Source organism: Buteo buteo, chromosome Z, assembly GCF_964188355.1.
Source record: "Buteo buteo chromosome Z, bButBut1.hap1.1, whole genome shotgun sequence".
In the NCBI taxonomy this organism is placed as follows: Eukaryota; Metazoa; Chordata; class Aves; order Accipitriformes; family Accipitridae; genus Buteo; species Buteo buteo.
Genome location: NC_134204.1, coordinates 75,763,674 through 75,907,852, shown reverse-complemented (window position 1 = coordinate 75,907,852; position 144,179 = coordinate 75,763,674). Strand labels below are relative to the sequence as shown.

Genomic DNA, 144,179 nt, shown 5'->3' with positions numbered 1-144,179 from the left:
GATGCAACAGTACTAAAAATTGAAGGGAACTAACTGGGAGATACAATGAAAAATAGACTAGAGAATACAGAGCAAGGAGCCAAGATCATCTGCAGAGGCAACTGCTAGTGGCACGAGCTGAAGCCCTACAGCTGCCCATGCAGTACCTGCACTGCAACGGAGGACTCCAACTTTGTGATCCCACTGTGCTGGCTGGGATTGCACACAGCCATTTTCCAAATTAAAATCAAGAAAACATGCATTTCGAGTCCTTGCCTTTGAGGCAGCCGTAGGGAAACATGTGCTGAAAGCTGAATGCACACCCCACCGGTTTCTGGAGTCTGGTCGTGTCCCTAAGGCTACCCCTGTGCTGAACTGATTTGGTGTGTCAACATTTCAGGATCGAGTAATTTTCTTCCTGCAGATTTGGTAATGCCGTTACTTGTAAAACACTAACACAGTGTCAGCAGCGGCATTTCTTCACAAGTGCCCTTTCCATTCAGTTCCTACCAGCTATCAGTCTCCTGGCTTCAAATGATTGTGGCCAAACATTATTCTTTCAGTTCCAAACCCTGAAACTGTCAACCTAAGCAGCTGGCTGCCTTGTCTCCCCTGAGCAGGCCTTTTTCCAAGGAAATCCGTGATTCATCTGCAGATGGGTCCCTGGATCAGCAGGCAGCTCCACCCACAGCCAAGAAAGCCGGCAACCCCAGTGCTCGCGGCCCCAGCAAGGATGTGAACCCCACCGCTGACATGGATGTCCCTGCATTTCCAGAAGCTTCTTCCCATTTGTTTTCGGCTCAATGCTTGGCTGAGAGATAGGAAGGAGAATGGCTTGCAGGCACATCATTTTCGTGGTGAAAGCATTCTGCTGCAAATCTGCTTTGCAGAGACACTACGATACTGCAGGGCAATAGCCATGAGGGACCCCAGGATGGGTGTCACTACTTTTGGGGTGGCTTTTCTCTCGTCTTGAGGAACGCAATTTGTCCTGGCTGAGCAGCAGCAAAGGTGTTGATGCTGTTACTAAGTAACAGGCACAGTGGGATACAGGAGGGATCATTTCCTGATCTGCTCCATTTCCTGGGGAAGGAAAAGTGGGGCAGAAGTATAATACTCATCCTTCACCCTTCCCCTGCATAGTCAGTGCTGCTTGCTAGCCCTTGAAGTCAAACTTCCCTTGATTTTGGCGCCAGCAGGAGAATTTGGCTTGCTCAGAGCATGCTTGAAAATGCCACCCTCACTGTTGATTGACAGTGACGTTTTCGTAACGTCAGTGGTTATGCAAGGCAAAGATTTCTAACATCTGTGCTGATGTGAATCCGCACAGTTTTGATCATGTAACGTAGCTTTTTGAGTTGCTGCATATTCACGCTGGATTTATATGAGTGAACTGTACCTGACCTCCTCTGGCAGCTTCCTGCGTGTAATTAGAGATCTCCTGGTGACAAATTTATGCTCGGATCCAAACAGTTTGGCAAATTCCAGATATAGTAATTTCTGGCAAACTGGGAATCCAAATAGCCTGATGCTACCCCTGAGACGTCTTCCTGGGGGACGCACGCTTTTGGTGGTAGAAGTACAAGGAAAATTTCCTCTCCCTCTTTCTCCTTTCCCCTTGCCTCGCTTTTGGAAGGAATAGAGTCCTGGCATCCGCTGCCTGCCTGAATTAATAGGTTACAGCAACCTCTGGGGAAGTGCCCTTCCTATGAGGTTTGCCTTCTTTAACATCAAACATATGTTTTGATATGGTCAAAATGCTGCTGTCTGCCACCTACACCAGAGCAAGTTTACACTGTGAGGCTCCCAAGTCAAAATGACAGGAGGGCATTGGATGTCCCCTGCCTCCCTAACACTTGTGACATAGCGTTTATCACTGCAGCGGAAGGAGAGCAAGTGGGAAAAACAAGGAGACATGAAGCACCTTGCTAGATCAGGTAGTTATCACCTAAACCTTCAGTGGTGGGAAAGGGAAGCTGCAACCCATGGCAATCAGGCAAACTATCAGCCCTAGGACTTAATTGAAGGCCAGTCCTAGGACAACTAGAGGTATAGTGCCAGCCCCATGGGAGGTCTGGCAGACAAAGGGTGCTGGGGCCATTGAGATACTTTACCCTTAGTTTTACCTAGCAGAATTCTAGCCTGAACAGGCAAATGGGTGGCCTTAGGGCCATGGTGAGTTGCCCAGCAATGTTCAGTGAAGCATGGATTTGTCTAAACCCCATTTTCCTTATTCTGTCCAAACAGAGGCATCAAACATACACCCACAGTAGCATAATGGAAATTTTGAGAGACCTACCACAGCCAACTCTTTATCTGAGGCTCATACAAAATGGGATAGTCTGTCTGCTGGTGAGCAAAGAGAAACTCTCTACTGCTATTGTGAATGTGTCAGGATCAAGCTAGTAATTAATCCCTGTTGTGTATTTTGTATGAGTTGCTGAGAGCTACTCCTGTGGAGCCAATAGGTGAGAATACTTAACAAAGCTTGCCATAGGGGTGTGTGCAGTTTATCCCTTTCTGAGTACAAAAGTTCAGTGTTTGACACAGAGACTTGCCCATGAACATCTGACTAGGAACCAAAAACCTATTACCAAACAAACAGGAGAGATCTCTGAAACATGCCTGGCCATGTTCTTCACCCTGCTCCTGCTTTTTTTTTTTTCTTCCCACAATCTTGGGTAAAATACAAACAAAAATAGGGTATATGTCATTAAAACTATCTATTATATGTAGCATAATGGAGTCTGAGCTAGCTTTCATTCAAGTCAGTTGAACAATTTCCATTGACCTCACTTGGGAGATGGCTGCAATCCACAGCAAACTGTCGTTAAGTTAGACACAAACCCAATCATTCAGAAAGCAATGAGGAGTGCCACGATGGCTGTTTTTCCCTCGTGTTGGCGTCCTTGAGGATGCAAGACAATAAATGTGCCTGAACCTGAACTTCTGGGAGAAGTTATTTCACAAAGAAACAGGCCCTTTTACAGGCTCCTTCTTCCAGGAATGAACCAACTTCTTCCACAGAGGTTCTATACTAAATCAGTTAGATTGAACGTGTACTAGAACAGTATTTGGGAAACTGTCTTGGAGGCAGAGGGTGAGAATTTCTGTTGCTTTCTTTCATTCCTATGTATACCACTTTTCTGGCTGTTGGAGCTGGCTGTCTGCTGGCTTTCTCTGACAAGGCAGTGACAAATTTCTGCAGGAGTCCTGGGGCACAAAGAATTGCTGTTTGATGAATAGTGGACAAAATTAATACTGCTTCAGACTTGGAAGCGGCTGGGACCACACAAGTTGCATCATCACTAACAGACAGCGCTCCTGGCTGGGCACCTTGGTGTTATCTCTGATTGAGTGTTATTTGTTTGAAGGAAAGAGAAGAGGGGTGGAGGGAATCAACTCATCAGCTCTCACACTGATTGCCCCAAATTTTCACAGTCCTGACTAACGGTGACCTTCTTCCCTCTCCTCCCTTCAGATCCCAAGAAAACAAGGCAGTAACTCGCATGACTGAATGCCTCTTCGAGTCAGGCTGCTTCGCTCTCCTCCCTCCTCTCATTGCAACAGCAAATTGAGGACAAGATAAGGCTAAGCATTGCGCTCAGTAGCATTGAGGTTTGTGGAGGCTGAGACATGACTAGTCACTAGCTCTTGGCTGCATATAAAGCTACACGTTGTATCTTTTATCAGCTGGAAGCACAGCAAGCTAGACCCTCCCAGAGGGAAAAAAAAAATCCAAACAGAAATCACCTGTGGCCCTGCATGTGGGATTAAGAAATGTCAGGAAGAAATAAGTTTCTCCCTACAAAAGATAAAGAAAAAAATCCAAACAAGACAAGCTATAACTGCTGAGCTCCAAGGCTTGTGCAGCTGAGTGAGCAGGGGGTCACACAAGAGAGAGCTATGCAGGTGTAAAGAGTAAAGGGCTGTGAAAGTGACAACAGGTTTGTGGAGGTCGGATGTCTTGGCAGGGGCGTGTGTCTATTCTTTAGGGGATGCTGGTCTGCCAAAATGTGATGCACAGTCAAATTGCAGCCACAGACTATGCTGTCACAAGGGAAAAGATAACATAGCATATTTTTCTGGGAGAAGAATGAAATCAGAAGAGCCAGAAAATAAAAAGTCATGAGGCAGGAGCTGACTGGAGGTCATTTACCAGTTCCTTCAGTTCAGTTCTCCTTGCACACCCTGCGAGGGAGACAAAACTGACTTTCGGCTAGCCGATACCACTTCCAGGAGGGAAACTGTAAAGGTTTACAGCTTTCATTTCATGCTTTGTTTCTGGACCACAGTTTTCTTTGCCAGCACATTTTGTGTGTCTGTGTGTGTGCTTGCAAGCTTGAAGCAATGTCTGCCAACTTGAGCAGGCTCAGGCCACATGCAGCATCTGTCGGCTCTTAGAAATAACAGCCGTTGCTTTTTGGGGTGGGGAATTAGCTCATAAATATTTACAAGAGTGTCAGTTACTGAGACGCAGAGCTGTTAGCAAGACAGTTCTGATCAAAATATGGGAGACGGGGCATCAACATGCCTGTCTACTCTAGTCTGGTAATTGCCCAGAAAAATCATTTATGAGCACAAGGAGAGCAGTTTCCCTTCCTCTGCTTCACAAATAAAGCAACAGCGTACGTTGGAGAACGGCTGCAAAATCCAGCACTGCTCAAAATGTGACCCTTGAGACTGCATTTTTCTATCCATATTTAAGCACGCCTCTTTCTTAGGGGGGGTAAATAACTTCTCCCCACACCCTCTTGTGTTGTAGGAAATCAAGCCTGAATACATCAGCGTAATCATCATCCAGAGTCCCAGGTCACACAGCCCCGGCCCCACTCAGGCAAGTGCCAATGGGAGAGACCCAAAGGTCACCCCGGTGTGTTGACTCACTGCACGGCTTCCTGATGAGAGGACGTGGCCATGCCGAGCATCTCCTGCAGGGACAAATCCTGCTCTGACTCTCCTCTCGGTAGGGCGGTCCACGGACTTAACAGCTAGGCACTTATGTCTCTGGGCGAGGGCTTGCTCCTAATCTCCCTTGGAACTCTCTGTGGCTGGGTCACATCTGCAGGCACTAAATCAAGCCTCTGAAGGCTACTCTGGCCTTCGCGGAACCAGAAATTCGCTGCTGCAAGCTGGATGCCGTCCTTGTCTGAAGGAGCCAACTTGTGAACTTGGAGGACAGGTCCTTGGAAAAAGTAATGCCTGCCTCAAAATTTAAATGGATTTTTTTTTTTAAGAGGTCATGGATTTTTTAGTAGAAGTTTAGTGTTAAAAATTAGGAAGGTTTTTTGTTTTTTTTTTTTTTTTAAATGACCACGTGGTAAAAGATCTCAAGGTTTGGCAGAGTGTTCTGAACAAGACTACTCCATATCAGTAATCCAAGGGTTAGAAAAGAAAATAAAAGATGAGCCACAGTGGTAAGGTGTCAGACTCCAGCATGTGAGGGAATGAGAGGGTTGATACGGATCACCTCATTTTCCATGGTCCAATCCACATGAGACACCAGCAGAACCCAAAGGTCCGGGAGTATGGGCCAGACTGGTCTGCAGGAAGCTCAAGGACGGGGATTGAGAGGGAGTTGGAGATCCTGGTTTGGTCAGAAATCCACAGCTTTGTCAAACGTGGAAAAGCCTGAGGCCTGTGAATAATGCATGGAGCTATGGTCCATTGCTCCATTTCCAGTTATTTCTCTTCCACTGCTTCTTCCTGAATGTGCCTTTTGGCCCAGCATGTGGCACTGGCTTAGGCCTTGTCCTGACTAACTTATTTTCGGGCACCTGCCCTTATGCAATGCTCCAGGTGTAACCCTGGAGCACACAAGGCTTTATCCACATGAATTTAATTGTGGGATCAGGTCTTGAAGGCAAGATTTCTTGGAGAGAGGCTGCCCCTTACTCTGTGTTTTTCCAGCACTCAGCTTAATGGAGCTGTGATCCCAGTCAAGTCTGGGCATGGGAGTCATGGAACAACGGCACGCGAGCAGCAGCCTCTTGTGTATGTTATCCACTAGGTACTCCCTTTGTAGAGCAACTACGTGTCTTAAGCCATGGCTCATCTTCAAGAAGTGACTTCTTCTGCACAGTTTTGAGATCATGTAGGAAGACTCTCAAGTCCTGCTCTTTTTGCTGGTTGTTTTGTCTCTCAGCTGTCAGCTACATTAAGTGGGAATAGAAGCAGCTTTGTTAGGTATCCTTGTGGCTCTTGCAAGGCACAGAAACTCAGGGTGTTGGAGACCTTTTAAGGTGTGCTGGGAACAAAGGGACTCTGCCAGCAGACACTGAAAACCCTGAGTCCTGCTTAATTTTTACTGCCACATCCTCCCTGGGGAATTTGTGAAGCTTCACCACACTTCCTCCCCCCAGCTGCACCAGTGACCACATGAGACACTCTGACGTCCAGCAAGACAAGATGAGAGAGATGCCCAGCATCTGTAGGGTGTCCGATGCAACAAGAACAGAGGCAGCCGGTACATGAGATTTTTGCCAAAGATGCCAATAATGTACCTGATCCTGCCCATGCCGTCTACCCCTGATGCAACTCACAAAAAACCTGGCACTGGCAGCTCTGCTGTCCTACCAGATGTTGCAGAGGTGAGCATCTGCAGGGCCAAGTCCTAACAGCTGGAGTGACAGCATGCAGTTCCCTATCTCTCATGGCATCATTCCCTCCAGACTGGACGTGAGTCCTGAGGCCATGTCAGCCCCTTGCTTCTCCACTGAAATCTTCCTTTCAAAAGCTCTGTGCACATTCTGCTTGCTCTGATCTGGTCGTAAATTATAGAGACTGCTAATGACTGTTCTGTGGGAGGTCAGGAGTCTCTAGGAGGGAAATAGAGGATGCAGAATGATGAGACAGACTCCAGCATGTTCTTTTCACAGCTCTTGATTTGCCTCATACTATAAAATATGAATGGTGGGGGAGTAATGAACTACAAATTTGATAACTGATTTTGGAGATAAATTTAAAAGTGGAAAAAATAATGGAAAATATTTAAGTTATGATAAAAATCTGAAAATGTTTTAAAAAAATCAATGCTATAGTATGCAAGGCTCACTAGAGTGTTACTTTTTCTTTGTTGAGGGACAGAGAAAAAAATACCATCATTTTTGGTGGCGACTCAGTCTTTTGCAGTGTAGAACAACAGGTCTCTTCCAGTGTCTTCTGCATTTGCAGTGCTCTTGCAGAGGCAGAGAAAGGCAAAACTACATGTATCAAGGAGAAAACTAGATGTATGATGGATAAACCCAAATGTCTGAAAAAGTTCTGAAGAACCATGGTGAACACAACAGATGCTTTGCAAAAATAAGAAGTCTCTGTCAGCAAGATAGGCACTTCCTTGAACAGATGCAGTCTAATTTCACTATTGTGTCAGGACCTACAAAATAAGCAGGGCAAAACTGGACTCTAGTCTCTGGGACTAGAGGCTTTTCAAATGTATGTTCATGTTTGTCTCAATCACATGTAAATAAAAGTGCTTTTCTGAAAGTAAGAAAAAGCTGTATAACTCAGTGACTTAACCTGGCCTTTATATTATACTTCAAAATATCACCTTTTCCTTATCATTGGCCTTAATTCTACTGCCCTTCTCTGGGCAGCCACACAGAAATGCATGTTTAATTTCAACCACGTGCTCAGATGCTTTGCTGGATCAGTACAGAGCCTTATGTCCCTGGTTAAAGCTGACCTTCACAGGGACTGCTGTGACACTCCAGCACTGACAAAGCCAGCAGAGCTGGGAATTTGCTCCAGCGCCCCATGGGAATCGCTCAGCGTGTGAGGGATCAAGCTCTTCCCTTTAATAGAAAACGGGACCTGAAATGTGGTGCTCTGCCCATTTGGTTCCTGAGCACTCCCAGGAAGCTTTTGTGCAGCCTTCGGCCAGATCTCCTTTGCCTTCCCCACAGTGAAGCAGTAGGACCGTTTGGCAATACCTATGTCCCTGAACTTTGCAAATGCTTCCCTGCCCACTCTCTGGAGGAGGAATGTCTGCTGTAGGGTGAACTTAAAATTTTCACATGACACAGCAATTGTCAGGAACTGCAATATATATTCTATTTAAGGCTGTATTTGTACCAGGTTATTTTTATTAAAGGACTTAAGAAAGACAGGGTAGAGGTAAGAGTCCTTAGAGGATGACCTAGTGTCACTCAAGCCTTACTCCTTCTTTCTGCATCAGTAACTTGCACTGACTTCCCAAAACACAATAAAAACCAGAAAATAACTGGTCTTCAGCCAGTGCTTTTCCCCTAATCAAATCATATCTACAGAGCATAGAGGCACTGTAGTACTTGTTTAAGAAATATGATCTCTTAAGGTCTGTCCTGTGTTTCTGAAACACATTTCCATTACAGCTCATCATCTGTGTATCTGTAACTTATAGTGTCCCACTTTGTCAACAGGCAAAAATTCAAAGATATATGCCCCCAGCCTACCCTTTCATTCACACATACTTGGTCAAGTTCTTCCCAACTCCTTTTTTTCATTGAAGATGCCGTAGAAATTTTCAGCTCAGCTCCTACTACAGATGGGAGAAACTCTCACCTACAACCAAGGACAAGATCTTCCTGCATTATTCAGTGCAAAAAAGAAGTGCATCTCCCTGCCCAATGCATAACTCTCCTGCAGGCAGCAGCCTGAGAAGCACAAGGCCTTCCAATCCTTGCTCGACAGGTCCCACATGTGGCCAAGTGGTGGTGGTGATGTAAGATGAAGGTCACAGCCTTTGAGACATGACATGTCTCAAACAATGGGGACAATGTCTTTTGTGCAGAGGAAGTACATCTCCCAGAGGGGAACATGTATTGTGTTTCACGCCACAGAAGATGGAAGATGTTACAAAGCTTTGGCTGCCAAGTTGCTCGTGTTTGCAGCCCTGGATGCCCTCTGTTTCTCAGCTCCCTAGCTGCTGGCTAAGGGAGGCTTGCGAATAAACAATTAAACGATATTGTCGGGGGGAAATTTTCCAGGAGTTCTGTAAAACATTGTGGTCAGCTGAAAACAAAACAAGGCCCGATCCCTGGCAGGAGGTGTTCAGGACATTGGAGGATTGAGCCTGCACTGAGCCAAAATAAATCCCAAGAAGCAACAAAAAGTCAGCAACCTCCATGCTAAACAAGAGTTTCCTTCAGTTTATCTACTTATGTAGTGTTACTGCTTTGGTGTCCAGGTCCTGAAGAAAACGTTTTCTCAGAGACCAGAGGTCAAAAAAGACTCTTCAAAAGTAGTAGACACCTCTTCACCTCTCATAGTGTTCAGGACCACACACTACTGCAAGCTATGGACATGTCTCCAGAGGAGAGGAAAGCTTCAGTGATGCTGTTAACTGCAATTTTAAAAGGTTTGCTGCTATTACCTTAAGAAAATAGTAATAAATACCCCATCTGCAAGCTGCAGAGTGAGGTTGCTCCAAGCCAGCACTTTAGGAGAACCCTCTTTGCTGCTCCGTAACAGAACCAAGCAATGCAAGGGCAAAGTTAGTCTGTCCATAAACAAGTAAGTAAGTCTGTGAAGGTATGAGTTGGGTCAGGGACATTCTTCTATCTGACTCTGCAGACTATCACAGAGATGCCATTGGACACAAGATAGTGTAATGAACTCAGTTTAAAAGCACAGATTGGAGTTTTCAAGGCAGCTTGCAAAACCTGACCACCTAGCTCTCTGCAGACTACAGGGGATCTGACTGAGCAGGGGTTACTTGGGGTAGAGCACAGAGCAGGTGAAAAAGTAACCCAAAGTAACTTCTCCATCTGATTTCAAACACAAGGCTACCAGTCCATTTGATTTCAGATTAAAATTTCAGTAAATGCTGGTGTTTAAGTCTTGAAGTCTGCATCCCAGATATCCCTGGGATAGATCCCAACATTTGTCCAAGTCCAGACACAAGCTCTGAACCTTCCTGTAGCTGATAGGAAAATGCTGGAAAAATACTAGAATACCTGGAGGAGGGACAACTAGCAGGCAAAAGTGCTATGAAGGTATTGTTTTTAACTATTAATGGCTTTTAATGCAATGTCATGACTTGTAGATGTTTGAGTCCAGAATTACTGCTAAGCTTTGATACCAAAGCAACGCATTCAGTCCTGAGTCTTCCAAAAATACTGTGTGTAACAAGCATGGTCTTTTTTGCTCAGAGGCTGTGTTCCCACATCAAACGTCCAACATTTAACCACAGATGCAGTGGCACACTGCAGGGTTGTAACTCTGAGTTTCACACCACAGATTTTTAATGTCTCCATGTATTCCCTCACTCAGTTCCTGTGCATCTCATGGTGTGCATACACTGTTACACAATGATTCATTACACACAAAGAGTGATGTCAGAGCAGCCATCAATACGAAATCACAAAATGCTGGAGAAAGAGGTTGCCAAAGATCCCCCCAAAAGTTGACATAACTACTTTAGGACAGAACAGGAAAAGCACAGGAGTGCACATTTATTTTCTTGTCAGAGGATTAAGTGAATCAGAAATAATATTAAGTTCATGTCAAACTTGAATATGCTAAATGATTTTAAAAGGTGTAATGAGGTCATATGCTCAAAGGCAACTTAAATTTCTGGGTTTATATTGAACAATTTTGTTAAAATGAAACAAAATGTAAAAAGCAGCAGATATGAAAGAAATTGTTAGTGCTACTGCAGAAAACCTTGAGGAGTTGAAAATGTGTTCTTTCCAGAAATGACTGTGCTTGATCCCTGGTGTGTGTGGGATTTCTGGCTTCATGCAAGCTAGGAATATCACAGGAAGCTATCTTTCAGACTATTTCATTCCATCAAGTTCTAGTCTTATCCATATGCAGGCCTAGAAAATTAAAGAAAAAAAAAAAGAAGAAACTGACTATTTTTGATCCTGAATGTAGTACAGATCTGGAGAAGCTGAAAATATTGGTGCAGTGCCAGAAGGGTCCTTATTTCAGCAAAAGGGACTGGTCCAGACCTGACTTTAAGGGCATTGGTCCCAATCCTGTTGCCATTTAAAAAGAAAGTGTCTCATCTTTGCCAAGTGCAAACAGGCCAATCCATGGCAGAGGCACAGAGAAGGGTGAAAAATAGCAGGATATGTTCCTGGTGAAAATGGAAAATGGTTGAAAGTCTGTGCACATATACAAACGAATATCTTCCTTTTTCCCTTCTCCATCTCTTGCCTAAGGCCAAAATAATGCAATGGTCCAACTAACAAATGGATCCCGGCTCTGTCTTTCAGTGGCAAAAGCACAGACATCCATTGTCCAGAAGGTCTGACTTAAAGGATAGGGGAGTCAGCAAAGCCAGCCAGGGACAGTTTTTGAAGACTGTGTTACAAAATAATAACATGAATGTATTAAGCAGCTTGGGAAACTTCACAATTGGCAAACTCTACACAGGAACTTACCACATGTTTTCCAAGAAAAAAAAAATAAAAATACACATAACTCCCCCCATGAAAGCCAGCAGCTTTATTGCTGCCTGGCTGCATTGCACCAAGCCTGCGTGGGAATGAGCCACAGCCATCGTTCTGCTCGCTTCACTTTGCACCATGCTTTCTCATGCGCAATGCAAAAATGAAACAAGAGAGGGAAAGCAAAATCCAGAGATAAAAGCAAGGAGAGGCAAGATATGGAAAATTAATGGAGCAGAAAGATGCTGAAAGGCCAAATGGCAGAGCTGTGCTGTTCCATCAGGCTCTGTAACATGGCAAATGGCTCAGGATCTCTACTATTTTATTACAAGCAGATCACATGCAAGGGCTGGATCATCTGTCCTGGGCAGCCTGGTGCTTCATACTCCTTGGCCTTGTCTATACAAAGCTTTTTTTTCTCCTCTTCAGGTTTCTTCCTGTTACTTTTGCTGGTGTAGTTCAATTTCTGACAGCAAGAGAAAACATGTTAGCGCATGGCGTTTAACCATGGTGCCAGCTAGATCTCCACCCAAAAGATTTATAAAGTGGTTCATTGGCCAAATCCCAGCTTTCACAAGACATAGGTCACATCAGGCTGCATCGTTTGCCTGCTGATTTGGATGCATTTGGGTGGAGTGGTGTATATGGGGAAGAGTTGAGAGGAGAGAAGGCACTACCATTTCTAAGTTCTCCAAGATCTGAAAAGATTTACTGAGAAAAATCCAACTAGGAACAAAAAAGGCCATCAAAACCCAACATGGAAGCTAATGGTCTCATGTATCCCCAAGATTTCCAGGTGCTGGTGCATTTGAAACCCATGAAGACTGAAGGGTGACGTGTACCCACTTTGGGCTGGGGGAAGTGGGCAGAGACAGTGTGAAGCCAGCATGCCAGAGACTCATTTTTCAAGGTCCGGATGCACAGACTGCTCAGCTGTGGATCACGAGTGACACACAGTGGAGGGGTCTGTGACCAGAGAGGGGATGAAAGGCAGGGTGCAGCTAGAAAAAAATGCACCATGCCTCATGCTGAACTTGAGAAAAACCACACTGTGCAGCTGCGGGACCACTCCTCAGCAATGCCCCCGGCCAGTGCTCCTGGGCTTTCAGGCAAGCGACTGTAAACAAACAAAGGAGTAGGAAACAGAAGTGGAAAAAACCCCAATGCCTTTCTCAAGAGGAATTTTGGCTGAGAAAAAGTAACATAATGAAACAGGAGCTCCTCTCTTCAGCCTACAGTTAACACAAGACGAGTCAGAGGAAAAAAACTTCCCTTTCATGCTCCCTAAAGAGCCCCAAGCACAGCTCCCAAACTGCAGCCCCCATGCCAGCCTTTGCTATTAACTCCTTTGTCACCACAGTGGGTCCCTGAAGGTCCTCTCTGGCCAGCTGCATCTTTGGTGCTCTGCTGTTCTAATTCAAGACGGTTAGTGCTTAAAAAGTTGTAGTGCATCCAGCTGTGGGTAGAAAAATATGGAAACTAGTTTACCCCTAAACACCTCCTCATGAGCTTTCCATGGAGTGTTTTCTAATAATCTGAACTGATGTGCAGAAAATCTGATTTCCTAATTGTGTGCTGGGGTTTTTCCTAGCTTTGTGAGCCAAGCTATTAAAACTACCTTGTTGCCTTCTTTTATGCTCTTTCCTTCTGTGAAGATGAACAGACTGCCTTTACGTTACTGCAGAGGACAAGGCAGGGTGGGTTTAATGAGTTAGTCAGAGTGCAGATGCATTTTCCAGGGGCAGGGAAGGTGGTTTTGTCATCTGGAGGAGCATGTATCTGCTCCTGCCTCAGTGCCTGGCAGGCACAGTGCCTCACCCATTCTGGCTCTGTCTTCTGCATTGCAACTGGCTGAAAACATCTCCTACTCGCTATCTCCCCATGAATGTGCAGCCAATTTTCTCCTTCTTTTGGAAAAAAACCCCCTCTTTTAGAATAACAGTGATTGTGAGATAGATTTTGCCTTTCTTGATCAGTGTAAGTTGTACTGTCCTTGGAGAACAGCTCCTTTGAAATTGGTGAATTGTGCCATGAGCTCCAAGTAAGTAGAGACAGCAATTACTTGCTGCAAAACAGGGAGTTTTGAAGATGAAGACAGTTTAGAAATTAAATGTAGGTCATAGTTTTCATTGAGGTTTATATACAAATAACTTGCAAAATGTTATTAATAGTGCTCAATAGATTGCCTTAGTGACTGGCAATCAACTTTTAAGGTGTCCAAAGGGCAATGAGTTGCCTCTAGTCATCCATTATTTCAGTTACTTGAAATCCAGCATGACATACTTTAGGCATGAAGTATTTAAAATCTTGTATTAACCTATAATAAACCTTTTCCAGCAGAACTTTAATGCAAGTTATGACTGAAGCTGTTCTGCAGTGCATGGTGCCCTTTCTCTCTGGATAGATACTTAAAGTGTCCTGCAGAATGCACCTATGCCACTAGGATGACATATGATAACCTGCCCTTCCTGTAATCTTCTCCAGGATAGTACCTCAGGTCTGGGAAAGTGAAAAGTGACTTTGATGGGGCTGTACTGATTTATAGGAATTGTGGTTGTAGCCCTGCAGCAGTTTTTCATTAAAAGTAATGGGGGTTATTACTAAACCTGCTAATGATTTCCTAAAGTTTTAATTTCAAGGCATATGGCTGTAAGGAGTGACTTGGTATGGGGTCATTCTGGTTTTTTTCCCTTCTTTAGAGTCACTTTGGGAACAATTTTTCATCTTTGCATATGGTTGTACCACTGCAATGTGATAAAATTCCCATACCAGTTCTTCACTCAGAAAATTTATTTCTGAATAAAGGGCCTCTGTGACTAGCCAAAAATTCCTCCCAGAACAGTTTTGTGGAAAACAGTTGCCAGCTCAGAGAGTTTTGATTCATTAACCAGACTGCTGATAGGAAGTGGGCTGGGAATAGTCTTGAATGAATTGTACGAAGTAACCCCCAAATTTCCATATTATTTGAACAGTCCCTGTGTGCACACAGCCACCCTTCTTCTGCCTGGGACTGCAGGAGTGACGCCATACCTGCAACAGGGACAAACTGGGACTCCTTGCCCAGGTCACACTTACCTGCTCATTCAGTCCCACTAAAACCAGTACAACAGGCTGCCGCAGATGACCAGGTCTAATCAGTCTGATAAATGGGGAGATATTCATATTACCATTTAAACAGCTATTTTTTCTGCTGCTGCTGCTTCTTTGTTGTTGGCATACAGCTACAGAAGAGGAAAGTTTATGAAATAGAAAAGGGAGAAATTCTGATGTGCATGAACAAAATGAACACAGCACTGTGAAAAAAAGGGGGAAAAAATGGCCAGGAAATAGACATCTATCATGTATCTTCTCAAACTCATGTTAACTGCTCCCCACAGTCCTGACTTTGTTTTTTCCAGCAAGATTATTTCAAGTTGTGGAATCCAAAGAACATCAGAAAACGTCTTGCCTGATTCATATATTCACTGATCCAATAGACAGTTTTATAATTGAATCAGTGTCCTTGGAGAACTAACTGTATATTTGTCCAAAAGCATTTTAAAGGGCTTAGCAACAGATTGAGACAGAACTTCATAGGCGACGCTCCACACCACCAAGTATGCAGCTCATAAGTTTAGCATGCCATTTCTCTGACAGCAGACTTCTTCCCTCAGTTTAACACGCAAGGATAGGCAGACCAGAGACTCCCAGATATTTCTTTCTATAGGGTGGACTCATTTAGAAAAAAAAGTAGTATAATTTTGATATGATCATTACACATGTGCCAATCTCCAAACTTTTATTTATTCCTGCTGGAGCAAATCCTCAAAACATATCCCTTGATCCTAACCCAACAGGTTTAAATTTGCTGAGAAATTCTTGGTGGTGCCTGGAGGCTCTCTGTAAAGTTAGGACTTCATGGTGCTAGGTGCTGCAGAAGCATGCAGGAAAGAGGATGTTTTTGCCCCACATCTATGACAACATGCAACATGTGGGGGAAAAAAGAGGGCAGGGAGAGAGAGGAGAGAGCAAGATAGCAATATAAACATGTTTTCATGTAGACAAGCGCAGCTAACTTGTTGAGAGCTGCCATCAGAAGTCAACCTTCTGCAGATGTGTTTCTTCCTAGATCATAGAAACTGCTTCTGCTCTTTTCCTGGCACTTGGACACAAAGAGATGCTGTGACTGGATGTTCCTGAGGAATTATGCTTGGGACATCCGGGGCTAAAGCTGAGAGCTTCTTTCACAAGACTGAGAGGTGAGCTCAAAATGGAGATAGGGGTGCCTTAAGTGGAAGTTCTGAAAGATAGGAATATTGGGTATTGTTAAATCTTCAGGTCCTGCTTTTACAGATGGTGTGACCCAGAAATGGAAGAAATTTGCTAACGGAAAGAAACCTGGTGGAGCATTGGTCAAAGCAGGTAATGCAACAGGGAGCAGAATGGACTGGCAGACCATCACTGAGTCAGGAAGCGCTTGGGAGATAAGGAGCATGGTCAAAGAGAAATGAGAAGAAGGTGAGATGGAGAGGGGAGGGAAGGCCCTGTTTTGTGGCAACAGAGCTGAAACAATCAGCATCTCCAGCTGGTAGAAAATGAGGAATTCTCCTCTGTTTTTAAGGAGGACACTTTGCAACTGCAATGTTCAAGCTACCTTTTAACTGCCTTGAGTTTCTTCCAGGCAGTTAGATTTTTCCAGATCACCTCTAGACTTTTATGGCAGAAAAGGTCACTTAATGACACCCCTTTTTGCAAGAATTCATCCCACAAGAATGTCCAATAATCCCTTGGCCATCTCATTGCTGAAATACGGATTTCCCAGCGGCAGTAAGAGACTTGCTAAGCAAGCAGCCCCAAATCCTGGGATAGCTTTTTACAGCACAGCTCACATGCCTATGGTGCTTTGCACAGTTTCCTGAGAAGCACGTGTTTTGATTCAGTTTAAGATAATTTAGAAGATAGACTAGATGATTAATCTGCCTGTTCTGGACACAGAACTAAGACATGCAATGTTAATGGATTTCCAGATTCCCGTTTCACGACAGAGATGACAGCTGTGGATGAAGAGATCCTCTTGCACCAACACACAAGGTTTGGTCTGTTCCTCCCAAGGTCCACAGTCGTTACCATCCCTGGGGCCTGACATCCAGGCACATGGTCTGTAAAGTGCTTTGGGCCCCTCTGTGGTGCAAGGACCTCTCAGTGGAAGACGATGACATTTTCTCCTTGCTGCACTGATGTTTCTTTTTTTCTCTCAGGTGCCTCTGGAGAGATGCCTGCCTGCCTTTCCCCCTCTTTGGTCTGACAGTAGCTCAGATTTCAGTTGGGATTACAAGCATTTCCTGACCACTGGTGTTTGGGTTGTGTCTGCATAGGAGTTAAAAGCTATTTCCATCCCACAGTAGCCAACCAGTGATACTTTTAAAAAAGAAAAAAAAATTAAAAATTCTTTTTACTGGTTTTGCTGTTTTCCTCTCCTGTAATGGACACTGACATTGCTTCTAGGGAAGACAGCTGACACACTGTTTCTGTGCTTTTGCAGGTCAGTCTTTGTGTTTACGCCTTGCAGAAAGGGTTCGATCTTTGGCCTTATACCCTTAAGCCCTCTTGCTCCTCCTGCACAGCACAAACTGGTACGGCCACAGCCTCCTGGCATAGCCTTGCCACAGGCCGTGGTATGGCAGACCTGGAGCTAAGGGGTGTCCAGCTGGTGTGGTCCCGGGGTCCCCTCCTTGGGCAAAGGAATCAGCCCCTGGGGACACAGCATGCAAACAACGGTACCACATCTCCAGCGCTTCCACCCACAGTGGCATCAGGAGACTTGTGAAGAACGGCTCACATGGCTCCTAGAAATGCTTTCTCTGGGTCACCCACACCGATGTATGAGTTTTCCAGCTCTCCAAGTGCTACTGGTTTTGACTACATTTTAGCCACCAAAAGCTCTTTTTCCAGCCAAACCTTGAGAAGTGGCATTCTGAAAGGGATTACTATGTCATAAAACATTAGAAAATACAGTGAATGAGAGAACCCCCCCCAATTATACATGAAAAGTCAAACTGATGGCACAACCAGTATTGGCTGCTTCTTTTTTCTTCCATTTGTCAGCTTTTTTCTTTTCTTTAGCCTTTGCAAAATAATGTGCTACTTGGATGATCTCCTCTAGGCAATGATCAGGTAATACTTCAAATTGGCTAGGTGTAGGGGTTTATTAACAGTGTTACACACTAACACATAACAACACTTTAAGGTGAGTTATTGTATCAGCTGAGGTTACCAACAAGATGCTTGTCTCAGCATACTCTTTCAGCTCAAGGAGCTCTGTCAAACTTTTGTACATTGCCAAAGCATCAGCACTGACAGACAACCAGAAGGACAGGATTTACTCAAAGATCACCAAGATTTAGGAGTGATGCATACAAAGTATAGCAGCACAAGAGAGATGAAGCAGGAAGACGAATGATGGTTTTCAGCAAACTGTAGAGCTACTCATCTCTGACACAGGTTGGTCCCCTCATGCTGTAGCTGCTTGTACCTATCAGCTCACCCTCCACTGAAAGACTGGCTCTGAGTAGGATTTTGAGGGGACATCAGCTCCTCTTCGGCAAACCAAGATGGAATGGACCAGCAACAGTATTTTTGCTGCTGTTTGGGTTTACATTAGTAAAATCTTGGCTCTTATGACTACCACTGAAGCCTACAGAGTCGTAGTATGTCACTGGCTATAGCTAATCAGAGCATGGGGGATGAGAGTTTGAGAACTATCCAGCGTTGGGCTAACTCTTCTCTTTCTGAAGCCACCATGAATTTTAGCATCAGTTTCAGAGACAGGGTAGTGCCAAGTGCTAAGGAAAAAGACACCTCTCAAACAATGAAGAAGTTGTTTTAAACAACTGTATGAGAGAGACATTTACCTGGGTGCATACAGTGTATGCACTGAGTTGGAATATCCAAGCAATGGTTCTCAAACCACTTTGTAGTGACACCACTCCCTGGATCAGACAGACAGAAAACCCTCTGTCTATGTGGGCTCTGCTTTCAGTTTCCATTTCCTCTTTACAGCCTCCGCACTTCCTTTTTCCAACAATTTCTCCCTTCCTGCTGTTAACACCTTTCCACACTGTGAATGTTGTCATGCTGTCCCTTTCCTAGAGTCATCATTCAGTTCATGTCTAGTCTTCCCACATCAGCTACTAGTCCTCATTCACAAAATAATAGGAAATGCAGTCAGTGCTCCTAATGTGTCTGTGCTAATGTATGATGGATCTTTTCTGGAAAGACCTCCAGCAGCCTGTCCTCATTCAACTACGTTATTTCTATTCACTCTGTCAGGATTTGCTGTTTGTTGCTTCAGAATTTGCTAATGGCAAGCAGTCACAGAGCAGGTCTGGCTCCTCAGCCCTCCTGCTGCAGCTGGAGATGGGAGAGGCACTTTCTGGGATTTTTAAGGGCTAGTGATATACTGGGCCCTGCCTTGCAACTCCCAGAAATAATCTTTGGAGGTCAAAAATGCAAGGTATTTTCTAAAGGCGGCCCCATCTTCGTGCCTGGAGCTGTGAGCATTCGCCAGCTGTTCAAGATCATCCCTTTTGGCCAATAAAGCATACGCCAAAAGCATCCTTCAGCCAGTCTTCTATACATACCCTAAGCTTTCCACTCTCCACACAATCCCATGACCTCTGTTTATTACAAAAATCACAACACAGTGAGGATTTTTGCACGAGGGAGTCAGTCACCCCTCAGCAGATGTACAAACTTTGTGAACACCTCCTGAGAACAACCCACTGCAGAGCCAAATTGGAGGCTTTTTTTGAACAGACAGAGAAGGGACTTACAGGCCAACACTGCACCTATATTGCTGGTTGTCGTCCTTCTCATTTTTCTTTTGGATGTCAACTTATTTGTTGAAAAAGAAATATCTTAAAGAAAATCACTTTTTCTACCAGTGTAAAATTTATTGTAGCTGGATACCCAGCTAGGTAGCAAGTAAAAACAGTGAATATCAAATGAAATGGTAAATAGTTTTATCTACAGCTCTTTTTTTGATTCTGGGAAAAACAATAGGTAGTGAAACACATTTGAAAAATTGAAAGGTAAATGCATATCAGTAGTTATCTTCCAGGAATATGAATTTTTAAATGTCCACAATGTTGAAAAGGAGCTGCAGGAAAAGTGGGTTGCTCCGCTTACTCTGAAACCTACCTTTGATAATATGAACAAGCCCCCTGTCTCTTGCCAAGGTTGCCATCATGTTGCTGGGTCTCCAAGCATTCACACTTGCTTCTCCAGGGAGACAATGTGCAAGGCAACAGGCACTTCCCCCACTGGATGTGGATCATTACCTGAATTCAGAGCTCCAGTTTTTCAACAACTGGAAAATTTTCTTGCTTCTGACTCTGAAAAGCCTCTGAAACATATATGACATGAATGGCCCACAAATTGTAGTGGCAGGTTTGTAGGAAATGATGAAGCTGGATGGGAATGTTTCTCTGAAACACATTTCCAGTGTCAGTCTAGGATTCTCACTGGTTGTGAACAAGATTTGATTTTTCCCCATCATTAGCACTAATTCTCTCTGATATACTAAAAATCATGTGGAAAGCTTTTCTTTGGAAATCTCAGCCATTGCATCACTATGATTTCAAACTAAGAACTTGATCTTTACCTTAAGAAAAAAAAAAGCAAAAGTGTTATGAGGATAACCATAAGGACAGTAGGAAATCCACGTTCAGAGCCAATGCTCACCCAAGAATTATCAGTGCCCCACAGTCACACTTGTAGCCTTCCATGCCCTGATCACTGCTGTTGTGGACACAGATCAGAGACTTAATACCAGTCCTTTTCACAAGGAAACTTTGCCCCTGACCTGAATATTAATATGGTCTTTAGCCTTTGTTTTTATTTTCATGAGTTTTCAGGGATTACATATTGTCAAAGGCAGGTTTAGCTCCCACTTGAAAAAGAGTAGAAGCAGTGCCTAGGTTTTGGTTCTGGTTTTGTAGACATACTTCTGGAGTTGCTTTTCTGATTGCAATAGCATCATCTGGCTTTTACAGAGAAATGGGACAAGATCATGTTTGTATGAATGACAGTAACACCACTTCCTTTATTTCATCTCATGTTGTTCTGAAAACAGCTTAAATGATCTATTTTAGTAAGAATTTAAAGCTGTTAACCTGTAAAAACTGATTTTTCCAGGGTATGCTACCTGCAAATCCATGCAAACAAGTTAATCATCTTATTGCAGAAGTAGTTGCCACCAGTGTATTGAACACTGCAGCAAACCTGATGGAGACTGCATGAAAGAGGAATGTTGTTTTCTTCCTAAGAATGGCCTGTCTGAAGAGCATTTGTTTGCTCTAACGGGCAAATGCTCTTATAAAATGGATGCAAAGGGTTGGCATTGTGCATTCCAGTTAAACCACTGGTGTGACCCCTTCTTTTCTGCCTCCAAAGAGATGTCCAAGGACTGAGCAGGTGTTGGCATCCTGAGCATCCTGAACATCCCACCCTGAGGCATGCTGCTGGGCAGTGTGGGAAGCTCTGTGCTGGCTTCAGTCCCTGGGACCGTCGATGAGACTCACACTTCCCTCCACGACAGGGATGGTCCTACTCAAACCACTCTGAAGTCAGAAGGACTTCCTTTCCTTTAATGGCCTGGGATAAAGCAGCAGAACCCTGAACTCAATGATTTTTCAAAATAACTTAACTGAGAAGGCTTGCTTGTGCCCTGAGACTTTAGCACTCTAACTTTGGTTACTCTAGAAGCAAACCCCTTCAATGGCACCAACCTTGTCACTCTCGGGTGCCATATTCCCATTCAGTTATGCTTGCACTTGCAGGGGAAAATCTGCGTTGCCTTTCTCTCTGTTTCTGCACAGAGGCATAAGCACTCTGCTGTGAGGTTGATTTTGAGCCACTGTACTACCTTCCTTCAGCTTGGCTGAACTAATTACAACAAAATTCAGCAAGAGGGTCAGGCGGATTGTTTCAGCAAAACATGGCTATGGCCATGGCCTTTGCTCTGGTGAGGGAAACCAGGAGTGCATTTCCAGCCATCACAAAGGGGAGGAAAGAAATAAGCCCAGCTAAACTCAACATAACAGGAAACAGAGGGGCTGGCAGCTGGATGGCTTGGGCTCCATCCTGCACAAAGTCCGATGGAAACCAGCCCAGCGAGCTGGCAGCTGGCCCACAGAGGGTTGGTTTGACACAGTTACTGGAGCCCTTCTCTTCCCTGGATTAGATGTTTAATCTTGGTATTTATGAATGAAATCTCTTAGTTGCCCCTGGGGAATTACCATGCATGAAAGGACAACAGACCCAGGAGAGGAAACCAGGGAAAATGGCTAGGGAAAAGCCAGGTCATGTTTTTTCATAGGGTGTTGTGGATTCATGCTCCCATCCAACAGCCATCTCACCTGCTAGTGAGTTTGATGCTGTAGGTTCCAGCCAAAAGCCTCCGTAATGGATCTCTTGTTGTCAGGTCAGTCTGCTCTAACAAATGATGCTCTGTGCTGTAGTCATATTTTGGGGCTGAATGGCTCTTCTTGTTTTTCAGGCAAAGCCCATTCCCTCCTCCCTCCTCCCAAGCACCACAGGCTCACCTTTAACAGCACTCCACAGGTCCACATGGTCCCACTGATTTTCCATAACCCTCCTCAGCAGCTGTAAGGGTCTGGGTTTGCTTAAATGATAAACCTGCTGACTAAGTCAAGCCTTCCAGGCTTTCAGGAAAAACAGCCATTTCCTGCTGGACACTACTTCAGCATCCTACTTTTCAGCGGGTCCTTTGATGGCTTCCTCATCTCCAGTCCTGCAGAAAATCAAGCCTTGCGGTCCCATTAGGTTTCTGGCTATGGTCCAGCAAAGCTGAAATGCAAGGAGTTTTCCAACTTTAGATTTAATCCATTACATTTAAGATTTTCTACTTTTCTCCTCTTTTGTTTATCATCACTGAACATATATTCTGCCTTCTTCCTTCTTCACTATTTTTTGGTGTCCAACCACATTCTGATGTAACTCCCTCTTTCTGCTTTCCTGTCCAAACTCTTCTCCAAGAATGAGGTAAGTACATTACTAACCAGCTCATGCCTGAGTTGACAGTGAGTCAGCTGGGTGACTGAGTTGCTCAACTGAGGGACTCTTGAGTCCTGCACCAGAAATGGCCTCATTTCCTGGTGGAAATGCTCTCCCATGGGGTGTTCATTTATTGCTCTGGCTTCTGAAAAAACACATTACAAAGAGGCATTCCCCATACTGCGGAATTCACGATGTAAGGGGAGCAGAGGGAATAAAGCTATTACCCCTTACTGAAATGGAAAACTTAGATGCTGTGGGGAAATTGCCTAGTCATATACAGCTTGTGGCAGAGCCAGGTATCATTTCTATCTCTGGAGTCTTGGCACAGTATTTTACTCAGCTGGCTGTATTTCCTCTTTCTTTTGATTATCCCTTTCATTTGTTCACTGTGTCCTGGGTCTCTGGGTTGGAGGAAGGACCAGAAGGGAAGGCACAGGATGGTGGAGTGACCGGACTGCTGCATCGTATCATGCAGTGGCCCTGTGCATGGGTGCTGAGCCCCACGAAAGGGGTATGCACTGGAACCACAGCCACAGCCCTTCTCAGCTCAGTGCTCCACTGCCAGCTGCAGGGGCAAATCCAACTGCGAATGGGCTGGGGACGGCTAGGGAAGAAGGAGAAGGCAGAAGCCCACCCAGCCTGGTGGTGTGATTGCAAAGGCTCATGTAGCTTTATTGATGAACTATTCTTTGATGAATGACTGGATCTGCTTTGTTTTTCATTGTATGCTTGACTTGCACACAGTGTTAACTAATGAAATCATGGTTTTCTTTATTAAAATCACACGTATGTCACTGTTAGTTCATAGCAAACAACATGGCTTCATAGAAAATTTATACAGTGTGTAATTTTTTTCCACTCTTAATGAAAAACACACTGTTTTGTTTGGACCATCCCCAGACTTTTCAGTTATGGAGTTACTGAAGGTGGAAGCATGTGGGAGGTTGCTTTAAGCAACATTACTAGTAAAGCCACTTACTCTGAATATTGGCTGCTCTTTTACTTTATTTGGATGAAGAGTAATATTTTTAAAAGTGTCTGAGCTACTTATGAATCCATGGCCTACACCAGAAAAATTTCACTGGTGCATGCTGGACTGGATGTGACATTTTTCCTTCAATGGTTGCACCTTCAAACAGTAATACAAGGCACTGGAACAAAGGTGCCTTTTACTAGCACAGTTTCTCTTTGGTTCCTGAATCAGAATAACCTGGACTCGCACAAGCAATAGTAGACTAGTACAGATATATTGACGCAAGAGGAGTTGTGTCTTTTCCATTGTACTCAGCAAAATGAATGCAGCCACATTTGTGAGTGACTTAGGGCACTTGGGAAGAAAAGTCCTTTTGATTTTCAGCCAAAGTATTCTACCAAAACTTTATGCTGCTTCAGCTATGCAAATGTTTTGGGGAAATGCTAGCCTTGCAAGTAAAGGGACAGAGCACTAACATTAAAAACAAAATAAATCTGTGCTAAAAAGGATTTCTTTTATACCACTGTGCACTGGAAAATCAGAAGAAAAAGCAGGAACTTGAATTTTGCATAGATGACTTAGATGTTTTTTCTTACACCACTGCCTGGTGTCTGCTCAGTAATAAAATGTCTAGCTGTGCTGCAGGAAACTTCCAAAATGCTATTCAAATGATGGAGAAAAAGAAAATCCCAACCCCTGCTGCAATGCATGGGATGCATGCATCCTGCTGGTAGTATCTGCAGCAGGACAGCTTCTGGTGCCACAACTCAACCTCCCACCCAGGCAATGCAAGCCAGAAATGCCCACTGGCTGGGAGCCACTGGAGAGGCAGAGGTGCCATCAGGCTGTCATTTTTTCCACACTCCAGGGAGGACCTCCTCATACTGACAAAGCCATATATGTTCTTTGACACATCCTTCTTGGCTGAGTTATAGCCATGGAGCACAAGTTAAAGCCACCACCAAGGAGCCCATCCCAAGTACATTTTGGAGCACTGCGATTGACATCTCCTGACAACAACCCTTAAAGTCTCAGCCCAGACAAAATTTATACCTTTGCTTTCTGAGACAGGTCTGCAATCATTATAACCCACATCATGGGTTTATTCTAAACATATCATTCCTTCCGTCCCAATCTAGTGGTGTTCTGCTGTATCCCAAGAGAGATTTCACCTCTTCACAAAATGCTAAAGGCAGGGAAGAGAGTAGTCCAGCCTGGCTCCATTTCATATCGCTGCTTGCAAACATTTTTTGCCATGTCCTTCTTGCAACATGGCCATGTAGCTTACCTGTGGCTGCTGCTCCTGGCAAGGCTCCCCTGGCACAGCTACCCACCCGGGGCTGACTTCTCCCCCGAGAGTGACATGGGGGCTCCCCCTCCCGTCCACAGCACCATTAGTCCCTGCCTCCCTCTGCACCACTGCAGCCATGGCAGGGCAGAAACTGGGGAGGGTGAAAAAAACCTCCCCGACCACATGCCCTTCCCTGACCTCACTGGGCACAGGTCAGATTCAGAAGCTGGAGAGGGCAGTTTTCAAGGACTGCCGTCCTTCTATAGCAGCTAGGTTTACATGGTCTGTTTAAGAAAGGAAGCTGTCATCTATGGATGGCGATAAAAAAAATCATCATTTCTCCCTTTACAGTTGCTCTTTGTGCTTTTCCAGGATTTTGGAGCACCTAGATTCAGGGTGCTCTGCTTAGAAAAAATAAAGTAACACTGCCCAGTGTTTGTCAGTTTTCTGCACAGAAATGTAAAATAATAATTAAAAAATACACCCTTTTAAGTGAAAGTCTTCTAATCCTGCAAGTTTTCATGGAGTTTGTCTATGCAAAATCTTTGCCTGTGTCATAATTGTGTTTTATTTGTGCACTTAGAATAAGTCGTTAAACATGCTTGGTGTTCCCAGACTAAAATAGACATCACAGCCCAGACACTAAGCATGTGTCCAGCTGACAAGAAAAGAGGTCTGACAGTCAAGGGCCCTGGTTCCCGCTTTAGTTTCCTGTGTGCTCCCTCTGGTAGATCAGGTGTGGATGGCTTGTGCTTTTAACCATGTGGAATGAAAAGCAGGATTTCCACTTCATAGAAAATTTGCAGTTTTTTTCTTTTTTTTTTTTTTTAACCCCCGAGCTATGTTTCTGAGGAAAATGATAATCCGCAAGGAAGGCTGGTGCTTCTGAACCACTGGCACTTGCCATTTCCAGTGCACTCCCCCACTGCTGTGGGTCTGTGCAAGCTTAATGTGGTCGTGCCCAGATGCCCCAGCCTGACCGCCCCTTCCCCAGCAGGAGGCTGCCCTCCCTTGCAGGCGTGCACCGAAGAGCTGCCAGCCCACCTGCACCAGCCTCCATGAGCTCCTGCACCTGGGGTCTCTGAACTACCTTTCCTCCCCCAAAATGTAGAGGTCATCTCTCTCTCTCCCCTAGCTGAGGAGGGAAGAGGGCACGGGCACGCCAGGTGGCAGTTTCCTGGACTGGTGCTGTCACCATCCCTGCTTGTTGAGCGCATGACCCTTTGGCCAGCAACCCAAAACTCTCAGTTTGCTGCTTGGCCGCCATGTGCTGGGTACTTTATAACCCTAGAGGGATGCCCCCACCTGGACATCCGAGGTAAAAGAAGTGATGTGGGGAGGGGAAAAGAGCCGTGAGTAAAAGTAATGCGAAGAACCAGTCTTCTGCAGAGGTCCACAGGAGCACAATTTTACCCTTCACTTCCTCAGGCACAGGCTGGGAACCTTTCTCCTCCTCCTCCTCCTCCTCCTCCTCTTCCTCCTCCTCCTTCTCCTTTTTCTCCTCCCCAGTGTGTTGGCCACCTCCAAAATGAGTGGTAGGCACTGCCAAGCTTGGGATCCAGGAGCCCACAGGGAATTGCTGACACCAGTGGCTCAGTGCAAGCCTGTGCTGTCCAGGGCTGGACTGTTCCTGAGCCCTGTGACAGACCCTCTCCTCCTTCTGCCCCTGTGCCTGTCCCAGGTCAAGCACTCCTTGTCCCACTGCTGCTTCCACTGACACTGCTGGGGGGAGCAGGGCCATGGACAGGAGCATGCATATCTCTGAACAGCAGGAGAAAGGACAGATGATCTGAAGACTAAACAACAGTTCACACCTAAGCATGTTCATGCAAAGATGTAGGAATGATGTTTCAAAAATAAAAGAAGGGTCAGTCATCTTTTTCAAACCCTTAACCCAGTCCAGATCAGGAAATCTGTTTCCCTGATGTGCCTCTTTAAGAAATGCCATAGGGGCAGCCAGCTTGCCTGCAGCATATTACATTAGCTGTAAGGACATATATATGATATTGGCATCTTCCCTGACACAAGAATTTCTAAACAAAATAATTGTCACTTGCTAGCATCTAGTTGTGGCTCAAAATCAGACCGCACTGTGAGCAAACAGGAGAGTGGTCTGGAAGGCAATAACAGCTGGACTAGCTCAAACCAGGCAGATTTTTGAGTAACTCCCTCGAACTAAGGAGTGTTTACATATTTTGAAAAAGCAGGATTGCAAAGAGACACTTGAGGACAAGAAGAATGTACAAACTTCAAAATCTGTGGCAGAATAAGCATTAAAATATCCAGATATCATGAACCTTGGAAAAACAGAGAAGTGAAAAAAAGTAACCTATGTCAGTCCTTGAAGCATCCTTCAATCTTTTAGTGGTAAAACACCATTTATATAAAAACAGTTTAATTTTGTGATGAGTGTGGGTGGGAAATGGGAAGGTTTCTCTTTGTTTCAGTTGGCCTTTTGAGCTTTTAATAAATGAAATACACCTAAAACAACAAAGTCTTCCATCAGACAGAAAAAAAAAAGTAATGCCATGGAAAGGGTATTATTCTTTCCAAGAGAAAAGGGCCCACAACCCCAAATCCTTTCCTGAACTTGCCGGCAAGCCTTTGAAAGGATCATAAACCAAATCCTGCATAGAAGGTAGAGGGTTCTGTCCCATGTTGTCCCTCCCTCCCTGCAATTTTTCACTTCCCTGTTCTTTATGTATTGTATTTATTTATTTCCTATAGAATCACAGAATCATTTAGGTTGGAAAAGACCTTTAAGATCATCAAGTCCAATCGTTAACGTAACACTGCTGAGTCCACCACTAAACCATGTCCCTAAGCACCACATCTATATGTCTTAAATACCTCCAGGGATGGTGACTCCACCACTTCCCTGGGCAGCCTGTTCCAATGTCTGACAACCCTCTCAGTAAAAAATTTTTTGCTAATATCCAACCTAAATCTCCCTTGCTGCAACTTGAGGCCATTTCCTCTCGTCCTATCAGCAGCCACCTGACAGAAGAGACCAGCACCCACCTCACTACGACCTCCTTTCAGGTAGTTGTAAAGAGCGATAAGGTCTCCCCTCAGCCTCCTTTTCTCTAAACTAAACAACCCCAGTTCCCTCAGCCGCTCCTCATAAGACTTGTGCTCCAGGCCCCTCACCAACTCGGTTGCCCTTCTCTGGACACGCTCCAGCACCTCCATGTCTTTCCCGTAGTGAGGGGCCCAAAACTGAACACAGCACTCGAGGTGCGGCCTCACCAGTGCCCAGTACAGGGGAACAACCACCTCCCTGCTCCTGCTGGCCACACTATTTCTGATAGAGGCCAGGATGCCGTTGGCCTTCTTGGCCACCTGGGCACACTGCTGGCTCATATTCAGCCGGCTGTCAGCCAGCACCCCCAGGTCCTTTTCCACCAGGCAACTTTCCAGCCACTCTTCCCCAAGCCTGTAGCGCTGCATGGGGTTGCTGTGACCCAAGCACAGGACCCAGCACTTGGCGTTGTTGAACCTCATACAATTGGCCTCAGCCCATAGATCCAGCCTGTCCAGATCCCTCTGTAGAGCCTTCCCACCCCTGAGCAGATCAACCCTCCCTCCCAAATTGGTGTCATCTGCAAAACTTACTGAGGGTGCACTCGATCCCCTTGTCCAGATCATTGATAAAGATATTAAACAGAACTGGCCCAAATACTGAGCCCTGGGGAACACCACTTGTGATCGGTCACCAACTGCATTTAACTCCATTCCCACCCCATTCCCCCAGGGAATTACAAAGAAACTGTGTGGTGAAAAGCATCTGGCGTTTACCTTGTAGCTTAATTCAGAGACGGCTTAGGCTACCTGGAGGCGGTGCAAAGAAAAGCAACACAAATGAGGAACTGGAAGTGCTCTTTGGAGGGGTGACAAGAAAGTCCAGCAAGAGGTTGGCATGCAACAACTAGAGGGAGGAGCAGATCCATAACCATGTAAAGGCTAAACAGTTAAGAAGAGGAAGGCTTTAGACAAAAGTGGAAGAGGCTCATTTGCATCTGCTCCTGCTGGGACCAGCTCGTCTGCAGCGGTCCTGTCCTCCCAGCCACACCTGGCCTGAAGGGGCAGATCTCAAAAGACACAAAGCAGGATGGGGGGCTTGGCCCATCCAATGCTGGGGAGTGCGCTGTGGGCTCTGGGCACTGTCATCCCAAACGTGCTGGCTCTCCAAGCTACTACTCTGCGTGCTGTCTACTGCGTGCTGAGGCTGCGTCCCGCGTTGCTGCACGTGTTGTGTATTTAATGTTAACAGATCGCCATATAAACAATCTGACTTTGTCAGCAAATGGTGATCCAGGGCTTAAAACAAAAAATCCCAAAGGCATTGCAGTGCGTTTTCACAAGGCGTGATTTATTTAGCAATTGTGTATTTTGGCTTTCTGCTCGTTATGTCCAGCAATCAAGCTCTATGGGGTTGCTTTACATTACACATGCCATGTCATGGAAAGCCCAGCACCATGGCATTAGGCATGAATCACCAGGGGTTGGGGAGAGGAAAAAATCAAACTCTTCCATTTTTACATTTTTGTACCTAATAATGCCCTGAGTGATTAGTACTGCAATTTTACCTTAGGAAGGCCAACTTTTTTTTGTTATTTTGCTGAAGCAGACACTTGGTTTTTCTCAGTTCCTAAGTGATTAGCTTCTCTAACAAAAGGCAGGGTGTTAATCAACCCTTTACCTAAGACCTCTTTTCTTCAAAATGTGAAATTGGAATTAGCATAAAAAAAAAGTCTTAAACCAGCTATGCTCAAACAGCACTGAAATAATACTTTTTTTTTCAGTACTTCCTCCTTCCTATAGCTTTGTGTGTGTGGACACATTCATTTCTATATATAAGCTAACCAGCTTTGGTTTAGTCAATGTATGACCTTCTATGGTTAAGTCAAAACTGGGGACACATTCTAGGACAAACATGTCCACGCATAGCAAAAAAGGAAAGGGAATAGAAGGGGAAAGGAGAAGGGAAAAGGGAGAAGGGAGAGGGATAAAGAAAAGAAGAGGGAGAGGGAAAAGAAGCAACAGGTTTGTTTCATCTGTGCAGGAAAACTTTTCTATGTAGCAACAAGAGGAGGCCTGACGTTAAAAGGTGCAAAAGTGGACTTGAAAGGAAGGAAGGTGGGCAGGTAGGAATCAGGAATAGGACTGATTATTAAGTGATTTACTTGAAATAACCCACCCCTTCATTGTCCCTGTGTTTCATCCCTGTGCTATCTCCTGGAACAGACTGACCCATGCCTCTACCCAGACATGCTTTTTGAGTAATTCCCCTCCATATCCAAAATACCAGCTCTTCCAACGAAGGTTATTTCTTGCACACTCCACATTACACATGCTAAATACTTTATTGTACTAGATACAACCTCTAAACATTTACAGTAAGTGCACTTAATAGCAAAATTGTTTGCCAAACCTCATTGGCTCTCTCCATACTTGTGAGTGAGAAACATGGTTTTGTTTAAACAGGAAAACAAATGAACAGATTCCTGAGTCTCCCACATACACTTCTGGTTATCAGAAGTTTATCACAGGCAAGCGGGAACATTTCATGGAGGGTCTTGCTAAAATCTGGCAGCTTATTAGTGGGCTGGATTTCCATGTACCATAGAAGACAGCAGCATAGTTTAATATCCTTGGGTTTTGGTGTTGTTTGTTTTTTTTTTAATATCAACCTCTTTTTTTTCTCCTTGATAGACTTAGAAAACTGGAGCTGGGTGAATAACTTTGTGGAAAATCCTCTAAGAGAAGAAAACGGGAGGAAAGAAAAGGAGCCTTTTTCTTGAGGTGGCATGGCTGCACAGGTGAGAGAGTTAATACTCTTTAAGCTATCTATTAGAAGTGGCCTTTCCAATCAAACAGTAAAGCCTGGGCAATTTGGCTGAACAAATGAGACTGCAGTTGCAAATCCCCTCCATACAGACACTAGCATATAGCACAGACTGATTGCTAACGGCAAGAACTGGTTGGAAAGGACACGCTAGGTAGACTTGCAATTGCAAATTGCTCAACAGGAAAGCCCTTAAGAGGACCAGAAAGGAAAAGCCTGTATTTGGGTTACATTACTTCTGCAGCAGGTGGAAAAGAGCCAGTCCGCTAAGGCTGACCTCTGCCAGCTCCATCCCATCTCATGGTCAGAAGAGACCCAAAGGAATGGAGGACGGGGTCATGCCTTGGCGTGGGGGGGGATGATGCCCTAGAGAAACACCTTTGCCAGCTCTGCTTTACATCACCTTGATTCACAGTGATAGACAGGCTACGGGTGTTTGCATCAAAGCCTCTCCATCTGGTGGTGTCTTCTTTAATACCACCTGGGAAGGGAAGAACAATCTGCTGGGTTGGATTTATTTCTTTCACAGAAAAAGCAGCATGGTTTTAGTCCGTGGGAACCTGCTGCAGTGAGAACAGACAGAGCTGGTGGTGGCAGGGTCGCAAAGAGCAACCCCAGCTGGCTTTACAGTAGTTAAGCCTGGTGTCTGGTAGCATTCTTTTGGGGCAACGTGCAGGTCAGAAGCTACAAAACCTGCTTCAAAAGCAGAGCCCACTTGAGTTTCCCATGACAGATTCCTTCTGGGACCCAGACTGGCCATGGCCAATGCCCCCTGACCACCACAGAGGTACAGACCAGAAGACATACTCCTCAAAGTGACCCGAAAAGTTTTATCTCAGTGCAATGCCATACTGGGACAAGTTTGTGCTGATATTGAAAAGTTACTTTGGAGGGGAAGCAGAACTAAGATACTGGACATAAAAATATATCCTTTCCTCTTTGACACCCAAGTTACCCAGGCTTAGTTTGCACCGTGAACATAGCATGCCTGCCCTTTCTTTTTCACCAAGTGACCTATGTCAAGCCTTTGCTGCCAGCTTATTCAAGCAGTGCCACAGCTGTGACTAGTTGGGAAAGACATAGTTAAAAAAGCAATGGCGGATCTTGGGGCAACTATTTAAAAACCGCTGTTACTGGTGCACTATGGACAGACAGGTGTGCTTGGTTTTAGGAATCACTGAAAAAGCTCTTAATTGGTCTGCCCTTTCTCCCTGTGCCAGCTATCTGCCCAGCTTTGAGCATCCCAGTTAGCAGTCAGCATGAAGCTACCAGGAGATCTCAGAGAACATGGAGCAAAAAAAGGGTTGACAAGAAATGCAATGTGTGTCAAACACAGAATATATTTTCAACTTTTCATGTAAATGCTGTGACTAACAGCTCTGTGGACCAGTGGGTCACCCAGCCTCCCTAAATGTGATCACAACAGGGAGTTAAAATTCTACTTAATAATCCTTCATTGAAAGACAATCTTTTCAATTAGTTTTCAGACTGGCGCTTCCACTGAAAAAACGAAGTAGGAAAAACACATTTTTTTTGACCTGTGAATGATTTAATCAACCATATCTTTTAATACACAACTCCCCAACTCTACAATTGTTGAAACAAACACCATTACATTTGAACTTCAAGAGGATTTACTTGGACCAGAGGCAGCCAGCAACAGAAGAATTTTAATGACTGTGGGAGGATCGTTGGTATTTTAAGAAGCTTCTAAAACCTTTTGAAAGATTTGAGATAAGTAAAAATAAGTGGAGCAGGTTTTTTTTTCCCCTAAGTACTTTGCACGATGTTTTCATATAGCTAACTGTGTTCTAGAACTGCACAATGAAGCTGGAAAATCTGAACAGAGAAGCAAAAGTTAAAAAAAAATCTGAGACGAAACCAAGTGGTTTGGGAACCACACTAAAGAAGAGAGCAAATGAATCCTTCTATTCCCAGCTCTGGTTTTTATTCTCTTTGCTCACAGCAGCTTTAATTTCATTAGCTTGCAAAGAAACACTCAATCCACAGATCAGATTTCTCAAGGATATAGGGAGATCATGTCAACAAAACAAAGCACTAATTAAATTTTTAAACAGCAGCCATATGCTCAGTGAGTTCCTCTAGTGGAATCGTACAAGCAACATGCACATCCTGTTGCCTTTGATCGAAAGCATTGCACTTCACCTTTTAGAAAAGAAAAAGCCACCTGCTGCCAGAAGCGCTCCTGGATTAATCTACCCCACAACTGAAATTTAACTGCTGTTAAGCGTTCAAAAGGTCCAGCTTCTTGAATTGTCGAGTGCCTCCCTGGAGAAGGGCTGATCGGTGTACCTGGGCAGCAACTCCCACCTGTCGCAATTACAATGAGAAAAGCCTCCTTGGACATCCATCTTCATTCACCCTCTGCACCCACCCATGTGTCATGAACAATCACAACCCTGGTTTAAAATTATTCACCCACAGCTTCTCCAAAATCACCACAGCAAACGAGGGTGAATGATTTGCTACTATTTCTTAACATCATCTTCCCACCCTACTCAGGAGAGATTTGATAAAGAGCATGCACACAGCAGCAACAAGGTCACTTGGAAAGGGCAACCCTCTCCCCACCAAAAAGTGTCGATGATGTCCTTTTGTGGGGAAATTTGGGACAGGAACAAGTGCTCTCCATGGATCCAGGGAAGAAAGCAACTCCGAGCACTCTGGAGAAAAAGAAATTGTTTTTTCAGTCAGATGTCCCCTGTCTTTGGAGGCACTCTTACCCTCTCCTTTCTTCTGCTTACCTGTGCCAGCTCAAACATCACATAGGCACTAAAAAATTTAGGAGTGGCTTAGCAAGTAGATGCTTTTAAATGAAAAAGTTCATACAGCCTGTTCTTCTCTTTCTCAGTAGTTATGTGGATATAAACCAAATCAACTTACATTCACTTGCTCTCAAACGCAGTCAGAAAAAAGAGCTGTTTGCCCAAAGCAAGTGCAACATTCAATACCTCGGTCAACCGGCAGATAATACTGTGTTTATCCTCTCTGCTCAATCCCTTTTCCACATTGTCCACACGAATTTGGCTTGACAGTACAGGTGAATTTCAGTTTTACTGAAAGCAGTGGCAAAACTCTCACTTTATTCAGTGGACACAGGTTTTGCTGACTTGCTGCTCTTCCCTCCCTCAGCAAGGAACTGTCTTTTCCAAGCAATTTTATGCTTGAAAGTGTAAAATCCAAGCACCTCTTACAAGCAAGAGATGCTAAAAACTCTGCTTTTTGCTGGGCTGACCCTACCCCCTCCATTTCTTCCCTGCCCAAACAGGAGAATATTGTCCCTTGTGTTACATTCCAGTACGGTACATTGAAGGATACACCTCTGATTTTTGTTTTGTTTTGTTTGTTTGTTTTTCTTTGTTATAGAGGCAAATTACAATGAGGAAAATGGCCCCAAGAATTTACTGTTGATATATTTTACATTGTTAGGAGAACATGCTGTTTCCCAGAGAAAGGTCCCAAGTTTTTTATCAGCAAGATCCCATCTTTGCTCATATTTACCCCTATCAAGGAGTTTTGATTAATGTCACTGCTTCTTGGTAACCAAGATTCACCGAGTGGCATTCCTCCTCAAAACAGCCATATATGAAAAAATCCATCTCTTAGCTTAGCTATTGATAACGTGTGGCTGTTATATTTAGCATGGTCCAGTCATTTGCAATAGACAACTACCTATGTTGTCTTGACTTTACAAAATAAAATTGTCCCTTAGTAGTTCTTAGTAGCCCACTGCTTTTGAAATGAAGGGTACATCATTTAAAAGATACCTTACAAACATTTCTCAGTGCAAAAATGCAGAAGATGTTTTGTTTTCAATTACAAGAAAGGTTCCATAAAACCGCATACATTTTTTTCACATTAAAAATCCCTTTGCTTTCCACCATGAACAAGAAAAGCATACCAATGCCATAAATACTTTTTTTTTTTTTCAGATCTATCAACCTGACTGTAGCCCTTTAAGAGCATTAGGGATTTGTCCTACTTTAAGAACTTGTCCATGAAAAACTTGGGACCCCTCACATGTTACACATTTCATACCGCACTTCAAAGAAGAACGTTAAATACCTTGTAACTAGAGTACTGTTTATTTCATAATCTAAACAAACACTGGAATACAGTCTATGCTTTTCTACTTTCCTGCAGACTTTACAACGAGCTTTTTTTTTTTTTCATAATTAAAACAATCTGCATACACACAGAACATGCATGCTCTCTAACAGCAGTAATGAAGGTAAGAAGAGTCAGTTTCCATCATCTTCTTGTTGCCTGTATTAGAAAAAAATACTTTTGTTTTTACTGTAGTTATGGCAGTGTGGCTAAGGATACGAAGACTAGAGCACAGTTTTACTCCCTGCACAGAAAATGTTCATCACAAGCATGCTGATGGTGATAAATATTACATGTCTATTAAATGATAGGCATACTTTTATCCCCTTTACTCCCTTTTTAAAAAGACTAAGTGGCTACATGTAAATGCAGTGAAGCAGGTATAAGCTTAATTAATCAGAGTTGATTCAGACTGGCACCAAGATGCAGCGAAGTCTGACAAAGTCTCAGCAAGGCTTTCCATGGGCTGTCGATGACCTCTGCCACAAGGCATCTGCCTTCTACTTTTTGAAAGTAGAATCAAAGGCCTTGCAGCACGGCCAGTCCTGCGGACGGGATGGACTTCTCCGGTGTGTCGGGCTCCCTGGAAAAGAAGCACTTGTAGTCCATTAGTGTTTGAGAAAACCTTGTGAGTGGGTTACCTTCCCCGGGGCCGTGCACCCACCCCACTCCATGGCGTAGCCTGCTGCTCTTTGTCGGCCACGCGGCCGGCTGTGGTTTTACACCACTGAGTGGTCATTGCTGTGGACGCCAGCCAGGATGGTGTGGTTGAGCGAGGATGCCGACCGGTCCGAGCCTTCGGTGGGGCCGTTGGCGCTCTCGCTGCGCTGGCAGCAGAGGATCTGCTTGAAGGTTGCGCTCATCTCCTTGTCCCGGTAGGAGTAGATGATGGGGTTCATGGCAGAGTTGAACTCTGCCAGGAGCAGGAAAAATTTTTCATAGGCCAGGACGTTGCACTGGGGACAGCAAACATCTAGGAGCAGCAAGACTAATCCCGGGGTCCAGCAGATTATGAAAGCACCTATGAAGAGAAAGAGCGGACAAAACACAACAAAACCCACAAATATACTAATGCACCATTACTCATCAAAGCACTATGAGAACCACCCAACTGGAAGTGACAATTGTTAATTTTCTCTTTCAAGAGTATCGTTCCCACACTATTTCTTCACCAACCTGATGAGAAGGACGCTTTTTAAAGATCTGTAAATGGTTATGGGCAGCACATCAGAAGAGCAAGGCATTCCCCCCCACACTCGCCATGTGAAACTCTGCTTGGCAAATACATTTGCATTTAAAGTTGATAATGAGGAACATTTTTTCCCTTCAGCTAGAGACCTCTGACTAATCAATCTCTTGATCAGGAGAAACAATGCCGCAATTCTCAAACTAATAACAACAAAGAAAACCTTTCTGTGAGTGCTGTGACTGAAGCATCAGAAATAGAAAAAGAGTGGTGCAGGCAGCAATTCTCAAGAAAAAGAAAGCCTGGGTCTTGTTAATCCATTTCAGCCCCATTATGTAATGGAAAGTCCTAAACACACATCCTTCTTGCACTGAAATGCCATCCTTCAACAGATCTACTTCTTTTCTTAGGGCTCTATTCAATAGAAATTCAGAGGCTCCTCAGGCTTCAATAGTGTAAATGCCAAAGAGCCTTACCCTGATTAAAATGCTTCCCCCCCCTTTCTCTGCTTTTCAAAGCTCTGAGGGGAATAAAGCCCAGAACAAAATTCAGAGTTAAATGCAGAAATGAAATCAAATGCCTTGCACTTTATTTGGAGTACTGAGTTAAACGAAGATGGTAACTCCTTGCAAGGTTAAAGAGGTTTTAAATATAAGCACTGCTGGGGAAGCCCTTACACACCCACCAATCATGCCAGAATGAAGACAGTGCTCCTGAGATTTTCCAGGCTGACATGCTTGACTGAGGTGGAAACCAAGGTCTTATCATCAGTGGGCAGGCTAAGTGCAGGCAGCAGCAATAAGGGCTTCCCAGCACTACCCAGTGAGTGCTGTTTTCAGACAGGTTCTCCTGTCACTGTGGTATTTATTTGTTAACATGCTGCCTCTGTTTTTTTCTGCAGTGATGCTCTCTGCAAGTCTAGCAGACTACAGTCAGTTTCCATGGCACACAGACTTTTTGCTGTGCCTGCCAAGAAGGTGCCAGCTATTTCCAGCTTGGGCAGTGGCGACTGTGACCTGTGCAAACACCTTTCTGTTTGGATGCCAAACCTGCCTAGGTCAAACAGAGGAACATTTTCCAAAGGGCTTTGCAAACACGCAGGGTGAGCTGGGCTACAGACACTGGTTGCCAACTGGGCAACCACACACAAGCTTTCTACATATCCAAAAGCACACCTAAACTGAGCTTGCTTGCAACTGATGGTGCCACAGTGCCACTCAATGCCTATCACTTTGCCAACCAACAAAGCTCGGAAATGGAAGGAAGCTGGGAGGCAAACTGCTAGCTGCCAGTACAAAGCACCGACGTGTTTGGCCAAATGACTTTGTTAGGGTATGGCAGCAATTTCACAGCATAGGAATGAAACTCTCCCACGCTGAGGTGGCATCAAACACATGAATCCACTTCATAGCTTTTGCCTGCAGCTCTTTCAGATTCCAGCAGTCCTAGAAAAGAATACTTGAAACCCATGCAAAGGACTACAGTCTTTTGTCCCTTCCTTGTACCTGTTCCCAGAAGAGTAGCAAACTGTATCCCTTTATTTGCAGGATTGTCCACGTTGATACAGAGGCTGCCCTCTGCACAGAGCAGCTCTGCTGAGATGGTTTCTGCAGAAACAAAGCCAATCTTTCAAATTCAACCACTCACTGCTGAAACTGTGCGTGTTGTGTTCAACCTCCTAGCTAGTGAGGCAGCAGCAAACTTTGTTCCAGCTTGAGCATGTATTTTCTTCATTACAGGCTGCCTCGGGAGAACAACATCAGAGACGGGAACACTGCAAGTCATGGGATCTACAGTCAAGGACAAAAGACGATGACAGCATCCTCACCAGGCCTGTAGCAGAAAAGTCCAATGTGGGAACAATGGAGCTGACAGGAAAGCTCTCCTAGCGTTGTTCAAAGTTGCAATTGAAAGCTTCCAATTTTCCAACAATGTTTTTGGTTGGTTTTTTTTTTTTAAAATCTGTTGTTGAGAAGCTAAATATGCCAAACAGAACGTTCTGTTGCTATTGTTTTTGGGTATGTTAAAAGCAGCAACAAGAAGCAGTACGGTGAGGCAGGTAGGCATTTACCCCTAAGAAAGCCTCAAAGTCTTTGACAACAGTCCACATGCAGGCCACTGCACTGAACACTGGTCACAGGTGGAGTTTCTGAGCCTCTCTGAGCTCCTCAGTATCTCATATAGGTCCAATAACCTATAGGCTGAGGCTTGATGTAGTTGCACTCAAGAAAAAGTGGATGGTGGTTGAGCAAGCACCTAAATGCTCCGTGCAGCTCGTGCTACACTGAAAAAGGATAAAAACAAAGGCTCGTCTTCCCACCCAGCTCTGGAAAAGAATGGAAGTCATTATTCTGCAAGTTGTCGCTCTGCTGTTCACGACAGGCCTGGAGCTGGGTCAAAGACGTGCTGGCAGCCCGGGTGTCAAAAGGAGAAGACACCCATGCTGCACAGCTCCAGACCTGCTTCGGTAATGTGGGCTTTCTGCTGCCCCGGCCCCCAGCCACAGGCCAGGCTGACTTTCCAACCTGTGTCCTCCACGTGGCAGTGGAGCACACAGCATCCAGGACCGCACCTTTGTGCAAACAGGGCTAGCTTCCAGCTTCGGAACAGACGGCTCACTTGTTATTGGGAAGTAAAAGCCATTGAAGCCAGTCCCATTCAGTCTAGTGGGTTTTGTTTTACTTTAGCTGCTGGGATTTTCCTAGCAAAACTTCCCACCATCCTAATGGCTCCTGTGGCTTATTAAGTTAAGTGCTTGCAAAGGGTGACACAAACAATGCCTCAGGTCTTCTCACTTGTTATTTAACTGTGAGTACCCTGGAAAATACTGGAAAGCATCACTCATGGTAAGGGTATGTTTGAGTTAGGTACAATGCAAAGAACATGAAAATGTCAGACTCCTGTTACTTCAGATTTAGGAAACATCATCTGTTAAACATGGAACTCTTTCCCTGGAAGGAAAAAAAAGCTTGAAATTTATTTTTTCTACTTCTTACTTGGAACATTTGTCAAAGTAAAGTGATGCTAAGCTAAAAGTGAGGTTAAATTCTTCCCTTTCCAGAAATCTGTTGTGCGTTGATTTCACCAAGAATGAAGAGCTAAAAATATAATGTCTAACAGAATAATTAAATCCAAAAGCTTCCTGCTGCCATATACTGAAAAGCCTTAAGCATACACCAAAATCTTGACGTACTTTTCTGCTCAGGAACAAAATTGAGAGCAGTCCAAAGTACAGTGTGAGTAATTTCCAGGTGCATCTTAACATTTTACAAACTTGGTCTATGTTATCCATGTTACAATGACGTACAAAGCAGACCTACTGCATTAATTGAATCAAGTCTCGTCATCTTTGTGGACGTGTCATAGTCATGCCATGGTACTAGAAGAGCCCACCATGCATGAATAAAATCACAGATGGTATGTCCTTTGGTGGCTGAAGAGCACTGTTGCCTGGACAGATAGAGGGGTGACACCTCCAATCCTGGCTGTCCTCAGAGGTGCTGGCACCACACAAAGCTGACCAAGCTGTTCAATTGCAGCAGAAGGAACATCCCTGTAGTGCACAGCCAAGGTCTGCCCTGCAGTTCTGGCAAGAGAGGGCTGGGTGAGGAAGAATGCCTATCAGACTGAGGGGCGAATGACTAGCCATGAGACAGGAAAGCTTGAGGGAAGTGGAGAAATGGCAGTGCATCTTTTAAAAAAGATTTAAGGACACAAGATGGGAAGGGTCTCTATAGACTGAGAAGCATGTTTTACAGTAGGAAATCTGAGTTACAACAAAGCAGTTGTGACACTAATATCATTTTCTGTTGCTGTGTGATACCTCTCACCCATGGCTGAAACTCCAACTCCTCAGGCATAGCCTGTCTTGCTGTGCTGTGGCAGAAATCAGCCGCGCAATATGACTACATCACATCTGTCCTGAACCCTCATCTAGTGTACCAGTGTGAACTGTATTTCCGTGGTAGCTGGATGCTTGGAAACTCCTGGGTAAGCATGGCATGGCCTCACAGCAAGATTTGATTGCAAGAGAGTAAAAACTGCTGTGGGCAGTAGGCATATGAAACCAGCCATGATAAATGACACAAAAATGAGTGACTAGAAAAACAAAAGAGGAAACAACTGCAAAAACCGGCAGCAGAAAAGAAACTAGCTACATGAGAATAAACACCAATGAACCAGTCATTGATTACTAGGACCCCAGACTGGATGGCTACTCATAAAATTTCTCAGGTTAGCAGGTGAAGCATTTCCTAAGCAGCACTGGTGGGTTTTTTTTTTTTTTTTGGCCTTTTGCCTTGGACAGGGTAAGTCTGCTTTTATTCCATGAATGTTTATTTTCCTCTAACTCACAACTACAACATAAAAGAAGCGCTTGTGCTCCTGCCAAGTCACACACCTCTGTCCCTCAGAGGCTGCAGTGTGATGCGGCTTTTGTCAATGGACACCTATTCTGAAACACTCCTTTTCTCCTGCTTAACCATATGGTGTCCCTTTTGTGTTCCCTCTTCCACCCATCTTGGGTGTTGACCCTGGCTTTACCGATTTCTAGCATGGCCTTACACTCACCCTGCAAATTCCTCATACGGAGAAGTCTGTATGGAGGGGTAAAATATGGAAAGGGCCTCTTTTAGGAGTGAGAGAAGAGAAAAGGGGAAAAAAGATCTTGCTTGTGTTTGCAGTTTTGTTAAGATTACAGAAATAGGATAAGGCAGAGAAGACCCACTCCAGCTGAACTGCAAGGACATTTACATTCTGCTGCTGTTGCCCATCTCCCCTTCTTCACCTGCTGGCCTCTCCAAGCCCCCTCCTGTTCTCAGAGCGGCACTTGGGATGGGTGGCTACACCACCTCTTCCACTGGGACAACGGTGACTGAGAGAGGAAAGGACACTGAGCATCACTGCCAGCTACCAACAGGGAGAAGGGTCTTGCTGTACTTTTTGCAGGCTGAAAGCAATGCTATGGGGAGAAGATTTGTTTTATTTAACAAAACCATAGCCAAAAAGGACTACAGAAATGCCTGGCATTTCCCACATCCTGATACAATCCCACCCTCAGCAGGGAAAGCCACTTGCTATGCTAGCTGAGGAGCAAATTCAGCAGCTGCAACACAACTGCACTTCTTCATGCCCTAGCCATCTGTAAGCTGTATCAATAACCCTCCTTATCACACTACGTATTATCTTGTGCATAGCATGAATAGAGATAAGTACTGCATGAAATAGTGCTTACTTATAGCTATGTATTGTTTTCCCCAGATACAAGTATTAGAGAATGAAATCTAAAATGAATGCTGAATTATTATATATGCAAAAGATCCATGAGGATCATTTATCATGCTGTAAACATAGCGTAGGAGTAATTCTTCTAATTCTAGTCTGACATCATTTTCCCCAATTTTGCCACAACATTACTACAATATAGCTTATAGTTCTTTGTGGATGAAAACACAGTGGTTGCTGTTTTTTTGTAGTTTCTGCTGGAAATAGTCAATATTGGGGTAAAGTTTGCTTCCATCCATGGAATTTTTATGTGAAAAAATAAAATGTGACTACCACATATGGACCAGATGAACAAATGTAAAATAATCCTATGCTAAATTTGGTAAATTCTCAGAACTTCAGATATGAAAGGCTTGACTCTCCATCCACAGACTCCAAAAGGCTCGGGGAAGATGGCAGTCAAAGACAGTCCTTGAAAAATACCCCAGGTAGGGGAGAGCAACATGCAGTGTGCCAGTAAGAATGGTCTTGTTGAAAAGGCTGTTATCAAAACCCCTTCATTTATTTAAGGTGTCTTTATTTAAGGAAGCTGTATGAATTTTGAATGAGTGAGAGATTCGTAGCACACTCCTCCTGCAGATTTTGATTGAGTGCAAAACGCTGCTTTCTCTGATGTGTGTCTGGGAGACTTTGATGCAACAGCCCCTTTGGGTTTCAAGCCAAACATTTCTCTGGTGGGACTGTGTGTGAAAGGAAGGGGGGATATCTCCAGCAGTGTAAAATAGGAAATAAGAAACAAAGCAAAGCCAAATAAAATCTACATTCATATTTATGCAACAGTATCTTACATGTACTTCTCGTAATATGTTTTGGAGCAAGAGGTCCCAAGCAAATATGAGAAAATACACAAGTAGGGGGGCATACGGGAGGATCTGGGTGGTATGAGCTATCAGCCTGTCTTTCACAACACTGCAAGTGCCCCATCCCTGGGTACCTCTATCCAAGTCTCCCCTGAGCTGAATAGCTCTGAATGTGCAGGTTATAGATAAAATCCTGACCTCAGCTCTTCCAAGTGTCTGAGCTCCTCATGAAAAGTTGACAGGTTTGCCAGATTTTTCAGTCTACTGCACCCATGGTTTGCAAAGGGATCCTTAAACAAACTGTTTCTGCTAGTACTGCACCCATTCCCTGATTTCCTACCTTTTCCACAGCTATACGCACATGCACGCTCCAACCTCTTCCTGAATCCTGTTCTGGGATTTTGAGCTGTTGAGTTTGGTCAGACTTTGCACAAAATAACGCCTGGATCATGTAGGAACACAGAAATCATGTCTTGCTCCAAAACGTATTTCCCTTCCCAGCAGGAATACAGTTATGTGTCTGCTTCAAACATCTGTCTTCACCTTTGAACTCCTGTGCACAGAATTTATTCGCTGTTTAAGGCATGGCTATCTTTGTCAACAAATCACCCCCTCTCTGAGGAACCTGGCTGCTTCCCTCTTGAACCATTTATCTGTTTTAAAACATGCTAACAACTTAACATGAAAGCTTCCTTGGCACTCTGCCTGCACTCTAGCTGGGCTGGGAGGAGCAGCAAGCCTTGCCCACAAAGAGTGAAGTTCCAGTGTATGTTAGCATCACCTCATTCTGGGCCTTAATATTTAGTATTTCACCTGTGTCTGTTCATCCCTTTAATCCTCCTCCTCCTCATCTTTCCTTTCAGAAGAAATAAAAGAAAAGTAAAAAGCTCTTCCTAAATGGACATACAGTCTTGACCACAACTGGTAGTCCTGCCAGCATATAGACTCCTTTGCTACAGGCTGGCCTCTGCTTTTCCTGTTCTCTTCCAATGCTCACATCACCACATTGCTCCTGACAATTCATCGTTTAAGTACTCACTCTTACAAATTCATCAGTAAAATCTTTAGGTCAAACCCCTCTTTTTAAGCCAGACACAATTCTGCATCTACATCTGCTGCACGCAGGGCCAACTGAAGATACACCTGACCCTCCGTGGCATTTCACAGGGTGCTGACAACAGCCATTAGCCAACAACCCCATTGGCACCACTAGCCACAAGACCGCTGTCTCTGAGCATGGAGATGCTCAGACAGAAAACGCCTGCAGTCGGTGGGGCTACATCTACAGCCATCACGCCTTCCTGTTTCTTGGGGTGGCTGACACCTTTGGTCTTCTCTTCCTGCTTCAGTTCGCAAGCCCAGACCAGAGATTAATAAAGAGCAGGTCTCCCTCAGCAGGATTCGTAAATGGCAGCCATGGGAGTCCTCATGAGGTCGCTCTCTGCAGCACTTTGTGCTTGCCACCCGAGTGCTTGCTGCCAAGTGCTGGAGGCAGGGTAGGCTGACACTCAGCCTCCTGGCTTTTCTTCTGGAGGTCCTATCTGCTGGGTATTGTTCTACCTGGACCCTGGGTGGCCTTTCCACAGAGTGGATGTTTGAGATACCACGTGGGTCTCCAAGCCTTTGCGTATCTCTATAGTATCTGAAGCTTTTGAAGTCTGAAACAGTGACAGACAGAAAAGCCTTGGGAGGACCGATAACAAAACAAACCAAACTGAAGAGAAAATGAGATGTGGGCAGAAGCAAGCCATCAGAACTGACCTGTTTATTTAATGGGTGCTCGTTAAACTCTACTCCAGGTTAACACTTGCTTGGTGTCATTTTCTGCTTGCTGCTCGCAGTTTCTGGCCAGCTGATGCAACCACCCTCAAGTACTCCTTGGCTGACATCTCTGAACAAGAAATCAAGTGCTAATGCAAATGGAGGAGACCAGGACTGTTTTTCAATTGACACCTGCAAACCAAAGGTGTTCGAATATGTCCTTTTTTTCAAACGTATGCCTGTTGTGGTTTTAAAGAATACTTTGCAAAGATGGCATGTGCAAACTGTTTTCCAAAAAGAAAAGCAAAAGCTGGAACCCATGGCAATTTATCTGCTTCCATTTGAATTCCTCAAATCAAAGGTTGCTAAGGAAAAACAGAATTCACCACTGATCTAGTGACTGCAGGAGAGAGACAGTGCTCCCCCCACTGCCCCCTGCGAAAGAAGAAAGTAAGCCTTTTATCTATAAAAAGCGCTTTAGACAAAAACAGGAAGTCATAAACGCCAATGGTCAGGATTCCAACTGATTTCTAAATTCATAAAGATATGTGAAGCTAATCTCTGAAGAAAAGCCTGGCTGTTGCCAAAGCAATCTGAGTATTTATCTCTGTGTAAAGAAAGACAAACAGTAGTCCCCATGGAGTTTCGCTGTTGCCAAAAACCTGACACACAGAGGAAATTTTGCTGTCTTTTTCAACTTTCAGGCATTCTAGATGAGTCTTCATGCTCTATTGTGGACACAAATGCTCCTACAGTCCCAAATCATTGGCGGTAGCTTAGCTGGAAAACAAGCACAAAACCCCAGCTGGTAAGAGGCTCCTGAGGCTCATGTACTGGTCTCCCTGGGTCACGGTGACACAGAACAAAGAAAAGCAGGCAACAGATGTCTGGGGAAAATCAGAAGCAAGAAACTGCCTTTCAGTCCGTATCTGGCAACCTACTTGCATCTCCTAGTCCAAATTCAGCCAGGATCCTCTTGACGGCACTGATTGCTTACGGTCATGACTTGGGGTGCCGGGTGGGGGACAGACCCATCCCTGCATGGCAAGAAGACCCTGTCCTAGGGGTCTGGGTGAGGCTTTCAGGTCCCAGACATGGGGCAGCTGGAGGTGACCAGGTCTGGCGGCAACACGAAGGTGCCTAGGAAAAGACAAGAGGTCATCCGAGGTAGGAGCGGGGCAGCTGGTGCCCCGCAGGCAGAACTCACAAACCCAACATTGTTCTGCCTGCCTCTGCAAGGTCTATTTAGTGTGCTTGGGACTTGGGTGTTTCACTGCTTTTCTAGTACCTGCAGTTTTCAGTCACAGAAAAATCATTTACGGCCATGTTGAAAAAACTCTGTTTTGCCCACTTTTCCTTTGGAAATCCATATACCCCCTGTGGTACTCTGGTACTTTCCCAAGGACGGTCACAATGCTACACTCAAACAATACAGTTTGTTTAGCAGATTTCAAACAACTTTGGTACACAAGATTGTTTAATTGTATTTTCTTTTGTTGTTAAGGACATTAAGTGTTACTGGTATTATGTTTGGATAAGCTCCAGTTGCAACACAAGTTTCCAAATGAATCATGGGTGGATGCAATTTAATATGTAAAGGACTGCTTTGATTCTTACATAAGATGAAACTAGTAATATTAGAAGGAAAATACCAGCCTCTATCTGCTTCCTTAATAGGAATAAAATTTGTTTCTCCCATGCTAGTACCAGAGTGTGATTAGGAGAAAGTGTTAGAAAAAGGCAGAGATACTTAAAATGGCTGTATTAAATACCAGCTCTACCTCAGCTGCAAGAAAACTGTGTGCTTTTGTTTTTATATAGCCATACTGCAATTTATCTGATTATAGCTAGCTGGTTGAGCTGTGGTAGACACCCTTCAAGGGAACTGCATTAAGACCAGTTACACAAAACAGTTTTAAGAAGCAGAATCCAGTGTGACAGCTGTGCTCCTCTGGGAAAACTAAGAGCATGAGCTCTGGAGTGAAGTGGACAACAGGGAAAAAGCCCTCTTGCTTAATGGGATGTCACTCCAGAATAATCTTCCTGGAAAATCAGTCTGTCTTTTGGATGTGTTAGGATAGCCCCCTCCCCCAAAAGACCTTCTACTCTGCATCTGAATGTTAACAAATCAAAATACTGCCTTAAAGAAGCAGCCTTGGACAGACTGTACACAAACAACAGCACTATGGTAAGTCACCTGTACACCTCACCACCCAAGCAGTGTCAAGGCCGTATGGATGTTGCTCGGGCTATCAGACTACCAGTGAGACATCTACAAATAGCAATGACAGAAACAGAGGGACAGCAGCAGACATGGCAATGCACTTCCCAAGAGAAGCACTGAGTGAAGAAGCACCCAAATTTTGCTCGTGGTAAGTATATACTGACAGCTTATCAGAAGGGTAAATTCCAGGTTTTAGCACTTAATTCTAGATCTGCTCTTTTAAACCTGTATAGATGAGGCTGATAACTTGTGCAGAAAATACGGTTTTTGGTCTATATTTCTACGCTGAAGATGAGATATGGTTTAAAGGGATGCAGCTACCTCTTGATTCTCACAGATGACTCTGAATTTCCTTGGAATATCTAATTTTCCCTGTCTGGACAAGATGCCATCATACCGTAACTTATGTCTTAGGTGTCAGGGAGAATGAGAGATTAGTATCTTATCAACTTCTACAAAGCCAGTCCCTGTATTCATTAAAAATACTATCATGCAGAAAGAAGCATTGCAGCAGTGTACAGTAGGTACTTTTTTCCCTGTCAGAAGCATGTTTGCCATCCTGCAGCATATAATATTACTGCAGTAATGACAGTATTTCCCATACTTAGAATGGGAAATACAGTGAACAAGTCTGGCAATGTTTTATTGCTGGTGGTAAATATCTGGATCCCAGTGGCAGCTTCTCTGTGATTTCCTTTGTATTTACCATTACAGAATCTACATTGATTTAAAGTCTTCAGGCAAACACAAAAGACAGCATTGATAAAATTTAGCCTTTATTTCAACTCAGAGCTTCAAGAATCACATTACCAAGCCATGCATTACACTGGGGAAAAAAAGGTGTGGTGTGCCTTCAGCTAGCCCTTTCACCAGTACACAGCTGTGGAAAAGCCTGGGAACGCAGCTATTGGGGGGTGATGCTTTGCACAGTTCTGTTTTATGTCATTAGGTCAGGACAAGCAGGCAAAAAACAAAGCAAGAGAAAAAAATCAGAATGTGTTAGACACCCTCACCACTACAAACAAGGGAACCCAAGTCTCATCTACTTAAAGGGTTAGCCATTAAAACTGCTTCTGGGTTAGATGAGTTATGCGTCCTCTCACTATGACTGAGTTACCCCACATTTTGTGCATTTATCGGAGATGTGAGTGTGATTTGGCATACTGAACTGATCCTGGTTTTTCAGCTGGTTTTCAGGAACAGCGCTCTACCTTTGGCAGTCTGCTCTCCCATTCTAAATTTAACCCCTGCTAAGCAAAGTATGGCACCTAAAAGTGTCCAAGAATAGTGCTTGCCTTTCAGCTACTGTGTTAGCACCACATCCTGTGTCACTGTGGCTTAAAGATTTCTACATAAATAGCCTCTGAAACCACAAAAAAGAGCACTATCATACTATTTTGAAGGTTGCTCAATCTGCGTGTTTCTGAGGATGTGACTCCTTTGACCTCTGGCACACAGTTTGCTCCAGTGTCCCCATAAAAGACTGTAGATTTTGGCTATGATAAAAGAGAACAATAATAATGAAGAAAAAGAAAAGTAGCACTAAGTCTTCTCTTTCAGTTCACTTACTCCCACCTACTCATGAAAGAGCAATTGTATTGCAGCAGAATACTTAAATACTTTCAATGCCAAAACAGGGCTGATTCCCAGCCACCTTCATCTCTTTCAGGGGTGTTCATAAGAAGTGCCAGACAAAGGTCATTTAAATCTAGACCCTATCTACCAAGCAAGGAAGGAAGAGGCGTTAACATTGCTGCTTTCTCTGTAGCATGCCTCGACTGCAGCTTGGCTTTGTCCTTGGTCTTCTACCGCTGGGCATGAAAGAGCCGTCTCTGTTCCCACTGAACTCCCGGCCTCTCTAATGAGACTGCCAAAGACAACAGTAATTATTTTCTACTGTCACCTGCTTCAGACTAAAGGTGAAGCCAACTCGTCTCTCACAGTGACACAGAGAAGGCAAGCTGCTGCGAGGGCAGGGCTCGTGGCCGTGCTCGGGCAAGCGCTCCCGAGGGACACGCCGGGGAGCGCGCTGCTTCCGCAGGGCAAGAACTTGAAAATTTTTCCCTTTTAGCACTCTCTGCTTGCCAGGGACTTCAGTCCTCAAGGGACATGGGATCTAAATGCCATTCAATGTAAAATCTTTGGCAGTTGAAAATGAAACCCTCTAGAAGCTTTCAAAATACAAAAGACATTTTAAACTGTTCTCTGAGATGCTGACCAAGCTGATCTGGTAACAATTCACCTCACCATTATGTATGGCAGGGCAGCACTTTACTTTTTAAAATAACCACTAATAACAGTTCAATCAGATGGCGGGAGATCAGCTACATACAGTGCAGGCCACACCAATGGCTGCCAGAGGTAGAAGATACCTGTGAAAGCATTTGCTTCACACTTGGAAAGCCTGAGACTGCATGCAGAGAATGACAAAGCAGTGGCATCCAAAAAGCAAGCCTAATTTGTTCTGCATGCTCTGAACGGCCCTTAGATCTGTCTAATCCCTTCCGATTGATCCCACGTGCTATGCCCACCGGCCAAATCTGCATAGCACACTGCTTTGATCACTCCATGGGAACAGGTTCTAGATGCAGGGTTGAGCTGTCTGCTCAACGAAAGGGGACAACATATAAGCAAGAAGCCAGCTGTCAAAGAAATTGTAACTCCACTGACTTCCAGAAGCAGTTGTAAAAACAGTCACAAATGGTACAGCTGCATTGAAAGCAGGCCTCTAAAAAAAAAACCAAAATGCTCCTCCATACTCTCTCTGTGGAAAACCACAAGAAGTTTCTGCAAGGTTATCAGTTCTCAGAAGAAGGTCTTAGAACACCCAGGCCATCTACTGTATTGCATCCTTCTGCTTGAAAAAATACAAGGTTGCAATCACGGATACAGGTTGCAAAATAGAAAACCTACCTAGCATAACACCAGCTGTTGCTCCCCAATGAAAAAGGAACTGAAGGACTAAGACTGCTACCAAACCATAAAGGCAGCTTCCAGCTGGATCACCTTCAGTAGCTGCACAGGTCTGCAGCTTACCTATGGAGCTGAGGAGGCAGCGAATGGACAGACTAGCAGAAGGGGTGAAACTGGGCCATGATGATTAAAAACCAACATGTCTTCAAATTCCTGCTACCAGCTTCTGAATTGCTCCATGTTAAAAAAACACCTACAGCACCAAGCAGACAGGCTGTGCCCACTGGCATTGGACAATGGTACCGGCATGTGTCCAGGAGGTGCAACCTGGAGACACAGGAAATAAGTTTTATTGCAGTGCCAGCTAATTAAAGCACCTACACTGAGTACTCCTCCTCCAGCACACACCCAAAACAGTACCTGCAGCATCATTCAGATATTTTAATTCAGCACTGGTCACAGTAGTTTAAGTCAGGTTATTTTGGGACAGACACACTGGTATATGAATTCACAAGATTTCTGAAGTTGTTTTTTTAGCAGACATTTGTGGGCTTGCACCTAAAGCAAACAGGAAGCTGCATGAGATAAACTGGGACCTTTGAGGCAAAAGGCCCTCCATTGGGGAATTTTTGGATTTACAAAAAAAAGTCAAAAAAACAATTAGTACATTGTCAGCAAATTGCTTGCAAAATTCTTCTACTCAGCAAAGTAATTGCTTCCAAGAAGTACCTCTGCTGCTCAAGCTCAAGTGTTCAGAAAAGAACAAAACCCCCTAATCATTCAGCAACACACTGAAGGAAGCCAATCAGAGCTGACCTCATTTTCTTTTAACCATGAAAGGAATATTGAGGCAACATTGAGGTAAGCTCCAACACAGCAGCAGTATGTAGGGGAGGCGTATAAAGGAGAAGCCCTAATACAAAGTCACATGAGCCTTTGCTGGAATTCATTTAAAGCTCCTGGTGATACTTGCTAGCTTCTCACCATTTTTCTAGAGAGCTCTGAGCAGTAGCTGTAGCAAAACCAAGCTAGCAAAATTAGGGATGAATACAGCAAGGCAGAGAGACCATCCCAGCACTGTAGGAAAAGACCATGCCTCTAGCTGCTTGTCTTTAACAGGCAGGCTTTATAGCCTGGGGATTGATCACAGCTGTGTCTCAAGTAATAAAGACCCAAACCAACTAGCACAACAAGCTTCAGGTCTGTAGGTTCTTACTATCTCAGCTGTTCTGCAAACTATGAGGGGAGGAGAGGGGAGGGACACAGATTTTCAGTCTCTGGTACCTTGCTGGAGAGGCAAGTAACAAGGGATGAGTCCACTTGTTACTCCTTCAAAATTAACCAGCATTCAGACTTCTTAGTCACCTGGTGATGCTACAAACATTTTTACTGGCACCAGTGCTCTCTCTGCTGTCCTTCCATCTGAATACTGATATTGTAATTGTGTCCATTAATGCTCTATCTTTGTGCACAAGAATACATGGCTGGGAACAGGGTAATGACCAGGCAGGTTTTCCAGACTGACCTACTGCAAGTTTGATGATTATGTGGTATTTCCAGCACATATTTTTCTGAAAACACTCACTGTTTATAGTTATCATTGACTACACTCCTGCCTTAAACAGCATTTATCAGAGAAGGCACGTGCAAGTTTCACCAGCTCTAATGGTTTTAAGGATGCAGCGTTGGTGTATGCAACCAGGCTGAACACAGCTAGAGGTGCAGGGCAGGTAACGTGGTCTGGGCAGGACAGTCTTCACTCCCTGCCAATTTCACCAGCATTTGGCTGATCTTACGTCTGAAGCCATTTTGCAAAGCCTTCAGCATTGGGATCCCATCTGAGCCGCCTGGGTTGGCGAGCCCCGTGCTCCAGTGCATGGGACGTTGTTCCCAGTTGCGATTCAGCTGCTCTCCTCCTTTATTGACATGGCTTAGGTGCGGAGTTTGCTCTGCTCCCACCTGACCCACAGCTGGAGAAGCCCACATCAGTGCCCAAACCACAGGGGGTTTTGCAAAACCTGAGCCGTGCATGCCTGGGGAAGGGAATGCATGAGAACAGAGAGGCACAGGAGCACCACTGGACCCTGCTTCCACTCCTACCCTCCCAAAACTAGGAAAGTTTTGCCCCAGCAAGTCATAAACAGCGTCAATCTCTCTCAGACAGTGCTGGCTCTTGCTTTTTCTTTGAACTGGGAACAAGGGAAGCTCCCTTGAGATTAAAGGCTGCTACTGTTGCCTGTCGCTGTGACTGTCATCTGGCATCGATGCTCTCTGTATGTTACTGCAATCGGCCAAACATTACATTCATAAAAGAAAAAAAAAGAAGAAAAAACAGGTGCCTGTAACTGATCCACAGCCTGGGTGTTCCTCATCTCCTCCTCCCTATTCTGCATCACCGAATAATACCTGTATTCATCAGGGTCACTTTGGGTAGGAGTTGAGGGTTGATGGGAGAGGGTTGAATGCAGAGATCTCCCAGGGTTCAGTCACGGCTGGCAAACACTGCTGCTAGCAGCAGGTCTGAGCTTCAATGTTGCTGCAATGCAAGTATTTTGAGTAGAAAATTCAGTTGTTCACAGTAGATGGTGCAAGGTGCAGGCAAGAGCAAATACATCAAAAAGCAAGGAAATTAATTTGTCCGCAAGATGCAGTACACACTGTCAGGAGGCTTTGAGGTAAGCAGTGAGATGACCACATACAGTACAATGAGCACATGGAAGGGGAAAGGCAGAGGAAAGCATACTAGTGCCTGAAAGAGTGTTGCACATCACTGCAACAGATGCATGTAAACATTTGCAGATGCAATTTAAAACTTAATCTTTTCCCCTGAAATGTTCTACTGAGACATGTGTAAAACAGATGAAAAGAGACAACCCCAGATGTTGTTTACAGCAGAAGAGGGCCATACGTGACCTGCCACCTCTCCATCCTTCTCCCTAGCTGTGCTTTCTGAATTTCGTGACACTGTGGAAAGTTGTCCCATTAAGCCAGCATCACAAGAGCATGAGCTGTCTCCTTCCTGTACGGAATAACCAGCAGCACAAACTTGCTGACAAAACCCTCCTTGCCACAATTCTTAGGTAATTTTTCTGGGAACTTTCATACTTAAAGCAATCTGCAACACGCTAAGCAGGGAGAAGGAAAGGAGTGTGAATTAAGGAATGGTACTGATGGCTCTCTCTGGCTCACTTAGGACTGCATAGCTTTTCAAAAGCATGTTGTTATCACAGGGCTAGAAATTATTTAATGCCACTGTGGCATTGTGTTTGTGTTGCCTTGCTTCCAGGTCATCTAACTGTTTTTGGTTTTTTTCGTTTTTTTGTTTGTTTGTTTGTTTTGAGGAGTGGTGAAAGGAAAAACACCAGTACACCTCCATGCCAAGGGAAGTGATGGGACTCTGTGGGAGTCCTTGCTGGAAGATGCCCTGGGGGGACCAGGAGAAGGAGCCAGAGCAGCCTCCACTTGTGGCTTCCTCTGAAAAAGGCCAAGCAGTTCACAGTGCTCCACCAGGGAGAGTCACGGCCACCTTCCGTAACGCTGCCTAGCATCACGGCATTGCCATGGAGTGAAAAACCTTGCTCATCAGAGGCAGTCCCAAGCCCCAAGCCAAAGTCTCTACCCCAGCCATCTGTTGGGGTTCAGAGGCAACTGCTACAACCAGAATTTGATCTTCCCGGTGCAGACCCACCACCTGCGCTAATGTTTTTTTTTCTCAAGCATTTGTAATGACTCAGGGACAGGACACAACTGGAGGCAACTCCTGCCAATGCATCACGTGCAGACCAAGGGCACATTAATCAGCTCTTGAGTGCTCGTGACCTCTAAGCAGGTCCTGGAGCCAGAGCTGACACTGCCACAAAGAGGGCAGCTGTGGTCACAGCAATGAGGGATCCCCTGGAAAAACCTCACACCAAGGGCACAAACTGCAATATGCATACACACCCTTTAATCTCAAATGATGAAAATAATCTAATACAAGTCCTCTCCATCTAAATTAAAGCACAATTCATACATGAAGTGAGCTACCAAAAAATTAAATACTTCCAGATACTTCTGTTACTGATATCTCTCATGCTGGTTCAGGAAGTTTCTGAACCTATCACTAGCCTAGCAACTTTTCTCTCACAGCTCTTTAAAATGCTGGCAATGTGCCTGTCTTTTCGAAGCACTTTGCATTTTATTTTCCTGGGGCATGAATGATAGAGGTATTTAAACAAAGAAAACATACTTCCAAGCTTCCAAGCATGTGGACTTTTTTTTTTGTTTTTTGAAAGTGGTCAGTCCATGTCATGGAAGTGGAGGAGATGGTTTCAAGATGTGGTGACATACATCTCTTATTATCACAGATTTCAGCACATGCAGAACTCCACCATATCACTCTATTGCAAAATAGCATACGTGCAGCTTTACAGGCAATTATATCAGGACACTAGTGCCTTTTCTATGCACTGTAATAAGACTACTTTCTTAAAAACAATAAAACTTAACTCTTTAAAACAGTATCAGAAGCCTTCTGCTTGTGTTTTTTTTTGTTGGCTGCGATTTCTGCTGTCTTACACACATCTGAAGAGATGCTCAATGAAATTGCTGCATCCAACAGACATTTTTCTTTCCAGTTTGACAGCAACAGCAGCAAAAGGAGGCAGTGGACTTAAACTTCAAGTGAGAAGAAGGATATCAAAGCTTCTCTAATAAAACCTCTGGCAAATATAACATTTTCTTTAGTAATTTTTTTTATTTTTTTTGGGAGATCTGCACTCAACAGTGCAATATGTAATGGAGGTATCTTTGCAAGATTCCCTCTACTGTATGAGTCAAGGGTAACTCTTGATAGTCAGCGTCTTGATGCAGGTGACCACTCAAAACTTTTGGGAGAAAAGCATGTTGTTTCAAAGTGAAGTGCATAAGGTACAAAGCTTATGAATGGCCCAGGCTCAGAGTTTTAATACATTTCATCACTGTTTTTTAAGGTCAAGACTGGGTTTTAAAATCTGGTTCATGTCTCTTCTAAGATTTCACCAACATTTGCAGTGAAATCCTGGCGTTAACACAGCCAAATGCAGAACTTGTGCTTCAGTCAGCTCTGTATCCAGCTCCCTCCATTCATGTTAAATGGAGAAGGAGATGTAAGACATTTGAGGCACTGTCATATCCACTCTCTCCTGGAAAATTGCTATGTCTGTGGCTGAACATCCCCCCTGAAGGGAAATACTCAATTTCTTTCTGGATCAAGCCTTGACCAGCCATTATCTCTGTGCAATCTACTTTTTCAATTATTGATGCTCAATCAGGTCCTGAGCTTAGAACTGGAAGTATGTGGCAACCAGGTTAAAATAAAATAAAACAATAAAAAAAAAAAAGTATCTTTTTGGTGTTGAGTTTCCCGGAGGAGGCATTATAGTCTTCCTAGAAAAAGCAAAATTTTGGGGAGCCTGGAAAAAAATGTATCCTCTGCACCTCTAACCACTGCTGCAGAGGACCTGTCCCAGCCCTGCTCAGTATCTGTGGGCTCCGCTGTACCCAGAAGGAGCTACTCAAGGCAAGAAGCTCCCCAAGCCCCCCAGAATCTTAGCAGCAACAGTAAAATGACCTGTGCTGGCCAGTGGCCAAGGGCAGCGAGCTCTGTCACACCCCTACGCCCCGCTCCCTTGAACCTGCCCAGACAGGGAAGCTGGGAAGCAAATGCCTGCCTGCCCAGCTCTGCAGGCAAGGTACTCAATACTCCTCCTGCTAAGGTAGTTCTCTCCTTCAGTCAGCGAGATAAATCAACAAGAGGGCTCAATGGTGAATATTTAACTGTACTATCTTCTAAACCTTCCAAGGGAAAAAATTTAAAGTTCCATATCCAAAATTAATGGGGGATTTTTATCATCTGTCTATCTATCTATCTATCTATCTATCTATCTATCTATCTATCTATTTATTTTTAATTCTTAGCAACTCAAAGTTTCCAAGGAATTCAGGATTTCTTCTGAATGTAAGCAACTTGCAGATGGGCTGCAGGGTATGAAACAGGCAATTTCAGCAAAACCAAAAAAACCCTAAAACATTTCAAAATCTAGAAAAAAAAAATTAAACAGTTCAGCAAAGGCATAGTGATTAAGAGCTCCCTGTTAATTAAATCGTATTTGCTTGTAAAACCAATGTCCATATTCATAAAAGAAAGGTAAGAGGTTAAATCCTCAATGCATGTTACCAATAACAAACAGTTCAATTAGATCTACTCTTATGGTTTAAATACACCTATTTTTAATGCACACTGGAAAAACCATGGTATTGCCAGTAGCAGGGTAAAATTGCAAGAAATTCTTCCATTTCACAGCCTGGTTCCAAAAAGTCAGGAAAAAAAATTATTTGCTCTTGTTCCAGGAGTAAATCTTTATACACTGGATATTTATACCTATGACAATGGTTTGCAGGAAGGTCGCTACACTTTGCTTTCTGGAAATCAGCCTGGAATTGCTTTTCTCTGCCACGCCACAAGCCAGGAGAGCCCAGCAGCCCAGTCCGGCTCAGAGGCACCTGAGACGGGGCCACCGCCGCTGCGGGACAGGGTGGTCCAGGCTGAGATGGCCCCGCCACATCCTCCCACAGCATCCACGTACCATCCTGGCGGCTGGGCTGCCTCTCCGAGGTGCTGCTCCCGCCTGCCAGCGGAACAGCGGCAAGGCCCAGAGATAAAGTTATAAATAAAGAAAGGGAGTGGAGAGATGGGAACAGAGGGAGGGGAGAGGGAGGGTGGGCGAAGAATCAAAAAAATTTAAATAAAAGAAAAATCTCATGGGAAACAGCATCAATCACTAGTGTGTTCTCTGGAATGTGCTTAAAAGGTCACATTTCTTGAGTGCATGCAGCCTTATACACACCTCTCATGCTTACTTGGTGCGGCAAGCGAGGCCAGCGCTGCGTGCCTGAAAGCCTTCTGCTCTTTAACACCACCACACAGCAGCACACGGTAAATGCAGCACTTGGGTCTTTGATGGACTAATAGACTGAAAGTTGAAGTGTTCATCTAAAGAATGCTACGTTAATAATTTCCAGTTAATTAGTTCGCTTTGTTTATTTAAATTGGCCCCTCCTCACTCTAGACTGAACCGAGCCAAGCTCTTCTGCTGGAAAGACAGAAACCAGTACAACTCATGTCATGCAGAACACTGGCTGAACAGCCAAGGATTAGATGCTGATTATCCTCAGTGAAGGACCATTTTTAATCCCCATGGTCTACAGAAGCCATATAAGCCTATTAATGAATATGCATTTCCTTTACCTTTTTTTGGGGGGGGTGACAACAATAAGAAGGACGTTAAGCTATAACACACTCTGATATTACTCTCTCCTTGTTGAAGGAGAGTAAATCCAAAATGCAATTGGAAGGCAAAGCCCGTCCACAAGGCTGAGCATCAGGCAGCAAGCAAGCAGCAAGCGATGATCCCTCTGCACCCAGCACCCCTGCACCTATGTCCCACAACACTGCTTCTACCCAGGGCAAGGGCTTTTGGGGAAATGGGCTGCAAAATGCGAAAATGCACAACAGGGACACACAGAGCGACGTCAAGGGGCCGAGCCAGAGAGGGATTTTTTGCAGGTGGCTGTTTCGTGCACCTCCCGTCCCTGCCGCGCAGCGGTGAGCACCCTCCCTGGGGATGGGGACAGTGCGGGCAGGACCCCCCACCAAAACCTAGGGAGAAGGGGCCAGGGCCAGCTGCCGGATTAACAGGTCTCTTGGGGAGTCTCTATCTTCTCTCCTCACCTGGGGCTGACAGGCTTTTTCAACAGAGATCTCATTAAGGCCATAGTGCACCTGAGAAAGAAAAAGGAAGAAACCCCAAGATCTTCATGTCTTCAGAGCTAAATCCTGCAGATCACCCTATATTCTCAGCACTAGAACAAAAGCAGAGCAAGTGAAAAGCCAATTTGCTTCATTTCTCATTTCGCCATGTTACCTAACAAGCACGTATATTGAAATAGTAATAAAAAAAATTGTAACCTATTTAAGGAAAAATGAACCCATTCCACTGCTGTATACTACAAAAGACACTTTCAAAAGATGCATTGTTGAAATAAATTCATAAATCTTCATGCAGCTCACACAAGTTCCAGAAACTATGCCAAGCATTATCAGAAATGCAATTTTTTTCTGTATTTCACAATGTACACAACGTATCAGCTCCTGTTACCAAGGTACTGCATCTATTCCAATCTCACCTAACAGTGAGAGGTATCTCCTTTTCTCTAATATGAATTATTGACTTGTCAGCTTCAGAACAAGAACTTTAGGCAGCACATTTTCTTGGGAAATGATTCTTCAGTTTCCTAAATGCTGCTTGGTATGAACTGGCATGCAAGGGAAAAAAACCCCAAAACTAAACACTTTGCAACTGCATGCTTCAAATTAACCTTATGGGTAGTCAACCTCTGAAACAAAAGACAACACAAAATTCAACCAATTTACCTATTCATCTTGACTGAATATAAGACTCTCCTTCCTGTTGCTGTCAACCTTATAGATTTTTTTTTTTTAGCCTTTAAAGCTTGTGCACCACCCCACCACATCCATTCTGCACTTTAAGATGGGAAACTCAGTAACACACTGGCATCCATGTGGCTTCTAGCAGCACAACCTGCATTTCAGGTGATTTCTGGCAAGTCAGGTTGAAGACCTTCAACAAGTATCTTCCATGGCCCTGAAAGGTACATCCATCTCAATGCAAACCTCTTTCTGTTTTCAACACTCACACCTGCAACTGAGGTAACTTAAAAGTTTCATTTGCTGCCAGTGCAGTTACCAAATGGAAACTGTGCCTTTAATATGGCACGTGCTCAAGAGTCTACAGCAGAAGAGTAGCTGACCAAGCAAGCCTTTTACTATTCTGAAATTATATAAAACCCCTCCATTTGCAGCTGATGAACCATACACTTGAAGTGAAGCAATAGATACAAAAATGGAGGCTTAACCCTGAACTATCTAAAATGTGGTCCATGACCTCTCCATCTCCTTCACAGGTAGAAAAGATGATAGAAATTTCTCAGTCTCATGTGGAGGATGAGACTGGAACACCTGAGCATGTCAGCAGGACCACAAGATACTATGTTCACCTCTTGCCTTAAGGTAGAAGAACAGCTTGTGGTCTCCTTAGATGCACTCTGCCACTCCTTTGGGGAGCAGGGAGGGCAAAGTTTTAAAGTTGCAAACTGCTAATATGCGTTTGGAAAGCTCAAAAGGTTGTTCAAACGAGAACTCTGAGAATACACAGCAGTTGCTTTTGTGTGCAGGGGCATGTAAACGAGAGCGCTACTGGGGAGGGGAGACTGGATAACGTCAGTAGGAAACCTAGACAGAGCAAAGGCTTGTGATTCAGAAATTTAAGAGCCAAGTATCTCTCTGCATTGACATTCTTTCAGAAATCACCCACTGTAAACTAAAAATACACTACATTTTACATGGTGGCAGGGAAGTCCCCTTCATGTTCTTTGGCTGCCATGCAATCTTTACATTTTCTTTTGCTTGGGCACATGCATGGCAAAGGCAAGGGATCTCCTGGAAAATGAACTGGTCAGCACTGAACTCCATTTCACTATCTGCCTCCAGAGGAGGAACCAGAACATGGTGTGCCCTGCTGACATGACTTTGAACATCAAAAACCAGCAGACACATTTTGCAGGTCTGCCATCTCAAGAAAAACAATTTTTCTATCATGATTTCTGTTTCGACCTGTGCAAGCAGGGCTTAGAAACCCCCACATGTCATTCCCACCCTGCTTTCTACAGCGTGGTACAAGCAGATGGGAGTTGTTATGCATTTCTATTTGCATGGAAGGCATGACTTTACTCCTTCAGACTGTGCCCTTCCCCATCCATGAGGCTCCTCACAGCCTGGAGTTAAGTGACTCTTTGTAGCCCCTTTGGCAATTAACTGAGAGCAGGGGGCTGTTTTACACATCACTTAAAAGTTGTCAGTTTTTTAGTATGTATTGAAAGAAATGTATTTCCCATTAAACAGTTGTAAGCTGAAGGTACACACCTCACTGCTTAGAAGTACATACCCAAACTCATGGCTGTGCTAGTAAATTTTTAATTGTAATCCGCCTATGTCAAAAGTAGACCTTGTAGCACCTTGTAGCTGATTAATAGGCACAACGTAACTGACATCTTAATATTGTTACTCACCTCTTCACTCCTCACTCTGCACACCAGCTGAAGAGATAAATAAAAACCAGTCCGTTCCCCCTATGTTTAAGGTTTGAAATGAAACGGGTTTTTTGTAATTATGTAGAAGTTTTTCCTCCCAGATCATGGGAGCTAACTGAAATACATGTGCAGTACCATCGGCACCGAAGCAGTTGGGCTGTGAGGGGCAGCGTCACAGGGGAGAGTGGCAGGCGAGGCTGGGTCCCTGGTGCGGCACCCCAGCCTGTTTTGGGGTGTTAGTACAACTGCTCCAAGTTGGGAAGAGTGAGCACAGTTTCCACTGCAGTCTTTTCTCTTGTATAAGCACATGCAGTTATGGTAGAAAATATGTCACTAATTATGTTTGTTTTGATAGTTAATGAAGGTAACTGAAGTTTAAGAAAATCCAACACATCATCAAGGAAATCCAGTTACGTATCTAAAGTAACTTAATATATTTTTTAAAATTTCCTTCAATATTCCTTTTATGAACTACAGTTTTCATTTTTAGTTTGTTTAATGGAAGAAAGTGGCAACAAATCTACAAATGTGCAATAGTTTTACACAGCTTTTTTTCTTTCTCACTATACACACAGCTTCTGCTTGGAAAATTCATCTCTACATTACTCCTTGTACTTCTAGAAAAGTAAAAAGTGGGCACTTAAAAGCAACTTCAAACAAGGGAAGACGAGAATTATCAATGCCATATGTCAGAACAAGTTCTTTCTGAGGTTACATCAATATCAGAAGATGGGAAACAGCTCCCCAAACTGCTTTTAGGAGAACAAGGAAGGTAGTGAGTCCAAGGTCAGAGGAAACGATTTCCATGAAAAGAAGATAAATGTAGGAGCTTGGCAGCTTTTCCTGCTTGTAACAGCTAAATTCCCTCCCTCTTCTTCAGGAGACGATGACTTCTTTCATGAAGGAAGATAGTTCAAAAATCTTAACTGTCCTTGCATATCTATGGTTACATTAGCAAATTCGTACTCAGATACCAAGTACTTTATTGAAGCAGAAAGACCCAAGCCAGACAGTTCTTACTCCAACACAAAGAAATGCAACAGAATTGCACTCTCTCACTCCCCTCAAACTTATCTGAACCTTTTTTTTTTCCAAAGTACCTTCATAGGCTTTTAGCGCTAACATCAAGGAATTACTATTTCAACCTACCACAACGCACAGAGACTGCTCTCCTAACATCAGCCCACAGCAGCAGATGTCCAGCCCTGTGGCAGGTATGTATGGGACAGTTCAACAGACTAAATTCTCACTTCCCCAGTTGCAGAACTTAAGGTCACCCTGCCCACAAACTTCAAAGCACTCGTCCCTGGGACTTTGAACACCTCCTGTTCGCTGGTGGGTCTGGAAACCAAGTATTTTCATGTATGGTAGTCCCCCTTGCTCCAGTACTTCATTAAGCAGCACAGACTGATGGACAATACTTGAGCATGGAAAACAAATGCTTCAGACTTAACAAATGATGTCATAGATTCTGAAGTCTCATGACCTTCCATACAAGCTCTGAGTCCTTTTACCTGCTCTCCAGGCACTGATGGGAAAGGGTATGTGTCTGCCAGTGGACCTGCCACACATACAAGAAGCACACTTGAATGTAATATCAGCATTTCTCCATGTGGATACAAGGAAAATGAACTTCAGAGACTTTTTTAGGCTCAGCAAAGTGGAAAGGTGGCATGAAGGTTTCCCAAAAGAGAACTGCAGAAAGCATGGGGCTTTTCTGCTGCTGTTGTTGCTTTTCAGTTTTAAAGAAGGGCATCAAATGTGTAAGTGTGTGACAGAAACTTAAGTCATGGAAGGGCTGGGGGTGGGAGTGGGGGTAAAGACCTTTGCTGGAAAGAAAAAAGAAAAAAAGCAGGCCACCTGTGAGCTCAGCAACAGCACCCCCAGCTGTAAGAAATAGGAAAATAGGAAGCTGTTCTGCTAATAAAGCTAGAACCAGAAGAGCTCCGAATCACATTCTTCTTTCACATGTGGGTTCAAAATACATTTATTAAACGTGCATAAAGTAAGCTGTTTCCTTGAACACACTTTGCATGCTGAGACTAGGAGGGAGGCACAAAGGCTGTTGTCTGAAGGCTATCTATCACTCACTGCTGACCATTTCCCACTACACTGACCGTCTGCTGTACCTCAGATGTCTTAGCAAGCCTTTCCACCGGCAATAATTTTGTGTTTTGATGTTAAGAGCCATAGTTTCCTTGAAACTATAAAAGGCAAAAATAACTTGCGGTTTAAAATTGTATTCTTCTGTTTTCACAGATTACCCCAGAAAAACAGACAACCCACAATACTTACTCACACTGCTCATGTGCAATGAAGCAACGCACAAGAAGGAGCACCACTTCTCCTCTCCCACAAAACAGTCTCTTGTTCTCAATGTTTTCCACTGGTGGAAACAAATGATTGTTCAATGCCTCATTGAATGCAGTTTTACAATGCAACAAGTTAACAGCTGGCATTTTTGTTCACATAGTTCCTCAAGCTGAGGTCTAGCTCTAAGTCTGGCTTAGCATTTGAGCGGTTTTCGCTGGAACATGGGAAGGACAAATGGTATCCCAAAGATGAAAACACAAGACAGTGGCTGGACATGGACATCACCTCTGATCTTCCAGACTGCAAATTCTTTGCTTTACCAGTTATCAAAGATGTATCAGTTTTAACTGAGGATGCAAGAAATTTAACCCAGTGTCAGTGAAGAAATTAAGCAAAACTTTTAGAACGGAACTCCCCATGCAACTATGCGCTTTCTAGAGGAAAAAAAATGTTATCTTGCAAGAAGCCATTTTGTAAAAGCATTATTGTTGCCTCCTCTAAAGGATGGATTCCCATCTTCTGTTCCAAAAAATTCAGCTCAAAAAGCCTGAGATCAGTAGGTCTCGGTCATGTGCTGACATTTTACATGCAAGTCTTCCTGCACATGCTGATTTTCAAATTTTTTCTTTGGTAACTACTTCTACCCTGGGCCTTCAGCTTTTCTCAAAGTTTGCCAAGACCTCTGTGTTAGAGCAAATGTCCCACAACACATCCCCATCTCCGCTGTTTTAGAGAAGCCCAGGTTAATGAGTACTCACTCATGGATGTAGCACTGCTAAGCGGAGTCAGATGGCAGAGTGAGATATGGTACTAATTCATTTTGGTTTAGCATGGATTTTCACTAAGTGAATTTCACTCCTTGGCCAGCAGTTTGTTATTTCACCTGGATCTGACAGAAAAGGTTGGATTCTATTGCTTGAGGGTAAGGGTGAGATTTCCAAATCCTATTATTTATAAAGAAAAATAAAAATCAATTCCCTTTGCCTTGCTGAGAAGAATACCTACTTCTGCCATTTGAATTCATTTTTAGAAGCCTTTTGGAAACAAGAGACAATGTATGCAAGCAATTACAGTTTTATTTATTTTATTTTTTTTTTAATCAAAAGCTGAACTTGAGTACAGACCAAGAACTACTCAAGGTTTGTCCCTCTCTGGCCATTCTTGGAGGAATGCAGAGAGCTTTCTTTTGCCCTTTAAATTTATTTCTTCCCTGAAAAGGTAATAAATTATACTGAAATCAGGGGAAAGACTTTTATTAAACAAGGCCTCATTTCCATCGTATGTAAAGGAATGGGTTTACTAGAGTGACTTTCCCCCTTCAAAAACAAAATAAAATAAAACCACATTCCTGCCTTGGGAAATGATGGAAGTTCCTCAAAGCACAGTTTCAAAGGATCCCAAATGAAAATAAATAATACTTATTCTTAACTGAAGGGGGAGAGAAGGGGGAAACTTCCAAATGGTTTCCCCAGGGTGAAGCAATGAATTACACAAGGATACCTGGAATACTTTAGAGAAAAGACAGTTACCAGGGTCTTATCAGCTTTAGCTGGGGATGCAATAAATTTAATTGGGAGAGTCAGTGAAGAAATTAAGCAAAACATTTAGAATTAGACTCCCAACACACCCCACCATGCTCCAGGTTCAGAGAAAGAGCTGCCTGGATCCAAGACACCAATAACTTCTGCTTCAGCAAGGAGAGCTTGTATGGGCTTGTTTTGAAAAAGAAAGCTAGTTATGAACTTTATCACACAAATGAACTGTCCACAGTGTAATTTCCAGATGCTGTGCTTCCTTATTCTTTTTCCTTTCAGTATCTTCACCATCCAATCAGTACTGGGAAGAGATTTGGTTTGGGGCTACTAGACAAAATTCAAAAAGATCAACTGGAATTCATTTGTAGGATTATAAATTACAATAAAAATGATCAGTGAGTGAGATTTAGAGAGACAGATTAACTGTCAGAGAGCACACATAGCACTGCTTTTACTACCAGCATGGAAAAAACAAGCAAGGATGAAACATCCTATGCAAGTCCAAAGGGTCTTAAATTTAAGACACACTCCAATCACTGCATAATTATGTACATATTACAGCTTAGATCCTTAGCAAGTTTTCATGCCTCCATTATTTTAACTGACAGCTGAAACCCATTTTGCTGATGAAATATAACTCACTGGTTTTTAATAGTTCTTTGAGAAAAGTTGTCTTCCTTTCATAAAACAGTGCTAGATCTGTCTAATATAGTAATAAAGCTATATTTATCAAGAAAATAAGAATATGGACATTTACATGTACAAACATAAAAATATTCGTCCACTCATTATGGATAACAGACCATGAAAATTCTATTTTTTGTTATTAAATCTGAATGATTTCACAATGAAATCTTCTAACAAATATAAGCAGTAATATGAAGACTTCCATTCTGCTTCACCTACTTGCAAGATGAATGTACACTGTTTTTTTAAGTCAATACCAAAATGTCATTAAGATGCATGCAAAAAAAAAAAAAGATAAAAAAAAAGATAATACATTATAAGTAGTAACAGCAAGCCCTGGAAGTCATCCCCACCCTAACCTGTATGTGTTATTTTCCTCCAAGGAGCAATCACAATTACTCTTAAGGACTTCCACTAAGAAAAAAGAGAAAGAAATCCAAGCCATCAAAAATCCTGTAGGATAAGGTGTGCTATTAAAAAAAAATCTTACAGAATAATTTTAATGAAGATTTCACTTCTTCATGCAAATATATGATGATACAGCTTGAAAATACTGCCATCACACTGCAGCTCTGAAAGCATTTATTATAAACCTTCCCTCTCCATACAATGGTAATAAGAATTAATGTTATAAACTATGAGGAGTGCTCCATTTAGACTACAGTAATCAGCCACAATTTCCCAGTTTACTCGACTGTGGGTTAAATTCACAGTTTATGCACTTTTAAAATATACTTACCTAGAAACACTGGGACTGCACATAACTGCACCCTGTGTGCTAGAACAGAAAGTCATTGATGCTCAGACTCGTATTGCCAGCGTCAGTTCCAGAGTTTATTGCCCTGTTTTTCCGTCAGGACTAAATCAATACACAAGTGACATTACTGTTACGCAGGGGTCAGGCAGGGTTGGTGACTCTGAACAAGTCCCCCGTGCTGGCCACAGGCTAACCTGGTATTTATGGCTTCACACTCCCCCACTTCCAGAGAAGAAGCTGTGAAATGTGCTGCTCTCATCTGAACTCCAGCTTGATCTCATTGCCCAGCCCAGCTCTCTAAGGAAAATGTAATAATGTCAAGGAAAAAAACCAACTGGAGCCCCAAATGGGGCCACCGCTACCTGGTGGAAGGACATCTCCAAGCTAAGATGACATCCTCATTTTCAGTCATCTCAGAGAAAACGCTGCTGGAGACCTCGGCTCTCTTCATGCCAGCAGGACTCCTCAGGGAAGAGATGAATAGGTGAAGCTGTCTTCTTCCAGCCATGGGGCTCAGACTTAAACCCTGGCTTCTCCAAAAGATCCTCTTATCAGTTGCATTGCACTAGCAGGGCTGATGTTTGCTTTGGCCCACCAGAATAGCTTTCCATGGGCAGGGAAGGTCTGCTGAAGTTCAAGTGATGCCATAACCAAGCTCTGCCGAGACAAGATCATCTTCATCTTGGCCCAGGACCACTTACTTGGTAACTAGTGAAGTATAGTTAATAAGGCTTAGGTAGGTCAAAGCTTTACGATTCGGGAGCCAATCAAGATAGGCCACCCCAGTTAACCACCTGACACTGCATGAGGGGTATGGAAATATAGACATGCCTCTGGCAAAACACAGGGTGCTGTCATTCAGATTGTAGCACTATTTCACGGTCTTATTTTCTACTGAAAATCAAGTGATCTTACTGCATGAGGGGAGAAAGCAGGAAAAGATGCAGACTGCATGCCAGAAGAGACAGCAAAGATATTGAAAACATCTTTTAAAAAATGTGTCTCTACAGAACTTCATGGTTTTGACCTTGAAATGAAATGCTATGTAACAATCAATCACCCAGAAAGGTTAAAGTTATCAATAAAGCACTTTATTTGCTTTAACTGTCTGGCTACAGCATATGTTGACACTCACGTGCATTATCATAGTCATTTGCTGCTTTCCATCCGCATTTGGCACCTTGTTGTGAAAGAAAAGCTACTAAAGTACAAAAATAAGTCTCCCATGCAATTCACAACTGTGGCAGAAAGAGAGGGCAAGAAAAAAATTGTTGCTGGGCAGTTCCACCCTTCCAGATGTTATACTAAACTTCCAGATGTTTTCCTTGCATTTATTGCTTCGTTATAATACGGGACTGTCTTCAAAAACAGTGAGACTCCTTTAAATTAAAATAGTTTATACAAAAAGAACCTTCGCTTTTTTTTTATCTGTGCCCACATTAGTTTCCAAATCTTGCAGAATAAACCACATTGCTCCAAACAAAGTTGGATGGTCTTACAGGCAGGAAAAGCCAAAGTGTCTTTTTAGTTCCCAGGAACATAAAGGGTAAGCAATCATGAATTCATTGTTTGCTCTGCCTACATCCTGGGGGCTAGCTGTGGTTCTGGGCTCAACAGGCATGCCTAATTTTGGCCAAACACCACTGAGACCTCACCCAACACGGAAGGCTAATTGGCAGGATTGGTAAAACATACATATGAAAGTTTGTTGCTATTACTGTTATGTAAAATTCAGTTATAAAACCTTAACATTGTACTCTCACAGTCTAACTTCTAAATAGAGAAGGATGCCTAAATATGTGTATGGAGGTATAGGGAACACTTATCCACATTGCAAAAACAAGAGCTGACAAGTTAAGGAAGGGTCTTCAACCAGCATTTAGGCAGGCGAACATACAGGCTAACTTTCCAACAATAACAATCTAAGCTGGTAGTTATCTACAAATGAGGGTATATAAGAACCCCCAGAAGACCCTAGCCTTTCATGACTTATTCCAGGCCATGGAAATCCAGAGCAGAGCTAGTTTTTTCCACCCCTGAGCTCTGAAATCCTTTTTCAGTGCTTTCACTGCTTCTTAAAACAGTAGTTAGATATTGTCATCCATTTGGGGGCCAAACCTGCCTTTGGCCTGGCCAAATGCATTCAGAGTCTAACGACGACCCCACCAGAAAAACAGTTTAGCTTTGTCCTTAAACATAAGATAAGAAACCGTGGAGGATGGAAGAGAGGATGCCAACTTTCATCTGTCGTATCTGCTAGGTTTCTGCCTGTTCCCTCGACTGCTCATTTAAACGTAACACATGGCGGTGGTGAAAGGCAAAGTGTCATTGAACTGCAAGCCAAACCAGACCTGATTTTATGGCTGTGTGCGGTACACAGATCAGTCCTTCCTTAGCCCCAGTGCAAAGGAAAAGCATGCTCTAGAGAAAGAGCTTTATGTTCCATGTTACTTTCGAAAGATTTCAAAAGCAGCCTTGTTAAAAGAAAAAAGGGCTCAACTATGAAATCACTTCCTTCTGTTTAAAATATTTTACTCAAGGAAAAAAAAACAAAAGGGCATGAGGAAAAAAAAAAAAAAAAAATCTGTTCTCTGCTTTTGACTTGTTCCTGGGATTCAGCATCCCACCCGCTCTGTGGGATGACGCCGTGTGCCAGATCCCGACCGCTCCAGCCCGCGCGCCAAGCGTCCGCAGCCCTCCCCGCACAATCACCCTCTTGTCGGAGGCGGCTGGCGCCTGCCCCGCACATGCTGACAGCATCGGAGGACTGCGCCCGCTTCGGGGCGGCTCTTCGCCTCTTGGAGCAAGGCAGCAAGGCGCGAGGAGGGCAGGCCGTGTTAGGCAGCTAACGAACAAGAAGCTCTTGTGTTAATTCCGCCCCCCCCTCCAGCCCCCCGAAACGTAGCGTGGATGGGGACAGAGGAAAAGACGATCTTCTGCTTGCAGCAGTGAGGCTCTGCCTGGGAGTACAGCCAGCAGGACGACTTCAGGAAGACCCGTTTATGGAAGTTTAAAAGTCAAACGACCAGTTCATTGCTGCCCAAGTCACAAGGGGGTTACTTACGGCTGAGCAGCATTTTAACAAAGATCCTAAGACGAGGACTGGTTTGCCTCCCTCTGCCAGTGCTCATAGGTTTACTCAGACTCCCCGCCCTGTTTTTCCTCGGTTCCCAAGGCACCCTCCCTCTCCTCCAAAATGAATTGCCTCCTTCTGGGTAAGTGGGCTGACACTCACCAACCAGCTCCCTGCCTCACTCAGCCATGGGGCAGGAGAGGAGGGAGAGGGTTCTTACGAATAAACTGAAACGCTTCCCTTCCCCTCTCCACCTCCAGCAAGAATTTGGTTTCTACCTCGAACAGCAATGTATTACCCTGATCTGCACCATTAAGAAAGACAGGGGGTCTCTTCCTCTGTGTTATTGAGGTTCACTGATGCAGAAAAAAAGCCAGATCACACGAGATAAACGTTCAGCAAGTTGCTCCAAGCAGCCTAAGACACCCACCTTCTCTGCATTTCCCAAAGCTCAAACAGATGAACTCGCAGCACTATGCACTGACTACCTTTGAAGACGGCACTCAGGAAATATGACACTCAAAATCAAATCTTCTGCTTGTGAAAATTTTAAGCCAGACATGCAAGCAGACTGCAAGCAATGCCAGAGCACCAGGACACCCGCCTGATCAACAGGCTGTCCGAACCCCTACTCCAAAGTGAGATACCACCAAACCAGCACTTCGAAGTGATGCTTAGCTTTTTTTCTTTAGAACCACAAAACACTGGAAATGCAAATTCAGTAATAGGGAGCAGCACTCGCCAGCTGATGGCAACTCATGAACGTTTCTTATAGTTCATCTAACAGTCTGCTTAACACCCTGATGCACAAACGTTTAACCTCCAAAAATCTCTGTGGTTGCCCCCAGGCGTGACTCTTGGCTTCAGGCTATTTTTTAAAATTTATTTAAAAAAAACAAAACAACAAAACAAACCAACAATCCCACAGCTGTTTCCCAGCCATCTTTATCTTGCAACTGTGTCTCACAGGTGGTAAGGAGGTGAAAGCATTGCTGCTTCTTTGCACTGTAGCCCTATGACTGACCTCCTCCAACCAAATAAACCACACTGCTTTGAAAAACAAACAAACAAACAAACCAACCAACCAACCCACCCCTTTTCAAAATAATACCAAAGTGGGAGATCCAAATACAGGATCAAGAGTGTCACAGCCTGGGAGTGCCTTTGTTTTCTTCAAGCAGATTTAATAAAATAATACGTTACCTCTCTCTGCAAATGGTGTTTTATGCAGATTAGAAGAGGTGCTAAAGCAGAGTGTGTACACAACACCGAATGAATTTAACTGCACCAGTAATAAGAAATAAGGTCCTGTTTGAATTTTGAAGAAGCTTCAACATGTGCCACCTGCAGTCCTGAAAAATCTTACTCCAAATAGCCCCAATGAGGAATCAGAGATACTATTGAACTACATGAGCAGCTAAACTTGAGTTGCCTTCAGTTTGGCTAATGCTACTTAACCTCTGAAGTTGTTCCACTGTTTCCAGAACAATACCTGGAAAAAATAAGGTACTTATTAGGGAAAAAAAAGGGCTGCTTTATGTTCCTTGTACATCTCTACTGTCGTGGCCACACTGTGTGGCCTGTACATCTTCCCTGTAACCTCTGCTCACAGGAGAACGGAGGAGGGTGCAGCCACTATGAAGCCTTCCAACTGCATACATACCTCTAGTCCCATAAATGCCTGGGGTTAACTGCCACGTGCTATTTATTCAGTGACTGTTTATTTATTCCTACGACTCTGCATTGCACTGGTATAAGCACTTAGTATCCGTGGACCGCCTCCCCCCCCTTTTTTTTTTATTAAAAGTCTCAGCCAGGCTTTCACCTCACAGGAAATACTCCACTGCTGTATGAACAGCAGTTCCTTCAGGAGGGAAAACAAGGATCTATTTCCTAAAAAGATGACTGCAAAATCTAAATTTTCTTTCTGTTCTTAACCTCATCTTGCCTTCTGTGAGGAGGATGACGGAGATGGGGAGGCACAGATTTTGGAACCACCAGGCAGTCAGGAGAGGTTTTACCCACCACTACAGCCTCCCTCACAAAAGTCACAGAGAGTCTTTGCCTGAAGAGAAGAGCAGGACTTGTAGGAACACAACTTATCAATGGCTGAACAGGTTAGTCAACTACACAGTTCATATTCTGGTTACAAAGCTAATAACTAGGTCAGAGAGCAACACATACGTTCTTAAACTAACATATGAGTTGACACAGTGATTCACAACAAATCTCTGCAACTATTCTGCTGCGTTTGTGCAGATAGGAACTGCTAGAAAACACAAGTCATGGCATAAAGCCATAGAAATCAGGATGTCAAAGCCAGAACTGGGGCTAAGTTTTGGGCTTTGCAGACTGTGTACAGTTGCATTTATAGACTACTAAGGGAACTTCATGATGCAACAGGCTACTAGGATCCCAAGAGACCTGCGTACTGTGCTGGAGGACCTCATGGGTAGGAACACAGGTTGGGACAAGGAGACAACCAGCACTATCCCTGCCTGCCTGCAGCTCGCTATCATCTGGAGCAACAAAGAGTAGAACTCTCACCAGGGAATGGTACCCAGCATCCAGGCTGTGCTTTTTCATAAGGAAAGTGAGAGCCCCAGACAAAAGCCAAATACAGCCATTCACAAAAAGACAGGAACCTTCTGACTCCAATGTGTGTCATGATATTTGCCTCATGTTTTCTTGTTTTGCAAGCCCTGAAGCTTAGGCATCTCCTGAGCAGTGTGCTGAAGCACACCAGTGCCTTATGTGCTACTTTTCTGTATTAACAAATTGGCAGATACTCAGATGTGCCAAACATTGTAGACCTGAGTGAACTGTACATGCAGTCCTGCTTAACACACAAAATCTTTTCATCAATAGCCTGTAGCCCCTCACTGTTCTCTAGACATGGGAGTACTGCCTGAATAAACACGACACCTTTTGGGTGGCAAAAAGGAGACAAGAGGTACTTCAGTGGAAGATTGAGCCTTCCCTGTACTATTTTAAGGTTGCAGCCATTTGGCATCTTCAAAGGCGAAAGGGCGAACATTGCACAGGATAGGCTGCTACAACAAGCTTTAAACATGCATAGCTGCAAAAACCCACCATCTGACATCTCAAGGTCCTGGATTTTCATCAGTTTCACATTACAGGGCTGAGTGACCAAGTCTCTTATACCCACTTCCATAAACAAGCTTGATGATAGTCCCAACACAGTAACAAATGCTGAGGGGTTCTTATTGCCCCTACCTCTTCTAGTGTCTTCCAAATGCTGCCGACCTCCCAGAAGCTGGACCTGCATTACTGAAATCACCTGATAAGAAACAGAGGGGGAGAACAGGGGAGGCAAAGTAAGCACTTACCAAGCACAATGACCACAGTCTTCAGGAGGCTCATCATGGTGTCCCGATTCCTGCGGGGTCCAGAACTGTGTCTGGACATTCTCATAGTCCTTTGGCGGACATACCCAAAGATATGAGCATATAGGACCACCATGACTACAAAAGTGACCAGGTTGAAAATAGCCCAGAAGACCAGGTAGGAGTCACTGTAGAGCGGTGCCATGTTGGAGCAGTGAGTGATATCACAAATACAGTTCCATCCGACACTGGGTATGGCGCCCATGACAATGGCCATAGTCCAGATAACCACAATTACGACCACTACTCGCCGGTTGCTCATCCGAGTATGTAGCTGCATTCGGAAAACTGTAATGTGCCGCTCAATAGCAATGGCCAACAAATTGGCTACAGAGGCTGTCAGGCTAGTGTCAATAAGACCCTGACGGAGAAGCCAGGTGCTTACAGTCAATCTTCTAGTGTTGGGTCCTGTGTTGAACATTAAGTAAAAGTAGGCCAGCCCTGCAAAAAAGTCCGCAGCGGCTAAGTTGGCCATTAAGTAATAAATAGGGAAGTGGAATCGGCGGTTGACATAAATAGCCACCATAACCAAGAGGTTGGCCAGCATTATGAAGATGCAGACGGTAATCCCCAGTCCCATTACAAGCTTGCTGACAGTGTTCCATTCAGTGGCTAGATATTTTCCACTTCGGTTATAAAAGAAGGCAATGGTTTCATTGTAGTAGCACTGTGGTTCGCTCATGGCTGTGGACTGAAAGAAGAGGGGAAAAAAAAGAGAGAGAGAAAAAAAAAGAATATCAGAACTGAAAACATATGATTGCCTCCATGGACAAGACATGCACAGAGAGCAGGGAGGGGGATAGGAAGGGAACATGCTTCAGAACAAATTTATTTTTTCAGACTAAATGGCATTCCACAACTTGCAAACAATTGCTCTGAGGAGTCTAGTAACAGCAACCAGATTAGAAACAATCAGAAATGATTCCATCTGCTCTGGGAGCTAGCATGATTTCTGACGCAGTTGTAAATTGCATAGCAAATGAGCATGTGGCCAAGCAGACCTGCTGAAAAATTCACTTAAAAAGAAGGGCATGAAATTTGTAATTAAGAAAAGTAAACTCTGTTACAGGACACCTTATTTATGTTACCAGTGCATAAAACTGTTGTTTGGCTGTAGCAGTGTTACAAGAAGAGCTCCTCAAAGAGGAGGAAAAGTGGATTACATTTCCCAGCACATTTTGACTCATTCAGGTCTCCATCAGGGGCATTCCTTCTTGTCCTGTCTTAAACTGGGAAGAAGACCCTAAATTAAGCTCATCAATATGCTCTGAGACTGTGATTTTCCAGGGCCACAGGCTATGTCTTTCCATGAAGCATGAAGTGCATTTATAAAGACTAAAAGAAGCAGGCCACTGTATTTCTATAAACATTCTTCTTTTTCCATCAGTCACATTTCTAAACAGTGTTTGAAATACATCATGTATAACTCATCTGAACTGGCTTATTCCAATTTGAAGTAGGAGTGAGGGAAGAAATCAGAAAAGCAGTATTTGACTTAACTAGTGCTAAAAGCCTCAAACAGTCTTTCTTGCTTTAAGTATTGTTATGGCTATGTCAGGGAATACATGATTAATTTCCTTGCAGAGTACTCAGCTGAGCACAGCTATGGGGGCAACAAACAAGCCCCATACTCCACCAGAATGTAGAACTTTTGCATAAAACTGTTAGCTAACAAGAAAATGCTTAATGAATTTCCTTCCTTAGTTATAATCAATTGCTCAAGGTGCAGTTCCCAAAAGTTAAATCTTATAAAAAGAAACCCCTCTGAATAACATCCTGGTTCCTTGTTCAGCATGGCTTAAAAACAAGGATGTAAAAATAGTGATTAAAAAAACCAAACCAAGAAAGTCATGCCAAAAAAGTCTCTTCCTAAAGAGGCCCAGCTCTGACACCCTGCTCTTGTGGCTGTGAAACTCTACTGACTAAACTTGAATTTTTACAAAAAGAGGAGCATTTTTAGGAAGAAACTGGGTAATAAGCCCTATCGAAGAACAGATCAACAACACTACAAGATGAGAATTTCTTCCCATTAAAAAATGTAAACAAACCCCTATGTTTTGGACAGCTCCAGCCATTCTGCAGGAAATGCTACAGCTAACGTATTCGTCCAGTTGAAATCAAAAATATACAGAATTGGGAAACAGAATTAGTAATTGGACTCAAGTAAAAATAGTATCTGATAAAGATTTCCTTAGAATTACCCAAAGCTATTTCTGTTTCCTTTTGTTTCCCTTTGTTTGTCAACACGATTAAGCTAATTCTAGTAAAGCAATACACAAAACTTTCCACCTATATCCCAAATGCTTTACATGACATTTAGATTTATGTTAAAGAAAAATGTCTTTTTGGAATGATTTTACCTTCAACCTAAACATCGATCAGAAACATTTGCAGACCCAGGATAATAAAATGCTAGAGTAAATAGTATTTCTCAGCACAGTGACTATAAAATTTTTATTGTTCCTCTAGGATACATCAACTCTTAGGTTAGAAACCTTTCAGCCTTAATTATTTAAGAATTTTAAAAGTTCCAGGATCTCTCTGTTGCATAAAAACCCCCAATTTATAAGGAATACTTAACAAAGGGAGACCTAGCTACAAGACATCTGGCTTTAATTCTTTGGTTAAAGACCATGTGGTAATAACAGGTCAAGTATAGGAACCCTTGAGGGAGAGAGGAAGTCATACAAATGAATTAGTGGCCCTTATAAAAGCTTGCCAACATCTGCATTAATTATGTGAATGCCCTGGTTTTTTTCTCTCTGTAGGAATATCTGGATGCAGTCTTACAGTCTGAATTACAGAGGAGGTCAGGACTCCAGGATCTAGGGGACTTCTGCGATCCTGAATAAATTCTCTCTTTGTCTATATATTTGTCGATCTAAATTTTTCTTTCAGATGGCTGCTGCCCTTAGGTAACAATTCCTCCTCTACTGTTGTTCCTGTGGAGAGAGGCCAGCTACACCTGGCAGAACACATATTTTTAACTCAGATATTTAAAATGTGGTAAACATCACTTTCTTCTTCTTTTTTTCTTTTTTTTTTTTTTTGTGGCTTTGTTTTCACATGGGCTTAGAATGTGAATTATCCCCTGATTTTGTACTATCCTCCCCAGCCTTTTCACATGAAATCTGAAACAAGATATGATAAAAAAATTTGTCTTATTCACAAAATGCCAAGCCAGGGCTGAATGTATGCAACACACATAAGAGTATGTAAAACGCTACAGAGTCAGACTTGTTAAATTTAAAAGCATGAAAGAACTTGAGCAATCTCGGAGGAGTAGCATGAAGGTCACTGGCTTCTCTCATTTTGAAGACACAGGAACAAAACGCTCTGTTCACAGATGGGATTTTGGAGAATTTTTGTTTTTAGAGCGTGCTAATCTAAAATTTGGGATCTCCTTTAAAAGCGATCTTTTCAGTCCCTAAAGAAAGAAGAGCAGAAGAAAAGACAGTTCGATGACAAAAGTTGAAACAGGGGACTCCAGATGATCAGCTTTTTCAGATGCCAGCGCCTATCTTCCAGGAAGGCTTTGACCTCCAAGGTCACGAATATACAAATCCCAAGGCATTGCATTTACCCGTGACGCTGGTATCTGACTGGAAAGGCTCAAGCAGGAGGGAAATGCAACGTACCGCTGAGTAATGAAAGTGTTAACATACCATAATGGCATATGCAAGCAGGCAGATCCATCCCCTCTCCTGCCCCTGCAGGAAAAGGGGCAGGGAAGTTTATATTTTAATTTCCTGAAGTTTCACTCAGTGTGTTTCATTGCCCGGGTAAGCCAGATGTGCAGTGCCCTGAGATTTACCTCATCCATTTAGTATATCTCAACAGAAGTTTAAAACAAACTGAGCTGCAAATTGCCCATGTTAACTAAACCTCTAGGACATATCTGTGTAGAATAAGAAAACTTCTCAATTATAAACCATAAAGAGAGATAAAGCAAAACAGAGTAATAGCAGACTAAAAGCAAAGCCTCCTCTAATCATGTGAGGTTGATCTAATACTCAAGACACAGTTGTCCCAAACCAGAGAACAACAAAATCCTGAGTACATGGAGTTAAATCTCTTAATATCAAGAGACGTAGATAGAACCACAACACAGCACACACAGACCAGGAAATTTGGCACCAGGACTTAATAAGTAAAACTCACTCTGCTTCTACAGTCAACACCTAGTTGTCCCGTGGCCAGAACATCACCTTGGCACTGGCCTTCCAGCCACTATCTGCTACAGTTGTCCTCTCGGCTCCTCTCCTCTGGTGGTACGGCACCACGCCACTGGGGTGGCAGTGGGGAGACTGGGAAGAAGAGCCCATGTCAGCAACTTTCCAGTGCTTTCCATTTGATTCATCTTGCTGCTGCCCCGCCTCGCCATCGCAGCTTAAAGTGGCATGAGGATTTGGATCCAAGGCATGCAGCAGATTGCTCATGGGATGTCCTTGGGTGAGAAGACCGTTACCCCCTTCCCATTTCGGGGAAGATACTGGAGCGGAGAAGGCACTGGCTGCCCAGAGCAGGAAGGTGAGAGGGGATCTCTGGATCCTGCCAGCTCAGCGGTGAGTGACAGCCCACCTGGTGAGGGCTGTGCATGAAGAGATGCTTAGGGTAGAAAACAAACACCAAGAAGTTTTCAAACACTGCTGATTGATACTGTCTAAATGAAGCATTAGTTAGCACAAGGTGCCTGAGGGGCAAATGATCAGTTTACAAACCCCACTGCAACCCGAGAGTTTGCAGAGTTCCTCAGTCCACCTAACAAAAAAAAATGAAAAAGAAAAAAAAAGAGGACAGCCACCCCCACCCCAGCATGCATGGGTGCATTTATTTCTTGCCGAGAGAAACAGAGCTGAACATTCTTAGAATACTAAGGTCTGACTTTTACAGAGCTTTTAAAACTTGGAAGCCACAAAAATGATTCCATACCCAAGAAAACTCTTAAAAATATTTTAACCCTAAGCTTTCCAAACACAGTCTGCTCCTCTCTTTTTTCCCTTTACTGAATTAACCTCAACATGCTGCTGTTTTCTTACCCAGAACAGAGGGGAGATGAAAAGCACTTTGTTTGGCAAGGAAGTCTGAGGAAGATGACAATTTTGCATACAATGAAATGTGAAGTACAAGCCAGAGACCTCAATTTTGCAGAAGTCATGCAACTTGCATGCAGTCTCCTTGAAGTTTGAGAGACTCTGAAGAGACTCATTCTATACAGGATGAGCTTTTAATTCTGAGGTAGCTACCCTTGGGTCCCAAAAATAATATTTAGCATTCTCAGAGCTGCCCAGAAACCCAGAAAGCATTTCAGAGGAAATGCAGAATTGGGAATGGTAGAATAGGAGTCCAAAACAGCAGTAGGTATCTTACAGCTTTACATTTAGTGCAGCAGTGAGTGGAAAACCAGTAGCACTGCTTTCAGTTTAGGTAAAACACTCTGAAGTTTACCAACATATCAGGAAGGCTACAGCTGAAAAACTTTGGGGAAGTGCCAACTTCACAATCCCCACATAAGGGTATCAATTAAGAATATCTTTAAAATAAGCATAAGCAAGTAAGTATAAGAATAATTGAATCAATATGTAAATACTTTCTCAACCCACAGCTGCAAAACCATGGGTTTTATGAAAGTAAAGTTGTAACAGATGAGAAAAAAATTCCAATTTGCAACAAAAAATTCTCCATTACTGAATGAAAAGCACAAACTATTGTTCAAACTGCAGAATTTGAAAGGAACAAAAGGTTTAAAAATAAAGGGGAAAAGACAGTGTTTCCTTTAAAGATGAAGGTAGAAGTTAAGAAGGCATTTACCCCAAATTTAAGTAAAAAAATCAAAAAGTCTCCAGACAAGGATCCTGATTCATTATAGCCTTATGTCTACTGTGCCTTATGTACAGATATAATTTCATCTGCACAATGGAAGTATGAAAACCTACCGCCATGATACAACAGCTCCTCACATACCCCTTTCAGGACTGCACCTCCCAAAGTAATCATTCAATGGACTTAAAGAAAAACTTGTATAAGATGCGGTGGTTCAGTCACAGCAGGCTAGTTCTTCATTTCACTATCCTCATTTTTCCCTTCACATAGCTGAAAAGACAGGAGGAAATGAATCTCTTTGCAAGGGGATCCCTTTAACTCTGCTATGACATGATAAGGCATAAAGTTACTTATGGATCATGAGGCAATAGCTAGCATATCCAGTAATTTTTAGGATGCTTTTGTAGTAGACTGTATTACTACGGAGTCTCAGAGCTAACAAATGTCCCAGCTACTAGAAACTGAACTGAGAAGCTCTCTGTAGGATACAGTTTATACTTGAAAAGTGTAACCCAACATACCTACTCAGTGCACCAAAGAGACCCAGTCACCAGCAACCCTGGAAAAAAAGCAATTTCACTCCTGGAAGGTATAATCCACAAGTGATACAGATCCTGTTGGAAACTATGATTATGACCTCCACAGAATGACTATGAAACCAGGGAGGGTGTTGACCTTCCTTAGTGCTTATTCACTGTCAACTACTACAAAAGTAAGTTCAAAAATAACTTCCGTGGGCTAAAAAAGGAATGGGTGAGAGCAGAAAGTCCAGCTAATTCTAAAAATGCCTTACTTCTGGAAGATGCCAGGGTTGCTAACTGTCAGGTCTGAAATACCCTGACTCGGCCCTACAGTTTTTCAGGATAGATAAATCAGGAGCCATGCAATTCACTACTGAAATACAAGAGCATTAGTGAAGAGCAGTGACGGTCAGGAGAATACTGAGCTGGCCAACAGGGGCCCAGATTGCCAGCTCTGTGGTTTCAACTTCTTGCACTTTCTACTGCTGCAGAAAGGAAGCGTGCACACACACATGCACACACACGTAAAATCTCTTTCACTGCAGAATTCTGCAAGCAAAAGAGATTTAGGAAATTAAAAAGCTAGAGGAACCGGAAAAACACATCCAAAAGACAGAGAGTGAACTCATCCCTCCAGCAACCTACCCAATAATTCAGACACTGCTGTAGTGTTGCTGTTTTTCCACAGATCCAACATTTTCAGATGAGCTGCATCCCTCGCAAGCACTGCCTACATGTTCTGATGAATGTTTTCCAGTTGAGAAGGAAATGAAGGAAATGAAGTTTGAATCCGGGCATAGTTCTACATCATCATATCCCCCCCACCCCTTACATTGCTAGGATGGCTTAGACACTTTGATTCCTAAAGATTTGTTCCTAGACCACATAACACTTCTCTGCTGCCCCATCTCTGGCTTCCAAGCTCCTCTCAAACAGAGGCCACAACTGCAACGTAGAGGTATTGCAAAAATAAGCTAATTGGCTTTGCCACTAGGAGAGACATGATCAGGCATATTGAGCCCAAATTGAAATGTCCCATACAGAGTACAGAAAGGGTTTCTGCAAAGCTCTTCAAAATTCATTTTTTTTCTGGGGGAGCTTTCACAACAAGCTAAGCTTCACAAACATTAGTCAAACGCAGGTATAGGCTCAACACCTCCTGGCTTTGTGGAAGACAGGAAGGCAATTTCATTCTATCATCTAATTTAGTGATTGAAATATGCCACCTCTTAAGCTTTCAAAAAAAAAAAATAAAAAAAATCTGTGTCATGATGCAGACTAGGCTTCTCCACTACCTCACCCAGCTTAGTCTCCAGTTGCCTACCTGCCTTATCCTCAACCTGACACCTGACCTGCTGTGAGTCCCTGAAGGCTGCTGTGCAGGATGAGTGCAGTGCAGGACAGACCTTCCCCAAAGACGTCAGCCCCGGGGAGAGCTTCCTGGAGACAAATGTAGCATGCAATCCCCTATCTGTGTCACTCTAGAAGTCATCAGAGTGGAAGAAACAAGAGGAAAAAAAATAATCTGCACCTCTAACATCCTAAGTGAGTTTCCATGTGTAAATAATTACAACATGCATCCTTTGGGCCCAGTTTGGTGCTCAGTGAGCCAAGCTGGGAATTTTCTTGGCTCCAGCAGCTGAAAGACTGGACTTTTATACTGAAAAACTGCTGTAGGCTATTGGGGCTACTTCCACCTCCAGGGCACACCTTCCACCACTCATCACCAAGAAAACCAGCAAAGTGAGCACTTGGGAGAGTTTAGTCTACAAGCAAAAAGCTTATGCAAAACTATGTTAATGAGAGTAGCAAAGTTCATTTTGGACTGGAAATAGAGATTTCCAAATGGTAATAAGAAGACTATCCTGTGTTTACCATGGCAAGTACATTTTTTTTCTCAAAATATACATCAGACAGTTTGGGTTTCATTTGCTTTGATGCATTGCTTTGTGAAATATATAAACAGAATACAGAAAAATCTTTCTCTCTCAGGGGCCTGGCAACAATGGGTTCTCTATCAGTAACTTGTTCCTACAGTACTGAGCAGCTGCCTATAAGGCGGTATTGGTCTACTTTGAACAAAATGGAGATGTATTTTGAACTTCTGGGAATCTCATCTAGTGTAAGAATTTAAAAAAAAGCATACTGGTATTTAAGCTTCCCCTGTGATGCCTGGATATACTGCTAATCACAAACTGTTGCTTCCAGTCTCACCATTTCCTTTTGTTCTCTTGTTTACCTTATTTACCACCACCAGAGGTCTGTTTTGGTAAAGAGGTTAATTTGTTTACTCACCTAGAAGGGGGGAAAAAAAATCCACGCATTTGATGGCTGCAGAAATTTGGGCACCAAATCCAAAATGCAAATCGTATTGGGCTTTGTTGGGGAAAAGGGTTACAACAGTTGTGCCACCCCACAGGAGTCTGTTCTGAAGCATGATTATAAAGAAGAAAAAGGTACTGAGGATGACCATTCTGTGGCAAGAATAGTTTAAATCTCTTCCACTCTAATTCAAACAAAAAGAAAGGAAAATAGAGAAGTATTCACTGGCACAGACAGGGAGAAGTGTTTTTTGGCTCTGGTAACCACATGGCCATGAAAGGCCACTATAATGGAAACTGCTCTGGATTTCTTTTTGGAACAGCTGCAAGGCAGTTACTTAAAGGTACTCATTTACTTCTAGTATTTGGCTGGTAGGATCCACTGCTGGCAAAAGCAGAAAGAGAATGATGAATTTTTGTTGTTTTCTTGTTTTAAGCATTTCTGAAGCACTGTTGGAAGTCCCTGGTTCATTAAGCAACTGGAGCTCAAATCATTTCTTCTTCAAAGCTTTTACTGCAGAATTCATCTCATGCCATTCACAAAGAGAGAAGATACTAATCACTCCACAGAATACATTAATCAGTTTAGATCACCACTTGTTATGGTTCCTTTTTGCGAACCGTAAAGCCCTCTGGGACAGTAAATGCTTCTTACAGAATTATTTAACTTTCTGCTTACTGCGTTATCAGACTAATCAGGTTTCTATTATATAATTTTGCTTATAGCTGAGGTATGAAGTGGTCACACATACCACAGAATATCCCCAATTTAAAAGTCAAAAAGTTCTGTTACATTTTGTTTCTCTCTCTTTAAGAGCAGAATGGCTTATCTAATCTGAAATCACTATATTCTGTGCTACAGTAAAACCCCATTGCCAAAAACTCAAAGCATATTCTGGAATTTTTTTTCATTTCACTGACGACTGTGACATATTGTGAATGGTGTTCCAGAACTATTTTCTACTCCAGATTTGAGCTATGGATAGCTAAACTACCCTGAAACGTTACTTATCCTTCACATTTAAACATGACCAAGATGCCTTAAGTCTGTGCTCTTAATCACCACTTCTTACATCTGGTAACAGGGTGCTGAGGGGGAAAGAAGATGGGAGCAGAGACCTTTGGACAGGGAGGGTATGAAAAGACATGACTGTGGAAAATGTGTTGCTTCAGTAGAGGGTTGTAGAGAGCACCAAAATCAGTTTCTACGTTGACACACTAGCAATAAGAACATTTTGAAACACTAACAACAATTTCATACCTGGTATCAAGAAGTAACTTTCAAAAACTTTTTCAAAATGTGAATCTTTTGTTACCTGACTCAGAAGACAAATCTTGAGAAAGATACCATTTGCAATTAAATTAGCAGGAACTTCCCTCATTGTGGTACTACGACAAGCATCTGTAGGATTCAAGCCCAAGCAAAAACCTGGCATGGTGGGCTTCAGATTGCAAAAGATCCTGCTGAGGTCTCTGGGATTCTCCCCTGTGGTAAACAAGGGTCTATTCTTGTTTGCCATGTGCAGTTAAAGGACTGATGATAGGCAGAGGAATATTTATTACTGAGATGTATACACATATGTATATACACATACATGTGTATACAAAATAGATAATTCTAAGACTACTTTGACGAAATATGAAGGAAACCAACTATCTTGGCAATGCTAAAGGAAAGCTTAAAGATAAAAAAAAAGATTAAAGATAAAGAAAGTTTAAAGTAAGGTAGCAAAACACTTCCTTTTGTAACTGAGATGCCATCTAGCTCATGCGGAAGGCATGCAAGGTTACTTCCAAGTTAAAAAAAAATCGCTTCCTTAAAACATCAGTCTCTAAATGTCTTCTGCAGCACTCTGTGGCATCTGCTCAGTTTTAAAAGGCAAAATAATGTCCTCCAGAAAAAAAAAAGTATTTTAATGAATATAGTTTTCTAAACTATATCCAAAATTCATTTGTATGTCAACACAAATGTGAAAGGGAAGCCCATGCAGTCCCAGTCTGAAAAGTGCTTTACTTCAATACTTCCATCTAACGAGTTGTCTCTTTAGCTACGTGTCTCACTATGTTCTTGCCTGTTAAAAGGCTCTTCCTTAACCTCAGAAACATACACATGGCTCCCAGCTGACTGTTTGGAGATGTTACTCCTTTACATAGGATTCAAGACTTATATTAACCATCAGACCCACAATGGTTTAATGAAGTCTGTGAGAATTCATGCATGCATGTAAGTCTGCCCATATGGATATCAAACTTGAGTCCATTTTTACAACATGAGGTTGAGACAATGATATTTTTCTACCATCATCTCCCACACTGAGATACCAGTCTTTCCTTTGCTTCCTGTTGCCACTTCTTTTTGGCTCCCAAGTCAAATCTCATTGAAGCACAGTCTCTAAAACCCAAGTGTGGAGGAAGAGCTGTCTGGATTACCAGTCAATGACCAGAATCATCCATTTATCTCTAGTCTTTGGTCTAGTGATGCAAGTCCAGGGCAGGATTTATTCAGCAGAAAGTCCCTGCAGACACAGGAGATGTGTATTTGTTTGTGTGTTAAGTACAATAGAATGGTGACTATGCTGATCAACAAGTCCTTGACAAGCAATAGCTTTTCTTCCACCTATTCTTGTACCACAGTTGACCTTATTTTCCCTTTGAGAGGGCATTTATCCTGAAGAGCAACCCTTAGATACACAAATTTTTTATACATAAAGAAGGGTCTGAAGAGAGAAACCATGGAGGCAGAGGTACAAATGTCTTTCAGAACATGCGGGGAAATGGTCTGGGGGAGCCTTTCTCCAGAAAGGGAGAACAGTCTGGCAGCAGCCAGGCAGCCTGGGACACAACCATACAGCATCCAACTCCTAGCAGGTATTCTATCCTGCTGTAAAGACACAAAATCCTTCTCTGACCCTAACAGGGACAGAGACTTGAAAAACAGCAAAAATACTTCTAAAATATACTAGTTCTCCATTTGAAACACGGGAGGAAGAGCAGCACAAAGAAGTTTCTCCAAGGCAGATTTTGGATTCAGCTCATTTCACATCACCACCTATTAGCGGACACGTTTTTTGTAACTTCACAGGGTCCAGGGATCTCTGAACTACTGCACTTCTCAGTGCATATTGCTAAGAGGTGTAGTCTCCTGAGCCAAAGAATCTCCAGCAAACAACAACAATAAAAAAGCAAAATAAACATTAGATCTCAAATTTTCTGACATCTACTTTAACCAGTTGTGGTGCCCTCTTCAGCAAAATACACATCCTTAGAAGTTTTAAGTTGTAACAGACACTTGGGTCTCTATGAAGTCAAAAGGACTTCAAAAATGCTTTTCTGAGATGAAATCTTCACTGTTATTAACACCTACTTTTCTGTTTGTAGAATTTACTTCACCAGAAAACACAAGAACTTGGTGTTCGGTACATAGAGCTGAAGAAATCACTTAGGTATTTATAAATATCAAGTCTGAAACATGCTCTTTGATTCATGAAAGCAAGATTAGTGTGTTAGTATTTTAAGTATGTTATCAATTTTATTGCTGCTTTTGGCTTAAAACTTTAGCTTTTCTGATAAGAACACTGAACCTGAAATTTCCTGCGGTATTATTCCAATTGAACTACATTATGACCTTCTTCTACTTTGTATTCATTATGCACAGTAAAAATCAAACCATAGTGCAGGGATCACCTACATGGAGTCAATAAAGATTGTATTTTGCCATATATTTTCTTCTACAAATAATAGTATAACACAGGAATATCATGTGTCGAAGTATAACAACACTCTTAGCAAATTATGAGAGTCTTTAATACAATACTTCAGGAAAAGTTCCCTCGATGACTCAGAAATGAGACAGGAGACAAAGCTAGGATTCAATAAGTAAGAAGGAGGTTCAGTCGGTTCAGCTGTCAGAGTTCCATCGTGGTCCACTCACCTCAATCACTTCAGGTTGGGACATCATGGAGGATGGCACCAAATCAGTGGGGATATCCATAGTAGCTCAAAATGTCCCTGCTGTCCTTGCACCCTTCCTCTGCACCCACAGACCCTTGGTAGGAAGACAGAAGCACTTCCTCAGACCCTAGTCATGCTGTCATTTGCTCCTAGTAGGAAGGAAAAAAAATAATTGTTGAGAATAGACAAGAGAACTGGATATGCAGTCAACACCCAAGCCCCTCGGCTGCTGCAAAACCATCCTGTGAGTTTGCACAACGCAACTTGCTTACATGACCATTCACAACAGATTTGCAGGAGAAGTTTCAATGGGCACATTGGAATTTGGTCCAGAACAGCAAAACAATTCACTTGACCACACAAACCAGAATTCACACAAACTGAATACAGTCAGAAGGCTAATGCACACACCATGTACACATTTGCAAGGAAAGATGGTCACCACCAGAACACTGGAATCATGTTAACGTTTCGGGGGTTTTTTTGGTTTTGTTTTTGTTTTTTTTTCCCCCACACCAAATTAAAAAAAAAAAAAAAAGCCCTCACAGGAGATTACTCGTAGAATTACTTGCTGGAATTTAGGATACATTTAATTCCTCAACACCTATTGTTTACAGTTCCATGATCACATGAACTTTTCTTCTGTGTTACAAAAAAATAATTTAAATATCATGCCATCCTTAGCCTTAATTTATTTTAACCGTATTTACTATTTTTGCCAGATAGGCACAGATTTGCTGTCAGTGAATATACTAAATTCTTGTGTAAAGTTTGATCAGATGATCCAACAGAATGAACTTATTTCCATAACTATCATGTTTAGCAAGGTTAGATCAGCTTCTGCATATGCTCCTACTCTTATGTGCAAAGAAAACCTAACAAAAGGGGAGAAAACTGTAAATGGCCAAGAAATTAATCCCATTTAAAAATTCCGGACTAAGGCTACTTCAGTTTTTTTCCCTCAATCAGCTCAGACATATACCACACAACCCACAAATTAGCCACCAGAGAAAGGATTTTGGAGAGACACCTACCGCTCTCTGTATCTACCACTTCCTATTCTGTAAATCACAGCGGAAAACCACTCATACTAAGTGTATTCAGGATCCAACAAACATACCAAAAATGACCCCAAACCTAACTGGTATTTTTCAAACTGAGACCGTGGTGCTGTCATACAGACAATACTAGTAACTTTCCTGGCCACTGGTTCATTTTTTCAAAGGCAACACTTACTTACCAAGCCAAGAAAGAACAGATAAGTGCTGTAGGAAAGTTGCACTCCAGATGCTTTCCTGAGTCAGTTATGCCGCCATTTTTTTTTTTTGTCTTGTTCATTTAGACTCAGTCTTTGCACACCACTGTGGAAATTATTCCTCCTTCTTAAAAAGCATCATCCTGAAATGCCTGCTTCACATTTCAACACATCCCCACATGCCTTACGTCACATGTAGCTGTCTCATCTTCCAAGCCCTAGGATCACTTTTTCCATCTTTATATAGCTTTCCAGTGACCCCTATTCTTTCCTACTCATTTCTTGCTAGTAACCTTTCATTCTTTCCACTCCTTGCTCCAAATTTCTACTACTATACTCACAGAGAGGACAGAAAATGGAGATTAGCATTCCTCCAAGAAAGCCTTCACTGAAGTCAAAGAATCTAGATACACATCCTTCAGGCTTCCTGTTTTCTTTTCAAAAACAGAGTTTTGTCTGTTTTCTGAAATTCACTAATTTTTCCACTGTGCATGACAGATGAAGGAAACAAATAGCATCAACTTGAAACTACTGCTCTTCTGATTTAGGGAAGCTTTGCTATTTGACCAAGAAGAGATTGAATTTCAGTAAAACTCCACCAACAGCCTCAAGATCCTCAACCAGCACATTTCATCACTGTCTTGTGAGCTGTCACAAATGTAACTTAAATAAGACCTCAGAAGACCTTTGTTTCTGTTCTTCTCAAAACACGCTTAAGTACAGCAGCTCATTATTAGTTTCTTTTAAAATTTATTCTCTTCTCTTAATCCTAAAATGCTGCCGCTTTTGGATAATGAAGATGGGGAACAGATGAAGCAGGCTTTAGGGAACGCTATCTAGACCAAAACCAGAGGTATGCTTAGAATCCTGTTTTCCACATATAAAAAGGAGAGAAAACGATCATTTTTACTAGGGAGCATCACAGAACAGAAGAGAAAAACTAAAGAAAAAAAAAATCTTAAGTCTGTTCAGCCTTTAGCTAGCTCTGTGTACTCCAGGTAGAACATAAATGTCAGAAAAACCTTAACCCCATAAAATCCAATGAGCACTTCAACGCAGGTGAGAGAAATATGCCTGTAGTCATTTTTCACCACTGTCCAAGAAATACAAAACACAGGATTAGTAAGAAATTCCTAAGCCTACGACCATTTCACATTTCCCCTTCTGCACCTAGCTGCATTTTCATTGCTTGTATTGCGCTGATCCCTCAGTTTGGCTAGGAAAAGGAAGGCTCTTCTACACACACCTTGGTTCTCAACCTCCTGAGCACAGCATACACACAATGATTAAGACTTTCTGCCAGTTAGGCTCCTAAAAGCATTCCAGCTGAAAACAGGTTAGACTTTACAAAAGGACTCTCCCCCCGATCCCAACCCGCCTCGTCTTCTTCAGCAATAATGAATCACAGAGGGGACTGTGCTTTCACGGCAGTGCAAAAACAGGCTGACTGCATCCAAGCAAACAAAGGTGGCTCCTAATTTGATATCCGTGTGAGTTCAGGGTGCAGCCCCATGTTTTTCAAGAACTGCAAATAAAGGGAACAGGATCCTCAAACGAACTTCACTAAAGGGCACTATGACAGAAAATGTAATCTCTACTAAAAAGAAAGTCTGAAACACAAAAGCACAGGAGTGGCTTCTTACTAATGAGATTTTGATGGCTTGCTGCACTACAAAGCATTGAAAAAAAGACCCAAATTTGGAAGTAGATTCACACATATAATTCCCAAACACTGGAACTGCAGGTGTCATGAGCGAATACCGCTCTACGAACTCTTCTCTTGATAGACACTGCTGTCTTTACAGACTGCATCTAGAGGACTGCAAAGTGGGGAAACACGTTGGATCTGTATTTAAAAATTGTAAAATGAAGATCATAGAATTTCTTATCCTCTGTGAAGGTGACTCATCTCTAAGAAATGATGTTTCACCATAAACTACAACATTTAGATAGTAATTTATGGTAACACATTGAGTTTTTGGTTAATGGAGGAAAAATAATAATCAGCTAATGCTCAGCAGAGCAGCGTGTATCTAACACACAGAGCAGGAATGCATCCTCACCAAACAACACATACTGCTCTCCGACATGCTATGATTAAGCATCATGATTTCTGGATCAGCTGTCCAAGACCACAGAAAAGAGGAACCATGCAGTTTTGTCATTACTTGGAGTAGTTAGGAGAAATGCAATCATGCATCACAAAAACATCCATCTTGAAGGAACTGCTTCTGGAAAATGCACTACAATGACAAAGATTATTACCCTTATTCCTCCCCAGTTTCTTGCACAGTACATCATATCCTGCAATATAGGAGTAATACGGCAATACCAACAACTTCTGCATCACTGTGTATCTCATCTGGGCCAATACACAGTGCCTCTGCTAGAGTAAGGTGCTGAGACTGACAGGCTAATTGGGTTTTCACAATCTGTGGCTGTCTCCTGTGTCAGACAATTTCAGGTGTCCTGCATTGTTACCGCCTTTCAGCTTTGGTTTCCTGCACCCCTACCAGAGCATCTTTTGGTACCACAGCTTGACTTCACAGGCTTCAAGTTTCTGTATTACATGACTGAAGATGCTGATTTGGTATGACCTTGAAGCTGTTAAATGTGACTTAGCTAACCAAAGCTCCCTGCACACCTCTAGTGAATAAAGGACTAACTTACAGTTTCTCAGAGGACAGTTTTAAGTCCTAATTGATCCCAGATGGATAGAACCCATAAACCCATCAAGGGAAATAAAACATTCAAACAACATGTAAAAAGGTGAAAGAGTAATAAAAAGATCTCACATAAGGGTCCCACTTCCAGATGTCACTTCAGAGACATTCCAGATTTCATGTGGCATCTGAAATCCTGCCATCCAAAAGTAATCATTTGGCATCACTCACCTCTGGCAGCCTCCTTCACTAAACAACTGCTGCCTGTAAGCATTAGTTTGTTCAACACACAAATAAAAGCATGACCCCACCATGGCAGCCTTACGAAGCAAAAAGGCAAGCGATCACCATCCAGGGAAGAGCAACAGCAATGACCTGACCTGCCTACCACTTCATTTTACCACTTGTTAAAGTGATGGCGATAATATGAATTTTTAGGTACCTACTATGGACTCAGAGGTGTTTTTCTGCTCTCCAGCAACCACTTGGTTAATAAATGAACAACTACAGATAAACTGTCTAGTATATAAGAAAATAAACATGAAAGGCAGAAAAATTTGTTTCAATTTCATGCTGCTAAGAAAGAGAAGAGGCCTTCCTGTTACTCCTTCCTTTACTATAGAGACTGCTAGGAACTACTGCAATAATTTGGATTTTCTTTTGCAAGTTAAAGAGCACTAGATCTTCTTCCTAACAGAAAGATATTAACTCTTCTGAGTCCTTACATTATTTTAAGTAAAGCCTTCACCACCTTTGATGTTGTCACTTTGAACAGTAGATGTACAGATTCACTTACACAAATGCAATTCACTAGCTTAAAAGTGGTCTGAAAAAGTTATTTAATAGTGACTCTTCAAACATTGAAACTTCTCTTGACATATACTTTAAAGCAATTGATAAAAAAACCCCTAAAAAACCCCAGGATCTGTCAACATGATTTCGTACGTGAGCAGAGGTACCTGCAACTGTGAAACGACAGTCTCAGCAGACCGGCAAAGGGCAAACCACACCACAGAAATGCACATAAGAAGCTCTTGCTCTCCCTGAAATTGCAAGATGATTCAAACTCTGATGTCAGTGTTGACTTCTTTCAGTTAGTTTCAGCAAGCCTTTGCATAAACACAGCACTCATTTTTTATTTTTTTGTTTGCATTCATCAGTTCACTACTAGTTAAAATGAGGGGAAAAGCCACATGCCAGTTCCCTGTCCTGTCACCTCAGGACTTTTCTCCTCTTTCCTCGCATGGCATGTCTGGAGTGCTGTTTCTGCAAAAGTCTTGTTTTGTATCAGGGACCAGACTGCTGAATCTTGAAGTGAGTTTGGTACGTGGTGTACTATAACAAATAAATGTGCAGAATGAGCTGCATAAGGCTCATGAAACTTTACTGGTTGACCTGCCAAAGCATAAGAACAAGCTGAACTAATTGAAGTGGTTATGACCTCTACAATGCATATTTCCCCTCAGTTCTACCCTCTCTACTTGTTCCAGGGTATGTTCTGCCTGAAATGAAGATAACCTTCTGTGCCCTGTGTTAACTTGCTCAGCAATTAAGAAAGCTGCAATAAGTTAATAGCTGTGATTCAGTATTGGGCAAAAGAAGCAGAAAAGAAATAAAAGAGACTTCCAGACAGATGGTGTGGCCCATTGTTGTACTCTTGCCTTGTAAGTCCTTCTGAACAACCGCAACAAGTCTTTTCCCACTTAATAAGACTCTTTCCCTACTGACTCCCCATCAAATTTCTGATGTCTCAGAAAACAGACGTTCCCGTCTATTGCCTCAGCAGATGCATCAATACAGTTTAGAAAATAACACAAAATTAACTGTCCCTGTGTTGTGGTTTAAACCCAGCCTGTGATCGACACCCAGTTAGTCCCCCAGCAGCGATCCCCACCCCCACTCCCCCCAGTTTATATACTGGGCATGACATCCCATGGTATGGAATACCCCGTTGGCCAGTTTGGGTCAGGTGCCCTGGCTGTGTCCTGTGTCAACTTCTTGTGCCCCTCCAGCTTTCTCGCTGGCTGGGCATGGGAAGCTGAAAAATCCTTGACTTTAGTCTAAACACTACTGAGCAACAACTGAAAACATCAGTGTGTTATCAACATTCTTCTCATACTGAACTCAAAACACAGCACTGTACCAGCTACTAGGAAGACAGTTGACTCTATCCAGCTGAAACCAGGACACCCTGTCAAACTTTGTTACAGTGTATGTATTTGAATACACACGTTTTTACTGTACAAATTCTGCAGCTCGGTTGGTATCAGCCTGGCTCTTTCACCTGACAACCCTCTCCCAAAAGCAGGAAAAAAGTCTGTCATCGCATCTACCATCTATTACTATAGCAATAAGTATCGGAATATATGTCGTAAATGGTACTGATTAAACAGGTTAAATAGCAGTGAATCTGAAATTACACTTCTGGAGTTGGAAATTATTTTGTCAGTAATAGCATGGAACACAGTTATCTATTTCTAATGTCACAGGGACTGATGTGAGCACTGACTGGGTTGTACCACTTTTCGTATACATCCTCACAGAAGGAAATGGATGCAACTATTCAGCATGCCTTCAGACCAACAACCAACAAATTGCACAAGTTCTACCTGTTATTACAGCACATGCAACATTACCCTCTGTTGTCCAGTGAGGACCAGTTATGCAAACATGCCACCTCTCAAAGCCTTCCCATCTGTTGCTTCTAGCCACTGGACAGACTGCTTTAAAGAGCTATGGAGCTATAGCATCTTGCCCATTTGGAAGCTTTTCATAAGAGTGAATAAATTCACTGTGAAAATAGATTTGTGAGGTTTTACTGAGGGTTGTGGCAGTCTGGAAGAGGAGTGCCAGAGGAAAGGGACAACATCGCTCTGTTTCCCATGCTGGCTGTACCATCACCCCCCCTGGAAACAGCCTCTGCCAGTAAAGCCAGACATTTCTTGAGTCCAACTTCACTGTCTAGAAAAATAGATTTTACTGGAATTTGCTAACATATAGAAAGTTCAGACACAACAATAGGAAATCTCTACCTTGCAAATATTGCAAAAAACCTCAACCCCCAAACCCACAGTAAAACATACTTGATGGTCTCTGCCCTTTCCCACTAGCAAAAGTGAGTATCACAGAAGTTACAACCAGCCCCAAGAAACTGGCCGGGTCTGAGAAGAAAGACCAACGACAGGCTGAAGATGCAATGAAACCGAGCTACTCGTTCACTTCTGCAGAAGAAATTCAGATCCTCACAGGAAACGAGGTGAATTTTCCATGCTGAGGTTATGCTAGTACATCACACAGGGGCAAACCATAATTTTTCACATGCACCAAGACAGGCAATAACTATACAGAGTAAAAGATGCTTATGTAAGTAATACCTCATCACAGCACACACATTTGCCCAAACTGCAACTGGAAATCAATCCATATCCAGAAACATTTTTCCATCAAATCCCGGTCCCTGTGGAGAAATGACTTAGTCATTTCTTTGCAGTAATCAATGGTTAATTCACTTTGCTATTAAATTGTCAGTTCTTTGCAGGTATTGTTTAAGAGATCAGACCTTTTCTTTCACAGGCTGAGTGGGTTAACCGAACAGCATCAACTTCTATCCAGATATTTCTGCTCACAGAACTTCTGTTACTGGTGAAGTAATGCACTGTTTGTGCACAAACATTTCCAGAGCAATTATTTAAAAAAAAAAAAAAGAAAAAAAAGAAAAAAAGGATCATTTTCCAACCTGACACAAAAGATGAACAACAACAAAGAAACTGGCTGGACAAAATATCATTAAGGCTTAAAAGGGAGGGAAGGAGGAAGGGGGGAGGGACACATGCAACAAGAATAATGCAGTACTTTAAATGTTTCACTGCCATCAACAAATGACTTGTTAATAATAAATAAACTGGCAACTACAATGGACAATTGAGCCGGTTGGCCCAAACCCCCAGAATCGGTTGGTACTAACCCCTCTCTCCTGCCATCACTGGCTATACGGTAGCACAATAAGATTTTGTAATATTCCATCCATCAAGCTGGGGGCTGCAGCCCAATGCCTGGAGCTGCAGGAGCGCTAGCAGAGCTGCACTTACAGGACGTCCTGTGTGACGGTGAAGGCTTACAAACATCTGCAAAAGGGTTGGCAGTGAGGTAGGCTGACACAGCCTCCTGCCTAAGTGCTGAGAGAGACCAGGAGAACAGCCTCCAGCAAGACCTCTGGACAGCAAGTGCTGTGGAGATCCCCTCTTCTGGCTGTTGAAAACATCATCTGCTTTCTGGCTTTTCTCAAGTGTGGTGTTTTGTTTTGTTTTGGTTTTTTTTTTTAATCTGAGCACTTGTGACTTCGACAACCAAAAAAGCAGAAGGACAAAAACTTTCCCAAGTTCAGATCTAATGGAGCCACTGAACGTGTCAAAGCAGATACTGTCTACAACAGTGCTGCTCCAACTTCAGAGCGACAATGTCCTAAACAATTGTCTTGGAAGTGATTCAGTGTCACAAAGATACACCACAGAATCAGGTGTTTTATTATTGCTATGGTTCCACGTAAGTAATACATCTGCTTCTATGTTTGTATGATGCCTGCTTTGATTGCACTTTGTCAGCCAAAGCGTACATTCCACATAATATATAGCACAACCACCTCTTAGCCACTAAAAGCATCAAAAGCAGGACAGCAGCATGTTTAGCTGTGTATCACCTTGCAGATTGCTTTACTGAACAGCAACAGCTGGCCAGAGCATTCAGCTTTTACTTAAGCCAAACCAAAACAAAATAACATCAAACAACACCTTGGGAAATTTAACCTCAACTTGCCCAGTCACCTGAAAAGCATCTTACAAAATGCAGAAGTCCAAAAGCATATTACAAAAGAAAAAAAAAAAAAAACCAAAACAAAACAAAACAAAAGGAACTCATCTTTCCTACTTTCCCTTCTGCCTTCAGCCAGCTCACACCTGTACACCTCAAAGAGTTTTTAAAAGGTGCTCCAGGGAAGTCTGCAACTTCCTGAAGCTAGAAGAGACTTACAGTTTCCACTGCCTCAGTCTTCACTTTAAGGAGTGCAATATAGCTGTTAGCCTTGCTTGTGTAAAGAAAAAGGATGAATTTTTCAGTGGTAATCCAAGGCTAGAAAGAAAATGATTTCAACACAAACTTAAAAAATTGCCCTTGCATTCAGTAGGACTCTTCCACAACACAATAATCAACAGAGGATCTCGAATCAACGCCATTTGCATTCACAGCGCAGCCTGTGCTTCAAAAAAAAAAAAAAAAAAAATTACATCAGTCAAACCTTTTTGAATAGGAGCTCTGTGGCTAATCAGGGAAAGATCATTGTTCTGGTATCAGTAATTAATAATATGAGTACTACAAGACTGCTGCTAAGTCTTCCCATGACAGAATACATCCTGCAAAGAGTTCAGCAACAACGTGTCAGGCGGAGCCTCCTTACCCACGCTAAACATTTTCATGACCTCTGCAGAGGCAGCGTGGTGTGAAACTGTGCCTTCTTCCCCACTGCAAGGTTAAGACGACAATCTGTCACTTTATTCGTCTACCACACCCTGAACTAATTTACATCAATAAAATAGTGCCGCTGTGCAGTGGCCCTCCCCCCAAGAAATCACCTGCTCTCACAGAGAACACATGGGTCAGGAGAGACATCTTCCCAATCATCCCACCGGGGCAAGAACAGAGCCCCTGCCCATCCCCCCAAAAAGCAGAAGATCAATCTGAATATATAAAAGAAAAAAAATCCCCATTCACAGATTTTCAATGCAAAAAATTCAGTAGATAGTACACTACCCTGAAGCATTTATCTTGCAGGGAAATCTTTTCCATATGCCACTCTATTTTGCCTGTCACCATGCCTCATACTCCTTTCAAGCATGACAAAAGCAGGCTGACCACAGTTATGCACTGGGTTCCACCAAAGGGCACACAGTTCAAGCATCTGTAATTAACCTATGCATGTCTGCCTTTCTCCTTTACCTCCTCTGATGTTTATCCCCAGAAGGGAACTTCAGATGTTTTACTGTGGCCACCATGAAGGCTCTTCGGTGAGTAGATTATTCCCCAAATTAGAAACTGCTCATTCTTTCAGGAATTGTTTTTTGTCTTGGGGTTGTGTTTTTTGTTGTTTTGTTTTTTGGGTCTGGGGTTTTTTTGTTTGGTTGGATTGGTTTGGGGTTTTGTTTTGGTTTTTGTTTTTTTTGTTTGTTTACTCTGGCAAACCAAGAGTCTGATCCTGTGCCCATGAAGTTCAAATGCATTTCGTTGATGACCTCCATGGCAGGCAAGGGAAGCAGGAGGACTCCCACTTCCCCAAGCGTTTGCTCCAGGTCCAACCCTGCTGAAGTCAGAGACCCCCATCACCATTCTTTCTGCAACACGTACCCATGAGATTTCCTGTTGTTGGTTACTCATGGCAAAAGGTATCTGAGGACATGACATTACAGCATTGGTGGAAGCAGAACAGATTCTCATTTGGCCCATCGTGACACTTATTTTCAGATTAATGGAAATGACCAAGAACATCTTGAAGGGAAAATAACAAACATCTTCCCTTATCTGTGTCAGTGGTAGCAAGATGTTCACTTAAAAGCTCTTTTCTAAGGCAGATAAACGTCCCATCATGAAGGCAGGAAACTAAACATTGCTGCATCTGATTAAAAAGAAAAAAGATTTTTCTTGGCCTTTTTAGTCTTCTGTGTCCAAAACAATTAACTCCTTTCTCTCAAGATATTCTAGGGAATTTGTATTTTTACTACTCTGACTTCTGCTATCAGAAGAAAATGCCACATTTTACTAATAAACATAAAACACATTTTGAAAGGACAAACCCATAGCATTTGGCATTGTAACATGTGAAATCATGAACACACTCACCCTAAGTCATGTCAACTATGGTACAAACTGGACTCACATCAGCAGCAGGCTAATCCACAAGGCATGCGGCAGCACACCAGGTTTCTCTGCATACTGCTCAGATGGGATTAAAAAAAAAAATTAAAAAAAAAAATAATCAAGAGGCACTCATCATTTTCTATGTAAATCTCAACATTTTTGCTGGAAGTGCCACCATCATGCTGTCCACAACTGAATCATGCTCCTTTTCCCCTTTCAACACAGGATACTTTTTTCTCTCTCTGCTACACATTGAGGGACTTCAAATCTTATTTACCATTGGACAAAACTTCCATTTAGTTTGTGTAGTTGTCTTTTTTAAGAATCCTTTCTGTACTTCCCTGACCTAGGTCAGTTCGCTCCATCCAGTGCAATTCTCTCACTTGCTCAACCTCCTTTACTGATTATTTCCATATTGCATCTATTCCACACCCATCTCTTGGGCAGCATTTTCTTGCTGTTTTAAAATCCAAAATGATACTTTGTGTTCTCTTGAAGCCTCCAACTCCTCTGAAAAGCTTCTTCTGACCTTTGTCTGAAAAGTCCAAAAAATTCTGCATGGCTTCCTCAGTTTTCTCATTTTTCTGCAGTTCCCCCTTTAAAGCCAACACGTCAGGTTGCCTTCCCATTACCATCCAGAACCTCTAGACTTATTTCAGTCATTATCTACCAGGAGTGTAGCTTCTCCTAATGACCTCCATTAATGCTTGCTTGTTAAGGATTGCTTAGAGATGATTGTTGCTTTGCCACTCAGCAAGGCTGGAGAACCTCTTCCCACTCTCACCTGGGGGAAGGAGTGGGCATCTGCCTTAATGCAAGGGATGCTGGCTGGTACATGCATGTTTCTTCAGATGCATTAGGACCTTCTTCAACAGAATGATCAGGTCGGCGTAAGATAAAATAACCAAACCAAACACACACAAGAATTGCTTTAAAGCATCTGTACCAACCACAGCACCAGCTTCAAAAAACAACTGTACCAGCAGCTCCAAGGGGTTTTTTGAATTAATGAGTGCTGGAACAATAAGATATCCCTTAAAGTGAATTTCTAATTTCTCTGTTTCAAGTAAAAGCAACATGAACTAGGAAGACTCCAGGGTAATAATTCATGCCATCATCTAATTTCAACATTATATTACTACTTTAAACTTCAAGAAAGAATCACCAGAATAAAAAGAGGAAAAGTACGGCTAGACACCAACTGCTGGAAAATAACACCAATTTGCTTAGGCTTACATAAACAAGTAACTACAATGAGGATGGTCTTTCATAGCACAACCACAAGGATGCTGCTGTCATGTGACAATGTTTTCATAATCTGCACTTTCATCGTAATGACTTGTAAAGTACCAGATACTTCTAAAGTAATTTCAAAACAGTTTCTGAACTCTTTTAAAATGGTTTATTTCTACTGACAGACGTTAAATTTGAAGAAGTTAACTAACAGGGAGAAAAGTTCAAAGTCACCATGGATAGCTCATCATTTAAGATGCATTGTTAACTGTTGCTAGCATTGTGCGTGCATGTGTGTGTGTAAAAGGAGCAAGTATGGTGCATGCTTTTGTCCTACTCCATTATAAATAAACAAAAACACAAGCAAGGAGCTGCTCGTTAAAATTATTCTTAACGCTAGGATTGCAAGAAGCAGTTTTCACAACACAGAGCCAAGATGGAGGCATTGCCTCACACTGGTAGTTGACAGAATTTAACTCCTAGTGCATTCTCATCACTATTTTGCTTACCAATCAGTATCATTAAAGAAGACAATAGTAGGCAAAGTCACTTGAATCAAGGTGTAAATCACCGTATAAGATATCAGGATGCTTTTCTGCAGCTATTGCTCCTCAGCAGGAAAAGCAGCAAGAATTTATCTTCTCAACAACTTACAAACAGACATTTAATATTTATTTCCAAGGAGAAAAACCGAAGTGATACAATTCAACACTTCCATGGATCAGCAAAAGAGACTCCATTTGCTAACCCTACCTGACATGCTCCACCTTTTGTTTAAAACTCAGAATTGTAGTAGTATGCTGGCATTCTTCTGAAACAAGTTTTTATTCAAACATTCAGGCAATATCCTTTTCACTAGATAAAAAACATCTGGATGGTAACAAAATGTCACAATTCTCTAAACAGCTTTGAGGGGGGCCAGAATTAAAGCAAATACTTCTTTTTCCCCCCTTCATCCACAAAACAGATGTTCAATCTTCAGGCCGAATGAACCACCACAAAATAACAATAATCTGGAAATGCTGAAGCCAAGGAAGTCCACAATTAAGCATGCCAAACCCCAAATTACAAATGTACCATCCTAATATAGATCTACATGGGCCCTGACCAATGGTGTGCAAACAGGAGTTTAATTAAGTTTATCTGAAATAGAAATTTGCCAACCACCCCCCACAAAAAAGTACATTAAACACTGCAAGGCATCAGCTTAACATGGTTCAGGCCAGCACCAAGGCAGACACAGTAACTGTTTATCAACCCCTCAAACTAGAAATAACAGTCATGCTGCTTCAGAAATATTTTTGTAACATCTGCATTAGTTCAACTGATTGTTCTCCAGGCAATTTCTGCAGTGCTGCATTTTGCATAGTTAAGCTGAATGAAGTTTGAAAGAATTTAGAATTGACAATTAGAAAGAATTATCTTAATGACAGGGTTTAAATTCCCTATTCTCACGTCACTGCTTTTTCCCAAGGCCACAAACAAACTTATCTGATGGACAGCGGTGACCCAGAAATAAGATCTTACCTTTGATCTTGCCACGATGGAGGGGGAGCAAACCCAGTAGCTCAAGACAACAAAAATCCTAATGTTGACAAATGAAAGGTAATTACTTCTTGCCCACCATGCAAGTCTCTGGTGTGCTCAGGACAATATACCAGAATTTGTGACTCCATGCTGTAAAATCAGGGCTGGTTACTAGTTTCTTGGCAGAGGTTGAAAGGGCTTGAAAGTCTGCACCATATTCCCCACTGCCTACAGCATCCCAACCCAACCAGTTGGGGTTTTTGAGGAACAACTTTGAGGGATGATCAGGAAGTAACACACTCCCCAAAATACCCTGGGAGCAGCAGCAGCTGCTGTCAGGGATGCTTAGTAGAGAGCTGCAGCAGAGTACTGGGTTTTGGCCTCAGGTAGCTCATGCTGATCATTCCATGAATTCAAGATTTATAAATGCAAAGCAGTTCTGAAATGTGCCCTGAAAGGAGACAGATGAAAACACCAAGATTTCATCACCTTTCTCTCCAACCCTTCCCCTTTCAATTATCGAGTGAAGTCTAAGGCAACTTAGGCTGCTGCCTATCTGAATAAGCAGGTAAACACAGAGGATTAGCACGCAGCTTGACTAATTCACTTTAAGAATTGACTTGGATTAACTCTGAGTTAGTTTAGCAGACAAGCTTTTAGTGCATACTAAAATGAATCAAGTAGGGTGTTGTAAATTCACGCCATACTTCAACGATTGCTCAACTTCTCTGACTAGGTCCTCAGCATCCATACTACCCAACAGAAACAACAAATATTTCAATCAAAATATTTAGGAGATGCCGAGAATTCAAGTGGAAAATGAAAAGCCAGGAGGCAGAATGCAATCAGTGTAAAAACACAATAACAAAAAAATCTTCTAACACATATGATGACAGAAAAGTTAGTGTCTAAGCACTGTCTAGTCTGTCTCACCACTTTTCAGATACACTCCTTTCACACATCTTTTAAAGAGCAAGAAAGAAGGAAAAGCAATCCTATTGGAGAAATGTGCAACTGAATAGCAATGGATTGATTATCCTTAAAGAAAAAAGAAAACCAAAAGTAAATAGTAGTTTGCCTCAAACTCTCCCCTTGGAACTCAGTGCACATTAGCACAGGCACGAACATTAAATGCACACACACTTCAAAGCCTCCTTAAGACAGTTTGTAACAAAAGCGTAAGCCATAAAGCATTACGTGGGAACCACTAGGACTTTTTTTTGTGACTACACAAACAAACTAAGAAGTCCAAGGGATGCAGGCCACAAAAGGAGAACGTATGGAAACCCACCCACGAACCAGATTTTTCAGGCATCCCACAATTGCAACCTACCAGCTATGGCCACGACACCAAAGCTAAAGGCCCATGCAGAGCTCCTCTGACCCCCGACAAAGACCACTTAGGCATGCTGGGTCTGATTTTTGGTCTCTCCCACTGCTGAACAGCCTCTCCTAGGTCGGCCACCCTTACACAAACACGCATCATGGCGCGCCGACAGAACTGACACCATTTTGGAGAAACCCAGTGCCTGCTACTGGGTCAGCTGCTGTGTAAGGCCACTGCTGGGTCCCGTCTGCCTTCGGTCCCACAGCAGCCGCCTCCCAAGGATGCTCCACTTAACCCAACAGGCAACACTGCCAGCCGGAAAGAGTAAAGCGATATAACCAACCAAATCCTCAAAGTTTCCCAGTATAGCCATAGTGGCATCCCCCTTTAGTGGAGACGCAGCTTACACCAGCAAGAGTCCCCACTGCAGGGTCTGGGTGGGGGAACATTCATCAAACCACAGTCGGAATGGGCAGGGGGAGATGGGGGCCACACGATGACTTCAGCCCAGTTATGGGATGCGGATGCACAGCACCTTCGTGTTCGAGTTTGCTACCGATTGAGAAACCTCATCTTGGTAGCTCCAAGGAAAGTCCGTATTTTCTTTCTCTCCTCCACATGCCTGTCAATGCTGCAGCGCAAAGGAGCTGGGTGTGCCTTCAATCCTGCAGTTTTGTGCCACTCTCCTGAAGGAAAAAGCAACTGCTTTCCCACAATAATCATACCAAGGGTCCCTTCACAGAGTCTTCCTGGCATATTAAGAAAAATTTAGAGAGGAGAACTGAAAAAGCGGTAAACAAGTCTCTCAACCAGAATGTTGTCATTAAAATCTGGGCAACAGGCTTCTGTTCATAAGGGACTTTGTGGAGGAGATGCTGAGGATGGAAATATGCAGGACCACGGCAGAAGCGTTTGTTCAGGCATATTAGTTTTAAGGCATTTATGTGTTCTACAATCATGTAATTCCCTCCTGTCATCAGGTTGTCATCAGCTTGCACGCCTCTCCCTGCATTTTTTTCTCGAGGCTGAACCTCTTAGGATGCTTTTGTGTGTGAAACTTAAGCAACCCCAGGCAGGGAACAGAAACATACTGTACGTACTTCTTGGAGAACCAGGCACTAAGCTATGCTATTCCTATCAACTGCTTGCAAAATTGCAATAATTCTAGAGACCTGTTTTAAGTCTCTTCACTAATTACCAGAATTGCTCTGATCACAGTAATACCGTGAAGTCTCACAGCTTCCAGTCTCACTTGCATAGGCTATTTGAAATAGCACACTTCAACTGCTATAAAAAAGAAGCTGAAAGACTAGGGGAGCAAACAGATTAATTTGGAAAAGTCTTCTCTAGTTTGCAAGGTTTCTGTACTGGGAAATGCACTGCTCTGAGGTGAAATTTTCATCAGTTCCATCCAAAGCTTTAGGAGGAGCAAAATGAACCTGACATGTTGCCAGCCTCATCAGGATGACTCCCAAAGCCCTGCGCAGAAGCCATGCTCAGGGCTGGTCAAAGGCACCCTGGCTCATCTCCACAGCACTGCTCTCCATGTCTGCCACATTTTGGGAGGGACAGCCAGCAAAAGGAAAGACGGCTAAACTCGACAGGCATTTATAATTGTATCTTTCAAGTACAACACATCACATTCCAGACAGTATTCCCTGAACATTGGGTACCTACCCAGACATCAATTTGCCTGAAGTTGGTTACCCCACTGCAACAGCTCAGGAAAACAATAGGTGAATCCCATTTCCTTGACAAGAGGAATGAGGGAGCAGTGACCCTGTTGGAGCACTGGCCTTATGTCTGCAAGAGCGTAGCATAAGTGGGGGGGACACATGGATAGAAACAGCTGAACGCCCAAAAGAATCCTTCACCGAAAGCCAAAGCTGCACTCCTCGACCGAATCTAACAATCATGCGGATGGTAAACACATGCTCAAATGTGACTCCTAGCACATTCTAGGCATTACCATCACATATAGGACAACACGCTCTTAGTACCTTGGCTGATTCCTCCTTACAAGACAGGAGTGCCCAGAGACATTCTTGGCACGGACACAGGGAACATTTAAGTTATTCTCCTGTACCAGTCACTTGCCAATCAGACACTTCAGCAGTGTACACATTTGCAAAGACATCTTCCAAGTGCAATAGTAAATGACATGCAATGCAGTATTAATACAGAATTTACTGTGCAGCACTCTCCTTTGGGATTTACAGGCTTATTGTCACCAGTCTGAATCTATTCTGGTCTATCGCACATTCCCCTACCAATTTCCCAAATGCTTTTGTACTTCAGTAATTAGTTTTATATGTTCAAGACTATGGAAATGTACTTCAAAGTTTAATCCTGTAAGCACAGCCTGAGGCAAAGTAGCCAAATTGCACCTTTACATCCTACGTTACAGCTTCATTACCACACCAAGCAACACCTTACCACCGCAGCTTGTCTCAGGACTGTAAAACTACTGACCCAATCTCTACAGGGAATCACTGAAAACATACCTGTCACAATAAGCATGCAGACAGCACCTACACAAAAAGTGTGTAATTTGCTCCTACTAGCTGGGTTGTCAATGAAAGTGCTCAGAAATGCCTGGATAGGAAAGCAAACACACGCACCCCTGCCAGCCTTTGCTACTACTTCTTCTTTGGTTAAACGAACTGCAAAAATGGTTAATAAAATAACAACGAAATCTTAAAGGTGCTAGGGCCCAAGAAGCGATATTGCAGCTGCACAGTACAGGATTGGAAAAAACACCGGGAACCAAAGGAATACCGTATCTAGACCACAATAACTACCACCACAGTCTGTCCCAGTCCAAGGCAACTTCTTCTAGGGTCAAGGTGACCTCGTCCCGACACAGCTGGGTGTTGGCTTGAGATATTAACCCAACAAGGTCTCCTGCCTTCAGCCAGCCAGTTGACCGCCAGCAGCTGTAGCTGGCACCGCTGCTTGACAATTTGCTTCTCCTGGCCCCAAAACAGCAGGAGAGCAGAGGTGCTCACCACCCCCCAGGGCTGCTGCACTGCGAGCTCAAGGGACAGTGACCGCCGCACCAGCAGCATCCCCGGGGCAAGATCAGCTCTTCCACGTTGCTCACTGCCAGCGAAGTTGATTTGGAAACGAGCAGCAAAGAAACTTGGTCTTCCTTCTGCACCAGCACCCCAGTGACACCTGTAGCCTGGCTGGGGATGGGAAGGGAAGGCAAAGGTGCATTGCCCTTCACAGGCTGCAGCTATGCAACACCCTGGTTCCCTCGCTCCATCACCTGCTCAAGGCTTCGGGACACTGTCCTGCAGGTCTGATGTCCACAACAGGTCACAAGCAGATTGCACTATCTGTGACAAAACATTTAGTGAAATCCAGTGGCTACAGACCCTCTACCAATGCCCCATTGCAAGAGACAAAACAACACTTGCCATGCCTGCAAGGTACATAGCTATTTCCTCCTGAGAGGTTAGCAGTCTTTCTCTTTTCCTATAAAGGCCAACCCGAAGTATAACTACCTAACAAATAGATGTGACCTGTACAGCATCTCCCTTGACTTCTCAGATACCAGTACGTCTTTGCTGGAGTTCTTGTTAAGCTCAGTGCTCTTAAATATTCAGCCACCCATCCAAAGAAGATATAAATTTCTCTGTGCAGTAAACATGCAATACTCACCCAACACTTTTTCTTTTTTCCAATTTAAACAGAGCTGCAGCTAACTTCTTCACAATAAAAAAAATTATTCTGCTCTAGTTATACATCCATTTTTCCACCCAGGCTGAAAACAATCATCCCCAAATGGTCAAAGAACATCTAAGAAAAGTCTCTGCAAACTGCTCCCTTAAATAATGTACTGGCACCATGTCGTATTTGACATACACGCCCTAAAGAGGGGGAGGAGGGAGGGAAAGGGGCTCACAATGAAAAACAGTATGCTTTTCTTTTGCCAGATTTTTACCACTCTTAAAATCTCCAGCATTTTGTACAGAAAGATCTTGCCTTTGATGTCAATCCAATGCTTTTTTGCTTGCTCCTGCAAGCACTGCAGTATGCAATACATTTTCTAGCTGGCAAAGAAACGGATGTGCTGTCTAGAGAGTGCCTGTAAAATTCACCCTACTCAGGAGGTCATTGTGGCACGTAAATTCCTAAAGAAATGGCTAAATGGTGTGCAGGCCTCACGCTGGTGTATTACAGTGAGTTGAAGTTCATCATACACAACTATCAAACTCATCAGCACTTTTTCCAGCAGTTTCAAAAATCCACTTCAGGAGATGCTTGCCTGTTACTTACAGCCAGAAGCAAAAGCAGAAAGGTAGTATTAGGCTCCCATACTTGGCACCCTTGTATTTTTAAAGAGAAGGTGAAAGCATCTCTGAATTTTATCTAGAGTATGCCACATGGAAGCCAAAAAAAATAAGCCGTTCCAATGCTTCTCAAGTTAAAGTAATTTAAAGTAAAAATAATCCAGCTGGCACAAAACTGTAACACAGTTCTCACCTATACAGTACCTGTGCCCTCAAAACATGTTTCCTCCTAAAGGAGATGCAGCCTTCCCACTTTTGCAACTAGAAGCATTTCTTCTGCCACTGATCCATGCTATTTACCACCACCTCAGCAGCAGACCATGCTGCGATCCGCAAGTGAGGAACGGCGAGGGGCAACACTTACCTCCCGTTTCCCCAGCAGGAATGACAGCCAGGTCATCATCCAACTCCAGCAGCAATAACCTTCAAGGTCTTTGGAAAGCAAAACACTCTCTGCACGCTCCAGCCCAGGACACCGTCCAGGCTATTCATCCCAGGAGTGTCCTGAGGAGGAAGGACGTGGTTCCCCCCCCCAGCAGTGCTGCTGGCAGGGGCATGCTTGCCTTACCCAGACTCCTTGAACCACAGTAGCCATGCGAGTCTCTGGCTGGTTTTGCCTGCCAGAAGCAGAGGAAGAAGGTTCACTTTCTTTTTAAGAATCAATGCTTCTTTACCCTGGGGTAAATGTGCCAGCGCTCACCCGTTTATGTGCACTAACATAATTGCCTACATGATAGGAGTCAAGAAGCAGGCAGATCAGTAGGAAGTAGATGCAGGACTGAGAAAAATGTGTTTAACAAACCACTTCAGGCTGTGCCTGTCAGGAAATTCTGGAGACTTTGCACTGATCTGAGCAAAGCTATTGTTCCTCTATACAGAAATGCAATGCCTCAACCACCTCAAAAGGTCTTTTTGAAGGGCTTGTTAGAGAACTGCAATGATATGGAGCTGCCATGTGGGATAGGGACGCACATATACTAACCAGACTGGGACTAAACAGGCTCTCTTCCTTACCGGTACTAAATGCTGTGCAAATAGAAACTACATTTTCAAGAATAAGGGCACCAGTCATTAAAAAAATGAAAACTGATCCTAGAGTGCAACCTTCAGCCAAACAATGGCCAAGCCTTTGCAAGCCAGGTGTGGTTTTAATCAGCTTGGGTGTGGGGGAAGAGTGTCAGGCAGTCAAGAAACAGCAATGGATGAGTGAAGGAGAGATCTGGATATACAAAGTCTGGCACTTCTCAGAATTCTCCTCTAGCTTCAATAAAAATCAAAACGAGGCACCAGACCTGCTTCAGGTGTTCACCTTCATTTGCTTGAGTACAGGAATGAAGATGCAAGAATGCACAAGCAATGCTTCTACTTGTTTTAAAGCAACTAAGCTTGAAAGGTAAATGAAGAAAACCAAAATTCAGGTCCCCTGAAATGTAAGCAGAACAGCACCTCTTATTCCCTCAATAGAGCTTTCCTCTGCCCTGGGAATAATTTTGCATTTCTGTCAAAGCAATACATAAGCCCTGCGCCTGATCCAAAGCTGTTTGATGCCGATACAGCTTTCACCATAGACATCTATGGGCCATGGATGAAGTCTTAAGCTTCTGAGTTAGCTATGAAGGAAACTCAGGGAAAACACAAAATGTGTAAGTTCAGCCCTAATGCCACACCACTGAGGAATGTCACATTTCTACAGTATCACCTCGAGACACATGGAAAAGCAAAGTCAAAAACATACATCAGATGCTACATAATCACTACCAGTTCAAACCATTACCACCTCAAGTCCCTCATGATCAGATCCTTCGGGAGAGCAGTGGGCAGTGTTCTCCCTCCAAATTATCATTAAATCCTAGGAATTCAAATGGGGACCTTACCTGAGGAGAAAGCAACCTTAAAGAAAAGGACAGAGGAAGGAAAAAGAGTGCAAATAGTTTTTTCAGGTATTAGCATTGCCTTTTGATAACTCCTGTGTTTTTGTTTATATTTTAACAGCCATACTGGTTACTTTTTAAAAAGTTTGTCTCCTTTTCATACTACTAAACTGTTAAAAAAAAAAAAAGAATATAACCCATTGTGAAGGAAGAAGCAGTGAAATACACTACATATAAAGAACTAATCCACAAACTAAAGATCCTGAAGGGATCAAATATTGCTTGCTTTACCATCTTTTCAGTAAAACAGCTCTGTGCTTCTTTTCCCTTGCACTACTCATAGCAGTTGCAGTTCAAATAATCCATTAAGCATCCCTTAAATTAGAAGCACTTTTCCTTATGAAAGGGGTGAAATCCCAAGAATGTAGCAAATTCCAGTTTGGGGGGGGGAAATGATAACGAAAAGCACAACAGCCTCACAGTACAACCTGTTCCTGTTCTCAAATTCTTCTAGGTGTCCTTGGACCATCACCAAGACCATGAGTAACAGCTGTGAGAGCTCCCCATCCAGCCCTGCTGGCAACAGGGCTGCACTCATTTTTCCCCTGAGCCTGTACAATAGAGAAGCCACCTACATAGCAAATGACACAGTAACAGTGCTCAGCAAGCGCTGGCAGGTCACCACCTAGAGGTGCTCAAAGCCACCTCTTCAGGCATCTGGAGGAGGCAGCTTACCTCTGAGAGCAAATGCACAAAACTGCTGGGTGCTCAGAGGTAAGATGGTGGTGGTCTCCCAACAACAAAGGCTACTCTGAAGAAATACTTGCCTTTTGGATTAAACCTCTGAATATCAGACAAAACAAGCTCAATATGAAGAGGCTACTGAGAAACAATCAGCTGTTCATTAAGGTGTTACTAATGGCTCGTCACAGCAATGTAAAAGCCAACCCTATGTAAGTCCTACCTAAGTTTCAGCTCCGGAGCAAAACACTTTCTTCAACACCCCCTCCTGGATACTCCACATGGTTTCACTGTGTGACACTGACTACAAGACCAAGTTAAAGACAGATTTTTACTTTCTCCCATTTCTTAGCAGAGAAGGAATTATATTTTAGTTACAATCTTCCAGAGATACTGAAGAAAACCATGCAGCCCTAAGTATCTTTGCACACAGTGATAAGATTGTCTGTTACTCACATGTTAAGTTCACATATTAAAGCTGGGTACACAGTGTAGTGTTACTTCAATTTTGCATTTCCCATGTGTTTTGTCTCAAAAGCTGTTTAACCTTTCCACCCTCAATATTTGTTTTGAAGAGGGGAGGAGAAGAAAGCAGACACCAGTCAGTATTTTCCTGTCTCCAACCAGCACCATTACTGGTAACTTCTCAGAACAAGGTTTATAGCAACCAAGGGTCTAACGAGTGTGACCTGTAATAGGGAGTAATAAGGACAACACCATATGAGCATGAAACAGTTTTTCCCAGTAGTCCTAAATAGCAATTCCTTAGTTATTTGCAGCCTAAAAGCCAGAACAACCACAGTTCAGGTACAACTGCACAGGATGAGACAGTGTCAATCTTTCCTGGAGAAAGTCAGCATTTGATTTGTGTAGTTAATATTTAATAAAAAAGAACAGTAAACCACAGGCCTATCAAGCTGCTTTGTAAGTCCGAGCACATATCAGTTAAGGAGAAACATATGGCACTCCTACAGCCAGTATTAGCAAGCTGCAGGTCAGAACTTCACTTAATGCCTGTGCATGCTAGAGTACCACTTCAGTCCACTGCTGGAATTGTCAGAACATACTATTTTAGCACTACAGTATACCCCATCCTCACACAAGAGTAACAGGCTGCATAGCACAGTCCTGGCTGCCAAAGAGAAACATGATTCTTAGACCTGAGAGTGACTCATTTTAGACCAAATGGTAAACCACATGAAACCTGACTTAGCATGCAAGAGACTTTCTTTGAAAAGAGAGAGTCGCAGCAGTTTTTAGTAGTAAAAGACTGAAGCTACCCCAATTCCCCAGCACTTGGGGAACACAGGTTGCCTACAGAGGCTCCCACAAGCTATTTTGAATCTTCAAACAACTTGCAGCAAAGAAGAAAAAAAAAGAGGAAGGGGGGATTTGAGCAGCTTCTAATTTATTCACACCCAGCTGAAATCAGAAAGGTGTGAGCTTGTTTCACAGAGAAATCCACAAGAAAAAAAGGTTTAGACGTTCCAACATTTTTCTGATAAAGGGCTATACAGAAAACTTTTCACACATTTCCGCAGGGAGCAGCTTTTTGGGGGTGGTGGGGATGGTGGGGGGTTGGGGGTGCCATTGTGGAGCTATTTAAAAAGAACATGCAGAAAGGAGCGCGAGGAAGAAACTTGGTCCCTCTGGTTCCACCTCTCTCTTCTCACTTCAGTTTGCTAACGGCTTTTGTCCTAAAGCTTCCCTCCCGCTCCCCACCCTCCCGGTCTTTCTCCAATACTCCTCCGTACCCTTACGCTTGTCATTCATCCTCTCCCTGTTCTTTACCTTTGTAAACACCACGGCCACACGGCCACAGCTCCCCTCCGACTTTAGAAGGCTCTTCGTCCGAAGGACTGAAGAAGTCAGGAGAGAGAGGTGGCGACCATTTTTTTTAGCTAGGACTTTTCCCACTGCCTTAACCTGGTATAAATAAAACCAAAAGAGACTTCGCGGAAAAGGGGCGGGGGGGGGGGGGGGGGGCAGAAGAAGAAGGAAAAAAAAAGAAATCAGGACAGGCCCTAAGTAAGTGAACAGTGGCAGTACTGTCAGTGCCCCCTGATCAAACAAGTGTCCATTCCTTGTTCCAGGCCAACCCCAGAGATGTTAGTCCAGCAGGAACAGCAGCCAACAGCCCCTCGGAGCCCATCCCCAACGCGCCCTTTGCCGGACCCTGCCGCTTCCCAACGCGCGCCCCCCCCTTACGCTCCTGCACACCCGCGACAGTGAGCGCTACTTTGAAGAAATGCTCAAGAAAACACCCCAAAAGAAGAGGAAAAGAGGCCCGACGGACGCGGAGCCCCCGGGGAAAGAGGAGCGGGCACCCTCTCCCGGGCGGGGACGGCGGGACCCTCGGCTCGGCTCGGCTCGGCTCGGCTCGGCTCGGCTCGGCTCGGCTCGGCTCGGCTCGGCTCGGCTCGGCTCGGCGGGGCGCTTACCTGCGGGGGCTGCGCGGGCGCGGCTGGAGGGAGCGCGGCGCCGCCGCCGGCGCGCACAGAGGGAGGGATGGGAGGGAAGGAGGGAGGGAGAGAGGGAGGGAAGGAGGGACGGGGAGGGACGGGCTCCCTCCGCCCCCGCTCCGCCCGCCTCCGCCGGGCGGGGGCCCAGGTGCGCCCCGCGCCGCCGCCGCGGGACCCCGGTCCTGCCCCGGCGGCGGCCCCCGGCGGGGGAAGCGGCGGGGAAGGCGGGGAGCGGGGCGGCGGGCAGGGAGCGGCAGCCTCCCCGCTTCTCCTGCCGGCCGCGGGGCTTGGCCGCTGCGCGCTCTTCGCTGCGGAGCTCGGCCGGCCGCGGAGGTGACCGAGGGTGAAGGCTGGGGGGCTTCGGGGCAAAGGCCGCTCGGCGGTGGCGGGCCGATGCTTCTGGAGCAACCGAATTTTCTCCGCCTGCAAAAAAGTGTTCGGGCCTCCTGCCGGCGGTGGCAAAACCGTTCGGGAGCCCCGGTTGCAGGAAGAGTCCATCTGTAGGTTCACCAAACCCTTATGGTTGGAACGGGGCAGGGTTGCACAACGGGTACGTTGCCAGACTTGGAAGAGTTATGTTACTATACGAAAACAGGTTCAAATTCTTCTTCGTCCGTCCCCCCCCCCGCCCCCCCATCAGTTTTTACTGTGAAATCGTCTGGTTTAGTTGGATTGCAGTAGCATCTAGAGGCCGCTTTTGCATGTGCATGCATCGAGTGAAAAGACAGTGCACAGCACTTACTGTTCAGTGGCATTTCTAACCCCTGCGGACAGGTTTCTAGAGAGATTACTTACAGCTATACAAGCCGGCAATGCCTCCAGCAGTGCAAAAGCCCGTAATGAAAGACCAAGCCCATTTCAAGTACTCGCATTTCCCAAGGAACCAGAAAGCAGCAGAGATTGTTCCCTTCACGTCAGATCTTTGCTTGTCTGCCATCAACACAGTGATGACACTGGCTTCCATACCTACTGACAGTATCTGCTGTATCACAGGTATTGTTATTAGAAAGGTTTTCAGCATCCATGTGAGCAGATTTCTTGCTGTCATGGCTGGTTAGGAGCTCTTTCCCTTTAGGAAGCAGTCAAAGGCGCTTTTTTGTGTGTATCAAAAATCATTATATATGTGTATGTATATATATTTCAAGAAGACAGATGTTTTGTCCCCACGCAACACCGGACCTTGTTTTTGTACTCAGCACTGCGATTTCACACAGAGACTAGGCTTCAAAGTGCTGAAAAGTCTTGTAGAGTACGCAGCAGGCCATTAACTTCATAAAATGCTTGATTTCATCTTCTACCTGTTTCCAAAGCAAGCTACCAAGTGTTTGCAAGGGGTGACCAAGAAGCATGTTCTGTTACAAGCTTTAATCCTTGGTTTAGCACCCATACACTAAGTACTGTGAGAGGTCTTAATAGTTTCCTACCTATGTGCAGGCTGCATCCAGGTTGGACAACTGCAGGCTTGAAACAGTGTGGTCAAATTGCACACGTGTCCTTCCCTGCTGGTAGAAATGGGATGACCTGCATGACGCACTGGTTGAAAATCAGCACTTCAGAATGTAAAAAATGATTCCTCCAGTGCTATGGCAATATGTTATTCTTCTGTAGCTTCATGATAAACCAGGTTTTACTCAGCTTTTTTGGGACAGCAACTGCCTGCACATGTCTACAGTTCCTGTCCTTTGCTTAGCCAGTTACCCAGATACCACTATAAGAACCAAAATTAACTTTAAAATAATCAAAGCTTCAAGCGAAGGTTGAGCTGACAGGACTTACATCTCTGTGGTGAGACCTATCACCCCAAGCATGCAGGAGTGTGTTTCAGTGGGATGGTGTAGGTATGAAGATGCTTGGTGGGAAGAGCTATCGCCTCTGCAAATTGGGAATTACCACTGCCTAGCCTCCATAAAAATGTCTTACCTAGTGTGGTTACTCAGATTTGCTGGTTAGGACCTTCTCAGTAGTGACTCTAGCTAGTGACGCTTGAAGGAAAATAGCAGTCCTGTGCTCATGGGGAAAGGCTGATCTATCTGTGCATGAGATGGAATTGTATGAAGGCAAAATGATGACACACATTAAAAAAAAGTATTTCTGAGTCCACCTTCAGTGACCTGAAGTACTTAAAGCAGCAATGTTTTTTCAGTTGCTTTGGTTTCTGTTAGTGATTTCAGACATGCTTGCTCAGCCCTGAAACAGTGACTTGTTATTTATTCAAGGCTAATATAATTAATTCTCAGTCCACCACTCTTGCTATAACTAGAAAGTATAGGGAATCTTCAGCAAATCTTAGAAACAGCCAAATATTGAAGGTCCAGGGGAGATCACATGGTCCAACAAAGTTTAATGAATGTAACTTCTGTGAGACTTGGCTGTGCTGCTTCGCGGTCTGAAATGTGTTTATGTAATCACACGCAGATGTACTGAATCGTATTAGATAGGGAAGTAGTTTTCACATCCTTCAGTCTGGAAAAAATGCCTGTTTCCAGAACAAACCATGTGCTCAATTTTGTGAATTGATTCAAATCATAAGTATGCTTAACATGTACACATATTGATATATTTATATTTAATTCTCAGCATTCATACAGTTTCAACTGCGTGTCTGCAAGATTAGTCATACAGACCCAGAAAAGTTAGACATCTAATTCCTCTTCAGTCTGGGCCTGGAAAGTACCTCTGGTATTTTTAATTAAAAAATAAAATTTCAGGAATTTACAGTTAAGATGTCTCTTCACTCTGTCATTGCTCTATGCAGCATACTGTTGTGTTCTTTTAACAATGGATAATTTCATTTCAGGTTGGAAATGTGCCGAATCTTTCAGTGCAGCGGATGCTTTGAAGGAAGTGTTAGATGAGACCACAATTAATAGTACCTTAGTGGGGGGGGAGGGGGAAAGGCAAGCTTCAGCATTATCTGAGATAGGAATAATTGGAGAACTTGAAAAAGATTTTCAGTGTACAATTTTTATTGATCAGCTTTTAAGTATGTTCCAATTTCCTAAAACACCACCGTCCGTAGTGCATTGGTAAAGCATGTGTTGCGTTATGAAGAATAGCTCCAGCAATGCATGCAGAATAAAGTGCTCTGTGGAGTTTGACTTTTTGCTCATTTGTTATATACGGACTATCCTAAGCCCAGTGCTCACGTATAAGGGATCTGTTGAGAACAGGATGCAGAGGAATTTGAGCAAACGACAACATTACCCACAGTCGGAAAACATGCTGTTTTCCAGAGCAACTTCAGACACTTCAGAATTCCCACAGAAAGAAAGCAGGCCTATCCGTAAAGCCACGACATCTTTGTTCCATTGCAAGTGCTTCTGCCCTTGTTCAGTCTCCTCTGGCCTCCTGCTATGTATTTACAGCAGCAGTGCACAACGTCCTATGAACCATGAACTCCTCCAAAACCTGGAAGACTCTCAAGGCAGAAAGTAGCTTTTTCCATGCAGTCTCTCTCTCCCTGTCTTGGCCTCATGCTGCTCGGACCTGAGCTCATCCTAATCCTTCTGCGGCATAGCTGGTTGCTGAAAAGCTAACAAGACTGTACTGCTCCTGCAAGCTAAGCTTTGGCTTTTCATGGCTTTCTGCCTGTGCCCAGCCCCTAACAGCAGGACTGCAGGGCTGTGACTGAAGGAAAAGCGGGTGTCCATGGGTGCCTGAACGTATTGAGTGTTAGGGATGTACCCACAAAAGCAGAGGAGATGGTTGTTCCCCATAGTCTCTGTGGCAAGATCTGGGTCAAATCAGGCTATTTAGAGTAGCCTAATGCCAGAAACAAGAGCAGCATCTGTCCAAGTGACCAGTGCATCGGCTCTTTGTGAAAGGGGCTTTGGGTTTGTCCTGGTACTTGCACCTTCCAAGCTGCCCTGAGATGGTTGTGGCAGGGTTTGTAAGATGCTTTGGGCAAATTACTGTTAGAGGGACAAAGGAGTTCATTGCATGAGTGACAAATCCAGTAATAACTCATACAGGACCATAAGCCTCAGCTTTACTCTTAATAATCTTATGACCCACGTAGCATCAGGTGCTGGAGCACACAAGAGTTGATGGCTGTGTGAAGCGTATGGTGCTTGGTGGGGGGGTCATGGGGGCAGGAGGCTGCCTTTTAGGGGGGGAGGCTGGGAAGCTGACTATTGCAGCTTCACTGCAGTGGGGGATGTGAGACAGCCAGGGGGAACTATGAATTTTGGGGTAGGGACAGAGATGAGGATGGCTGCAGGTTCCATGTGGGGAAAGCGGGGGAGGGAGGCTGGGAACGTGCATCTCCCGTGGGAGGGCAGCAGCGCTGAACAGCCCCATGTGGCATCTGTCCTTCGGCTCCGAGGTGCGGCTGGGTCACTGCTGCTCTTTTGGGGAAGCTGTGCATTTACACAAGATGCCTAGAAGCTCAAGTAGCCGCCCGGACATTTTGGTTTCCAGGTTCTCTAAGAAACGGCACTTGTTTGTAGGGTGTCGAGGGATGACTGGAAGGTCAGCGTTGCTCTGATTTGTCTCTTCATCAAGCGCAGGGCCCCAGTCTGCCACGAAAGGAGTGAAAACCCCCTTCTCATGAGGATACAGGGAGACAAGGGAAAACTTTACCCCAGCAAGTGCAGCAGCAGCTGGTGGGGTAAAGCAGCTGCTTTAACACACCTCTCCAGCACCTGCTCCTCTGGCTGTGGCTGTGAGGTCCAGCGAATGTAAAATCCTGCCCCAGCAGAGATCATTAGCTAACAGAAAGCACCTAGAATAGATAATTTATCCTGTCTGTGCCCTTTCAACTGGAACTGAATTATATTTTCCCACCAATACATTGAATGCGTTACTCATTTACAGGATTTAAAAAAAAAATAATTGCTTGGAAGAAGTCTGATGGATGCCTCTGTACTGTATATAACTTTGCACATCAGTTTGGCCTGTTTAAATGTCAGATATTTGAAGAATTGCTGGAGCTACCATTTAAAAAAATAATGGCGAGTGAAAAACTCAGTCCTACATTAGCATTGCATTTCATTTGAGTGACAGTATTTATCACTAGTGTCTAAGTGTTGTTATTTTCCCTGAACTATAATTTGCCCCTTCTCTCTCTTCCACAGCTTTGGCACCACAAACCACTAAAACTCTTCCAAGAGGTGCTGTGTCCACAGTGGGATGGGGAACACGCATGTCCCCAAAAGAGAAGTGATGTGAGACTGAAGATTTAACCAAACAAAACTGAAAAAAAGCACATTCCAAAACACAGGATAGGACCTGTAATATTAGCTGAACAGTAAAGAATTTGGATATATTTAGTTAATGAAAGCTCTTGCTTGAAGGTAAGATTGGGTCATTTATGTCTGCACAATAACAGCCCCAATGCAGAACATATGAATGCCAGATGGCTGGAACTGTTCCATTAATGAACTGATGCTTTCATTGTTCTGAATTTGATTTTGTAGCTTTTTGCTTATAATGATTTGATTGCACCATTAAAAACCTTCAATAACATCCTAATAAATTATTCAGTCCTCAGAATGCTAAAGCGGAGATGCCTCTCAGTCTCCACTTTCCACTGGCCTTAAATGGGACCTGCAGGTGTGCAACACCTCTGGCAGTCAGGCTGATGAATACATTTCATGCTGTTTTCTTAGTGCTGCCATTTAAATAATGTACGCACACGCACAATATATTCTTCTAAGGCACAGGAAAATTCATTCCAGGTGACACTCCTTTAGAGTCAATGAGGTTATCTGGTGATGAATATGCAGGACAAAAAAAATCATAGGTGTGTGTTTATAGGGAGAAATTCCTTCCAGATATGTGAAAATATAGGAATGATGTCAGGCACCGAGAGATGCACTCTTCGCTCAGAGTACGCACCTCCTTCATTAAACATAACTCCTATTACAATAATCTTCCTGGTCTCCAGGTTTAATTAATAAGCAGTCTAGGAATCCAGTTCTTGTGTATGTTACCACAAGCACATGCATTTTTCAGGCTTACACACCTCCTTAGTAAGCTTGCTCTCAGCTCCAACACTCAACTCCAACACTGGCTGCATCTCCACTGTGGCTCTGCAGCCACCCTTTGTCACAGACAGACCTGGTGTAGTTAGGTGCCAAACATCTCTGTCCTCTGTGCCTCATCTCTGATCCCCATGTCTGAACAGAGCTTATAGACAGGGAGCCTGGAAAAAGAAAAAAAAAAAATTTAAATCCAAAATATTAGGTTAGCAGTGAGCAAAGGCGTCCAGCTGAAGCTGGACTTCTGCTGTACACCTACCTTTCAGATGCTGGAGGGGCTCCAATCCCTAGTGCCAGGACTCAAGCCAGGCTTTTACTTCCATTTCTCTACTTTTAAGTTTGTACTTATTAAGCAAGCTAAAAATAAAGTAAAATAAAATAAAGAAAATGGGGAAAAAGAAGGAAAGTAGAGGAGTGTGGATGCAGCCTGCTCTCAAGTCCCTTGGAGACATGCTCTGCTTCTGTTCCCTGGGGCTGCTGTGCCCCCTTTTTCACCTAGCTCCCACAAACCTCCCCTGGTCTTGGTAGGGATTAGTTATCTCTGATACAGCTTTTCGTGGCAGGGCTACACCAAGAAAGAAGCGGGTGTCAGATGGCAGAGGGAGATTTTGGTGTCCACCCTTTTTAGCATGAATGCAGGAGTACAAAGGCAAGCTGTGATGGGGAGAGGTAGGGATACCAGGTATCAGAGCTGGCACACGTTTTCCCTAGGCACCACTTTTCCCTCAGCAGAACACAGGTTTTTCCTGGGGTGCTCTGTGCAGTTGGCTCCTCTTGAACTTCAGCATTGTATCTCAGGGATACTAAAGGCAGGGGCTGACCTCCAGCCTGGAAACCATGTTGTAAGGATGGGATTCACCCCACCATCTCATTTCTCGTTCCACCAGAGACACTGTGGGGTATCTCAGACCTGGCCCCCAAGTGTTCAGTGCACAGGGGAGCTGCGGGAAACCCTCCCGTGTCTTTCTGGAATAGAGGGACAGGATGCTCTGGGTCATCACAGATGGAAACAGACATGTAGGTACGGATCCAGTTCCCCACCAAGGAAGAGTGAGCCAGGGTGATGGAGACATCTCAAGGCTTTGCCCATGTCCACGAGAGCAAAGCCCACATAATCCCGAAACGCAGCTGCTGCACCCTTGCAAGTGCTCTGCTGGCCGGCTGCCACAACACCGCTTTCCGATCAGGCTGATGCTGCACACTCAGTGAAATGCCCCCTCTCTCACTCACGTAAGCACAGAGGAAAGACTTGGGGTCAGCTCAGCCTTGTTAGTTAATAATTGAAGGCCTGGTTGCCTGCTACTATCTGCTGCCATTTAGGGTTGAATCACTGCTTGTGTTTACAAACCCACACATAATATTTGCAGCATTTGTTTGCAAATGTTCTTGTAGTTCCTTTGTGCTGCCTTCACAGGGTGGGCAGAGTAAGGGCTACAATGAAAAAGAAGAGAAAGCTATTTGTTTAATGCCAGTGGAGTGGAGGAACAGACCCCTTGACCTCATCAGCTAAAGCTGCTTGAAACCTGATGAAAGTCTAACCCTCTATTTTTAACAGATGAGCACACCTTCCTTGACGTCACATCTGCTTTTTTGAGCAGTTGCCAGAAGTTGGCTGGCTCGGACCATGGTTTTCAAATGTTTCTGAATGCCCACTTCTCATTTCTTTTAGTAGGAAGAAGGTGTCCGAAGTGCAGAAGGAGGTCTGGTAATTTCCATGGTAACTCTTTGGAGACATGTTTGCCCTGATGGTGACCTCCTCAGCACCAAGAGAAACCAGAAATAGCTCCACTTCTGGCTTTTGAGCTCTGCCATAAAACAAACGTGGGGCCACATCAGATTTTCATTTTTAATTTTTGATTTCAGGAGCAAAAAGCCTCCCAGGCAGGGCAGAGCAAAGAGTCACCTGAGCGGGGGCAGGGAGGAGTCTCAGGAGGGCATAAAGCTCTGAGGGGGCACCAGCCTATGGAGGACCCCGTGCTGGGGCAGTGGAATCAGAAACGAGAAGAGCAAAAGTAAAGGAACAACAATGCATCAACCCAGTCCCCTGTGCCACCTGCCGCATCACCGAAGGGGCTGAGTGCAGCAAAGAGAGCAAAAAAGGAGGAGGATAGGTGTCAGGAGCAAAGCTGAGATGTTTCTCTAAGTGTTTGTTTACTTGTTTTTCTTTATCAGTACCAGAAACAGTAACTGGAAGCTTGTTAATTGGCAATAAATTAAACTGGTTGAAATTTCCTGACACAAAACTGGGATTTTTGGCCCATAACAGAAAGAAGCTGTCTAGTAGGCAGAAAGACATGGGTTGCTGATTCCTATAGTTTTGTTGAAGGAAATAGTGGATGTCAGGTTGTGCAGGACTAGCAATACCTGAGTTTAAGTCCTTGCTCTACCATGGCTTAAGATCTTTGAGCCAAGAATATGTAGATGTTTTTATAGAAAACATGCTTTATCAGTCATCAATTTTGCACACAGAGTATCCAAGGCAATGTCTGTGGCAGCTATTACACTTAAGGTCAGACTTAATTACTTTTCCCTGAGCCTTCAGATATGTAAGTTGAATGAAAAGGGCCAGCCTGATTCTGCATTAGCCTGGGCAAGAAACATCCTGCCTTCCAGAAAGCAATAACTGTGTTAAATGGAAGGGAAAAAAAGTGTGCTGCTTTACAGGAGCAAGGCACTGACCTTTCCAGAGGTTAACAGGCAATGCACAAAATGGAGATTTTTTGTTGATTAGGAGGAAACAGGATAGTGTAATTAGAAACAGACCATGCTGTATGGCTTTGCCTACTACTACTATTCAACACAGTAGAATAGAGGAAGGTACCCACTAGTTTGGGAACTGAATTAACAATTGGAAATTTAACAGTGAGTGATTAAAAAAAGCACTTATTTTTTCCCCACAGGAGTTAGGATACAGACCTGCATTTGAGTGTTTGAGTTTAAAATCAGTCGAATAATGGTAATTTTTAAAAAATGTGATTTTTAAAATTATTTGATAGTATAGATAATGAAGAGGAACATACATGATTCAAATATACCATTAGGTGGATGCAACAATAAGAGGCAATAGGAAAACTATAAGTGTACCACCTGAGACCGATCTATTGAAATTGTCCAGGAACCTATTCACAGAGACCTTGAGCCAAAATTCAGTATCCATCTCACCAGCTGTGCATGAAAGCTGAAAACAATGACTTTTTCTTTCTTTGAGGTAGGTCCATACAGCCTGTGAAGGTTAAGGGGAAGTGCAGAAGCATTTGCCCTACAGGAAGGTAGAGATAGAAAAACCACATTATTAAAATAGTGGACCAGAAGTTTGGTCTTTAGCGCCTACAGCCTACATGGATCCATTGAAATTATTTGTTTTTTTCCTTCTCGGCAAAAACTCTCATGAAAGTTGTAAAACATTAAGGTTGAGCAGGAAGAAGTATGTCAGGGTGCAAGGCTGTTCAACTTTATAAACTGGGAGCCTTACAGCTAAATTGCACACGCTTGCTCCTATGTTCTTAAGCTACTTAAAGTAGAGGCTTTAAAAATCTGGCCTGTCTGGACCGTTTTCTGCTGAAGCCCATGGCATTGTTGCTAGTCAGGAAGAACTTCTTAAGCCAGGGTTTGACAGAACCTCTTCGTCATAGAAATGACTCCTGACTCAGGTGGCATAATGCTTGAATCACTGGAAACAGAAGTGTCACTGTGCCTCTTTCCATTCAGCTGGTGTCTACAGGACAAGATTCATAGCCTGAAAAAGACCAGAAATTCACCTCCTTTTCAGATGAAATCTTCTGGGTACCATTTTGAGGCACTTGCTTTATGGTCACAGATCCGTCATCCCAGCAGTGTATCTTACTTTCTGACACAGAGTAAAAAATATGTGTTTGAAAATACCAGATTGCAAGGACAAGAAAGAAGGATTCCCTTTATGTGAATGCCAAGAATCAATCTTTCTTCTTCAAGGCACATTTGAGGATTATGAACAGGTGGATGAGCCAAGTGAAATCCACTCCTCACCCTGGGTCCTTCCAGGTGAGGGTAAACACAGGTGCATGGCAGCAAATCTTCCTGCAACTCAGGCAAGGTGAATTTACATGGTCCCGTAAGCACTGAGTAAGTGAAGTTACCTATGGTGTAAGAAATCTGAAAAATCCTGAGGCAAAATGCTTAAAAGACCTATTTATGAGGAGACTAGTGTCATGTATAGTCTCTACATTTTAAATAACAATCTGTATAATGTACTAAGTAAGATTTTCAAATACTGTGTTTTATTACACTTTCATGAACTTTGCTGGGATAGCTTTTAAATTTGTTGCATTAAAGAATATATTCTCAGCCAAACACTCTGGACCCTATTATTCTCTTTTGCCTTTTGAACTGTGACCCATTCTTTGTCCCTAGTGTGATTCAGCCAAGCTTTTATTTACTGCAGTAAGTGAAAGATTACATTTTGTGGAGGCCTAATACCTAACAAGAAGACGCTGATAAAGTAATTCAAACAGTAACACACATAACTTCTATGAACTCCAGAAATCAGTTACTGCCCCAAAATATACAGGTCGCGTGGACAATGATGAGTTGAAGGTTGAGGTCAAAATCAAGTTCTCAGTGTCAGCAAAGGGCTGACATAAGTGAAGCAGCTTTAGCTGAAGTGGTCCACACCACTGTATGCACGCCTAGGTAGCTTGGCCTGTGACTCTCATTAGCACTTGAAAGGAGTGCAACACAACAAAATCCCTCATCTTCAAAATGGGAATACACCCTCGTATTTTAGCACATTCCCGGGAAGCCCAGAGCAATGCACTCCTTGTGACTTGGAGCGGGTGGTTTCCAGGTGCTCTTTTGGTCAGTCAGTCAAGCAGGGATTGCGCGCAGTGCTGCTCTTCAAATTGCAACCCTCCTCACGCTGCTCATTCAGCAGAACAAATACCCGTGCTCCCTGGAATGAAGTTTAAGAATAAAAGGCAGCAGGATTTCCCCGTTCTGCTTCTTACTGAGTCAGGAGCTTGGGCTTTGTTACGCTAAAGATTTATTGGCTTTACATTGCTGGAAGTACAAGAAGACTCTGGGTACAAGAAATAGCAGATCTTCTCTTGGAGTAAGGATGCTCCCTGTACAGAGCAGGAAGAGCTCCTTTCGAGCATCCTTGGCATGATAAGAATATGCCTCTCTGTCTCCCATCCCATTCTAGTTTCCACTCTGCCTGAACAATAAATCTGCTTCTCTTCTACCCACACATAGATTTTGTCTGGAGGAGGGTTATCTTCAGGCAGATAATGAGGGGTCACCTATAAAAAAAGCATCTGTCTTCTAAAATACCACCATCCTTAGAAACTCCCATCAACTAGGAGTGATGGACATAAGGCTGGAGGGAGGAGAAGTGGGGGAGGAGGGTGGCATGTGCAGCTCTGTAGTCCATCAGTGAGCTGGGCACCTGCTGCAACGCAGACCAGCTCCCAGAATTTCTGGAGGAGCTCAGGGTCAGAGCTTTCAAGGAGGGTGAAACTGAGAACAGAGTCCCTCAGGGTAAAGGGTGCAGCAGGGAGCTTTGAAAAACTCTGAAATTAATCTCTGCAGTCAAAAAAAGATATAATGCCTTTTACTCTCATTTCAAATGCTCCATTTAAAAGCATCAGTGCAGAACTTGGTGAAAGCAACAGCAGGGACTGTAAACTCTTTGGGGCAGAGACTGGGTTTTGACAGTCTCTAGCAAAGCAAAACATCCGTTTTGAGTAGAACCCACCAGTGTTGCAGTTACAGAAAACAACTCAAAATGCAGTTGATACACTGCCACCCCATACATCTTGGGCTGTTGGAAGCATGTGACTTCTGGGTTTGAGTTTCAAATGACATAAAAAGTACATTGGCATCGAGTATCATTACTACTAACCACATATCTTGCCACCAACCCTTACTGATGCAGACATTGTCCCGGTTTCACTTAAGCTCTATGTAAACTTGCATTTCACTGCCATAATATCATAGACATGAATTAGAGCTCCTTGATGACATCATAGCCACAAGACTCACCTCACTTTGCTAACTGGCAGTGGAAGTGTCATACTTGACTTTCAGTGATGCAGAAGACAGTACATGCAGGGGCACAGAACAAGGGGGTGAAATAGGGGCCTCTGGGACAAAAGGAGGCCAATCTCCAACAACAAAACGAAGCCCATGCTGGCATTTTAAAACAATCATGTCACAACTTGGAACCACTCTGTAAAAGCTCCACCCACCGCTGTGCAATGGCAGACTTGATGGCTTGCGGGTGGCAGAACTGTAAAAAGCCAGGAAACCATCAAATAAGCACAGCTGTAACCCATAAAGTCCCCCTTCTACCCTGCAGCAAATCTGAAAACAGCCTAACTTTAAACATCCCTCCTCCTCTTGTCCACAAAGCACGTGAGATATTGATAGCTTGGGACTGGTGACTAGGAACACCAAAGATGCAGACATGGTTATCAAACCCTTTTCTAACTCCACCATTGTTAGTTTGGCTGCCGCCATTCAGAAAAACTGTGCTAAGGCGATGCACTTGATTGAATTACAGAGAGTGAAAAGTCTGGGCATAGACCAGAAATCTTGGAAGGCTGTATAATTTTTTTGAGATTATAAAGCAGAAATTTATAAAAAGACAGGAAGAAAACTGGATTTTGCAAAAAAAAAAAAGTAGCATGAATAATAAACCCCCTTTTGTCTGCAATATCATCCCATGGGTTTCATTGTTTCCTCTTGCAAACAACATTATCTGGAGAACAGACAACATTTCCGTTTAGTCAAAGGACTGTGGCTGTCTCCATCTTACAGTTATCTATATGCGACAGGAATAAGGGGGCAGCACAGATGAGTTGTATTTTTTAAAAAAGTTTTCCCTGTACCTGAAAACCTCCCCTAAGATGAATGTTTTAAAAGCAAGCATAGTTCTCTTTCATTTTTTGTGAAGACTAAAGTTGTCAGTGATGTAATAAATTTGGAAAAGAACCCTCCATCTCTCCTGCCAGCATTAGAAGACATGTTTTGCCCTATGGCCATAACTGATTTTAGATTTCATGTTAAGATGTGATCAACACATTATTAGCGTATCTGAGCATTTCAGTGAAAAAAAGGCAGGCTGGCATTCAAAGGTTGAGGTGACTGCTTGAAGCAGTAATGTACTCACACAAGGACACACATGCCTCCTCCTCATTTGGGTCTCTTCCTTTCAAAGTATATATAATCACTGATGTCCTTTGTCTCTTTATCTGTGTCTACTTAAAAATGCCAGTCAGTTTAGGCTGTGTAAAAGATTTCTAAGCTAAGTCTGATGAACATCTCTCTCATCCTGAATATTGCCCGTAGTAAGTTCTTCAGGGTGGTTTACAGACATCACCAACTTCTTGTGGCTTTGAGAGGTGTGCACAGGACAGCAGCAACTACTACTCACCTTGTCAGAACTGAGCATCATCAGCACAGTGGGAAAGCTGTTATTCCTTTATAACAAATACATGCATAAATAAAAACAAGTCATAGCAGTGTTAAAGGGTTTGTGTCTAGGTTGAAAAAACCGCATCTCTGCTCTTTTGTTTAATCTTAAAGTGTGTAGCACTTGCCTTGTACTGAAGTGAGCAATAAGTTGCATGAAAGCTCTTGTGGCTCCTGGCTACTCAAGTGCTTGCCTCTTGCTCACCTGCTTGCTTACCCTTCACTGCATCCTAGTCCTTTACTGGTGGATCTGGAAATTATTTCTACTGCAGCAGCACCTCCTATTCTCTTTCCTGCCTCCCAGGCTCCACCCTTGGGGATCAGGACTATATTGTTTCAGATATGTATATGCTAGAACAGAAATTCATAGTGTCTATAGCTTGCAATCTAAATAAGCAAGACCTGCAGAGAGCAGGAGGGAAGGAGGAGTTATATTCCCCATTAAGAAATGAGAGATTTAGTGATTTGCTCAAAGTTGTGCATGTAATTGCTGTCAGAGCTAAGAATTGAAAACAGGACTCTGGAGCTCCCAAGTGCCAGAATGAAGAAACTGGGCTTGTGCAAAATTTGCTCAGCTCTGGTTAAAGGAAATAAAAATATACCTTAAAAAAGAAAACCAAAGGTTTTAAGTTTGATATGTATCAAAACGTGCACAAGTAAAATCCCTCCTTTCTCAAACCCAGATTCTGTGTACAGACACATGAAGATGAATTCAGATTTGAAGTGGGTGAAGTTTGGGTTATTCCCCTGGAGCTGTGCCTGTTTACATAGGGCTGAACTAGAGGTACTATGTCTTTGACAATGTACGCCATTAGTATTTTTGTACATATGCATCTGCACCACAATCTCCAACTGTTGTCTATTACTCTGTTTTTCAGTTGTTTAAACTTTTCACCTTCCTGCTGAGTTCCTAATGGAACAGATTCTTAATGCTCTGGTTTCTGGTTTCTGGTGTGGTTGGTTTTTCTTTTTTTTTTTTTTCTTTTTTTTAAGGTTTGCACAGATTGTCCAGCACTTTGAGCAAAAGCTTTAGGAATAAATATATAACAGTGGGACCAATCCTTTTGCCCTTCCTCATTCTGAGGTTCCTCTTTTGATTTCAAGACCAGAATCTGCCGAGCAAGACACTACTCAGCACAAGTAAAGTTGGCAGGAGGAGCCGTTAAGCAGAAACAGAACTCCTGTCCTTCAGCCAGAAGGCATTATAATTTCTGTGACAAAGAAGATCATGTTGCACTGTTGTTCCTACAGTCACAATAAGAGGAACAGTCAGTTCTCAGAAATATGTGATTTTATTTTAAGCAGTTTTGCATGGTAGAGAGAGCTGAGCTGATATTGCAGCTAGGGTCCTGCAAAGAAAAATTAGAAAAAACCTTGAGAGTCAGATCCTCTTGCCTCTTTTGGTCCTTAAAAATATAGTTGGAGAGGGCTGGGAGTAGCACACCAGCCAGACATGACTGCATGAGGTTTGCACCCGCACAGGTCACTCTGAAATTAACCTCCAAAAATGTCTCCACAGGACGTAGCCATGAAAAATGCTTGATCAGATGCTTCAAGCATCAACATTCAGATTTATTCTAAGTTACATCTTCTTGTTCCTACAATATAAAGGGCACTAACTTAACCTGCTTGGTACAATGACAAAGCAGGTTCTAGGAGATCTGTGCCATGCTAACCACCTTCTTAGACTGAATGTAGGGACACACCTTTATGACCCCAACTTTTCTTCTGAAACAGGATCTAAACCTTTAGAGATGAGGGGAAAACACCATGGAAAATGCAGAGTAGATACAGTAACATAAGGCAGAGCATGTATTGAAAAAGAAAGACAGTGCTGAGAGAAGGTCCTACTTTTCTGAGGAATGGATTTGAGAGGAAGGAGAAAAGGCACACTGGAAGAATAGTTGATATTATCCAGAGACAACACAATTGAAGCTGCATGTGGAACAACTGGATTTCTATCCAGTGAGCAAGAACTGGAGAAGCTGAGAGATGTGGAAAACTTCTCAGGAAAGAAAAGAACCACAATGAAAACTCCAGCAAAGCTCACTGAAAACTAGAGGTGGGGGGGAAGTGTCAAAGGAAGCAGTCAGAGCAGGGAAAAACAATGCAAAAAAAGGAAAGTGAAGACCTAATGATTGAAGCAGAAACTGCAGTAAAGTGGGAGAATGCAGAGCCTTCTGCCAAGTGACAATCTGCAAAAGAAGAAATGGGCCAATCGAAAGCAAAGATGGAAAACATCCTCAGATTTGGGTAGAACATCACAGAAAACATAAAAAAAATTTAAAGGCACAGGATTTCCAAACAGAGTTAGTTCCACCTTAATACACCATCTAATAAAATATGGGAACTTAGCCAAAATATTGTTAATATCACTCCCATAAAAATGTTAGAAATACAAGTAGCAGTTGAGAAGATGAAAAACAATAGAGCAACTGTCAAAAAAATCCTAGCAGTAATGCTGAGGATATGTGACATCCACCACTTAAAAGAAACCGAGGCAGACCAAGACAGCAATGCCTGAGAAAGAAGAGAGATCCCTCTAGCACACTAGAAACACAAAATTGTTGTCAAAATGCCCCAAAATGGGATTGCAGGAACCATGATGTCTAGAAACGAGTTATGAGCTGTATTTAATCTGAAAAGTTTTCAGCAAGTGCTGCACCCCATGGGGTAAAAGAAGCAGTGGATGGAAAGTTTTGGGAGCAGTCTGGATATAGGCTCAGCCCTGTATAGACCAGGTACAACGACTTAGACCACTGTAGATGTATGCAAAACAAATCGCTGGCTTTCAAAGCTCCCACAATAGCTTGAAGAAATCTTTGCTAAGGAGTGTCTTTTGATCCTAGAGAAGCTCAGCTGCTGTTATTAATAACACTAAGGAAGACAAGAGTGAAGTGCTTTATCGGAGAAAGAGTAAACCGTGATTTGGCATGAACGCTCCTACAAAACATGTCTGCATTTCCCTTCCATTGATATTTGGACTTGGCCATGGATGGACCATGAGTGTGTGGACTGACAATACAAATCCTACTAAGTGTGGATTGGCAATAGTTGCTGAGATGACCGAGACTTCATTGCTGACATGCTACTGAACAACACCTCCAAGGAGTGATGAATAAAAGCAGAACACCTGGAAAATTAAAAACAGGTCAAGCCAAGCTCAGATTCAATTATGCCAAAGAGATTCTCCTTAAATACTGGCTTCTCAGAAGACAACATCAAGAAGATAAAAATTTTACCTGAGTAGTACAGTAGTAGCTAACAGAAACCACAAGATAGATGTGAAATTAAGAACAGGAAGATATCTGCAGTATTCACTCAGCTTGACATAGCAGTCTCCCAGAGGGACAAGGAAAGGAAGGTGTGTAGGAGAAACCTTTAAGAAGAATTTTTCTGAGGGAGGACAGGTACCTGACCTCATCTTCAGAGGAGACAAAATCAGTGGTTAAGGAGAAAGCAAAGCTCAAGAGACAAGTTTCCACATTCAGCAGCAACATCATTTATGAGGGGACACTGCCTCTCCACTTTTGACAGCACAAACGTCCCTAGGCACACAGCTCATCGCCACAACATGTCATGGTGTCCAAGTTCTCAGGAGTTCTGAGAAAAGAAATAAAGGCTAGGTGTTTGCATGGCTGCTTAGACTACAAGCACCCTAGATAGACTGTTCTATGGAAGATATAAAAATAACCACACTAAAATTTCCAGCCGTTCTGGCAAGGTGGGGCGACACAGTGTTATACCATGTCTGTGACCTGTGATCACACCTGTTTTGTTTGCTCAACACATCTAGTAGTTCCCTGAAGGGTGTAAACTACTATACAACCCTAAGTTGACTGCACCACATGTGTGGAACTAAGTTCCTGAATGCTTTGAAAGGCCTCTGGTAAAAACTGGGAGCAGACCACCACCAGAATAACAAATGCAAGTTAGTCCTTGCTGTCCTCTTTTTCTCTGTGCACCTGACAGCAAGCTGGATGTATTTATCTTGTGGCAGTAGCACACTCCACGTTGCTACCTTTGTGGGGAGTCCTGTAACTCCTCCTTATTCACATAGCAGACTCAATGTCTTGTTATAAAGTATTACCAGATCCAAATGAGACTTAAATTGCAACTATTGTTAGTTGATTGTGTTGTCTGCTTTGCTCCATCAGGAGCAATGGGAGTCAGCTGCTTCTCCGGGAGAACACTCTCATAAGCACACCTCCCTGATTTCCTTACCACAAGCAACTGACAGATGAGCTGCCATACCTTCATGGTGGGTCTTCAGCCTCACCTTCACTGCCTCTCAGCCAGCTAGGCTACAGAGCACTATTGGCATGGATGCACTCCTTTTGCATCCATCCCACTCCTTTTCCCATCCAATCTGCAAGGTGGCGTTCTGATTTTTTGGTAATTCCCCATAGCAGATTTGGGATGTGATGCTCAGCTTCTCCTATTTATTTTGCACTCACTTCAGTGCACCAGGGTAGTTAACTTCTTATCAACACACTGGCATTTGTAACAAGGTCCATAGTTTTGGGGAAAGATTATCTCAACCCTTCTGCTGGTGCTGGTTACCACTGGAGGTCTAAGTTAGTAGCAGGTTGAGATTCTTGCAGAGTTTGACTCAAGGATGTGAGACTCCATTGCCTCCTGCAATATGGACAGGAAACATTTACAGATGCTCCCAGCAGAGTCTTCAAAGGATGAGACAGGAAAACACATGGTGAATGTGTGGACTTGGGTGGAGGGTGGTTCTGCTGTGATGGATATTTTTCCTCTGTCAGCTTGTTGTGATACAGGCAGCAGACCTTGAGGGAACAGTGGAGCCCTGCCTAGGAGTGTAAGCTCCAGTTGCACTGAAGCAACAGGCAAAGATGCCATTGCAACCATTTGCATTGCCAACAGCTATAAGCCACAGATTGGCTTTAGTAGCACAAACATGGTATCACAAGGAAAGGTGAGCAAATTTTCTAATGAACGTTTCCTTGGCCTTGAGTTTTGTCACTTTGTGGAAGCTTATGCAGCAGAGGGAGAAACAAAAGGAAGTCCCCCTGCTTTGCTTCACTGGTTTTTGCCAAGGGCTAATTATCACTTACACACTGCAGTTGTATAACTGATTATCCCAAAGTTAATTAAATCCTTGCAATCCTTAGAACCCCAAGGAGTTGGGTTGCCATATTTAACCATTGTATTTAATCAGTCAGTAGCAGAAGAAAACTCTTGTTTAGAACAGAGTATGCTCTGAATTGCTCAGCGTCTCCTTGTATCTTCCGATACCCAGGGTCTTAAAGGAAAAACTCCTTCCAGTTTGTCAGCAGAAGTCATGTAAAGATCCCTTCTGCTTGTCCTTCATGCAAACAACACCACAGGAGTCCACACTTTGCCATTTGTGACTCTGCATTGAACATAATGTGTACTCAGAATTATTTTATGTCTCTGGCTCATCCCGTGCTTGAAGAAGCAAGCTGTTCCTTTCTTTCTTCCTTAATCTTCAGCTCAAGGAGCAAAGCTTTGCCTATTGCATGCATACAGAACTATTTCTTACGTACTCACATGAGCCCAGCTGCTTCTGCACAACACAGTTTCACAGGAAACTTCGTGCCATGGCTGAATTGAAACAGGATTCCAAGACACCAGGAAAATGTGAAAACTGTGCAAATGCCTTAGCTATATTTTCTATACTCAGTCAAAAACTGGGAAGATTAGGAAGAGGCTACCAGTTGTTAGCATGAAGAACTGTTGTACCCAGCAGAGTGCTGCACGTCCTTCTTTATGATATGTGTCATTTTCCTCCAGCAAAGAAGCCATCTCTTTTTCTTCCTTTCATCAGCTAAGAAGGATAGTATTTTAAAACGCGTGTGCATTAGCCAAAATTGTCTCAGTATTCTCAGAAGTGAGAAGAGGAAAACAAGGCCAAATTTTTTCATGCACAAAAAAGTTAGAAGTCTGTTTCTCTGGATATTGTTTGTCTCAATGATGCAGTCACTTTGGTATGAATCTGATGGCTTTCATGAGCAAAGTAACAAAATGTTGGCTAATGTACACTACTTCTATTGTGCAGCAAAGTAGGGAAAATAATTGAAGATGGCTCCTTCTCATTTACCCCCGGGTGACTCTTGAGTTCTGGCTAGAATGAAAGCCAGCAAAAAATAGTAATTTTGTTGCTAAAGCATGAAGACATTAAGTTTAGACCAGGCACAGAACAGGGAGGAATGGGGGTGACACACTTTTCATGTTCCAGGGTAAAGCCACACTCGAAGCAAAGCAAGCATAGGATAAACTTCAGAATCTGATTCCTGGGTAGGAGGTGAGATGTCTTGTAGGAACTATGATATTCTGGTATTTTGCAGCTGGTCAACAATGCTTCTCAAGTACTGGGAAAATCAGAGATGCATGCAAGTAAAACAGAGCGGGGAAGACTTGTGACACCCGGGAGGGTCATGAGTAAGAGTGAGCAGTATGCCTTCAGCACTGAATTACCAGCAGGTCAGAGGTAACAAGTGTAACAAATCACAGTTCCACAAATGCTTTTCATGCCATTTAACGTCCCACTGCTGTGTAGTTCACTGAGGACATGGAGCAATTGCACAACAGGTGAATACAGCAGGTTTTCCTCTGACTTCAGCACAGATTTATGTATGGCCTGGAGTAATCTGCAGCCTCAACACATTTGAGTTGTATTTGAAAAAGCACTAAGGCATCCAGATGCTTAATGGATCCTTTAAGTCTGAGGAATTGGGTTAGGGATGATGCATACAAATCCTTCCTTGTCAGGCTTTTCTATAAGGCTAATTTGGCTGGAAGAACAAATTGCTCCTGTCTAATGAAAACAACTCCCATCTCTGTCTTCATATCCTCATCTTGAAGTTACTCAAAAGATTCAGAAAACCCTGGGAGAATTCCAGACTTCCAGCATGGGAGGTCTCTCCTTTGAGTACATTTAGTTTCTTTGTCCTATTAGAAGTCCAATTTCCTCTTTACTTCCCTGGATCCTCTTCCTCCAAAATTAATTTAAAGTCTTGCAGAGCCTGAGCTTGCTAGAAGCATGTAATTGCAGCCTCTATATAAGAAATTCTTCAGAGAGAGAGCTGAGAAAACTGTTAGTATGAAAATAACAACCTCACCAATATACACACTCACAATCCTCAACTGAGCAGCTTCATGACTAGTATGTTCTAGAATCTTCCTTTGCTCTCTATTTAGGCCTAAAAGTTTATAGCCAGAGTTCTAGTCACATCAGAAGCTTTTGCTAAAACCCTTGCAAAAACCAAGAGGTTTCTTTTAGAGAATAAAATCTGTTCCATTCAAATTCTCTTGCCCTGTGTGTATGGCACAAACCTTTTCAATAGAAACAGCTTCTACAAAATCAACCCCTCTTTGGACTGGTCTGGACTCAAGTGGATACTGGGGGCAAACTGTCAGGGAAACTCTTCCTTAAATTGGAGATATGGCCCCTCTATCCTAATCTGTAGATGGAAGTGTTCCCTCAATACCAAGAAAAAATTACTCTGAAGATCCAATTCACATTCTCCATGCAGTCAAGAGGAGAATAATTTTCAACAACAACAAAAAAATTGAAATGTGCCAAATAAAGGCATTAGTTAAAGAGAATGGGTCAGTTTCATGATGCTGATGTTGATAAGGGGTTAAAACTTCCACTTTTTGCTGGAGTGAAACAATGAGAGAAAACAAGGGCCTCAGGGATTAAAAAAATCTGGGGTTTTAACCTGCTGTGTCACATGGTAAAGAACGTAATTGCTTGCAGAGTTGTTTAGAGTATGTAAATCCAGTAGAAAGTTAAGGCCTTTACATGACTGATACCAGTGCTTTCAAGAAGGATCTCAGTAAGTTGTTGCAATCACATTACAATGAACAGGTTGAGAAACAAGTATAGAAGAAATCCAAAGCCTACAACAAAACTTTTGGGTCAAAATAGAAGGCTGCATGAAAGATAGCATGTTGGAATCTGTTGCCTGTCCAGGCTTCCCTCTATTTAAAGAGGAACATACCAGTAATCTCCACTCACACAAACCATAAAGGTAAATGATGAATCTCTAAGCATTGCCATCCTCTAGTATACCTACATCTATACTGAATGTTACAGATATTTCAGTTTTCCTTTCACTTCAGTTATTTCAGTTTTCCTTTCACTTCAGTTATAAAAATAAGAAGGTTGACTTTCAGAGACGTGCAACAGAGCTTCCGTGTCTTAGCTAAATGTAAAGGTAAGGTAGCGTTTTGCAGTCACAGTTTGGCAGAGAAGCAACTGAAAGCATTTTGCTCCGCAAATTGCGTCCAGACACTTCATAACCATCTTAATCATGTTTGCTTTGGAGCAGGAAGACAGCTTTAGAAAACATAAAGCAAATACTAGAGCCAGGTCTTTTGGGAATTTTGCCATTTTTTTTCCATTAGGAAGCTGTGTAGCATTTTCCACTATTGAGGATGTACTTCACTAAGGGCAAGTTTTGTCCTTGTGGAGTTAGGCTCTGCTATTCCTCTGACTGCAGTTTAAAAGTACTGCTTCAAGTCCTAAAGAAAATGTGTGGGCAGTTCTTTAGTACATAGTGTGTCCATGGGGTGCTCCACACCAATCCATGTGTCCCAGACATGTTTGTAAAAAGAGAATTTTGCCACTTTGTGAGTTTTCACTTTCCTGGACCCCTCATGGCAAATAGCTCATTCTCAGACATAAAAACACCATTCTGGAAGCTGCCACAGCTTAACCTTGTGGCTTTCTTAGAACACATTCTTTAATTTTTTATAATTCAAATTCAAACCTATGATAACAAGAAACAAGTTACTCTACATGTAGCTTGAGGACTAGTCAACAAAATGAGTTTGGCAGAGTAATTTCTTCTCTATAGATCACTTTTATCTCTCATCCCAAACCCTTAACCTAAGGGTTTGCCTTCCCATGACATCCTTACTGTTGTTGTTCTGCTTCTCCTTTAATGTACCTGAACTAACGCTAGACTTAGACTTAGCTCAGTGATACCCAGTGGAATTTGTATGCCTGTCTCTTGGAAGCTAAAACCTACTGTCCTGAATTCACTGCTTGCTCCTCATTGCTGCCACAAGCTCTTTAGATCCCACTGTACTAGATAAAAAATATTAATCCCAAGCTCAGCATTGCACGGATTGAAGTGGTACCTCGCAGAATGAAGTTTCTAACTGTCCCACTTGAAGGACCTTTAGGCCAGAGGTCTATGTTTACTGTGGCCTACACTTGCAAATGCATAGTTTACCTGTAGAGTTTAGACTTCTGTTTTACTGCACTCTCACTCCAACCCTATCCTCAAGAGTATATTTAGGAACTTTGTGGGGAAGGCTTTCCTAATTTTGCCAGGGAGAAGTCCTGCAGCTATTGTCCCTTTCCTAAATTAATCTGGAGTCTGCTTTCCCCTGGCAAACATTTCTCAAGCATGAACTCAAACCCCATCACTTTGTTTAGGCTCAGACTTGCCTCAGTGACACCCATAAAATGACATTCCCAATTTTATCACCAACAAAGCAAACAGCTGTTGACCTAAATTTACTCAGGGCAGCACAAATGCCACAGTGAATACACCCCCTTGCTTCAGCTTCACTGAATAACCCTTATCTTAATGCTTGTCCCTATTCACAGACAGAAATCTATGAGAAGTTACTCAGAAACTCTAGGAAAGAAATCTACTGTCCTAAATTTTGGGGGGTTGGGCTTGGGGGCATCTCAAAATGCCATTGTTACTATTTATCTTTAACTTCTGCTTTAAGGAACAAGTTTTCTCACCCCAACCTTACTAGTTACTAGAGTGAGACTTAGCATTATTCCTAGGGACACACTTCTACCATGGAAAAATATCTCTACTTATTTGCCATTGGTTTTTCAGTTACATTCAGTAGGTTTTAATACAGTGGAAACTTAAACCTAAACTAGGGTTAAGATAAGAATTTGAGGAATATGCTACCAGCTTAGGCCAGTGGTTCACCTAACCCAGTTAGGTGTTGAACAGTGGCATAACTGAGGAAAGCATGCAAGCCTGGCTCCACCTTGCAGCCCGTTCCCCTTGTGCTACTCCCCCAGCATATCCACTCGTGTCAGGGATGTTCGAGAGCACCTCCCTATGCCTTACAGAGCCCACTGACAGACCTGTCATCTGTGAATTTGCCCCAATCCCTTTTTGAAAATTTCCTGTTGTTCTCATTTAAGGAACTTTCCAATTTTTTAAATGTCTATGTTTTCCTTTTGAAAGCACTTTAACTTCTATAGACTGTGAACTATGAAGTGCTTGGTTTGCTTTGTTTTCTTTTTGAGTTGTGGCACACAATTTACTTTGGCTTCTAACACAGTATTTCTTAAATGTTGCCTGGCTGCTTGTAGGCTTATTTTTTTTCTGCCTTAGATGTTGTCATTTGCTTTACAGTTTACTTCATTTTCTGCAGTTGCTTTCTTGAAACTGAGCAGTTTCACACTACATTTATTTAGCACACTCTCTTCTGCTATAACTTTAAACTTAATGCTGAAACTTTCAAATGGAATTCCTACTATAGTTCCTGATCTTGTTATTGTAAGACCTAAAAGTTACGCTCCTGAGCTCATCCTGTGCAGTCTTCTGACGGGCATGCTGATTGCTGCTTCCTGAACCCTCTTCCTAAATTTATGCTTCTTCTAGAGCCAGAGATATAGTATGGAAAAAAATTTGTAGTTTTTTCATTGCAAAATCTAGTGGCTGCTCTCATAAACTTAATGTGGATCTGCTTTGCAGTGGCACAGTTATTGTTGCTCTACAGCTCTGACATTCGCAAGCTGCAAACTAATGTTAATTCCAGCCATACGCTAAGTAAGGACACTCTCACTCTTTAGCTGAGAAACCTAATGTTGCTTGTCCCAAAAATACTCTGTGATTTGCTTCTAAAGAATTGATTTTGACAGATCTTTACTGAAAAAGATAATTGGGCAACTCAACAGAATGAATACAGTTACTGAATACTGATATTTAATGAAAAAATAACCAGGAAATATATTTTTATATACAGAAGGAAAATAATCTTAGTAATTAAATTCCTAGAAGGTCTTAAATATTAAGAAAGATCACTAGTCTTTCTACAGGTATATCTTTCCCTTTTGCTGAAAGGAAACAGGGGTCTCAGTGTACTTGTTGGTGAGAAGCTCAGCATGCAGTGAGCCTGAGGACAGAAGAACATTTTTTCCAGATGAGAGGAGGTTTTTCATTGTCTAATGACTATTATTGACTTGTGTTATCACAAGTGGCTGTACCTAATTTGTTACTCTTTTTTTTTTCTAGGAACGATGGATCTACGTTTACCCCAATTTTTGTGTTTTGTGCTTATCCTCACCAATGTCATTTTGTTCTGTGGTCAGTTGTAGCTGGGCAGCTATTCTTGTTCCTCTGTCTCCAAGCCTCAGCCTGCTGGGTGCTATCTACATAACCTGTGGAACAATAATCCTAATTTTCTCCCCGAGCAACCTCATGGATACAGTCCTCAGTACACCTGAGGTCCATTGTCCAATTGCAGTCTAATTCTCACTGTAGAGCTTCTACTTTACTAAGCTGTAAACATATTGCTTTATCAATAAACACTGCTCTTGTGAAGGTAACATATGGAACAGGTTTTCTAAATTTTTTGTCAACGTCTCCAGGGACTACTATGCCTAAAACTACAATGGGTTTTGCTTTCCAGCTGCCCCCTTACTTTGATCCAGACCTGCCGTACTTTGCTGGCATTGTTCTCATGGGTGATGATCATTCCTGTTGTGACTCTTATTTCTTTGCATTTCCACTGCTGCAGCACCTGAGCATCTAGTGGATTTATTCTCCTACACTTTATGAGATCCTACACTGCTGCACTGAGACTTGAGTTGCTTTCCCACGTTACAAAGGAAATCTGTGCCAGCACAAGTAATTGTTTCCTATCTTCTAGATCTAGGTGCCTCCTGTCTTGAACAAATGAAATCCTTTGAGTGACTCTTCGGGACAGCCATCAGAAGGGACCCTGCTAGTACTGTGCCCTGCAGCTTTGTGACCAGGCAGGGAGGAAGGACCCTAAAGGAGCAACTTCTCCATGTAAATTTGTTGCTCTTTACCCCGTGCTCTCTGTTGGCAATCTACCCATTAACTGCTGCAGGAGCCTGTTCTGCAGTCAGGTCCCTGCACCCAGTGAACCATTATCATGAGCACTGCAAAGATATCTCTGGAGCTGCTGATGATTATGCCTTCATTTGATGGTCTCACTTGGTACCAGATTGCTATGGCTAAAATCAACACTTTTGAGTGGTGAAAGCTTAAAGTGAATTTGTCTTTGGGTTTTTTAGCAGTGGTTAGTGCTCAATTAACACAGCAATTTAACTGCTGAGATAGAGCATTATCTTGATTGAAGCATTACCAATATGGCAAATAGAAAACTGTATGCAGTCAACCTCAGTTATCTTTTCCTGTTCGACATTCAGTACTATTGGGCTCAGAGAGGTAACTGTCTTGCTCAGTGCTGTGCTGCGCCAAATAATGCTTTGAAAGAGCATAAGCTAACACAACCCCTGACATCTCTGTTGACTTTTCCAGTAGCACTTTGGGAAGACAAATTTGCCTAAATGTGAAGTGAAAGTAACTCAGTACTTCCAGGAAGCAAATCCTCGATCATCACTGCTATATTTGCATGTTCCCTGCTGAACGGCGTTACTGGGAATGGGCTGGGACCCCCCAGCTCTGCTGGACAAGTTACAGCGTTCCTGGGAACACAAGTGTATTACTGAATGCACACATATGTACCTGTGTGCACAAGGCAGGACATTCACAACTTCCACATTCAAACAAAACAAAAGCATAACCAATGCTCACACAGTGAACCTCCTGCAGAGTTGCAACTTTGAGCTAAGAAATGATGTCACATATCGCAGAGTACTTTTTTGCTTTGTCCCCTGCTTTTTAGGTAGGGATAAGACTTTAGGTACTCCACATATCTATGTAAATTGCAGCTGTTCATGTATTTATCTATATCAGTCTCTACGAGGCAAGATTTCCCTTAAGATTTTCAGCTCAGCTGACCCATCTGAAGCACAGTGACCTCTCTCACCACAGGGGTTGAGTGCTTTTATGCCTGTAATGTCACTCATCTCACAACCCCTCATGCATCAGAGCAGTACCACTGCCCCTCTCACACAGGCAAGAGTGGGAGTGCTGGGGGATAAAATCCATGCCTGAGAAGTCCACAACGTAGGTGAGCACCTTGTCCATGTACAATCCATGTGTCATATTCTCTAGGTACTGCATTGAGACTCAGGATCACTGCAACAGCATGCAGCTACTGAACATGCGTCAGCTCAGGTTTTGCTGCGGTGGCCAAACCTGGGATGGGATGGGGTTGTACTTTGTTGAAAAAGTGTCAAAGGGTTGATAGATACTTCTTTTTCTCGTCTTTTCAGGTATGTCCATGAGGTAAGAAAGAACTGTGTGCTGGCAAGGCTGGCTTTGGCAACAGAAGAGGAGCGCTTTGCAATTCAAGACCCCTTATCCCTGTTTGCTTTCTTGTTTTTTACAAAACACTAGGCTACTGAAAGGATGCATGAACCAAGTTTCCTCCTGCTATGTTCTTTTTCTCCCATCACAGTTTCAAGATATTCTTCACAATAAAATGCTTAAGGACAGCTAAATGTCTTTCCAAACAACAAGATAGTAGACAGAGGCAAAGTCCCTTATTGTCCAGCTCCAGTGAGAGCTTTCAGACTGAGCCTCCTCTTCTTAAGCTCTGGGTTCCTCCAGTGTCAGGTTTGGAGCATCCAGAGTTTATTTAAAAAACAAGAGAGTTTAGCCCCTAACAAGTAAGCCATACCATATTTACACAGTCAGATGCAACAGCCATGGCTGAAAGGCTGGAAACCCTTACAGCAAGGGACCTGATCGGTGCTTTCAACATGTTATTTAAAAACAGTCTTTGTTGGTTTTGTAGCTTTTGGCTACATAGACAAAAACCATCCAGTTAAAAAAATAAAATAAAATCAAATCTACAAAATGTCTAATGGGGCTTAGGCTCTTCCCCTTCCATGCTTTACTCCTGTCTAACAGGACTAACTCACAAAGCATTTGGTATCCTTGCTGCTCTGGACACTGAGATATTCCAATGCCAAACTGCCCTTGGGGGTTTCTCTAGGCTTCCTGACACATCACCATAGCTGTTCTGCTAATGCAATAAGCCTAATTTGTTCCTCCTCTTAATCCTACTAATTTACTTTCTACTTCTCTTCTTGTCATTACTGTACTCAGCAACCTTTAGTTTTGCAGTAGTAGGGCCATTTTCTTCCATATATCCTATCATTTCTTTGGCCACATGAAACGTGAATATTATTTAATCTGTCTCCTTCAATATAACAAATGCTGCTCAAATCCCATGGCAACCCTACAAAAACACCTGTTAAAACAGAAAAAGAAAAGGAAAGCTAATAATAAATAAATGAATAAATAAATACATAAATTTTAAAAATCTGTTATAGGATACAACAAAATGATCAGAGGAAAAGCAGTTTGTGTGTTTTTTTAAATAAAGACTTGGAGATGCCTAGCCCAGCAGTTATCTTCCACTGGCTGTTTGCTGGAGAGGCACAAATCCACTTAGCCAGAAAAAAATACACAAAAGCACATGTATTAAGCACGAAACCATTCTGTGGTTGTTTTTGCCTATTCCATCAGGTGTTATTTGGTAGGTCCTACATTGTGCCATTTTGTTTTTTTTTATGCTGTGTGGTACTTCAATGAGCTGTTGTTCTGCAGAACAGTTCTGTCAGTTTATACTCTTATAAATATCTCTCTGAAATCATGGAGAGCTAGCTCAAATTAAAATCATATGTCTTTCCAGTTGTAGCCAGTAAATGAGGATAAAGGCATTCCTGAATCCCATTAGAGTGGTATTTCAGACATCTTGAGGTTGCTGTCATCAAGCCTGTCCCTACTAAGGGTCACTCCAGCTCTGTAAGAAGCTCACCCTTACAACTGTCATTACTGCAGTACCAGTTGTCTTAGGAGGTGGGCAGTCACAACAAAAGCAAGCGCTCTCTCTCGCTCCTGCAAGCCTGAAACAACAGGCTGCTCTCCTGTAAATAACCTCTGCTGGCAGACTTCTAGAGCCAGGTAGGCAGCCCATGGGCATAGGACCAAATCCCGGTGGACTCCCTGCTCGAGTGCAGGCTGCCATGGACTCAGACCCATGTTCAGGAGAAAGCCCAGAGGATGAATGAAATACATCAGCAAGGACAGAGAAGCAAGGAGAGAAGGCAGCAGAACTCAAGTATGAATTGTGGACAGACAAGTTCGGCACACAATGTGAACCACAGAAGTAAGTATGCATAAGATATTAAGCATATATAACCCTCCACAAGAGGAAGGAAGTAAGGCTTTAAGTCCAGTAGATAGAGATATATAATGTCATGCAACTCTCTCCTTTAGGCACATCCTGTGAATTTTGTACGTTTTTTTCAGACTCTATAAGCTATTTCAATTTTCCAAGTGTGCTATCATCATTTGGTAAATTACCTGGCATCTCATTTGATTACTAACACCAGAGAACAAAAATGGCTTTCATTTGCAAAATGAGGTATGACCAAGCAATTGCTTATGGTTATTGCAAGGCTACTGTGGCCTTCCCACACACAGAGCTATGCTGCAGCATGAGACTTTGCACCACACAAGGCAGCTTTGTGCCTCTGAGCCCTCAAGGGTTCAGGTCACGTTAGTTATTGGTTCCTGTATCAGTCTTGCTTCTGCGGTCTCTCCCCTCAGGGTAGGCACACTTGCAGCTGCAACCTTGAACCATTGCTCTCAACCGTGTGGACCAGTAGAATAAGAAAGGTTAGTCAATGTGGGCAGAGTGTTCCTCCCCACTCACTTCTGACTGCTTGACCTCGTGGGAAGGGAAGCAGTTTGCCTGGTAAAGCTGGAGGCTGCAGTCGCTGAGAGCTATAAGCTGTGGGTAAGGATGGAGGGTGTGTGGTGTGAGGGAGTAGTACCTTACCTGCCCCTCCATTCATGGCCCTTTACAAAAGGCAGCTGTCCCCAGTGCCACAGGTCTGCAAAATATTTCAGCAGAGGCAGTCCTTAGCCTGCACCACACTGCCAATATTAAGCTTGTCAGTAATAAGCTTTTGCCTGTAGAAACACAAATGAAGGACAATCTCTGCCCCAATCTTCCTTCTGACGTGTCTTGTTGAACCACGGTTCCCCTTTTTATATGTGAGGGTAATGTCTGCTATTGATACTCAGCAAGTAGTTGTGTGTGTGCAAGTAACAAAAAGCTATTGTAAATATAAAGAAATAAGAATTTTTATTGGCGGGTGTGACGCTTCCTCCTCATTTTCCCCAAGGAACCCAGTGTGTATTCTGGAACAGAAAAATTTTCCTTTCCACTAATCTACATTTTAGGGTTTTTGTCTTCTTCCTGGCTGAAGGCATTTTCTTGCCTCAGCTGCTAAAAGTACTCAGCTAATGATTTTCTCATTAGCCACCATTAACACAGCTAAATGGATGCAGTTAAGACTTTCACCAAATTTAAGTTGCAAAGAAAATGCGTTGGTTAGTCTTTCATCCCATATTTTGCCAAGCCTAAACAAGAAAGTGCTCTTCTGAAAGAAAGCCTGCAAGGCTGAGGTCATAGGGAAGGTAAAACCAAGGGCCGCAGGAACTCTAGATTATACACAATATTAAGAACAACAACCAAACTTTTAGAAAATTATGATAATGTTTAGGAATATAAATAACTTATGGAATCATGCTTCTTGAGGTAATACTTGCAAGTTACATGTTCCCCTTTGCACATATTTTTCAACCAGACTATAGCAGAAATGTTCTTCAGAGAACAGGGTGACAGAATTAGCTACTTCATGAGGATCTTGGGCCTCTCTGAGGCATCACCTAGTCCTGTGAGGTAGGAATAGCATCTTCTGTGGTTTTTTTTTCCTTCTGGTGCAAGACCACCACCAGTGGTGGAGGTCACCACCAGTAGGCAGGAAATGGTAGCAAAGATACGTGGGAAAAAGATCCCATGGCGAAAGGAGAGGAAAAAGAGAGGTTTCAAAATACAGCTTATTCCCAGACTGGAGCTTCTCACATATGTTTTCTAACTTCACATTCTGGGAGGTGTTGTTTGCATGAAAAATGCTTGTGCCCCTGTATCACTTGCTTTGCGCAGACGTTATTTTCCAAAATGTAATTCCTTCTTCATTTCCTGAGTCTTGCCATACTACCAGTACCATAGCTCTCAAAGCTGGCATTGAACAGTATGCTATGCAGACCATATAATGTCATTAAGTCTAAGAAATTAGAAGTATGTTAAGCATAATGAGAAATGTGCTTTTAAAAAATAATGGCTTTTCACATCTCTGAAAACAAGAAACCATACAGCTGAGAGAGGCCTGAATGACAGGGGTCAAGTTCAAACTGAGACTGCAATAACCCCAAAGAGTGGTGGTGTTTGGATGCAGAATTTTCCATTAAAGCATTGCTGCTGCAGTGAACTCTGAATTTAGCTGCATATACAGTACTGAACTCTCTTTAAATCTCCTTTGGATGCAAAATCTTGGTCTGGGTCCATCTCTGTTGAGCAGTTCTGGCAAATCCCAAGTACATCAAATTTGCGCTTGGTGAACTTCGTGTTGATTTCTGCCCTCTACTGGAAACAAAGCTGGTGGCACTCATACAGTGACAGCAAACTGGAAATGCAGTTGCTGCCAGAAAAATATTTCCTTGCACACACACATAGGTGACACCACTTATTTTCTGCTTTTGTGACTGCTGAACAGTTTCACCTGTAAAACCACTGTTTTGGGTTGACAATACAGGAACTGAAATAGTCTGTGAAATTGTAAGTTTGAAGCACTCTTGCAAATACAGTGAGGATTTTAAGACCATGGGGAAAGAATAAAAAAAAAAAAAATTACACAGTGACATTTTAAAATTCTGCAGTGCAGTGTACATTTGTTTCTTCTGGCCCTACATAAGAGGTGTGGCAGTTGCACATGGGTCATTGAAGCAAGTACCTATCCTTTCCTACTGGGGTGACATTCAGGAGACGGCTATCACAGGCTTGCCAGTGATTGCCAGATTTCTTCTAAGTTATGATAATCATTATATGACTATACTGGCTTGTGGGTACGTCAGTCTGCTTGTGAATGGGAGACAGTGGTTTGTTTTAGACCTCTGGGAAAAATGGAAGTAAATCTGTTCAGGAAAAAAATAACTGTGAGAATGTAGATGAAATTATGAATGACACTATAAAGTTAGACAACATGAGTGAATGGGGATGTTGCAAAGAGAAGAAACTTCTAGCAAAGTCCTTCAGGAGCACCACCACCCCAGGGTGAAGAGATCATCTATAGATGCAAAGTGTTGGGAGCTGTCTGCAACTCTCTCCCTTGCCTTGTCCTATTTGTGAGGGTTTTCTCACCCCACTCACGTCAAGGTGCACAGGCAGAATTGGGCACAGGAGTATTGAAGCAGGTGAGGTAAGCTACTAAAATGCTGTGACAGTGGTAGATGGCTCATTTGGGGGTATTATAAAGTACAGTGGGATAGAGTGAGGCATATTGTCTAACAAAGGACAAGAAAGTATTCTGTGGTGAGATACATCCTGGTAGCCTAGTCAACTGAAGTGTCTCAGTCCCCTTCATGATCTCCCTGATTCCCACTCCTCTTTGATCATTAAAGGATTTTGTATTGTGGGAAATCTAATTAAGGACTAATATTACAACTTATGTTCTTCCCCCCTCCTTTTATAGGTCTTACTGGTCCACATAGAGAGCTGTGCCAGTATTGCCTGGTGGGTGTTTTTAAGTAAACAGTGTTAAATCAATTTACATCCTTTGTGAATGTCTAAATAAGAAGGATGGAGAGCCTCTGACTTATAAACTTTCTAATTCTTCCTTCAACGCTTGGAATGGCTGCAACAGGAGAGAGAGGGCAAAACTCAGCAACTTCTAGACTGAGCTTTTGTGTTTGACTCTTGCTCATACTCTGCTCTTTTGCTTTTCTTTTCTTATTGTGCCATTGCCCCCCAACAGGCTTAGGGAGCATCACACGCTCAGAGCAAGAGTATATGATCCAGGAGCAAGTATTCACTGCAAGGAAAACTGTCCCAGTCTAAAGAGCTGCTGTATGAGCAAACAGCTGTAATATACTTTCCTATTTAGCTTCAAATCAACATTATGTCTATTTACATATATGATACTGTTTGTCCTGATAAGAATGTAGTATGCTGCCTAACAGAAGAAAATAGCATGGTTTTGTATCTAAAAGTCTGAGTTTGTATTCTTTGGGGTCTCTAGAGCCTTAGGGATTTCCTCTTCATTACTGTATCCTGCCTTGCACAAACTACAGGTTTTCCCCATTTTCTTCTTTAAAAAGAAACTCCACTCAGCCTTCCTTTCCTTCTTTGTGGCTCCTCACCCTTCTTTCTATCAGCCCTTGCAGACGTGAATTCTCTTGCAGGAAGAATGAAGAATTTCAAAGCAATTAGGATGTGCGTGGTTAATCTTCATGAAGCTTCACAACTGGTGTCACTTAGCATTACTCTAAAAGAGCTTCAGCATAATCAGGCCAGTGCTTCTGGCTTTCTGGTTTGACTTCTGCTGCTTGTAGGTTTAAAATATTTGTAGGAAGCTTTAGGTATCCTGAGCTCGTAGCAGAATACGTGTTCAAGCTAATATCTGCAACAAGCAGCCTGGTGGAAACAGGCAGCAGGCAGGCTGTTGAGATGACTTGTGTAAAAACTTCAAGCCCGACAGAAACCCACAGCATACTTTCCAAAAGCAAAACCTCAACAAAACGTCGCTGTCTTCACAGTCTGACCTTCCTCTGCAAGCATCATGAAATGCAGGGGAGAAGGTGACTCTACCACTGCCTGCAGAGCTGTCCTGCAGCCCTAATGGTGGTGATGGGGAGGAGACATGGGTCTGAGTCACACTCTGAGTTGTCGGCAGCATCAGGCTGTGGTTCAGAAGGAGACTTGTGCAGCACAGCTTCACTTCAAGTGGCGTGCTCTCATCATTTGCAGTTGTGTCAAATGCCTTGTAAGAGCTGTAATTTTTTCCCTGTTCCCAGGGAGGGAGGAAAGTGACTGCACTATTACACCCAGACACAGCTTCACCACCTCTAATGAATGCAAACAAGGGGTCAGCCATAGTTTGTGTGAAACACCAAGGCACTTTCTCTCTGTCCCCCCACTTTAGGGCACTGAGAGCGTGTGCGTGTTTCACAGACCTGTGCCAAAACCATTGGTCAGCAGTTGCTCCCCTTGTCCTCAAACTGCTGAACACTTCTAGCTTGTGCTCACGCCACTTTAGCTGCTGCTCCACCAGTCCAGTGTTGACGCAAGTGTCAGCTTATCCCTAAAGAGATGACACTTCCTTGTTCAACTTTTTTTCACTTTATCTGGAACAAGAATTTTCCTTGCCAGATTTTTTTTTTTCTCTTTCTCCCCTCTTCACCCCATCCCAAAAAGACTGGGAGGGACTCATTTCCAGCTGTGCAGGGAACAAAAAAGAGGAAAACAATTCACAGTGCAGCCAAATTTTGACTGAAAGATGACATTGCATTACTAAGCTGTAAATGCAAATGAAATGCTGCTCTTTTACTAAGGAATGGGGAAAGGGAAAGCTTAACTTTGTCAATATGAGTAAAGACAGCTGCAATATAATGAATTTAACAGCATTTTGCCTTTTAGTATGGAGAATGCTTAGCCCAAGATCCAGAAGATGAAAGGGCTGAAGCAGCACAAAATTGCCCCCACTTCTGCAAAGAACAACTCATTCTGGGTAGAATCCTGGGCAAGAGCTTCTTGTTTGCATTGGGGTTAGAAGAAATCCAGTCTTACACAGATGGGATTCACATGACACCGACACAGCAAACAGCAGTGTCACAACAGAAGGAAGATAGTGGAAAGGTGTATGCTGTTCATCAACAACATGTGAGGCACACTGGGGAAAACTGATCAGCACTTACAGTTGTAATTTTGCCCTGGACAAATGTAGACCCTATTTAATTCTGATTTATACTGAGATCTGCCTGACATAAAACTGGTCCCTTTTTCTCTTTTTCCAAGTCAACCAGGTCTTTCTCTCTACTCCTTGATTAGGATCTACCCTAAAAGAGAGGGTGCTTGGCTCAGGAATTACATGCTGAGCGGGGATTTGACCACCACTTGGAGCTCAGTTCTCAGTCTGTGGTTAAAGGCAATCTGCAGGACTTGGAGTGATAACATTTCAGTCAAAGCCTTCCCTTTCTGTCCCTAAACTGGGACTGTCATTCCTCACCTTCTTGCCTTTTGCCAATCTCATCCTATTGTTCCAGGTGCTTTGCAGGGATGTCTGGACTGCTCAGGTACAGAGACATCTCCCTAACCTTGATGCAAGAAGTATTAATCATTTTTTATGCAGAGGTCAGTGTGCAAGTGCAGGCAAACCCAAATGACCACAGCTTGGCCAAGCGTGCAGGAGCTAGTAGATGGCCATGTCACACCGGCCCTGAAGGCCACCCTGCCTTTGGACAGGAATCCCTCCTGCCTATGGGGACGGATCTATGTCTTTGCTTCCAGACTGACTTCCTTGTCTGTAAGGCAGCATCAGTTCCCAGAAAACTGCACGTGGCTGTGGCTGAAATACCAAGAGTGTGAGTCTGTCTCAGGGATTTGCTGCCTTCACGCTGCGCTCCAGCTGTGCTTTCATGGCAGATGACATCAGCAGCACTCCTCAAGCCCAGCATATAATATTCTCAAAGCAATACAGAAACTAATTAATTCCAAGTGTGCCCCTAATTTCCTGACACAGCTTGTATCTGCCTTTACTTTTGCACATGCAGTAACCAAGCCGCCTTCTCTCTCCTCATCCTAAGTGGTCTTGAAGTAAGCAACATTAAATAAACATGCAAGGTTGTATATATTCCCTACAGACTGCATGGGGTTTTTGCAATGTGGATCTCATTAAGATCAAATGGGCTAAGGGAATAGCAAACCTGGCATTGAGTAATAAAATAATCATGATAGTCCTTGTGTAAGCCAAAGCTTTCAGAGGAATTTACCACCAAATTCAACATTCCAAAAAGTGTTCTTTAATTTTGCATGTGCAACTAGAGCACTTCATCAATTTCATAGTCTGACTATCTCATGCTGAATACAAACTAATAGGGGCCCCAAAAATCAGGAGACATCAGTTTCATGCCAGTCCTGCAACTATTTGTTCAAAACTCAAGAGAGTCATTAAGAAGTCTTGTCAGAAAATTCAGCTGTTCCTAGATCACATCCTAAAAAAGAATCCTAACAAAGACTACATCCTTTTTAGGGATTATTTCAGATCCATATCCATTTGAACCACTCTTAAGAAAAGTTAAATATCTCACAAAGATATTATACCTGTTTTAACACAATAAGAAATGGATTTGGTTAAATTGGTGTAATTTCACCAGAAGTACACTGTGGCACTATGACCCTGAGCTGATTGCCCATCATCACAAAAGGCAAGTTTGCCAACTTTTGTGGAGCATGACACTCAACTGTGAGTTCCTCTCTGCTCATAAGTTGTTTCTTGAACTCCACGGACAGCTGTAGCACAAGACCATGTATTGCTACTGCCATTGTAGCCTTCATAATGACATGTAGTGGCAGGCAAAAGTGGTTAATAAATTTTCTCCAAAATTCAGATTGAAAATGGAAAGATGGAAAGAGAAATATCAATTTGACATTAATGTTGTTTTTTTTTCTGTATTTTTTTTCCATCAAATAGTTTTATTTCTCTTGCTCATCCTGTGTTTCATTCAGCTGTTTGCTTGAGGCTACACTGAATGAATGAACATGAATGAAGCTCCAGGAAATGCATTTTTCCAGAGTTTCTACTGTTCACAGTGGTGCAAAAAAAGCTTAAAAATGCAAGTAAAGTGATTGCTACACGGTTAGTAACAGTAAAATAAAGAGAAGGGAAGCCACTACATAGTACCAAAAGTTGTTCAGGGTGTTTTCTCCTAAGTTGAATCCAGCCATCCTGAGGCACTCACTCAGAATTTTGGGGTGTTTTGGAATGATGACTATTGCAGCAAGTCAGATAGGGTGACACCTG

General features: G+C 43.1%; 1 protein-coding gene across 4 annotated transcripts; it reads right to left on the bottom strand.

Moving 5' to 3' along the window:
- Positions 1 to 34,607: 34,607 nt before the first annotated feature.
- Positions 34,608 to 107,730, bottom strand: LPAR1 (lysophosphatidic acid receptor 1). Of its 4 annotated transcripts, XM_075021141.1 has the most exons (5): positions 90,873 to 91,348; positions 90,688 to 90,770; positions 83,376 to 83,544; positions 70,723 to 71,470; positions 34,608 to 35,673 (listed from the first exon to the last, which is right to left on the bottom strand). In XM_075021141.1, exons 3-5 carry the CDS (start codon positions 83,433 to 83,435, stop codon positions 35,372 to 35,374), a joined length of 1,110 nt encoding a protein of 369 aa, XP_074877242.1. In that variant the 5' UTR covers positions 83,436 to 83,544; positions 90,688 to 90,770; positions 90,873 to 91,348; the 3' UTR covers positions 34,608 to 35,371. The 4 variants fall into 4 exon arrangements, with proteins under 4 accessions (XP_074877242.1, XP_074877241.1, XP_074877244.1 ...); XM_075021140.1 differs by lacking the exons at positions 90,688 to 90,770; positions 90,873 to 91,348 and adding an exon at positions 107,655 to 107,730; XM_075021143.1 differs by lacking the exons at positions 90,688 to 90,770; positions 90,873 to 91,348 and adding an exon at positions 107,005 to 107,021.
- Between the last annotated feature and the right edge of the window lie 36,449 nt (positions 107,731 to 144,179).

Coding starts and splice junctions, on each gene's coding strand:
- LPAR1 (XM_075021140.1), bottom strand. CDS start 83,435: ATGGATATCCCCACTGATTTGGTGCCATCCTCCATGATGTCCCAACCT. Junction 71,471..83,375: donor CCCAACCTGAAGTGATTGAG/GTGAGTGGACCA, acceptor CTCTTCTTTCAG/TCCACAGCCATGAGCGAACC. Junction 35,674..70,722: donor GACTGTGGTCATTGTGCTTG/GTAAGTGCTTAC, acceptor TTCTCTTCATAG/GTGCTTTCATAATCTGCTGG.